Source organism: Rhinolophus hipposideros (assembly GCF_964194185.1).
Source record: "Rhinolophus hipposideros genome assembly, chromosome: 8".
In the NCBI taxonomy this organism is placed as follows: domain Eukaryota; kingdom Metazoa; phylum Chordata; class Mammalia; order Chiroptera; family Rhinolophidae; genus Rhinolophus; species Rhinolophus hipposideros.
In genome coordinates this window covers 8,550,887-8,674,424 of record NC_138054.1, presented here as the reverse complement: position 1 = coordinate 8,674,424, position 123,538 = coordinate 8,550,887, and the positions used below count along the sequence as shown (strand labels likewise).

Here is a 123,538-nt window from a genome sequence, read left to right as displayed (position 1 = left end):
ACTAATTAGCTATTATATTATAGCATTCATTCTTACCACACCTTTATTTTGTTGTTCCACAATGGAACCAAGGTGTTTTTTAAATTATTGATTCATTAAATTGCATCTAATTCATTATTACTACTCCATTACCATCATAATTCTTGTTGATGCTCAAATTGCCCCAAATTTGACCAGTGGAAGCCACTTTAAAACACCTTAGGTCTTTTCGACATGTCCCCATTAGTCCTTGAGTACTTTCTTACTTAGACTAACCCAAACTTACTTTGTACATTTCCTACCCAAGACCTGGAATCAGCCCTCTAGTTTCCCCAAATGGTTTTAACTCCCATAATCAAATCCCTCTTGTATTGTTTATTTTTATTTTATTCAAGTCTGGTGTCAAATCTTTGCTTCCCTTTGCACTTGTATCTACCAGATGAAGAAACAAACTGTGAAGTAAACTTTTTTGTGAACATGACCTACAAAAAAACAGTGATGAGTGTGAAAAGGCAGTACCAGAAAATGTATAAATAAGCCAGTAGCTGCAAGCAGATATGGGGTACGTTACGGTGAGTTCTAGAAGTAGTTTATTCATACTCTGCCCACAGTATTTTTCCTTTTTATTTGCATTTTCATAGTTCGCCCAGCAGCCTGGAAAATGTGAGACTATTTGGATGTGAAATGATTTTCACTGAAAAATTCTATGTATTTCCCATTTTTGGTGGATGCACTGTGTATGTGAACCAAATCAAAACTCGTGCAGGTCAAGTATATCTTCTCTCCAGGACACAGCACTTTCGCATCTCAGAGCTTAATGACAACTTTGGCAACAGCTTGGAGGGGCGTACTGGTTCAACCTTGGGAACTGCTTTGTACTGATGCTTGTTAATCTGTTTAATCATTTTCCTAGAGCAGTCTCCTGCCTTTCTAGGTTAGGCCTCTGTAATGGGATGAACTGTCATCAGCCCCCCACCCCCAAAATTTGTTTAATTTCTAATCCTCAGTGTGACTGTATTTGGAGACATGGTCTTTAAAGGAGGTGATTAAGCTAAATGAGGTTCTAAGAGTGGGGCCCTAATGTGATAGGACTAGTATCCTTATAAGGTGAAGAGACACCAGAGCTCCCTCCCTACTCATCACTGCTTAAAAGCCAGGAAGAGTTGTCACCAGAAACCAATCAGGGATGACACCTTGATCTTGGACTTCTAACCTCCAGAACTATGAGAAAATAAATTTAAGCCACCAGTCTGAGCTATCTTATGGCAGCCAACGCTACCGTGTTTCCCTGAAAATCAGATCTAGCCGGATAATCAGCTCTAATGTCTTTTGGAGCAAAAATTAATATTAAGATATGGTCTTATTTTTACTATAAGTAAAATAATTTTAAATTTTACTTTCTATTTATTTTTTTAAAAATTGTACTTATAGTAAAATAAGACCGAGTCTAATGTAAGACCCGGTCTTATATTAATTTTTGCTCCAAAAGACGCATTAGAGTTGAGTGTCCGGCTAGGTCTTATTTTCGGGGAAACACGGTAACACAGCATCCTAGGTCTACCATAAGGAACCTCCTTCATTTTCCCCAACACAGCATTTATCACATAGTTTTTCTTCCTTTCATATTACAAGGGCTATTTTTGCACCACTTATTCCTACCACAGGATCCACAGCTTCTGGCAAAATGCCTGGCATTGAGAAAAACTCAATATTTAGCGAATAAAATTAATTACAAGTCCTCCAGATTGGAAGAGGAGTAAGAAGAGTTAAGACACAAATGTGGTTTTCACCCTAAGTACCAAAAGCCCCAATAATTTAAGTATTATCTTAAGTATGATCTTTTTTGTTCTACACAATTAGCCTTTCATTTTCCTATTTTCTATCTATAAAATTTGTATTAATTTATACTGACATATGCAAGTTGTCCCACTGATTGCTTTATGTCTTTTATCCCATCAAGACTGCAAAGGCCTGAAGTCAAGAGGCCTCTACATTCTATTGAATCCTCATAACATTTAGCCCGATACTAGAAGCAAAATAAGTATTCAGTAGTCATGTTAACTAATGACAAGTGTCTGAATTCCAAGTTTCTCTTTGATCCAAAGAATAGGCTTGTATCTCATAGTCCTTGGGCAGGGAGCCAAGAACTCTTCCGGAACTATATTCATAGATTCAAGGACAATTCTTATAGGGGACAAAATGAAATACCATGTATTTTGAGTATACCCAAAATATGTTGTTTTTTAAATATTATGATGATGACTTGTGCCCGTGCTACTTGGTACTCACTGTCCAGAATAAACTAGAACTGGGTATTGACCTCTAGCCTGGCCTCTTTACACAGGCTTCTTTCCAATGACTCTACCTGGTACACAACAGGCCCTCAAGAAATGTAGAAAAAACTAATTTCAAAGACCAAATTCTAACAAGAATTCAGAACTAAAATAGTTTGTAAATGGCCTTTCTTAATATGTATTTCATAAACAGGTGCTTTTAGACATATTTTACAATAATCAAAAAGCTGCTGCTAAATGCCCTTGTGTATATAAACATGTCATTAAATCAAAACACAAAAATTCAAAAGTCTAAAAGTTTATTGCCAGAATAGCAAACTTCATAGACACGTTTTTAAAGTATATCGAAAATGACAAGCAAAATAAACAGAACTTTGACCAAAGAAAAGCAAAGATGGTTATTATGCACATACAGTCAAATTAATACCAAACCAAACAGATACATGGGAGTATATGGGTCATACAATCCACAGTCTAAAACTAAAGGAGACTCATTCCAAAATGCTTAAGCTTGGGTCGGTTTTGGGGGGGATGAGGGCTGGAGGTGTTAATTTTCTCCTAATACAGAAAATGGAAATACTTAGATAAGAAACAGAATGATGACTAAAATATCAATGATTAATTTAATTTTCATCTCCAAGAACAGAAATCTGTATTATAGGCCAACAATAAGTTCAAGAAGAATGGATCAAAAATCTAAACACAGAAGAGAAGAAACAAATTCTAAATCCAATTTGTGCTATCCTTACAACTGATTACCACTTCACATATACTACATCCAGTGTATATTAGTTAAGATGAGTTAAGAAGGTAAAAGGCCAGAACAGCCTTTACTATTCGGTTTCAACCATGTCTATGTTTGCTTAAGCATAGAAAATTCTATCACTGTACTGCAAGCACTAAATTTTTATTACTTAATAAAGTAAAAATTCATGTAAAATGTAGGTATAGCAACAATTTCCAATTGACTACTAGTGCCCAATAGAGCTACTGCTAAAGGAGTAGGAGGAGTAAGTGTAGGAAGAATTCCCTGTGGCATCAAAGCTTCCTCTCCGGGACCCACTGCGCGAACCAGAGCGAGACCCGGAGCGGGAGCCCGAACGGGAGCCAGGGGCAGAAGACATATTATAAGGGCTAGGCAAGCCCTTGGATGAAACAGAGGCGGCCTCCAGAAGGCGTAGGCCGGTGATATCTTCCACCATGGAGCGATTCATAGCATCCTTATAGGATATTTTTAATTTGGTTTTGGGGCAGGTCAGGATTTTGGCATAGCTGCTGGTATCTTGCAGCCTCTGAGATGCTCGGCCGTCAATAAACCCCTTTCTGATGGCTTCTTCTGTGGTTATTCTCCCAGGCACTTCCGGGTCAACTAGGCCTCCAGTGAGGTACTGGAACTCCAGGAAGCGCTGACCTGCCTCATAGGGAAGCCATTTTTCTTTCACTGCCTCTGCTGCTGACATCTTCTTTCCCTTCACACCTTCAAAGCCAATGAAAGCTTTCTGAGCAGGCTTCAGCCTGGTGGCCATATCTTGGTCAATCAGGCCCTGGGAGACCGCATCCTTAAGTGACATCTTCTGACCGGTGGTTGGGTGGATGATGCCACCTGTGCAAGCCTGAGCTTCCAGAAGCCTCTGACCAGTGATGCTATCCACAATGCCCCGCTCTATACCTTCTGTAATGGAGATCTTCTCCAGGTTTTCAGTGTCAAAGATGGCTGCAATAGGGCTCAGTTCTTCCAGGGATTCAGACAGAGAGCTGCTCTTGATGGTTAAATTCCTGACACTGGATATGGTAGAAATCTTACTTACTGACTCATGTCGGGAGTTGCTGAAAACATCATCACTGACACTGACACCCATGCCACTGCTGCTGCCAACACCATTTTTCAAGGAGATCATATCAGCAAACTGAGTGAGGCTGAGGCTGCCAGATCGGTACTGATCAAAGAACTTCCTGTCAACAAGGCCCTTATCAATAGCATCTTGAATATCATACTGACTGCCTGTCTTCCTGTCTACCAGGACCACCCTGGTGGAGCCATCAGATCCAGTGATGGTTATTTCTTCCCACTCACACTCCTGCTCACACAGTTCTTTGAAGGTTTCATAATCTATAAGGCCCTTCTTGTAGGCCTCCTGAACAGACATCTCCTTGTTGGTTTCTGGGTCAACGATGACCACTCTACGTTTCCTGAGGGTATTCTTCTGTGATGTCTGCACCAGTTTCTTCTTTTCTTTCAGAGGCAACAGACAGAGCCCCGTTTCCTCATCCTTGATGCATCTTTCTTTTAGTTGCAGATAGGTAAGATTTTCTTCAGTGTTTGGATCAAAAAATCCTTTTGTATCATCACTTGGATCTGAGAGAATCTCACTGAGTTCCTCATTAAAGTAGCCCCTCTTGTATGCCATGTCCACTGGCAATCGATGGCTCTCCTTCGGGTCGATGATCCCACCGGTGGCAATCTGTGCTTCTAACAAGCGAATGCCATGGCCCTTCTCGATGAGTTCCTTGTTCATGGCTTGGAACAAAGAGATGATGTTTCCCGTTTCAGGATCATTATACCCAGTGACAGCTCGTTCTGCAGACAGGAGCTTCTCTTTGAACTCAATACCCACCAGGCCTCTTTTATAGGCTTCCTCCACTGGTAACCTCAAGTTGCTAACAGGATCCACTATAAAGCCAGTAGCTGCTTGGGCTTCCAGCAACTCCAGAGCAGTACCAGGTCGGACCAAGCCAATTTTCATGGCCTCATAAATGCCAAGCTTCTGCTTTGTGGTCTCATTGTATATGCCTGCTATGCAGCTTGAACCCTGAAGGAAGTCCTTAATTCTCTCACCAACCTCATCATAAGAAATTCGACCTGATTCCAGTTCATTTACAGTGGATAGTCCCAATATACCAGAATCGACCAGCTCAGTGACAGTCACAGGTTGTCTGATTCCTTGGAAGGACATACTTCTCTTCTGTACCGAGAGCAAGAGCAGACCAGTGTGAGGTTCGATTCTGCACCGTTCCCTCAACTGCATGTAACTGACCTTCTTTTCAGTGACTGGATCGACAAAGTTTTTCTGACTATCTCGGGGATCATTTAAGGCCCGATACAAATCTCTGTCAATCAGCCCACGGGCTAAAGCTGTATCTTTTGGCAAAAAGACACTGTTCACGGGGTCCACTACACCCCCTGAAGCAATCTGGGCTTCCAACAGACGCATTCCGGTCTCTCTCTCAATCAAATTTTTCTTGATGGCTTCTGAAAGAGATACTGTCTTGCCTGAAAATGGGTCATTAAAACCCGTGACAGCTTTTTCTGCTGTATATATCTGTTCACGGTCATCGAAATCGATGAGGTCCCGAGCTATTGCATTGTCAACTGTCAGCTTCTCATTCCTATGGGGATCAATTATGCCACCTGTAGCTGCCTGGGCCTCCAGAAGCATGACTGTGGATTCTGGAGTGATTAATTTCTTTCTCCTGGCCTCGACCAAAGAGTACTTTTCCTTAGGAGAAACAGAAGCTCCAGCAATAGCTCCTGCACCGCGAAGGAAAGGCTGGATTTCAGAAGCAACTTCTTCCACTGACTTTTTCCCCTTCAACAGTTTGTCCAAGGTTGTTTTGTCAATCAACTGGCACTCATAGAGCTGCATCGCTGTCACCTTCTTCCTCAGTCCATCAAACACCAGCTTGGAGGAGTCCACAGTCCATTCACATTCAGTCTGGGTCTCCCGATGGGATCCGTACGGGCGCTGTTTGAGTTTGTCGATTTCCCTCTGTAGTCGGGAGCGTTCTGTTTCCAACTGTGACTGTGTCTCCCTGGTAGAGTCCTCCAACTTTCGCCTGCACCTCTCTTCAATTCTCTTGATCTCCGCTTGGAGTCTTTCAATCTCACTCCTAAGGCTGTTCTTCTCTCTCTCGCTCTTTTCTCTTTCTGACTCTATCTTCCTAATAGCCTCTTCCTTGCGGGAATATTGAGTTTTCCACTGATTCAGGTCATTCTGGATTTGCTGTTTCTCACACTCCAGGCGCTGTTTCACCCTACTTTCTGTCTCTAGAGTTGCTTTCATACGGTTCAGCTCATCCTCCAGCCTCTGCAGTCTGATCTTATCTTGCTCCAGAACTTTGATCTTCACCAGAAGGCTCTCTCTTTCCTGTACCACCTGCGTGCACTGGCTCTTTGATTCGTGAATCCTATTTGATGCCTAGAATTTAAAAAGAAAGAAATGGGGGAAAATGCTTTAATTATATCATATGACTACCATAATTTAACCTCTTTTCCTACTTTTTAAAACTTGTTCACTTACTTTCCCTTTCTCTGTTTTTTCCTGGATATACTAGTATTTTGTTATAGTACAAGTTTATGAAAAAATTCTGTAGATATATGTTGCCACTTTGATAAATGGCTTCATACTTACAATTTTCTTCCACTAAAAATCTAGGAGAAGTTGTAGACCTGTCTTATTCTTAACAGTAATTATGGTTTGAAAAAATAGGGGATTTTTTTGTTCCAGGTAATTACACCTGCTATACTTACAGTTCACCTGTAACAGCTACACTAACATGTTTAAAAAGCAATAAAATTCTATGGATATATATATATACACCCCCCCCCATACCCAGCCCCACACAAATATTGTCTGTCTACAGAAGTCAAATGTATTAGAAGTTAAAGAAGTTATTTTTAAATTAGGGCTTAAAAAAATAAAAGCCAAACAAAAAGGGCCATGAGCAAGACAACAGAATAATGCGTGCAGAAAAATCATGTAAGCAAGAGAGAAAAAGTCATTTTAAAATTGCATAGAAAATGCCTATAACACGGCTTTTATTTAGGAAAACTTTAAAAGCTCACTAAGAGCTATCTTCTAGAAAACAGAGTGAAACAGTCAGAGGAAGTGATCTTAGACGTTATACCCATGCTAAAAGTTCTGAAAGCAGGGCCAAACACGGGTTATTTTGGCATTTGATGCTGTGACAGAATAGAAATTACTCGAGAGCAGTTGTGTGGATGATGACAGATGTAGTACAGTGATGAAAAGAAAAATGAGACTTTCTGCAAGCATCAGGAGCAAGGGCACAGTTCAGGTAAGATGGCAATGGGGTGAATTATTAGAGAGACAGTAAAGCTGTGATCAAATGTTTGTTAATACCTCTAAAGCCTGCTTTTGGAATTGCTCAATTTCCTGTCTCAAATTTTCCCTCTCTCTCTGTAAATCGTTAATCAGCCCCTGAAGTTCCAGGGTTCGGTTGTTGCTGATCTGCAGTTGGCTCCTTAGTTCAGAGATAGTCGTGTTTTTATCACTATCCGCTTCACTTCGGCCCCGTCGGAGGTCATCGTATTCCAGCCTTAGGTTCCGTAGTTCTTCCTCCAACATCAAATGTTCCTTGGTCAGGTTCTCTGTGAGAGACTGCAGCCTTTCGATCTCTATTTTGCTTTCATTTAAGCATCTGCTTTTATCTTCTATTGCCTTCTGGAAATGCTCATTCCTCAAGTGAGCCTGTTTGACATTTTCTTGTTCCTGGAGCAACTGTCGCTTCAGGGCCTCAACCTCCAAGGAGAGCCTCCTCAGCTCTTCCTGGGTCCTCTGCTTCTCCCTCAGGTGACCATCCAACACATCCCTCTGCTGCCGAAGTTCGTCCTCGCTTCTTTTCTTAACAATGGACACTTGCTCCAGCTGCTGGGTCAGGCTGGTGATTTTTACCGCTTGCTCTTTCAAAGACCTCCGCATGCCTTCCAGCTCCTCCTCTAGCTGCTTCCTCTTGGAGGAGTCTTCTGAGGCTGTCCTCTTCAGCCAATTCAGCTCATCTTCCACTTTCTGCTTCTGCAACTGCAAGTCTTTCAGAGAATTCTGGAATCTGGCGATATCCTGGTCCTTCACGGATCTCTCCTGGGAAATCCTTTCATAGTCGATTTTCAAGCGCGTTAGTTCTTTCTCCTGAACCTTCAATTTGCTTATCGTGTCCGTTGCACTACTATTTGCTTTCTGCAGGTCATACTGGACCCTCTGTAATTTAGCATTTTCATCTTCCAGGCATTTCCGTTCATTTGTTTCTGTTTCTACAAGTTGTTTTAACCTTTCTATCTCCTTGTTTTTATCCTGGATCGTCTTGGCAGCATCATCAAGAGACTGCTTATATCTAAGGCTCTCTTCTGTTCGAATCTGAGTGACCTGTCTCAGCTCGATCTCCAGCTGCTGCTTTCTTTGAGACAACTCCGAGCCAGTGGACTTCTGCTGTTGGAAATTTTCTTCAACCTTCCTGAGATTCTCGGTGGTCTGGACTAAGGTGTTCTTCAGCCTCTTTATTTCTTCAGATAGGCTCCTGTTTTCTCGGGTGAGGTTGTCTATCTGGGCTCGGTAACCACTGGTGTCATCTTCCTTCTGCATGGTGAGCTGGTGGATGGTGGTCTTGGTGATGTTGATCTCTGTCTCAAACTGGTTTTTTAAGCTAATGATTTCCTCATCGTAATTGTTTCTTACCTTAGCCAGTTCATTTTCATATTCCCAGCGGCGCTTGGCCTCCTCCTGAAACTCAGCCTTAAGTCTTTCAATCTCCTTATTTTTGTCCTGAATGGTCTTTGCAGCCTCCTCCAAGGACTGCTTGTGTCTTGCATTCTCCTCAGAGCGCTGCTGGATGACCTGCTTAAGTTCCATCTCCAGATGCTGCTTCTTTTGCATCATCTCAGAGCCACAGGCTTTTTGCTGAAGGGCATTTTCCTCAGCTCGCCTTCGCTGCTCAGTGGTCTGCAGGATGCTGTCATTCAGCCTGACAATTTCATCCTTCAGATCGCGATTTTCCCTTGACAGTCTATCAAGCTGATTTCTAAGATTTTTGGAATCATCCTCTTTTTGCATGGATATCTCCTGGATGGTGGTCTTCGTAATGTTAATCTCTGTTTCAAACTTGTTCCTTAAATTACTCATCTCCTCATTATAGTGGTTTCTTACCTTTGCCAGCTCATTTTCATATTCTCTCTTCCGGGCGCTCTCCTCCTGCAGAAGAACCCTCAACCTTTCTATCTCGAACTCCTTCTCCTTGATGGCTTTCTCAGACTCTATTTTTTGCCAGCCAAGGCTCTCCTTTTCACATTGCCTTGCTTTCTGCAGTTGGTCATAGTCATTTTTCTGTTGGTCAAATCTGTCTTCCACAGTCTTTCTTCTTCTCTTTTCATCTTCAATCTCATAAGTAAGTCTGGTGATCTTCTCGTTGAGCTCTTTTATTTGGCTATAGCACTTGTCTAGATTTTGCTTAGCTGCCTTTCCATCCAACTCAGCTTGTCTCTTCAGTTCCTCCAGGCTCACAAGCTTTGCTTTGAACTGGGAACACTCTGTCTGGTATTTCTGCAGGTTCTGATCCAGGAATTTGTTTTTATTGCAGTTTTCAGAGTTGGCATCTCGGGCCAGTCTGAGCTCCTCTTCCAAAACTTCAATCTTGGTATTTTTCAGCTGTGAGAGTGAAATGAGAGATACGTTGAAAGAAAAACACCTCATATCACAAGAAAGAAGCAGTTGTACTTTTCCCCTCCCAGACCAATGTACATTCTCACTTCTCTTTACACACATATACATGCACACACATGCACATACGGACACACAAGCACACGCACGAGCACACACATAAAATGTGATGTAAGACAAACACTACTTGACAAAAATTCAGTAAATCTGTATTTTTCTTATAATTCTTCTATCAACTGCTTACATGATCTTAGCAAATGATACATCTTTGAGTTTCAGTTTCCCATCTATAAATGAGGTAATTTCTTCCAAGATCAAAAGCTTACAATTTCATAAATCATGTTTCCTTTATTTCAAGTAGAAAGTAAGTTTCCGTATAAACTTTAGTCAAGTATTAGAAATGAGGAATACATTAATCACCCCACATGACAAACTCAAATGCAGCTAGTCCAGGATGTTTATTCGTAATTTAACACAAAGATATAAAGATAATTCCTTGACCAAACATTGAATGAAATTACTCGTTTGGGGCAAGGTAAATTAGCTGTAATTACGCAAATATTACCTAAATCCATTTAGAGCATGGGACAAACCCCAGGCTTACGAGCAAACTGTATTGTACTAACTGTGTAGAGGAAATACAGTTTTACCAGTTAAGTATGTCCAAATCCATGTTATAATGAGGCAGGAATAATAAGGTTCTATCCCATTTTATTTCTTGATGCTCCAAGGAAATAAAGTAAATTACCTTCAGATCTTCCAAACTCTTCAGCATCTCACTTAAGAATCTGTAATAGTCTCCAGACCTTGTAAGTAGTTCTATGTACCGAGCATGCATATCTGAAGCCTTGGAGAAAAGGAACAAAAGGGGGGAAAAAAGATATTACATTCCAAAGCAGTCCTATGCAAGTTGACAGATTTTGTTTTCTAAAACAGTAAAATAGTAAAATTATAATTTAAAGAGTGAATTCCCCTCTTCCATGTGTGCTAATGCCAAATTCTAGAAGTACAACAAAACAGAGTGCTAAAAACATTGTATTCCATCCTCATCATTCCAAGGTGTTTCCCCTAAACCATCTGACAGGTGATGTTCTCTGATATCTTTGGGAAGAAGCTATCTTTTAAACATCCACTAAATATTCCACTTTTTTAAAGTTTCCGTCATTAAACCCAGAGCCCAATTTCTGCAAAGACTCTAACATACAGATTCAGACTTCAGATAATTTCCTAAAATGCATCACATATTGAATAGAAGGTACATAACCTACTATTCAACCTTTGTGAGTAAAACCCTATAACAAGGGATGAATTCAAGGATTATAGGGAAGACAGGAAGAGGACAGGGAATAGAGAAGAGGAAGAAGGTAGGGTGAGCCCTCAGAGATATGTAATGATGTGTATACCTCTTGCAGAATCATCCCAGAAGGAGACTGAACCATAGTCCTCTTGATAGGTATGTTCAGTAGAGTTTCCAGTCCTGAGGTATACGAGGCCAGCTGGAGTTCGTAATCCTGTAGAATAATGAAGTTTAAGAAAAACATACCGAATGAACTTAAAAGGAGTCACTGACAGCTACAATTCAACAGTTTCAAATCATCAAGCTCTATTTCTAATGACCAACACCAAAGGCTATCATGCGCCGCTAATGCCCAAGCAGCTAATAGTATATTATTAAGCCAAACAGTACATCTTTATAGCTAACTGGAGAATTTTGCACAACTACCAGTCTAAAGAATGAAGATCAGACAATTCCCACAGATATGGCCAATGTGTGATGAATTCAAGTTAATGGATAACAAATGTTTATGGTTTGTTCAGGAGAGGATAAATAAAATCTATAAAATCCATATAAACTAATCTTCAATTAGTTTATAATCTTGAAAGTGAATCAGAAAATAATGCAGTTAATAATATTCTGGATGAAATACCAACATTCTTTGTAAAACCAGCATACCTTAATTGAATTCGCACAAAGTTCAGCAATTTTTTGTACTTCTTCTGATTTGTCTCGTTTGCCAGAAATTTCACTATGCAAGTTCTATATAAAAAATAAAATATTTACAAATGTTAAAGTGCATAAATATTTTTAAATAAATGTTATTTCACTCTTTCATCACTGTTATTTTATCCCTTCAGTTTATTACTACGTGCACTGACCTCGTATTTTCACAGTTAAATCTTAGGAGATGAACATGGTTTTCTATTCAGAAAAGAGAAGGAAGATCTTCAACTCTTATTATCTACCTAAAAAGTTACCTTCTAGTCAGTACTCTTTTCTCGTCCTTTCCCCTCATTTTATGAAGATCCTTTACTACATACAACATTACATTATTTCTATGTTCATAATTGCATTTCTTTGTAAATATCTCCATTGTTTTTCCTCTGGGCAGTCTTTAAGCATTTGCAAAATGGGTTAGTAATATTAAATATTTATCATTTCAAACCCAGGCACTGCTTTGAAAACCTGAGAAAAATACAGCTTACACCCAAATAATTTCAAAACAGCTATGAAATGACAACTTGACTTATACCTTCTGTTCATTCAAAAATCGCATAACTGTGTTGGAATCTCCAAACTTCATGGATTCTAAGGAATCTTGGCGGCGTTTGGCATCGTAGAGCCACTTGCAGAAAGCCTGATAGTTATCACGATAATTCCTCAGTTGCTTGATTTGTTTCTCCAGGTCCCATAATCTAGGGAAAACACAGATAAAATTATTAAAATTGTTAAAGCACTGCTTCTGTTCTCAAAGTATTTAACAAAGTGACCATATGACCCAGCAATTCCATTTGGTATATACCCAAGAGAAATGAAAACATACCTCCACACAAAAAGTTATATATGAATGTTCATAGCAGCATTTATCATGATAGTCAAAAACTGGAAACAACCCAAATATCCATCAACAGATGAAAGAATAAACAAAATGTGTCATAGCCATACACGAAATGTTATTCAGCCATCAAAAGAAATGGAGTACTGAAACATCCTACACCACTTATGAACCTTGAAAACGTTATGCTAAGTGAATAAAGCCAGTCACAGACAACCATATATTATATGATTGCATTTATATGTCCAGCATAGGCAAATCTACAGAGACAGAAAGTAGACTGGTGGTTGCCTGGGGCGGGGGGATTGCTAGTGGGTATAGGGTTTCTTTTTTGGGGTGATGAAAATGTTCTAAACTTAGATTATGGTGATGGTTACACAATTCTGAATAACAAAAACCACTGACTTGTACATTTTAAATGGGTGAATTGTATGACGTGTGAATTTTATATCAATAAAGATATTTTTAGAAAGCACTGCTAGTAAAATGAACCACGAACAAGATTCCGGAGATTTTTTTCTTAAACCTTCATTTGCAGTAAAAGATTTAATTTTCATAAACTTTTAGAGAACATTCACTCAAAGCTTCCACTTCTTCCAACAGTCATAACAAGAGTTTATAGGACACAAGAGAGCTTGATCAACGGTTTCCGCTATTTCCCTAAGAACCTAGATGGCACCTGGCATGGGTTGATTCAAGCATGGCTACCGTGATGTACTATCCATTTCCAACAAAGCTGTCCACAGGAAGTCCATAAATAGAACACCTACTATGCCTAACTTATACACACAACAAAACCACGATTTTTTTTATAGTGATTACTTCAAGTGACATTATTTGGGGAACAACCAAATGGGAGGAAAGTACAGAAGGAATTTGGCATACCTATAGTCTATCTGTTTATCTATTCTTTGCCAGCGATCTCCCAGCTGTGTGACTTTTTCACTGAACTTGCCCAGATCCAGGTCATAAAGTTGATACTGCTGTGAAGTCTGGGAGTGGATTTGCTGGGCTTTCTGCAGTTCTGTCTTCATGGTGGCCAACAATGATTTCTTCAAGTTCAAGTCATTTTTAATTTTCTGTCATAAGAGAAAAAGTACAAATTCATCTCATGTCCTACTTGATGCTACACTGACAGTCACCAAATGCAAAAATTTTATAAAACCCTTTAGAATATTCGCTTTAAAGTGTTATCACTTTAAAGTGGTAACAATCAGTTCAAGAAAATATATTTACTGGTTGCATTTCCCAGTATTTGAGTCAGTAATCTAGTTCCTTGTGCTACCCCATTAAAAAGGACTCCATGTACAAATTAGTTTGAGAAATGCTAAATATCACACTTAATTCCATTCCTGAATGATTGTAATATATATTAATGTATTAATGGTTCTGAGAAGTCCTATGGTGAAGTAACCAGTTTAACTATGTTTAATTAAGCATTCCCCAAACTAACTCACCACAAATTACTTTTTCACATAGTTCCTGCTCACACGCTCTGAAAAACAGTATACTAGAGATGAACGATTGACATCAATGTGTGGCCAACGAAATTTGGTAGTCCTCGAAACTCATGAAAACTTAGCACAGCTTTATAATTAGGAGCTGAGTCCTGGATTATTTTCTGTAAACTGGGCCACTGTTAACATCCTTTCACATTACCTTCAGTCCACAGCGGTAAGCCTCCACTTTATCCAGATCCAGGCAAACAGTTTCCTCCTCAGTGAGTCTGGCTTCGTAAACCTTTAACATGTCCTCTGTTTGGAGAATAGCCTGGAGTAATGCTCTCACTGTACATAAGCTGTAAAAAGCAAAAGAGGCAAATAATATTGTGGTCATTTCATTAAACTTTGGACATTAGCTCCTGCCACCATTAATGAGCGAAAACAATATTAAAGCAGATAAAATTTTATTTTGCCTAGTTTATAAGCTGCAGGAGCAACATATTTTTTTCCCCTCTGTCATGTTTCAGACCACCATTTTGCATTAACTGAAGAATTCCAAGTTCTGGCCCTTAGAGTATACCTTAGCTGTAAGATACGTTAGATCGCAGAACAGTGAAATTAACGCCCTTGGCTAGAAGATCCTTTCTCAAAAGCATAGAAGTATGTAAGTAAGCCTCCAGTGAAAAGAGAAACTGTCAGGCAAAGGCTCTGGCAAGCCACGCATATAAAGCAAATGAAGTCTGACAAAGTGAAGCTAAAACAAAGCAAAATACCTGAGATCAGCATTAGTTGGGATTACCTGTTTAGGTAGCCATCTGTAACGCCATTGATATTTTCCAGTTTCTGAAACAGCCCAAATACCTCATTCTGTAAATAGCAGTATTTTTCTGAACCTCTGAAGTTAGCTAGCATATCTTTAAGCTGGTTGAGAACTTCAGCAATTGCTTGAGAATCATTCTGCACACTCTGTCAAAAAAGAAGGAAAGCTCTTTTGATTTAGCTGTATCATTCTTATGATCATTTTTGTCCTTACAAAGTTCAATAAATGTAAAGGATTCAAGCAAGAGACTGACTTGACCTCTCACTACCTTCTTCAGGAAGGCCTGATCAGCACTGTGTAACTGTGACCCTCTTACTTAGAATATATACCTGGGACATTCCGGTATAGTGCCCAGGCTTGTCTGGGCAGACGAGATCACTGAGCTATTAAGTGAAACACCTGGGCTGTAGTACTAGCTCTGTCGATGGCTTTGAGACTTTACTTCACCTACCAAATCTCTTAGTGTCAGTTTCCTGTCCATAAGTAAGGGTAATTCCACCTGTCTAACCCATATCATAGGTTGTTTTGGGCAGAAGCCAAATTACTGTTTGTGAAAACGTTTGAAATGAACAAAGTAAGATATGGCACAAAGGAAGAACCTTGTAGCCTGACTCAGAAACCCACAAAGGTGGCTTAATCCCCAGCTTGATAAATTTCTATAAATTTGGAAGCATGGGAAACAAAAAAAGAAATTGTGCCCAAATCCTATTTTCTTGAAAATTAATGTTTCTTGCCTATAAATATTTAAACCAAGAAGTTTTTTAATTCGTTTGCAGATAAATATAAATATACTGAGAATCAGGCAAAATATTAATGGATACCTACCTTCAGCTCATTTATTTTCACTGTGATATGGTGAGAAGACCCTTGGTCAGCCTGGAGTATGTTTTTAAGAGTCATTCTGACCTCGCAGAGCTCCATCTGCCTGCGAATCTTCTGGAGCTCCATCAGCAACCACGTTTCTTGCTTGTCATTTTCTCTGTTGGTTTCAATTACTTTATTATGGTTGACGTCTTGGCAGGAACCAACATGAGTGATTTCAGTTGTGGTTACTGTGAAAATATGTTAGGACCACAAAAATCAGAGAATTCCTAGTTAGAAGGGTATTAGGCCTCAAAAAAATCCATACTCCATGATAGTGTAGCTACTTCCTCTGATTTGAGTCAGAAAATTTAGTGTAAAAATAAATGACTTTTGACACATTATTTTTCAAAGAAATGATTCTGAAACTAGTTTTATGCCAACTACATCCTTTTTACAGAAACTGCACGTAGGGTTGATACAAAGAGAAGGGTGCTCCAGACCGACCTGTCTGGTGCTGGGGGTGGCCAGGCAGCTGGATGACCAGTGTCTGGTAGTGCTTCTGGGCATCCGTAAACTGAGACTGCATTTTCCGTTTGTCGTCATCTCCAAACATCTCTGAGCCTTGGCTGTTTCTGATGAACTCTTGGTAATGTAATTCAAGGTCAGATATTGTCTTCATGTAATCTTCCTGCCGCATTGTTTTCAGCTAGAAGTAAACCAGGTAGAAGTGACTTATGGTGGCCCCCACAGTGTGACCAGGGAAAAGTTTGCTGGAAAATACCCTGTGCTAGATGGGGCTTGAGGCAACGCTCACCCTGGGACCATGGAAATACAAAAGGTCTTTGAGGGGTAGAGATTTCCCCTAGGAAACATAGCAATGGGCTCTTTATTTTCTTTTGCTACACAATTTTATTCTTCAAAGGAAGTATTCAGAAGCTCCAAACATAAAGCAGATGCTCTGACTAAAATGAGAAAAGGTTAAGGGGAGCCCAAATTGACCCATTTTGAGCCCCTCTCCTCACTGCCACCCTAGTCATCCCAAGACAGTACCCTCACCTGGGATTCTTGGACCCCAATTTGATAACCACTGATCTTCAGTAAATAAAGCTTTGGTGTTCATCCAAGAATTCTTTTACTTCTGTGATATCCAGTCAGTAATGTATAACCTAACTTTCCATTACATCTAAGGAGAATAGAATTCAGAATACTATAGGACCCCATGCCTTCCCCACAGGTACTCCTAGCTTGTCAGGTAACTAATTTGTCTCATAACCAGCTACATGTGAATTCCTCCCATTCCGTGTCAGACAGGCCAGAAACTCTATGGCAGGCTGAGCTGATTCTCTTGATGAGCTACAACAGCATCAGCTACACCGCTAGAAGGTCTGCGGGTGGAAGCATGCAGGGTGGGGAGTAGCCTGGCGCCTCCTCCAGGCAGCCTGGCTGGTCCTGGGGACCTACCTTGGCAATAGTCATGGCCCTGATTTTCTCGATGTCAATCATGCAATAGTGCCAGGAAACCAGGCTCTTCATGTTGATGTAGAGCTGGTTCCACAGAGCCAAGATGGCTTCGTAGTACTGCTCGATCCTAGGCAGCACAAAAGGAAATCATGGCTGTCAAACTGTATCCCAAATGGGAAACCTGGCCATGCTTACCTGAACTCACAAAAAAACTAAAACACGAACTAAGAGAATAAGGGGCAAATGGATAATTTTCAAAACATTCAACATTTCAAGGCATTTGGACTGATTTACTCCCCCAAAGTACATTCTCAATGACCTATATTAGTACAGATAGCGCGAATCATTTTGATTAAAATAGTATGATCTTTTGTTGTTGTGTGTTGTTTGCAGCACACACTTTTTAACTGACAGAAGTCTACTACTGACTGGGTGGGAACCAGGGAGAAAGCTGTTGGGAATGAGCTTAGAAATTAGCATACGGGGCTCATTATGCAACCCTCCCTATTCTGAAGGTGGCTGAAGATTTCCATGGCTGAAGGTTTAGAAGAATCTGCCAAGGACCATCTGTAAAATGAACGCTCCACCTATTGATGAGCAAATATGGATAGGGGGCATTTTATACTTGTGGCTGCATGCAAAAGTACTGATTGTCTAAGAAGGGAAGAACTTTGAAATAATGCTTTTAAAGTATGTAACAGGAATTATATAGTCCAGTGCTCCTATAGTCAGACGTTCTTTTCATCCTCCCTTAAACATTATAGTATCTTTAACGTAAGATTGTAAGACAATGTAAAGGGACCTTCATGAGGTTCTTTTGGGGTGTGAGGCTATCCTAGGGAACCGTGTGTCTAAGTGTCTTCTAGAAGCATTTGCCCTATTTCTCTCCACTCTCGTTCATGTCATGGCTACTAGAAACTTCAACAACTTACTTGCCAGCCAGGTCCACGGCCAGGGGATTCGGAGGAGGAATAATCAGACTGACGGAAGGAACGAGCATGTCCACGCCTCCTGGGCCCGTCACATACCACTTGCTGCGCTCATTGTTGTCTTTTAGGATGCACTCGTCCCCTTTGTGCACAATTTTCTGTAAGGCAAGCAACCCCATCCGTATTGTGGCTTTATGCATAAGTACACATTTATATCTTTCTTCTCAACGATACAAATAGAGATGAAAACATGCAAACTGTTTGAGCTTTTTATCTTATTCTTTTTTCCTCACAGGAAGATAATCTGTATATAACCCAGCAACACTGATGCTTTAAATAATACGTGTGAGCCTGAAAGGTGTGTATAAAGTGAGTTAGGTGAAGTAACTTTCCAAAGAGAGCCTGGGGAATCCATCCATAAAGCGAAAAGTCCTTTCGTAAAGCAAAAATTCAATCCCCGGCTTTTCTGTTTGTGAGTCCATGTTTTATGTATTAGAGTTTAGTGTGAGGGAGTCACTTGTCTCATTCATTTGCTCTCAAAATTTTTAAATAAAAATTAAAAAGTTCTGGTATCAGGTCTTCAGAAAAGTAACTTTCTAAATTAACTCCAGCACCTAAATAGCTTCTTTTCTAAATTAACTCTATATAGCTCCTTAAAATGGGTATTTAAAATATGACAAGTATCTTAACTAGTAAAATGTAACAACCTTGATATTTATGTATTTCAATTTCCATTTCAACGTGTACTTCTCCACACGAAAGCTCTTAAAACATTTCTGCATGGTAGAATAAACTCTGTTGCTTTATATCATTTATCTAATCAATTAAACACATTTTATATTTCTTAAATCCTCCATAGTTTCTATAAGAAAGTAGAACTGTGGGAATTAATAATAATTAATAATAAATGATTACTAAAAACAAGTCATCTTTCTATAAAAATGCCAGTGTTTGCCACAGAACCTGCAGAATTAATATGCTCGATTACTGCATAAAATCTGCAATGACATTCACTTTGTATCCAGCATACTGGTCACCTTTCTCATTTCTTTTATATTCAGTAATTTGAAGATAAGTGATCACAGATAAATTAAGTTTTTCATATTAGAAGTACTAAGCCTTAAAATTGAATGGTTTAAAAATACCCTGTCCTGATTACTGACAACTGTCATGTAATTCAGAACAAAGCTGCTGCATTTATTCAGCAGCTTGCTGCTTTGTATACAAAAGAAAAGACATTTACTATGGTGCTCACTGAAATCTGGATTAAATTCTGCTCTCTTGACTGACAAAAATCTGTATGAAGAGGCAGGGAAAGCTTTTGTATTGCTCTGAATAAGCGAGTACGCACCTGGTCTTGTTTGTAGTCACACAGAGCCCTGAGAATAATGGGCTTATTGCTTCTGTAGTCTGGGTTACGTGGTTTCAGCTGCACAATCTTCTTGGACTTGTTCACCAAGTTCTGTACCTGACGCTTGTATTCAAGGATTTTCTCTCGTTCTTTCTGCAATTACAAATAAAATCATACTTTAACATAGATACTCTGTGAATTTTAGATAAGATCTTCAAATGACATTAATATAGCTACTATGACATTACAAATGAGATACTGTTATTATTGCATTAGCTGTTAAAAACCACACATTCATCTATCTTCAGGGTCTATGGGAACCTGTCATAAGAAGTGACTCCAGAAGCTGCACAGCCATGAATTAAGTGGACAGGAAAAGAATATCATTGTGTAAAAAAACATTTATGTTGATAAAACTTGAAATATTCTTTTCCAGAGGAATTTTCATGTTAAGTATTATAATCAGTATTCTCTCCATTTTTATTTTGAGCAATAGAAATTACTTAAGCAAAAGTCATTTTCAACGGTAGCTAAGCATGTAAAGAAATTTACTTTGAGAAAAGCCATTGAAAGATGAAGAAAATGCTTGCTTGAGCTGGGCATACGCTGCTCTGTACAATAATGCAAATCTGCAGTCTGAACTGCGTTGGTGGGGGCATCTTATCCCTCCTGCGTAAGGCTGCCGAGGGCCTGGGTCTGAGATGATACCTCTAGCTCCTTGATCTGCTCCAGCAGGCGCTGCAGAGGCATGTTCTTGTCACAGGAGTACTTCTTCCTGATGGAGTCTTGAAGGCCCTTCAGGTAGGCTTCAGTCGACTGGGCCTCTTCAAAAAACTGTTAAGGATGATAGTGATCTCATGTCAGTGAAAAGCAACTCAATGAGCAATATCATCCAGCACTTTTATTTCAAGGACTACCTTCACTAAGAATCTACTTGGTAGGTGGCTAAAGAAAGCATTACAGAAGAAAGTATATTAACGGATATGACAAGAGACTATTTGAGTGAATGATGACCAGGTTACCAATCTATGCTCCTCTAAACTGAAAATCAATAAAGATTTTTGCAAATTACATTGCAAATAAATTTATATGGCAAATAAATTTATGCAATATTTTGAAGATTATTTTCGGTGCTTTTAAAAACACATTCAAAAGATAAGGTATTAAGACCTAAAAGACAATTAAATCATTACTAAGTATAAAAACCTGAAAGTAGGCAGCATTCTCTTTGAGATGGACATCAATGCATTTGGTGATCTGAAGAATCCAGCTCCACTGTGTCTGAAGAGTATCCATATATGCCTGAAAACAAGAAAACATCAGCTGTCTCACCACCACTCAGCCCTATAGAGGCTTCTGTTCTTGGGTAGATATGTGAGCCTAAATGAAAGCGATGAAATATTTTTTATCGAATTCCAAATCAAGCAAACTTTTCCCCAAAAGTTAAAAACAGAACTTCCCAACAGGGAACTTCTGGTATGGTAGAAATTCAAGTGTAATACCAGTTTTAACAAATAGATACCATAAGAGTATTAGGCAAAGTATTCACCCAAATGACATGACTACTGACCAATCAGAACAGAAACTGGAGCAGGGTTCCTTCCTCCCCTGCACCAAGCCCTGTTCCTGTACAGGTGCTAGATGGGGAGGTCCAAGGCACCCATGAAGAGGGCTGGAGAGACTTAAGGCGGTGATTCTTACCAACTGATACGGAACTATTTCAAAATTTTTAACAACCAATTTTTTAACATACCAGTGCTACCAGCTAATGTCAGCCTTGAGCACAGCCCCAGATGGCAGTCTAGGGCAGAGGTCAGCAAGCTACAGCCCAAGGGCCACATCCAGTCCACTGCCTGCATTTATAAATAAAGTTTTATTGGAACACAGTCACGTTTATTCATTTACATGTGGCTATGGCTGCTTTCACGCAATGGCAGAGTTAAGTAATTTTGACAGAGTCCAAATATCCTGCAAGCCTTGAATATTTATTATTTGGTCCTTTGCAGAAAAAAGATTGTCAACCCCTAGTCCAGGGTATTGATCCCAAAATATAAAATAAACTTGTTGTGGCTTTATGATGGGTAAGAATCATTCACTTGTATAGTCCTACTTTATGAAAAGTTTCCCTTGTTTTCCCTAATAAAAATGTAAATCTCAAGGAGCCTACCTCGATTTTGTCTGAAGCTGGGTGCTGATTGAGAACAAGTTGGTCACTTTCTTGTTTAAGCTTATTGAGCTCTTTTTCCTTAACTTCCAGTTGTCTCATGCGTATCTGTGAATGAAAGAAAAACAAATCCTTCAGAGCAAGTCACCGTTGGTCTTCCATCACTCCCACCGTATTTAAAGAAAGGTGAATACAAAACTGCATTATGGAAATGAACAATGCCAAAGAATCTTGTTGTATTTTCCTAGCATTAAAAATCATAGCATTTTTAATATTGGAAAGGATGTTTAAGACCTGAAAGGCTGTTTGAAATCATCCGGTATATGGCTAAGGCCAGACTGATGACACGTCCAAATTCACACAGGTAAAGTGACAGAGCCACAACTGATACTGAGATTTTTCTAATTCCTGGTTTTAATCCACTAGGCTACTGTGGTACCCACACTCTGGGATATCTGAGTGAACTCATTCTTACACTCTCTACTGTCTCCTGGGATGTGAAACAACGCATTACTCCTCTTAAGTCCACTGAAAAGCTTTCAGACAGGAGTGGTTTTTCACGACCATTTTAACACAGGCTGAATCACAACTGGCTGATGAAATTATCACCAGTCCATTCATCCCCACCTCATCACCTTGTCGGCCTCCAAGGCAACAGCCTCGAGGCAAGCACCTACAAGGAAAGGGGGAGCTTACGGAGAAGGCCTCCTGTTTCTGAGCGATGTTGGTGTTCTTGTCACTCCAGTCGTAGAGCAGCTCCTCCTCCTCGCAGTCGTTGATCCACATGATCTCTCGGGACGTCGCCTGGATGATGTTCTGCAGCTGTCGCAGGTGATCCATTCTCTCAAAAGACCCTTTCTGCACAGGACGTTCAGAAGCAGCGTTAGGATAACAACACACAAATTTCAAGGATACACCCACATGGTCCTTTTTACCAAAAAGAGCACAAGAATCGGTAAAAGGTTAACCTCCTGTATTCACTGACCACCTGGTATGTGAAAAGGACCCATCCAAACTTGCGATGAACAAGGGAGCAATTTTAGATTCAATGAACAGCCCTAATCCTGAACACTCTTGATTCAGATGATGTTCGGGTTCAATGATTAGTTTTAGATTACAAAGGGGGAAATGGGATTCTTAAAGATAGATCAAGCTTTTTCTGCCCTCTCTCACACCCCAAAAATTCATGGCGCCATCAGTTAGTCACACACCAGACCTAATATGAAAACTACTGTGTCACTACTAGCCATGTTATTCAAATAGTGTCACTTCCAATAAGAAAATATTGAAGAGTGAAGATAGTGTGGCACAGATAGGCAGAAGATGGAAATATCTCTTCTCATGAATCAAGTAACTGATTCCGAGTCCATCACAAAATGGTGATGACGGTCTGGTAAACCTCTGTCTAAAGGAAACATGCCTTATTTGTGCTTATACCTCATAAAAAAAGGCTGTAATCCTCAAGTGGAAAAGCTTTATTGCTTTAACTGCAAGTACTTGACAAGTGCTATTTATGTGACCCTTAACTTGCAAGTAGAACAGCACAAGGTACTGTGTTCAGGGGGAAAAAAATTCTTTTAAAATTCACTTCTAAAGGAATCACAGCAGTAGAAATGAAATTAGCATCTACAAGGCCCTACGTATATTTCCAGGTACTTTCAGCGTCATTAGATACCTAGAACACCTGGAAGGTACCTTACCCCCACACTGTGCTCCACATGGGTGGAACTGAATTGAATTGAACACAGAAACTTCAGAAAGAAGTTGGCTTACCAGCAGGTTTTCATACTCCTCCTCCAACTGGTAGATGGCAGATTTCTCACGCTAGAAGACAAAGAGCAGGTCATGATTTCATTCCCCTTGTGGGTTTGTATAGAAACAGCAGCCCCTCTAAACCTCCTTTTTGTCAAATACTGACTTCACATCCTTCAATAGAAAGACGATTCGCTCTATGAAATTGTTTACCTACAGGGCCATCTCCCCAGATGGTTTGAAGACAAACCCTCTCTGGCCTGGCAGTGCCATCTCCGCAGAGTGAAGGCGTGATCACTGTCATTTAAAGACCAACTTGTTACAAAATTGTAAAAGTCTAAAAATACAATTTAGGACTCCCTAGATCTTAGAGAAAATTGGTCAGATATTCAGGTGGACAAAAGTAAGGCAAGAAAGAAAGCCGGAAGAAAGGAGGATGAGTAGTAAATAGTTCTGTTCTAAGTAAAAAAAAAAAAAAAAAAGAAAAGTATAGACATCTGGGGGAAATCAAGCACCTAAAATCAGATAAATATTTTACGCTGTAATTCTCAACCCAGCTTCAAGTCAGTCCTTTTAGCAAATGGAAGGTACCAGTATGAAACAATTTCCCTCAGTAGAAATACATTTTAATTACCACATATAAAAGGATTCACCAAGGACATAAAACTGTATGACTGTCGGATTTTCTCTATTTGAAGAGATGTTCTGCTTTCTGCAGAGAAGAACTACCACCCCCAAAAATACTCATTTTACAAACTGCACAAGAATGAGTGTCTGTATTCCCTTAGCCTTTTGTTTAACCGCCCCCGCCTCGAGAGTTAATCTCTAGTAGATCTATCGGATTCCACTTCCCCATTTATGAAATGGGATTTTTAAAAATTTCCAGTCTGTTGGGAAAGAAATCATAGACTAATGTGTCAGACAAAACTGCCTGGGATCAAGTCATTACACATAATCCTGCAGTACACTTTTCGAAGCCTCTAAAGGGAAACATTTCAAAGTACCAGGTCTGCTTTAATTTTGTCCAGCTGCCAGCGATAGTCCCCAATAGCATTGTGGATGGCCCTGTGGCTGCCGATGTGCTGCTCCACGGAGGCCAGGTCCACGCCCCAGGAAATCATGTCCATCTCCGCCTGTGAGGGAAAGAGCAAGCCCTTCATTCCGGTTCCCATGCACCCACCTCCCCTCACCGACAGCATCAGGGGCCAGAGGGCCAAGGGACATACACAGCTTCCATTCCGGTAAAACTGTAGTGTGAATACTCACCACTGAACCCCCCCCAAAAAAGTTTAAAGGCTTGGCATTTCCAAATATCTAACGGGGGTTGCCAAATACTTCCCTCAACTTGTTTGACCTCAGCTCAAGATGGGCTGAGGAGAGAGGATGCAGTAAAAAAGATCCTTGAAACCTAGATCATGTCCTCTGAAGAAAAAAAAATCTACGTGTACACATGCAAGTGGTGTGTATGTGTGCTCGCGCATAGTATGTGTGTCTGTCGCTGTACTCTACCTAACATGTAGTATGTTATAAAATACTGATAGAAGTTTGTATAGTCGGTCATTTTAAAATGTGTATCAAAAACAGTTAATTAAGCTCAATCACATCCTACTTCCCAAGCTAAATACTAATCTAAAAGTATTTTTTGTTGTTTTTCTTTAAATTGTTTAGATTAATGTAACTGTTGACCCTGTAAAGTGAGCATTTACTATTACCTTTCAGGAAGCAGAACTCCCCCCCCCATGGCTCATTTCAAAGAGAAGTTACATGTATACACAATGCCTGAATTTCAATGCATGTTGGCAACACTAAGATCATGGATTTACATTAGCTTTTTAAACACTAAATCTAACTTTCTATTTTGAGTCTCCACTCCTTCAAATTTAAGAATGCCACATAATAAGAATCCAACACATGCCACAAATGTCGTACTGTGTCAAGTCTATTATCTCGTCTTTCTTTTGCCTGAGCTCATGCAGATTTCCAAATCACCTGTGTCATCTCTTAGACATGCCAAAGTCAAACATTCCAGTCTGGTATTGCAGCAAGAACATAACACACATTGTTCTAAGCCACATCCATGTTCCAATATACTTGGCAAGCTTTCCGAAAGGGGAGCCATTTCAGAGTCAGACAACTGAAATTTGCCCGGGACTCTGACCTTGTCTCCCACAGCTCATTTGGGCTTTCACAGAAACAAGTGAGTGCACTGGGAAGTCAATGAGATGACCAGGCTCCGGCTCATGCCCCTCATTACCAGCCAGGTGTATAGTATCTGACTGGTCCATCAGCAGAAACACAAATCCGGGCAACGACACAAAACCCTGGCATCGGAGATGTGTGACTGCCTGCTGATTACACTGCTGGGGACAGCGCTCCCTTATCAGCTGGGGCCCTGCAGCTCAGTGTCCTGGGAGTGAGAGCAAGAATGCAAGCTATGCTTAGGGGATGAAGGGGGAGGAAAGAAGGGGCCTGAGAGACTCGCAGAGACAACGAGCAGTAAGGGACAAACCTGCAGTGCTTTTGAAACACAGGGGACACCTAATCTGAACAGCATCACTCATCAACTGCACCTGTTAGAAAATGCTCCCTCCACCACAAAGAGAAACCGAGCCCTTGCTACAAAGAAATTCTTCCAAAGCTACAGCCAACGTGAATACAGAAAGTGATAAATTCTAAGCTGACGTTCTATATAACTGTCACACTAAAAAGAAATCAGGGAGTTGACGTTGCATAATTTGTTTCAAAGGTCGTTTCACCTAACGTTGCTGATCCTTAAGATGTAGTTCAAGGCCCACCAAGCCTTCCTTGGACCGCTCCATTCCCCAGGAACGGGAGCGCCACCCCTCCCCCACTCCCACCTGAGCAGGATTTTATTACAGCTCAAACACAGCATTTAATCCCACTCCGCTCTGGAGAGAAATTTGGCATGTGGGTGTCGTGTCTTGTTTTCTTCCATAATATTCATTTTCAGGGCCCTGGAACATAATTTTTGAACCCTCATCTTTTTGTCCTGGTGCCAATACATATAAATGCTCAAGAAATGTGTGTTCAGAGATGAGAATTAATTTTGCAATGTATACAAATGTCAAATCACCATGTTGTACACCTGAAACTGATATGATAATCTATGTCAATTGTACTTCAATTTTTAAAAGATTGCAAGGGAATTTGAAAACAGCAAATAAGTTTTTGTATTTAGGTTTCTGGGATTATAACTGTGGGGACAGAGTCCTAGAGAGCAGTTTCCAGGCTCTCAACCTCACACGGAAAGGTACTGGCTCAGTAGTAGATGGCCATCGACTGTAACTAGTTGGCCATAAGCTGTAACCTGTTGGCCATTGGCCACTAATATATTGCCGTGGCTACGCTAGGAGGTTGGTTGGTTGGCAGAGAAGCGAGCGGCGTATTGCAGCTAGCAAGGGGGGGTAGCAAGTGTGGATGGTGGATTGCGGATCGTGTGGATCCTACTGCCCATGTCTTGCCCGGCCGCCAGCAAGAATGGGGTGCAGGAAGAGCCCTCGTTGGGATACTGGCGGATGTTTTCTTTTGTGTCTCGACCAGCCGCCAGCGAGAATATAGTGGTATGACTCCCCTATCTATGGCTCCGTTGTTGTTCCTTTTGGCCTCACCATGTCCTGTGTTCTTGTGTGTGGAGCGGGACCAGAGACCCTGCATGACAATAACTTACATTTATCCTGTATAAGCCCTAATTTCTGGAATATTATCTAGTCCTTATAATAAGTGGAATAAAAAGTTAACTGAAGGAATGAATGTTTAGTCCCATAAGCCTCACCACTTAGCAAAGTACCCACACAAAACTTTTTTAGTGGTCAAGAAATTTTAGAGCCACTCCTAAATTGGTCCAGAACAAGTAATAATAAAACCAGTATTTCTTACAACCACAACCACATTGCACAACAAACGATCTCTCCACAACTTATCATGCTAGCATATCCACCTTCTCACGAGGAAAATGGTTCATTAGTATGAGGTTTTCATTATAAAAATTCCCATCTCCATGATTATGGCGTATTTTCACTGCCACCTGTTCATTACAGCACATAATTACTACATAAAACAACAAAACAGTAATTAGCATCGAAAAATACTTTGTAGAAACTCCGGTTCTAGCGAAAGGCTCAGTACATTCTCAGGTTGCCATTACTTCACTCCCACACCAGTGACGTAATGATTGCACAACAAGACAGCTGACACTTCAGAAATATAAGGTAAGCAACTAATGAGCCCAAACCAGAATATCCAGTTTTACTGTTTCTAGCTCCTCCAAACTTGTCAACATTTTGAGCCTCCGCAACGTGTTTTTCCTTTTTTTTTAAGCACCTATCAGTAACACATGTGAGGTCAGTTACCACTCAGGACAACAATGGAGTTTTTTAGCACATAAACTCCCACAACTGATTTTCCGTTTGTGCACAGTAAGAGGTAAAAAGCCAAAATCTAATTACATTACACCTGTTAAATATTACCTGAGTGATAAAGTATGACTACGAAGCAATGAGGCTGATTCTGTAAGCCACACAAGCGGGGGAGAAAAACTGTCTAGTTTCATTCATTTCAAAATAGAAGCCCACTTTCAAATTACATATGAGAAAAATTCCAAAATCAGCACGTTTTTGCTGCCAGCTGAGGTCCAGAACACTTTTTATGGCCTGACCACTGAGGCTGGCCCTGACCCGTTCCACACCTCTGGCCTACACAGACTTGGAAGGTTTGAGAACCGGCCCTCATTCCTCTGGAAGCCGCTCACTTACCCTCTGCTGCCTCATCCACCCCAGACATTCACTGGTGAGGCGCTTGGTGAATTCATCCCAGCCGGAACCACTCTGGCAGGTGTACCCTCCACCACCCTTGGAGCTTGCTCTTCGGACTCGAGGGACACTGATGGCTTTATACAGGGCTCGCATTTGCTCCTGGAGCTGAAGCAGTCTGAAACGGAAGGAAAACCATTATACCATGGCAGGAAAACGGCCTATGAAAACATGTGCTGGGCAGATGTCCCCTTTTCTGAGTCTCCTTTGTGTCAGTAGAGAGGTCACAAACGCTTTCTTTGAAGAAGATTTTTCTTTACCACGTGATCTGAATCTTGATCACACACAAAAACTTAAATATTATGATGCTGCACTCTTTGACCATCATGATATTTAAGTTTTCGTATGTGAAAAATTCACAAGTGTCATTGGCTTTGTCTCACCTGGGAGCAGCTTTCACTTTCTCATGAGTTTCATTCACCCTGGGAATTTTGAGATCAAAATTCCGGGTACCTTGAGAGCAAAATCAGACTACACACCTCTGCTTTAAACTGCATTTTCAACTCTTAAGAGTCTCATTTTTTTTCCTCATTAAACTTGAGCTTGACTTGACATTAGACTCTTAAACATCAAATGCTGTGTCAAAGGCCTTTGCTGTTCCCCTCAAGGGAGGTACAGTTAACGACTCATAACAAACTCGGCTCTTCAAAATAAGCACACTCTTTTGAGCAGGTCTGTTCAGTTCTTCCTACAGCAGCTTTGTGATTCCACAAAAGATGAAGGTAGTGGTTTCAGGCAATTTGTAGTAGAGATACAGAAAGCTGTGGAATACCAAGTAAGTGAGACTTTCCTTGGGAATATCTGCTTCCTCCAAGGGAAGACGAGTCGTGTGACTGAGTGTAACCGGGTGTACGATATTCTTCATGAGGCCTGCCTACATTCGTGCTCCCTGGGCAATACCTTTTCTGATAAGCATCGCAGGGCTGGCCCATCTGTCGCATCTCTCTGATCAAGCTATCAGTAATTTCCATCTGGTCATTGGCCTGAGCAAAACACTCGTCCAGTTCTCTGCTCCGAACTAGCTGCATCCCATCTCCATATTTCAGTTCCTAAAAGAAAGAAATCACATGAAGAAAACACAGAATACTGTCCTGGGGGGAAAAGCTTCATGCGTGTCAATGGAAGCAAAAGCTTCTGCTGTAAACTTACATATTACACTCTTCCATTTTGCAAAAAATTGCTAACTGAAAATTATTTTATTAATGTGAGAAAGGGAGCAAATCTATGGAGATTCATGAACCAAAATTTGTGGACTATATTTTAAATGTTCACCAAGCTTTTAAAAGCATTTTTACAGAATGCTGATCTTTCCTTTTCTTTACTATGTTAAATGCCTATCTTTCATGTTTACACAGAACTCTCATCTAATGGGAATTTCATTAAGGTAAGAATGCTGTACAGTTATGCTGGATAAGGTCTTTTACACACAAACTGAGCTTTTCCTGCATCTTACGAGAAAAGAACTTTTCAGTTCTTCAAAAGAAAGCTGTCTAATTCATTGTATTGGACCAACTGATTTCCTGTTTTGGATGACACACTACAGTTACGTGAGACGTCACTTTTGGAGTAAGCTGGGTCACGAGTACGCAAGGCTGCTCTGTACTGCTTTTATAACTGCTTGTGAGTCTACAATTATTTCAAAATAAAGTTGTTTTCTCTTTAAAAAAAAGAAAAGAAAGCTTCCTCTGTTCACATACAGAAGGCTTCAGTGCCATATATGAGCTTTCTCTAGAATTTTACAATTGCTTTCATTCGGCTTGGGCCAAGTGAGCCTGACATGATTGCACTGCATTGAGCAGAAGTGAAAATAAACTGAGAACATGACACCATGTACATTTGTGGAGCTACGTGTAGAACGGGTCCACAGCCACAGCCCACTGCCCGGGACTGGTGTGCCTGTGCTCAGTGCAAGGTCCCCGGTGCCCTTGTTCTGCTTTCCGTAAGGGATCCCAGCCCTGCGAGGAACACAGAGGAGGGCGTTTCATGTCAGACTTGACACAACCACAACTACAACCAAGCTAGTCTGCTGAGCTCCCAAATCTTCTTCCATGGGTTAAAGGGAAGTTCTGTCTTAAGCTGGATGAAGGAAATCAGAACTAGAACCCACACGACATCTATAATTAAGAAATTAGAATGTGAACATATTCTCCAAACAGAACACATAACTTCTCTTGATTAAAATCCCTCTTTCTATATAATAGGAGGACTTTGTGATGAGCCAGATTCCAGATTTAACCCCTGCAGTACATCAGCTTCGAGGACAGAAGCACTCAAGTCCTTGCTGAAGAGATATAATCGGCGAAGGAATGGAAATGGTGGCCATGGCCCCACCATTCTTGAGTCTGCTTTTAGCAAACTCAGAGCAAATGTGAACATGCTACATTGTTTTCAAATAAAAATCTTCCACCGAAAATATCATGGAACCGATGATTTCTAAATCGGTTTCAATGAGATCCTCATCTATTTCATTCATATCAAGAAATTTTCCTCAACTTTCAATTGCTTATTTTTCTATATCTTTTGTTTCTCAAATATGTTCTCCCAATATGGTATTTTTTTCCTGAAAAAAAAAATTTTTTGAATGAGTAGTGTACATTACAATCCAGTGACATAAACATGTCAGGTAACATTTCAAGGAACAGAAAGTATTACAAAATTAATGACAACAGCTTGTTGCAATTCCAAAAGGGTGGCAATCTACAGAATAAACATTTGTTGGGGGAAAAAAAAAAAACACTGTGTGAAAACTGGTTCCCATTGTTAAACCAACATTGCAAGTAGGTTAAGAAGATACACATTCCTCTCCAGTCTGTTTTGAAAAAGATAACCTCCAAACACTAGGAGGGCAACGGAGGAAGGCAGTGACTAAGGACGCACAGGTGAGGGAGATGAGAGTCTAAGCTAACCCGGAACAAAACTGGTGTGGCTGATACCTGAGGAGAACAAGAGGGCTTACCGGCTGCACAATCAGCTCTGCCCGCATCAAACAATCGGAGCAGTTCTGCAGAAGTTCCTGGATGGTGTTCTGGTTCTGGTGCCTGGACACTGTTCCGGTTTGACTGATGAGGCAAACACAAAGAAAGCAGACGTTTGACTTTCTTTTTTCAATTCTGAAACAATTTCAAAGTTCCAGAAAAGTTGCCAAAATGAGACAAACCGTCCTGTAGACGCTTCGCCCACATTCCCCAATCGTTAACATTTGCCGAGTTTCCTTTATCCCTCTCTGTGTCTGTGTGTGTGTTTACAGACGTATGTATGCATTTTTCTGAACTATTTGGGAATAATCATGCCCCTTTACCGCAAAATATTTCAGCATATAGTTCCTAAGAATAAAGACATGCAATTATATAATCACAGTAGAATTCTAAAAATCAGGACATTTCAAATGAATAGAATACTATTTTCCACTCTGCAGAGTGGAATTTTTCAAATTTTACTAATTAGCACAATAATGATCTTCACAGCAAGTTTTCTTTCCAGGTCCAAGATCCAATCCAGAAATACTCTTTTGAGTTGTAAAAACACATTTCTAGCAGCTTATCTATCACCCTTCCTGCTTCATCCCACCAGGGTCCATAATGCCCAGCCCTAAACACCCCAAGTCTTTAGGGTTCAAATGGGGAGCATGAAGGTGTACTGGCAAGTCTGGCTGAAGAAACAATCGGAAGCAAGAGAAAAGCTTATTCAACAAAAATATTCTCTGCAATCACAGTAAAACACAATAATGGTAAAGAAATAATAGTGTGGAGTGGCCGGATGTAGCATGAGCTCTGAACAACAGGGTTGCCGGTTCGATTCCCACATGGGCCAGTGAGCTGTGTGTCCTCCACAACTAGATTGAAGACAACGAGCTGCCACTGAGCTTCCAGAGGGGCGACAGGATGGCTCAATTGGTTAGAGCGCAAGCTCTCAACAACAAGGTTCAATTCCCGCATGGGATGGTGGGCTGCGCCCCCGCAACTAAAGATTGAAAACAGCAACTGGACTTGGAGCTGAGCTGCGCCCTCCCCAACTAGGTTGAAGGAGAAAGACTTGAAGCTGATGAGCCCTGGAGAAACACACTGTTCCCCAATATTCCTCAATAAAATTTATTTTTTTTAAAAAATGAAAGAAAGAAAGAAAGAAACAAACAAACAAACAAACAAACAAAGAGAGGTGTGAAGAAAGTGACAGGAAATGTGAACAAAGTGGCAAAGCAAGCCACTTTGCCTTTCAAGATGGTCCTAGAATATTTTTCTCCACAGTGATGCTGAGCCACATGTCCATTTCAAATGAAGCACTTTTCTGGAGGACACACGGCAGAAGCCTTAAAACAACAGCCGTGTTTAAGACTAACGTTATAGATGTTTCATATTTTAAAGAGCCCACAGGAATTTAACTTGCTCCAGATATAAGTAAAGAGAGCAAGGTATAATAAAAGTCTTACTTTTTAATTTGCCAAGATGCATTATGCTGAAGTACAGCCTACCATAGTTTAGTTTAAGAGTGATTTAAAGCATATTTTAAAAAAATAAATAGATAAAGCATATTAAATTATTGCTTAATGTCCTGGAAAAGGCCTCACGAATGTGCTACAAGAAGCCTGAGTTCTTCACAGGACTTCAGAGCCACCCAGCCCTTGGGGCGGGGGGCCTGCAGATAAAACTGTCTCTTATATGTATATGTGTCTATGTGGGGGATGGTTGTGCTTGTACATGTTTTAAAGAATTTCACTGGGGTTTTTGTGTGTGCGTGTTTAAAAAAACAAAAGGTTTGAAAAACACAGGCTATACATAGATGGGGTAAAGGCATAAGAATGTGGGAACCTGCTCCCACTGTGCCTGATTCTGCGTCATTTCACTCGGGGAGGACACTGACTTTCTCTCTCTGCCACCTATTTGCAGTCCCTCCTTGCAAGCAAGTCTCCCCAACAAGCCAGCACTAGCTGAACCTATGTGGGTGAGGAACCAAGCTTTCCCTGGGAACCACTCCCAGATGATGGCATGCCTCCCCCAGGCAGGCCTGGGCAAGGGCCTGCCTGAACTGCCCACCTATCAAAACCAGGACACCCCACACCCCATGAATGCAGTCTCTTTCTTCCACTGGAACTATACAAGAAACCTGGCACAACCCCGAAGTGCTCAGATAGAAACAGGACTACATTCGTTGTCCAAACTTGTACAAAATTCCACTTGACTTAGAATCAGAACACTTTCCAAAATGTACCTATTATAAAATAGAGGGAAGAAATTCAAGAGACAAAAGAAAAAATTCAGAAATACCTCATTTAGAACCCTAGGATGGAGAAAGAATTAGGAAGGTCCTGTGTAATTTATTTGTTTTCTTTTATTGAAGGGGGATGAGAGTACCTTTCTTCTGAAACATTTAGTGATTCTGTTGAGCGGTTTGGTTCAGAGAATAATTCCTGTGAAGAAAGCCAGTCCCCAGGACATATGAAAATGCTATCTCTTTGCACAGTGGAAAGTCAGAGTTTCTTAAATTATTTATAATGTGTGCTACTGTAAAAAACCCACAAACTGAGCTATTAGACAAAGGCAGAGAGGGGCACCTGGGTGAGTAATATATGAGAGCTCTCCAGTATCTTTGCAACTTTTCAATAAATGTAAAACTATTCCAAAATAAGAATGTATTTTAAAAAAACGACAAAACAGGAAGGCCAAACTCAGTTGTGAATGAATGTACCAAAATGAACATACAAGTCTTTTTCAAGGGGGTTTATGACAAAAGTCATTTTGACAACAAAACATAAAACTCACCAGCTTCTTTTAACCAACCCAACCACCACTGAAGTAGTTAGTTGCAGGACTCTTAGAAATTAACTATATCCAGGAAAAAGAAAGGTGAGGCCATTAAATGTTGCATTAAAATCATGGACTTTCCACATTATTTTGGTTTCTCTCTACTTCTAGAGACAGCAGCTGACAGCTCTATAAAAATAAGTCATCTTATCTGCTTCCCCTCACCCACATACATCTGAAGTTGAAAAAACAAACAAAAAGAAACAGGGGGCTTCATATGCTGTTAATACTAAAAAGAATGCTTTCCTACAGGACTTGCATGTTTACCACACATGCCCTTGATATCCACTAAAGCCCTATGTATTTCGCTTGACATTTTAGTAAAACAATTAATAAATATAGGAAAGAGGAATGCACAAAAATCTAATTTCTAAAGTGTTAGAACAATGTAATGAAGAATCTTTGGTATTACTACTTGTCTATGGAAAGTATGATCTGATTAACCAAATTTCATCTTATCCATAACTTTTCAAGACTGCATCTCGTCCCTAAGTGAGATCTACCTCTCCTGGTTTTCTTTCATCTGTAAGAAGCTCACTTCAGTCTGAAGTGTGGCTAAGGACATCATTTGGGACCAGACCTCGGTGAGAAAGGGAAGCTTTTGAATAGCCCAGTCCATCAAAGGGAGATGGAGGAAGGCAGACTCAGGCCCCGGAGATTTAACACTGAGGCAGAGAATCCACCTTCACCTTTCAGGTTGCTGCCTTAGCTCAGTGAACAATCCACACACAGCTGGCAATACTCAAATCAAGGAGGACATGCAGGTCGAAAGAATTTGGACCCATTGGGTCAGTCCAGCATCAGACACTCCACACTGTGCAGCTGGATTCTTCAGCATGAGAGCCAGGAGAGCTTGCTTCAGGGAACACACACATTTTTTTAAAGTTGTGTGTCACTCAAAACTTTTTAAGTCAAATCCTATTTTTTATTGACCACATAATTTTAGATCTTTTTTTTAATCCCAGAAAATTTCTAGACCTCAGTTTTCCATCTGTTGGGCTCTAGATAGTAACTAAGATTTCTCTAGCTCACGCTTTCTGTAATTCTCTTTTATGAAACCACCAAACTCACTCCTCCAACAGAAAATAATACACAGGTCTGTTACATCTAATAGCAATCAAGTTTCTTCTTCAATTGATATAGTGCACTTTGGGAAAATGCAAAATTCTACCATATGTGAAAAAATAAGTTTTAAATAAATTGACTTATTTAACAAATATACAAAGATTTTTAAAATACCTATCATCAAAGAATTTTCAATACTGGTACATGTAGATGTTAGGGGCATAGAGATTTTAAACCATGTTAGAAATTGAACTAACAAGCTCAAAGTTCAATTTTTAAATTCCATTTCATGGAAGATGAAAGATGTCATGTTAAAAAGAAAAAAAAAACACATTTGGGTCAAACCAATCAAAAAAATATTGACTAAACTAAAATTAATAGCTGTCCTTGAAAAAAACAACATTTGTTCTTAAGTGTTTAAATTTTCTGAAATTCTGTTTTATCTTCAAACTCACAAAGACAAATGATTCATACTACAAAGAACTGCCTGCATAAACATTTTTTTTAAGTTCACTCTAAAACTTGTTCAAACAAGTAATGGTTCCAACAGTTTGCCTAAAGATCAATGGCTAAAAGGAAAACACGTTCTGGATTTTAATCCAAGGATGGAGCACATGAACGTGTGAACAATATTACAGAGCTTTCTATGTTTTATCTTACTACCTTTAAATAATACTCTTTTCTTAAAAAAATGACTCCAAAATTAGCTGTCCTAAGGCATTAGTTTAACATGTGTTGCCAAGGGGGGAAAAAAAAGACAATTATTTTGAAGAAAGCCATGCAGTATTACGAGGTAAAAATATTTTTTAATAATAATACTACTCTCCTTGTTTCATAAAAGTTATTTTATAATAATCTATTCTGTATATTAGACACTTGGCCCATGTCACCTAGCTGTATTTCTTTTGTCTATATGCTTTCTCTCCTACTGGATTCCTTCTTTCCTTCTTTCTTTCCCTTCCTCCATCGCTGTCTCTCTCTTTCCCCCTCCCATGTCCCCTTCTCCCTCAGAAAAGCTCAATAAATATTTCTTGGAAGTATAATTATGTAATGCATTAATATTGATCTCAAGACCTCAATTTGAGATCTCAATTTGCTTAGCTCTTTATAATTTTCACATGTACTATTTTGTTTGAGTTTCTTTAAAGACTCTTAAGTAAAAAGGAAAAAACGTAACATTTGTAAAAAAAGTATTTTTACTTCTTAATTTAAGGACAATACCCTACATTCAAGACTCACTAAACACTACCATCCTTTGGAAGTTACAGAGCAAATGCTGCCTCCTGTATTGAGTTTTCCTGCGCACACTCTGCCCTCATTCTGCACTAGTTATTTACGCACCCGTCTTCCCCACTCCTGGAGAGCAAAGTCCCACAACTTAGTCATCTTGGACTCCTACACGCACCTAACAACACAGAAGGTATTGGTGCATGTTTGTTTGGTTTAGCACGGGAGGAGTAAGTTAAATAAAAGGCTGAGATGAGAATATTACCACCTATCTCATTACCCTCATTTCCAAAGCTCAGTCAGACAGTGCGTCTACCCCCCAACCCCAACCCCCACCCCGCCATCCTCACTCCAACAGTGGACCAAAAAAGGTGTTTTTTTCCTATAAATTTTATAAAGAGGTCTTCCTCTGACCCTTCATTTTGTCCTCACCTAGGGGCTTTGGAAGCAGTACTCTAGTAAAAGTTCCACTTCCTTTCCATGTTTATTATTCTCCCAGTTCCTGGTGGTTGGGGGATGGGGTAAACTGATCACATCATTAACTTCAAAAAGACTTTGAAGCCAGGCAAACTTGCAGTCCACTCCCTGCTCAGCCACTTCTGTGTGTGTGACACTGAGCAAGCGAGGCTCCCCGCGCCTGGAGCTTCTGCATCTGCAACATGGAGACACAACCCTCTCCTGGGGCTGGCATGATGCTTAGTGGAGCCACTAATGCCACAAAGCCCAGCAGAAACCAGGTCCCCAGGCAGGACAGCTCTGACATGGTGGCTGCTGCTCAGACTGCGCTTTCTACTTTGTGATTTTTTTGCCCCAGTTCATAATTTTAAGCAAATTAGGGAGGTGGGATGAGAAGGAAAAAAAAAAAAAACGAAGAAGAAGAAATGGAGGATTAGGTATAAGGGTGAGACATTGCAGAGGTTCCTAAAATAAGAGTTTGAGATAATTCAAGGAAAGTGACACATCAGTTTAACAGCATGAAAGAAACTTATCGAAGTGATAAGCAAATTCGGAAACCTATGTATTCCTCTCCTTTATTAAGCGGGGATGACACATGAATATTAGAAATTCAGTGTCAAAATAAGAGTTTCTATTTTGAATTACTTCTCTGTGTGAAAACTTACTTTCATTCTGAAGCCTAAAAAAACCATTTTCAAGTTATCTGATTATCCATCAACAAGCCAAGCCCTTTGTCATATTTTTCAGGTGCCAGATGAAGCAAGAGATGTTATGTGCGCGTGTCAAAATTTTTAATTCCAAACAAAAACTGAGACCTATTTGCTGTAGCCTCTTCCTAACGTGTCATCATTTTCATGAAATAGATTTCACATTCATGATGCCTTTGAAGGTCTTGGACCCTTCCAGCCCAAGGGGTTGGTGGTAAAGTGTAAGTTATGGGCCTGCACTAGACAGGACATTGCCACAGACAAGTGGCTCACTGAGTCTTGGGGTCTGTGGGCGGTGGCTTCAATATCAGAACCACGCCTGACCATTTTCCCATAAGTGCGAGAGGGAGACAGAGAAAGACCAAGGGTGGGGCAGTGCTCCAAGTACCGGTGCCTCCAGACTAAAGAAGCACTCCTAGAACCTCCTCTTCTGGAAAGACTGGTTAGCAAAGAACTGAGTTAGCCTTCCCCAGTCACACCCAACCCTCCTCCACTCCACCCTGAGAAGTCAGCATTGAGGCTTCAGGGGCATCAGCAGTTTTTCTTCTTTCCCAAGATATTTCAATCACCTGAACAACAATGAAATGATGCCTATATTTAGAGAAAAAATTAACGACTGTTGAAAGCTGTTTTGTAGATGTGACCAACAATTAGCTGGCTTAGTGCAGCAGCATCTTCTGTTTTTTCCCTAAGCAGATGGAAACTCTACAGGAACACGAATAAAAGAACACAATGGTCATGAAATAAATATTTCACAGAAATGGAACAGATTAAAAAGAAGTGAAAACTCACATGAGATAGAAGAGTTTACAAGCAGAAACCAAGATGAATTCTAATAACTATAGTTTGCTCTTTTCTTGAATCATTGTGGTATACTGGATTCAAATGTAGCTCAACCACTAACTAGCTGTGTGACCAAGGCCAAGTGCAACTACTTTAACCTCAGTGTTCCCTTCTCTAAAGTGGGAAGTCTGTCCTGAGGCTTGAGACAAATACATAATATACCTGGCACATCATAGATGTTTGCCAGGTGATGGTAACTATTATTAACCACCGATCTCTTTGTAAAATATGTAACTTACTCAAACTTAATAACCATGTAAATGTTATCTGCCACATAGCAAGCTGAACTGAATCTTACTTTGCAATCGTTTCCTAGAAAAATGTTTAGGAAATCCATTCTATGAGTCACCCAACTCTCAGCCTGTTTTCTCAGGCTCTCCCTTGCCTCTCACATCAAATTCTTAGCTGAAGCTGCCACTCCACCTAGCAATAAATGTCTACTTTCCTGTCCCACTGCCTCCGACCTCGATCAGACTTTCATCACCTCCCTCTTGCACAGGTATAATTGCTTCCTTAAGCCAACTCCCTCCTGCACACTCTCCCCACTTCATGCCACTCAGCACACTGCAGCCACAGAAACAGTCCAAAAACTCACTTATGATAGTCTTATTTATTTCCCTGCTCTTTCAATGCAGGAGATTCACCAGCTTCAGTGAAAGTCTGGAATGGCCAATCCAAACTCCCCACCATGGACTCAAGGTCTCTCAAGCCCTGGCTCCAACCTATCCTTCCTCCTTGGGTCTTAACTGCTTCCCCACACAGAGTGAAAGCTCAGAAGGGACATTGCTCTATAGGCCTTGAATTTGCTCCTGGTTTCCCAACTCTCAGACTTTCTCATGCTCTTCTCTCCCCCTGGCATGCTCTCTACCTACCCACCTTTACCGGATAAAATAAATACTCCAAAGCCTAATTCAGTATCACTTCCTTTATAAAGTCTTACAAGTTAGTCTCACTACAGGTGTTATCTTGTCTCCTTTTGAAGGTTCTGAGTCATTTATACCCCTTCTGTAAATAATATAGCATTCTGTATTATCCTTTTGTATTACAGTACTTGTGTACTTATTTTCCTTTAAAGAGCATACAATTCTTTCAAGAAGCCTTTGTATTTTCACCTTTGAAATTCCCAACTCCTAACAAACAGCAGATGCTCAGTAAACATTTGCTGAATGAAGAAATGAAATTGAGATATGTTTAATGTAAGTACAGGACTGTCCAGTCTGATACACAAAGAACCCTCTCTAAAGGTAGAGGGTGACAGCAGGGCAGAGGGGAGGGACTTGAGGTTCTCCTGCCAACTCAGCCAGGAGTGCACTTAGGGACTTGGGGCCAGTCTTTGTCTCCTTGTCTCTAAAGTGGGAAAGTGAGGTTATTTTCTACTCCTTAATATTGCCTCCCACTCCAAAATTCAGTGCAAATAGACCTGTTTGTTTCATGCCACGATATAGGCTTCTTTTAAAGGTAGTTTAAAACAAACTTAAAATGTATATCGCACAGTAATCACATGCATTTTGGTTTTTAAATCATGAGTTGGAGAGAAAAGTAATAGCATTAAAACCACGTATTTCTGAAGCTTAATGGCTACATTCGCTTTTAATCCTCCTACAAAATCCATACCTGGATCAGTAAAAGATTTAAATGTGGGACTTGGTCACTTGGCCACCAAATTTCACTACAGATCTGTAATTTCTTTGAACTACAGGAATAAAACTAGAATAATTCTGCCTTAATTAAAAATAATATAGCATCCTACATAAGAAAAACCCAAAGTTTATATTTTCAAATATATACCTATTATGTTACCAAGCATGTAACATTTACAAACTTTAAAATATTAAGTAGAGCACAAGAAGAAATTAAATAAAGTAGATGCAGATTCCATCCAGCCTAAAATAAAGATGACACAAAAGCCAGGTCAGGGAAGAAGGAAGAATTAGTAGAAGTTAATATAATAGTCCTAAAAATTGACAAGCGATATTAATGTAAAGGACAAACAGAAGATGTTTCAAAGTCCCTTTAAAAGGTAAAATAAGAATTGAGCTCCCTACACATTCAAATTAGTTTATTAGGAAAAGGCTAAATACAAACACTGATTATTTCAAAATCACCGTTCTAATTCAGCCAATAAAGTAGCAGTTTTTGAAATAAATGCGTTTAAATCCAACCAGTAGTTTTCATGCTGGTTTTGTGCTTTAAAAACAAAACACCTTTATGTGTTTCAGAAAACGTTTGGTAAGAAAAGCGCTTATTAAATTTTTAATCATCACTCATTTAGCAGAGGGCAGTCGGGTCAGAGGTGGCATCCTACTTCTACAAAGTTCATGCTGTGAACGGACAAATCCCTCCGCACAAAACCAAAAAGCCACCAGGAGAACAGGTATGGGTCTGTGCCCTGTCTCTCTTCCATCAGTCACCATTATTTTAAAAGGCAAAAGTCAGCATTGGCGGGCTACTCTGTATTGTGCTAATTCTTCAGTTCAAAAAGGGTCGGCAGCAGCCGACCAGCAGGCCAGGCTGGGACAGGCTGGGATAATTCCATTACCTGATCCGGAAAGAACGACCTCATGCTGACTCACGACCCCAGCCTGACGCCCCGCTGCCCGGGCAAATCAACGCGAATGCGCAGTAAAACACCTTTCTCCAAGTTAAGTAATTTCTCACTTGAGTCTGTCTGTTTCCCCTTCTCGGCAAGATGTAAAACTTGACAGTTTGTATACACAAACAGCCTTTGGGTTGAAAAAACCGAATACAAGAAATGATGCTATACTGTGAGAAAACACCGAGACTCTCCAAAATTTTGTTTTAGTGACAGAATCCTTTTAAACCACATATCGTTATGCAGGTCATTCATTAATATATTGATTCATTAAAAGTTTCTTCTACAAGAATCCAAGGGAGTGAAATATTCAACTAACAGTAATGTTTATTGTCAATTTAAAAAATAGAGACTCTAGGATAACAGAAGCGTATTTAAAAAACAAACAAACGAACAAACAAAAAAACCCTTGGTTCATAAAATGCTGAAAAAAAGAGCTGCTGGAGAATCCTTGCAAATTCTGACTTGGATTTAAAAGCGTGGGTATAAAAAATGTGCTTTCCAAATACTGGAAGCCTGCGAGGGAAAAGCAAAGTTTCAGATTTAAATGGCTGGCCAAGTTTTAAAACAGACTGTAAAACCAAAGTAAAAACTGGAAAGTTTCTCCAGTTTTTTGCTTGGCACATTTTTTCGGGAAACCCCCGGGTGTATTTTGTTCAAAAAACAAAGAGCTCCAAGATTCAGGCAATTCTTTGCTAACTCACAACAAAATAAATTATTAAGATGCTCGGGGAAAATAAATCGCTAAGAAAGCAGGCTGCAACTCGAATAGTCCCGCCTTCAAAACTGCCGGCCCAACAAAACCCCCTGGAGTTTATCCCGGTTGCTACTCCCCAGCCGGAGGCCACAGGCATGGTAAATAGGATTCTGGAACCCAGACGTGTTTTCCAAAAGCCCTCTACGGAAAAAGCTTGTGGGGGGGAAAGGTTTGCAGGGGGAGGAGAGGGTGCGAGCTACAATATTCTCACGCCTCACACGGGCATCCCAAGCCCGGCACCAGTGACCCGGTAAATGCGGGTTCATTGTTTTCCTGCACCCACCCAAATGAACCCCTCCATCGGTTTCCAAGATGAACATCTTCCCAGTGGGCCTCTCTGGGGCACCTGGGCCAGGGCCGGCCTCCAACGTCGCAGACCCGCAGCAGCGGGACGCGGCGCCCTCCCCTCCACAAGCCCCTGCCGACCCTCGGCTGCTTAGGGAGCAATTTCCCTGCAAAGCGCTACGCGACCAAGACCTTGAGGTCGTTCCTCCGGTGCCTTATAAAAAGGAAACAGGGCGCAGGCGCGGGGCCACAGGTGCGCTCGCCTGCGGGGGCCACCGCGCGGCGGACTGACGGGGACAGGTTTCTTCCCGCGGAGCTCCCACTTGGGGCCAGGTGACCGCCCCTGCCGGGAAACTTCGTTTGAATAGCAGGGGAGACCAAGGCGGGGGCCTTCTCGAGACGGGACCCGCGCCTCCAGCACGCGCCACCTCTACCAAAACGCCCTCGACTGGCCAAGCTGCCCAGACGGCGCTGCAGACGTGGTCCGGGGGGACCAGGTACTTGGGATGAGCCAGTAGACACAAGGGAGCGCCGAGTCCGACCCTGGCCACTGGCCACTGGCCAGGCTGGAGCCCCGCTCCTCTGCTGATTTACTTTTGGTTACAGCTGAATAGGTTGGGTTTTACTGTCGCAGCCCCGCCTGCCTGACCTCCCCACCTGCCGGTCGGTAAAGGGGACACCACCCGGGCGGGCCGTGCAAGGGACAGTCCGGAAGCAGCCGAGACCCCCGGCGCCCGGCCTGCTCGCCACTCCCTGCCTAGACCCCGACCCCTCGCGGGGTGGCCTCCTGCCCCGGCTCGCGGGAAGGGACAAAGGCGAGACTAGTCCCCCACACCGCAGCGCAATGGACGTCAGGCCACCTGGCTCAGGCCCCAGCGCGAACAGGAAATGCTTTCAGGACTTCGAGCAACAAGAAGAGAGGACTCTCTTTCTGGACCAGGGCATCCCCGTGCGCCAGGGAAGGGCTGCCCCGCTTTCCCAAGGGGCTGGGCGGACTCTGCCAGGACAACGCGCGCAGCCCCGGCCCCGGCCCCGGCCCCGCCGCACGCCGCGCGCTCCGCTCCCGCCCCGGCGCCGCCCAGGACCCACCAGTAGCCGTCCGAGTTCTGGTCGTTGACCGTGTAGCGCCGGGAGTAGTACGTCCTGCTGGTGCCGCCGCCGCCGCCGCCGCCGCACGTCGCCTCGTAGCGCAGGTCGGGACCGGACTCGGCGCGGGTCATGCGGCCCAGCGTGTTGATCCGCGGGTGGGAGCCTCCGTTGCAGCTCATGGTGGCGGGCACTCAGACAGCCTCTCAGTGCGGAGGCATAAGCGAGGACGCCCGGCTCGGAAAAGGCGCGGTGCTTCAACGGAAAGGCCGAAACCCGGGAACGGGAGAGGGAAGGGCCCAAGTGTCGCGAGGCCGGTCCTCGCCACCGGGCCGTCCAGGCCGCTGCGGGCGGGCGCGGCGGGCGGGCGGGGAGCCGGAGCGGGAGGAAGAGTTGCAGCTCGGAGGGCGGCGAGCGCGCAGAGGACCTGGGTCGCGGCTGGGTGTCGGTGTTGGTCGGTGGGAAGCAGTCTCCTCCCAGCTGGCACCCGGCGCCCAGCCACACCTGGCGCGGTGCTTCCCAGGGAGGGGTGCGGCCGCCGCGCCTCCCCCGTCCTGCGCGAGGGTCACCGACGCGCTCCCGCCGCCCCTCCCCACCCGCGCCCGCCGGGCGGCGGCTCCGCCCCGCGCCTCCGACGCCGGAGTAACACGAGGAGGGGAGGGGTCCCTGAGACGCGAGCGCCCCGGGCGCGGGGCCGAGGGGAGGCCGTCGGATTGCACGGGCCGCCACGCTCCGAGGACTGGCTGCAGCCGTGGGAAAGCGTGGCCCCTGCTTTTTAGGATTCTGTGATCCCCGGGGCGGAAATAAGCTGAGAAGGAAGGGTCATTCAATTGGACAATTACTTACTAAACAAAACTTCTGCTCATCCCTGGAAACCGTGCCAACCAAGCTTTAACTGGAAACATAATTGAGAGAGTGCTTAGATGATGAGGTTTTGTGTGGGGACTTGATTTTCTTTGATTCCAGTAATCCAGAAAAATAGCCTCAGAAGCCAGGTTTCCGACACGTAAAACTATTTTTACACCGAACCACCGCTTTGTGGAGAAGTCTTCACCATAAATAGTTAATTTCTTTGGCATGAAGATTAAAAAAAAAAACTCTACGCCCCATGTTCCATGGGGTAACATGAAACTATAAACTGCACAATTCTTTTTATTTTGCCTGTTTGTGGTCATTTTTAACTAGAAATTGCAAAGTTCCAGATCCAGACCCAGTTTCCAAATTTTGTAAAAGAACGCTGGGAAAGCTTGTCTCTTTATGCCTCTGAGCACCTTCTCTTTAGACCCAGCCCTTTAGAAACTCAGCCTTCCTGGGACTTCAACCTCTGAGAGCAGCAAAGAATCCTGGATAGAGATCATCTACTGGGTACAGACATTTAACCCTGAGCCAGAACATTCCAGCGACTTCCTCCAGGACCCCTCCCAGTTAGTGGCTGTGAACTCCACCAGTCTCTATGAGTCACGTTTAGATACAGACCCAGTCACACCATCCATAAAAAAGCTGTTGTTGGTTTTTATAATTTGGAAAACTTAAATTACTCTTTAATAAACATTTAAAGATCTTTGTAATAAATATCTGTCATCTTCCCAAACAATGCCAGTTAACTTACTTTCTTAAACGGTGTATTTCTGAAGTGTTTATGAACTGAAAAGAACAAAAATGGACCTACTGTATTTTGCCATATGATGTGCACTATAATGTGCGGTATAATGTGCACTTTCTTGCGCAAATTTGTGAGGGAAAAATAAGGATGTGCATTATACATGAGTAGTACTAATGCCGTATTTATATAAATGTTTTTAATTCTTCTATTTATGCTTATGAGTTAACAGTGTAACTCTAGAAATCAATACTGATATCCGTATGCAAAATGATAGCCTAGAATATGATAATTGGTTTTGTTGAACTTACCACGAGGAAGAGTTCTTGGCCTCCTATGATGCGTATTACGGGTACACAACATTTCTTGAACTTTGTTCTTGTGTTTTGTAATTATTAGTTACATAAAATTTCTTGTACCATAATATGTTAAAAAATAAATGCTAAAATTCCTTTATTATACAAAAACAAGTACCTAAGTGTAAACAAATAAAAATCTGAATTAAAAAAATTAAAACAAAAGATTTTTTCCCCTGAAAAGTGTGGGCCGAAAATGTGAGTGCGCGTTATACACAGGAATGCATTATACCTGGCAAAATACAGTACATCATTTGCATGTTGTAAAGAGTGTGGAGTTTTCTAAATGTTTCCATATTATAGCACCCCTAATTACACCTCACTTTTTAGGCACAAATCTTAGACAGTGTCCACTTCTATTTCTTCGCAATTGACGACAGTTGACCAGCTTAAATCCAAGAAGCCGAACATAGAAGAGATAAACGTTTGCCACTGTTAGGAAACCCAGTAATTCCCATCATTATCTCAATTTCCTCTCATTTTTAATAAAGGCAAATGTGATAAAGTGTTCAAATGATTATACAAACACTGGTGTATAGACACGAACAGTGTTTCTTCTGAAATTGAATCAATGGCTGCAAGTCAGCCCCAGTACAAACGGTTCAGGATATCCATTGTTTGGAAGGGAGAAAAGTCATTTGGGAGTGTCAGTGCATAATGTACAAATTTGATTTAGGATGTTTTCCCTCTATGCACCTCATTTGTTCAACAAATAGTTATAATCTATAAGACAGAAGGGCCAATGCTAGACTAAGGAAAATACAATGGTGAATAAGGCACAGTCACTGTCCTTAAAAATGTTATAGTAAAACTTGAATTTTAAAAATTCAGAATTCCTTTAGTAACACGTATTAAGTAGATATGTGTATTCAGATACATGTATCCAGTAACACGTATTAAGAAGAATACGCAATTGCATATTAGAATTCTTGAAAACAACACACATCTATGAACCTCCTCCCAGTGATGACAAAAGAAAGCTCCACTCAACCCAGGGGTCCCTTTGGGAGCTCACATTGGGTAGTCACAGACCCAAACACCACCCAGACTCAGAGCTGTTCAATCTGTTTACAAAACGGGAAGAGATGAAAAGCACAACCCACCAATTACACACCTCTGGCTGCCAGTGCCCCCTAGCCTACCTCTTTGCTCCCTGCACTCCTTCAGTTAACCAAATATGCCAGGTCTGGGGAGATAATGACTTTCATTTACTATCTTTGTCTAAGAATGATAAGGAAAGATAAGTGGATAAAATAAATAGAATGACATGATAGATGGAATCCAGACTACACACAGTTGGCTCCTGTCATGAAAGGGCCCACAGTAAAAGCTGTGGGTCAGATGCCATCGTTCTGATCTTAGTGCTACAGTTTACTTGGGCAAGAGCTCAACTTCCTCATGTACAAAGTAGAAATAATAATAATTGCCCTGCCAGCTTTCCAGATCTACAATGAGGATCAAATGAGACAAAATATGTGAACATTCTTGAGAACTGTGGAACATTATATAAAGCTAATGTACCACCCAATTAAACCAAAAGCTCTTTGCTGGGTGTGAAATTTTGACCTTTCGTGTTCCTATCTTATCGCTCATGTGAATCAGTAAAACTCCCTCTTGGAAACATTTAACATTCATTCATTGAAAAAGTAGTTATTAAACATTGACAATGTGCCACACATCAGGCTCAGTGGGGGTCACATGAACGTCAATGAGGCACAGCTCCTGGCCTGTAGGATGTCCAGTCTGAAATAGGAAAACAAATTATTGTAATACAATGTTAGGTATGCTATCATAAATGTCTGTTTATAGAATTGCAGGAGCACACCAGACAGTTTTAAAGTAGCTCATTTCTTACAACTGAGTTTTAAAAGTTCAGAATCTGAAGTCTGGCAGAGTCCTCACTAACTGACTAAGGTCAGCTATTTTTTCCCAGCCACTTGTAGATACCTCCCCTTGTACTGTTAGAGACAGATCACTGACATGTAACTTTCCCTCTGTCTGACCTTAGAAATGACCTTGTGGTTAGGAAACGGCATCAATAATACCCTGAACATTTTTTTAAAACTAAACAGAGTACCTTAACTTCAATGAGCTGAAGAAGGATCATTTACTTAAAATCCCATGGGAACGCTCTCATATCTCTTTGTTAGTAAATGATATCTTTTTGCCACAGGAAAGATTTACAGCCCGTTAATTAAAAGAGCTGTTCTGCCTGCCAGGGGAGTTGTATTTTAATATATCAGAACTACAGAAGCTAGGATTGGAACTACAATGTGAGATAAGGAGAATGCCTAATGGTTGAAATGATTATTGCTTAAAATGGCAGACAATTTAATTTTTAGTAATTATGTATAGCTTTACTCTTTCTTTCTTACTCTTCTAATTTATTTTTGTATGAATAAATTAGAATCCTCCACAAATAATGAAATATGGATTCTCAATATCACAAAATCAGATTGATCTCTCCTAGTTAAAATAGTTGAAATCATTCAAAACTTTCATTGAAAAAAGCAGTTTGATAAACCACATAAATTCCACTTCAGAAAAAGAAAAATGTTGGTGAAATATATGCATTAGATCAGAACTACCTTTATTTTCCTTAGTTCAACTGTCCTCTGGAACAGGATGATTTTTCTGTTTGTAGTGGGTTTTTTGTTTTTGCCAGGTAGGGTGGTTAACTATTAAAAAATTAAATTTCCTATATATTTCCTGTCACTGTAGTGATGAGAGTTTTGTTGTTGTTGTGGCCACTTCTTTTAGTTTCTGCACAAAAAATATCTAATAAAATGTTTAATTTTTTTGTGGTTTAAGAGAAGGTGGTTTGACTGCCTTTAATTGGATAACAGGGATTCACCCACACATTCCAGCCTGATCCTCTTTCATTAAGACCCCAAGTTTGCAAGATGGGGGAGGTTGGATGTCAAGGGTACAGATGATGGAGAGTTCATGTATGAACCACCCAGGGACCACCCTAGGCCAAGCGACTTCTAACCCACCAAGCTAAACAATAACTCACATTAATTTTAGTGGGCAAGCCATATAATCAATAAGTACAATACAGGAGCCAAGTCAGTTAGCCTATTTTACATAGTCTCCAAGTAATTTTTTTAAGCTTATGATTGTGAGGGCCTGTTATGATGGGATCGGAACACTTACTTGAACTTCTATCAATATAAAGTCAAGATGCAGATTATTGCTGTAAACCCAGTTATCAGCAAACACTGCGTGGATATATAATGTGCTAACCAATGTGAAGAAAATTATAATACCTATTCAGCTTTTATTGCAGGAATTCAAAATTTATATTCCATAGAGAATTTCAGAAATGAAAGCTGCCTTAAAGAACTTTTCTATGAGCTGTTTTCAAAACTTTTACAGCCTCAGAACTCTTTCTACAAATGAAAGTCTAGGAGGATAGCCAGTAGCTGAAACAGATGATAATGGTGTGAAGCTGGTTGTAAGTTGGTGGCAGCCCAATCCCTACCCTGGACCATGCCTTCTGATGTTCTGTCCCCCACCCCCGTCATTTCCCCAACTAAAGCTCCCTATAAACCCAGACCCACATCATAATAAAAGAAAATAGTGAATCCCACAGAGATTAAGAAACTTCCCTGAGTTACTTAATATCTAAAATGTCAGAATTCTGTCTGTTTCTACCTTCATGTCCTCTCTACTATGTCAAAATTCCTGTCCAATCAGACATGAAAGAACACTTTTCCGAGCAATGATTTGGTATCAATTTGAAACCAATAAAGTATTCTATCAATTGTTATTTTCCTACACTAGACACATAGGATGTGTGACAATGCAGTAACTATAAAGTAATCAGCCTGCTATGCAGAAGACATAACCCCCAAAACATTATTCTATTAATTTTAATCATATTTCTGTAGGTGAAGTGATTGTCTTTTTTGGCATCCTCAAATTATAGTGCGTGTTTTTCTTTTGTTTTGGTTGTTTTTTAAAAAATATAGGTTCAATCACTTCGAAAAAGCGGAATTAGAGATTCATGTACAAACAACATAAAATCAGAATGGAAATGAAGCCATAAATCATCTGACATCTAACTTTGTGTAGAGTATAATGCAAAGTGTTACCTAGTCTCTGAATTGACCATCTTTCAAAATGTAGACATTCATAAGCAATAACAAGTTCCCACAGCCATTATCATTTTATCACCATGAAGGATTTATTGCACATACATTGTTTCCCTGTTGCAGACAGAAGGGGCAGCATAAGGGTGTTCAAAGAATAAGTTCCTATCTTTAATTCTCTTAACATTTAAAGCATCTAAAGCAGAAGACAAAATAGGAAGTATACACCAACTGGCAGTAAAAAGTGAGCACCTAAATATAATTTAGCAGGAGCTGGGGAAAAACAAAAACGGCATCAACTGAGTCTCCTGAGCCAGGGTTGATTCAACAATTAAATTTTGTCCGAGAGGTGGTAAGGTCATGGATCATAGGGGAGAAACTCTTCAAACTCCTCACTGTACACAGAGAAAACTGAGGCCAGGAGAATTTGCATTACTTGCCAAGGTCTCAGCCTGTGAGGGGCAAAATCCAGATTAGAGTTAAGAGTTTACTAGCAAATCAAGTAAGAGACTTGCTTAGAAGGTTGAATCTAAAGGTGGGTTATTCCTCCCCATTTTAAAAGTATGTATGTTTGCTGTAGAATACTCAGAAAGGTAGAAAGGAATGTAGAGAAGCTAAGAAAATGTCATCTATAATAATACCATCCAGACAAGGCAACTGTACTAAGCATTTTTGGTAGATTTCCTTCCAGTTTGTTTGTTTTTTAATGAATTTTGTACCTAATTGATTAACATCACTTATATACAAATCTGTGTCCAGCTTCTTAATTTAGCATTATATCATGAGCAGTTTTCAACCTCATTTAAAATGCTTTGTTAGCATTGCTTTATAGGGTGCATACGATTTTGGTTTTTTAAAAGGCTCTGTCTTTCAAAGTGCCAAAGTACAGATCCTGGAGTTATCCACCCCTGTTCTAGAACTTTTCACATCAAGGGCAAATAGCATTCACTGTGATGGGAAATGAAAGAGGGTGAGGCAGAGCTGGAGCGATGAACAATCACTTCATGGAAGGCAGTTAGGACAACCTGCAAACCGGTGAATAGGGAAACAATCCCTCCCTGCGTGATTCAGGCGTGTCCTTGTGGTCTTCCCAGCAATCCTTCCGGAGCCCTCAGCGTCGGGCTGCAGACGTCAGAAACCAGTTTCCTCCTGAAACCTTTAGCAACCCAGGGACTGTCCGCGCTTGGGAAGAGACTGCGGCTACCTCTGATTTCTTTAACCAGCTCCTCAGGATTTAGCGAACTGACTGAGGGCTCACCTCCCAGTGAGAAAGCTTCCATTCAGGAGCAATTGGATTCAAGAAAAAGCCATGCAAAGCAGAAGGACAGCCTAAATGATTGCTTCTTCTGCTATAAATTAATGCTCATGACAGCAAATCTAACTTGATTCGATTTATGCATTTTTGACTGATTTGCAGAATTTTAATCTGAAACATTTAAGCCATTCTGAACCTCAATTTCCTAAATTTCAAATTTAGGAAAAGGTTATAGAGCAGTTCCACAGCAGTTTCAACAACCCGTAAAGCAGTTCTGTCTTGCAGGGGTGGGTGTGGACGGCTACTACTGGTATTATTCTCGTTAGACCTGTCTGACTGCTCCCTTGAGTTTTAACTGCTTAGCAGCTTGGCTTTGGGTGGAATCAAGAAAAGCATCTGGAGTCTTTTCCCATCACGGTACTCAGAAGAAATGTCATCTGTCATCTCTCAAACAAACTTTATTTTGCTTTACTGAATAAAGAAAAAATAATCTTATGATTTAAAACAGGAATTACTGTGTTCTTAAAACAAAAATCAATATACTAATTTAATGTATCCCTGAGAAATATGTAATACACAAAAGGAGGGTTTTTTTTAACCTCCTTTTTAACTACAGAGGGACTTGTCATTACAAGAAGGACTTAATATGAAATACATCCTGACCCCAGTTATAAAAATAAATGTTAAGAAAATGGGTGTGTTTATATAGACGTAGATGTAGAAAGACAGCAAAATGTAAAGTTCTTTTAAAAGACAATTATTAAGCCATATATATAGTGTGGTCAGATTTTTTTTTTTTTACATTTAAATTATGTTTAAAAGAGACATGTAAAAATGATCTTAAGGCACAGAGGCTATCAATGAAAGATAGGTGGATAAGAGACTTATTTGTTAGAGCACACATTTCTAGTAATAGAGCTTTCAAATAAAGGTATGTGGTTTTTCAATAAAAGGTAGCTTTCATATCTGGTTTTGAAAATGAAAGGGAGATCCCTAACACATGAGTCTTAAAAATCTGACACTTATCATTATGAGAAAAATAATAGTTATTCTCTTCATTTGTATAGCACCTTACAGGGTTTTTTTTTCACTTTCAAAATTGTGATAAAAATGTATATAACATAAAATTCACCCTTTCAACTGCTTTGAAGTGTACAATTCAGTGGCATTAAGTACATTTACATTGTTGTGCAACCATTGCCACCATCCATTTTCATTTTCCCAAAATGAAACTGTCCCCATTAAGCAATAACGCCCGCTTCCCCACCCCAACCCTTGGGAACCTTGATTCCACTCTCTGTGTCTATAAATTTGACTATTCTAGGTACCTCATGTAAGTGGAATCATACGATATTTGTTATTTTTAGCATCTGGCTTATTTCATTTAGCATAATGTCTTTAAGGTTCATCCACATTGTAGCATGCGACAAAATTCTCTTCCTTTTCAAGGCTGAATAACATTCCGTAGTATGCCTACATCACATTTTGTCTAGCCTCTCTTCAGTTAAGGGACATTTGGGTTGTTTCCACCTTTTGGCTATTGTGAATAATACTGCTATGTTGAAGATTTTTATTGGGAAAGGGGAACAGGACTTTATTGGGGAACAGTGTGTACTTCCAGGACTTTTTTCCAAGTCAAGTTATTGTCCTTTCAATCTTAGTTGTGGAGGACACAGCTCAGCTCCAGGTCCAGTTGCCAGTTGCTAGTTGCAGGGGGCGCAGCCCACCATCCCTTGTGGGGGTCGAACCGGCAACCTTGTGGTTGAGAGGACACATTCCAACCAACTGAGCCATCTGGGAGCTCAGCGGCAGCTCAGCTCAAGGTGCTGTGTTCAATCTTAGTTGCAGGGGGCGGAGCCCACCATCCCTTGTGGGACTGAGGAATCGAACTGGCAACCTTGTGGTTGAGAGCCCACTGGCCCACGTGGGAATCGAACTGGCAGCCTTCGGAGTTAGGAGCATGGAGCTCCAACCGCCTGAGCCACCAGGCCAGCCCCTATGTTGTTTTTTTAAGTAATGAAATTATTATAAACTTTTCCTTTTCTTTATAGCTTCCACTTCTCCCAGAGTTAACAATGGTCTTTTTTTTGCTTTTGCTTAGGTGTATGTTGTTATTAATTTATCCCCAAACTCTCCCCTAGTTGACTAAATATTTTCTCAACACAAACATTCACATCAGGTATTCTATTTTATCTGCTTGAAGAAATTCTTCCTGGTGGGGGTTGGGGAATGGGTAAAAAAGGTGAAGGGGGTCAAAAGGTACAAACTTCTAGTTGTAAAATAAGTCATGGGATGTAATGTACAGAATGGTGCCTATAGTCAATAATACTGTAGTGCATATTTGAAAGTTGCTAAAAAATAGATCTTAAAAGTTCTTATCAGACGAAAAAAATTTTTTTGTAATTATGTTTGGTGACAGAATTTAACTAGACTTATTGAGGTGATTATTTAACAATATATACAAATATCGAATCATTATGTTGTACACCTGAAACTAATATAACATTATATGTCAATTATACCTCAATAAAAAATTAAAATAAAAAAGGTATTGTAGCCTAAGGAAAGAAGGATAGGAGGGAGGGAGGGGAGAAGGAAAGAAAGAAAGACAGACAGGAAGAAAGAAAGAAAGAAAGAAAGAGAGAAAGAGAGAGAGGGAGGGAGGGAGGAAGGGAGGGAGGGAGGGAGGGAGGAAGGAAGGAAGGAAGGAAAGAAGGAAGGAAGGAAGGAAAGAAAGAAAGAAGGAAGGAAGGAAAAAGAAGGAAAGAAAGACCTCCTTGAATATTCTGACTTTTCTCATCTGAGTTGACTGCTTTCCAGACCTGCTTCTTCATTGTTGATGCAGGAGTTCCCTTCACCTTCACTATATTAAACAAAAACTGTCAAGGCCAAAAGGTATCCTGAAAGAAAGGATTTGTTGAGCTATACGTTAGCCAGCAAAAGGACCAGGTCCTGAGACATGCTGTCTAAACCACCAGCAGCAGGGCTAGACGGAAAAGGCAAACATCTGTCATCATGGGGTTGAAGGGGTTTTTTCATACAATTAGTTTGGGAAAGAAATATGCATGTTGTTTTAAATGAATTTATATTGGCTATAAATAAAGGGGGCAGGAAAGGGTGAAGCAGGGAAAGTTCTGGGATAGGTAAATAGTCTGTAAGGAAGAAATACCTGATGCTTCTGGATTGGTTGTAGGCAACAGTCTGGAAGGTCCATGTATAAGCAGGATGTAATGGTGTCTGGTGGTTGGCTATGCTTTCTAGATAATCACTGAAATAGCGTGTCTGGAAGTTGATTCAAAGTTTCAACATACATTTTCAGGAATGTGAGCAGTCTTCTGTTGTCTTCAGCTCTGGTGGCTGCTTAACTTTCCTTTGTCACTTCCTCCCACCCTCCAGCCTGCTGTAATTAAATTTAGAACGTCACAGAATTTTTTCTCTTGTCAACCCTAAAGGTTCCCTTTGCCTGCTATGGACCCCCTGTTTTCTGGATCCCATATCTTTCATTCTCTTGCTTTACTTCATTTTAGGGACACACATCTTCCACCAACTTTACTGAGAAAGAGTACATGGGAGATAAACTTTTTGAGAACTTTATGTCTGAAAGTGCCATTATTGCACCACACACTTAATTGATAATTTGACTGGGTGTAGGATTCTGGACTGGAAATAACTATCCCCCAGACTGTTGGAAGTATCAGTCTATTGTCTTCTCTTTGCAGAGGTGCTATTGAGAGGTCCAAAGCCACTCTTGTTTGTTGTACATCTCATGAAACCTTCAATAATCAGGATATTCTATCATTTATAGAACATAAAACTGGGGGGGTGGTCAACCTAAATGTCCTTCTTGCTGGTCCAATGCAGGAAAAAAAGAGTATATTATAGATAGCAGAGAGTTGCTGCAGCAAAAATGTCAGCAGTCAGTAAACATGGCAGTTAGAAGAAAAAGAAAGCGGATATTTTTTAAATTTAATAAATATGGTAAATGAATGAATTCCCATTAAGAGTAGGAGAAAAAAGGGCCTTTTTCTTCCTTCCTCCCCTCACCTTATTTCTTTCTCTTTCTTTTTTTCTCTTTCTCTCTTTCCTTCCTTCCTCCCTCCCTCCCTCCCTGTCTCTCTCTCTCTCTCTCTCTTTCTCTCTCTCTCTCTCTCTCTCTCTCTCTCTCCCTCTTTCTTTCTTTCCCTGTATTTCTTTCCAGCAATGGTTCTTTTATCTTGAAATTATAACTTCCTCCACAGAGAGACAGACCTCTTTCCTGGAAATGCAACAAAAGCAGGTATCCTATTCTGGCTCCACTTCCCAGGCCTCATCTGCTTCCTAGTTAAGGGAGAGTGGAGTGGCAAGGGGGAGGTCCACAAGGCCAGCTCAGGTGACAGAAGAAGGAGGAGTGGTCAAGTCTAGTCTAATCCCACCAGGCTTCACCTCTTCATTACTGAGGGAACCATCCAGCACTTTCTCTCTACCTCCTCTGTCAGGCTGCCCTGTCTCCCCACCTCCAATGGACTCCCATTCTACCTCATCCAATTCACCTTTCTCCATGCAAGTGAGTCTCCTGTTGGTAATTTAGCTTCCCCAGTTCAGCTTCATATTTCATAGTTTAATCCATTTCCATTTCCTACCCTAACTCTAAACTCTGTTTATCTTCCCAAGTCTCTAAGAAAAAAAAAAACCAGCCTGGTCCTTAAATCACCATGACTTTTTGGTTCAGTTTATGCCACATGCTCCACACCCATCAATCCAACCCTCCAATTTAAGCTTGTCTCCTCTCCAGCTACACATTCACCTACAATGATTTTCAAAAGTGTCCTCTTATATATTTCAAAAGCATCAACATGTATGTTGGTAAATGTTTAAATGGCCACATTAACAATTCATAGCGAATAGAGAAGACTCAGAGACTGTTGCCCTTTCCTTAACCTTTCCTTTGTCTCTCTTTATTTCCATAGTGTGCTGGTCAGGGGTTTGACAGTGTCCCACCTCGAATGGATTGCCCTGTTCCTTTTTCTATTCCATACCACACACCAGCACCGGACTAATGTTCTGAAAAGTTTTCTCCTTGTGTCATTCTTCTCAATCTTCACTGACTCCCCACTGTCAGCAGGTAAGATGCATACTCCACTCGTTTTGTTAGACTCACATTAAGTCTTGGTTCTCCCTGAGACCCTCTGAAGTCACCAAATCCCCTGGTTCATTTTTTAAATTCATTCTACCATCGATCCATTATACCTCCCATCCATCATTCAACAAACTTTTCCTTCTTTTTGAGTACCTGTTATAAGCCAGGCATTTAGTTAGATTCTGAGGAAACAAAAAGTCATCTTTTCATTGCTAGCGGGATCGACAATCTAATAGAACAAATAATAACGACCATTAGTTTGCTCATACCATATAGCAGCTGTAGTATAAAGTGTTTAAAATACGTTGTAATAAATTACCTTACCAGTAACACTGTGAGGGAGGTACTATAATCTCGATTTTATTGACAAAATTGAGATAAAACAAAGTCCCAGTAGGATCGTGTGATCTGTCCATAGTCATTCTATCTGCTTGGGCAAGGGAAACAAAAAAATAAACAAATGGGACTATAACAAACTAAAAAGTTTTTGCACATCAAAGGATACCATTAAGAAAATGAAAATACAACATACTGATTGGGAGAAGATGTTTGCCAATGATATATCCGATAGGGGTTAAGATCCAAAATTTATTTAAAAAAACAAAAACTTATACCACTCAAGACCAAAAAAGTAACAGTCCAGTTAAAAATGGGCAGAGGACCTGAATAGACATCTCTCCAAAAAGGACATACAGATGGCCAGCAGATACCTGAATATATGCTCAACATCTCTAATCGTCAGAGAAATGCAAATAAAAACCACAATGAGACATCACCTCATACCTGTCATCAATAAACCAACAAAGAACAAGTGTTGGGAGTATGTGAAGAAAAGGAAACTCTTGTGCACTGTGGGTGGGATTGCAAATTGGTGCAGCCACTATGGAAAACAGTTTGGAAGTTCTCAAAAAATTAAAAATAGAGCTACCTTATGACCCAGTAATTCTACTTCTGGGTAGTTATCCAAAGAAATCCAAAACGCTAATTCAAAAAGATATGTGCACCCCTATGTTAACTGCAGTGCTGTTTACAATAGCCAAGATATGGAAGCAACCTAAGTGCCCATTAATAGATGATTGGATAAAATAGATGTGATACCTATATACAATGGAAATTACTCAACCATGAAAATGAAAAAAATTTTACCATTTGTAACAACATTGATGGACCTGGAAGGTATAATGTTAAGTGAAATAAGTCAAACAGAGAAAGAGAAGTACCATGTGATTTCACTTATTTGTGGAGTCTAAAGAAGAAAATAAATGAACAAACAAAACAGAAACAGACACACAGATACAAAGAATAAATTGATGGTTGTCAGATAAGAGGGGGTAGGGATGACGGGTGAAAACGGTAAAGAGATTGGTAGTTTCAAATAGTCAAGGGGATGTAAAGTACAGCATAGGGAATATAGTCAATAACGTTGTAATAACTGTGTACAGTGCCAGGTAGGTACTAGACTAATTGGGGGGATCACTTGTAAATTATTTAAATCTCTAACCACTGTGCTGTACACTTGAAACTAATATAAAATAATATTAACTGTCAACTGTAATGGAAAAGAAAAAAGGAAAAAATATGTAAAAGGTGGGTGGTTCTCAGCTCACTGAGTATGCAATATAATTACAACAAGTGTCAATGGGATTTGCAGGAACAGATTTGGTGGAACAAATTAAAATACAATTCAGCAGGTTCATTTTACCTGCCTCTTACCTCTCCATAGTTTACATCTTAGAAAAATCTAAGTTAACAGATTTTAATTCAGTCAAAGCTGGAAATGTACAAAATGTCAACTGATAACAGAATGCTTGGGAGGGGAAAAGAGAATCACCCCCATGCCCTCTGTTGAACCTTTTATTCTAAGTCTTCTTTTATCTAAAGCAAGGCTGTTATCTGGTTAGAGAGTGTCTCTGAATCAACCTGCAAGAAATCGTTTGAAGCACAAAATATATGACTATTGCATAACACGAAAAGGTTATTCAATATTTTGTTCATACATCTACCTAATGCTTCCTTAAAGAGGCCTAAACATCCTTCTAACATGAGGCTTTAAACCATACGCAATATACAAATGTGGACCAAGGTTCTCATGATCACAAAGCTGAAAGGAAAGGGTGCAGACTAACAGTCAGTAAGCTGTTATTCCCAAAAAGAAACAGGCCCACCCCAAAAGGACTGCAACACATTACTGCTGCTTAACTGGCGAAAAGGTTTAATTTGAAAAGTGATGATCGGGATTCATTTAAATCTAACCAATCCAGAGTTTGTACTGATTCATGATACAGAAATATTATCTTCAATTCTATTATCTTCATTCCAAAATGTATTTACAGTTCTTATTATGTACATGGCATAATTAAAAGCAACAATATTCTATTTAAGAAATTAGGTGTTTCTTGTATTCTAAAGGTCAGATCTAGAAATACTCTATTCTGACTTCCAAGTCTTTCTCCAAGTGAAGAGCAGGCTTCCCCCTTGGAAAGTCTAGCCTCTAATACAATGCCCAGCACAGAAGAGTCCTCAGTAAATGAGTTAATGAATAGAATGCCTGTGGCGTTAGCAAACAAGTGTGTAAACACACTCATTCAATGAAAACTCAGGCATCAACCTCAGGCAAACAATCGAAAGGTCACACATTTCAACAGCTGGCTTTACTATTCATTTTCCCTTTCCAGGTCTAGTCTTCTTAATAGTCTTTACAGCAAAAGTAGAAGTAAAAAGGGGATTCTCCAAGATTGTATGTGCCTTTTGTGTGATAAATAGTAAAATCACAGGGTGGCCAGATGGCTAGATAGATTAGAGAACAAGCTCTCACCAACAAGGTTGCTGGTTCAATTCCCACATGGGCCAGTGAGCTGCACCCTCCACAACTAGATTGAAGACCATGAGCTGCTGCTGAGCTGCCAGAAGGGTGGCCGGATGGCTCAGTTGGTTGGAGCACGAGCTCTCAACAACAAGGTTGCAGGTTCAAGGGATGGTGGGCTGCGCCCCCTGCAACTAAGATTGAAAACGGCAACTGGACTTGGAGCTGAGCTGCGCCCTGCACAACTAGATTGAAGGACAACAACTTGGAGCTGATGGGCCCTGGAGAAACACACTGTGCCCCAACATTCTGCAATAAAAAATAAAAAGTAAAAAAAATAGTAAAATCGATTCAAGGTTATGTGTGCAGCAGTGATGAATTCCAGAGAGTGGAATTTGTTGAGGAAGGTTTATGTCTTGTTGAGATTGGTCCACAAATAAAGAGTGAAATGCACCATCTACTAAAGAGATAGTCACAGTACATCTTGAGTCTTCCGTGGCCAAAAGATTAAACAAAAAGACTGAAGCCCATCCGTGGGAAAGACATTTTAGCCTCTGATCGCTATGGCTTTATAGCAAGCCAGTTCAATTCACAAAGCACAAGAGAAAACAAATAGCATTTTTCAGAATTATAATTGGTGAGGTAAAAATATTAACAAAGAAGCTCTCTGTCCATTGGAGCAGATTTAAACTGGTTAGCTTTTAAAATTTGAAACGTTCTAAACCAGACAGTATCAGTGGATGGCATTAGAATTAGGGTAATGGTTACCTTGGATGGAGTGTGACTGGCAGGGGCCAAAGAGGGGGCTTTCTGGTGCGAAGGCAACCTTCTATTTCTCAACCTGGAGACACAGTGCATACGTGTGGGTAAAAATTCATCCAACTGTACTCTTAGGATTTGTATTAATATATATTTATGTATGTATATTATACTTCAACAAAAGGTTTACTGAAAATGCCTATATAGAAATATCAAGGTTACTCCATTGGCAATCGAATCTATATAAAAGAATAAGCAATTACAAAACTATATGTATTTTCTTTAAGAAGGTGGCTAATGGATAGACTGCTAACAATTAAGAGAAAGAGTACCTATTCATGAGTCAAGTGTTTTGAGCTTCCCAAGGAGATGAGAAACTAGTCCCACATAATTAAGGGAAATATGGGGCTACACTTACTATAGAGCCAAAAACGATTGGCTAGATAGAAGTCTTGGCCTTTGCAGGTCATACGGTCATCCAACCTATACTTTCCTAATTGTTTTCTTCTCTGGTATCATTAAAGGTCTATTAAGCTACTGGTAAACAATGACTACAGATTAGTGGCCATTAATCAAGGACGTGGGTCACCTAATAGGGGTGGCTCAGTGGGAGGTTTCGATTGGTCTTACTTAGTATTTGATTGATCATCAGGGATGACCAGGTCTATTATTACAGCTGCATCACAACCAGATTCTTACTCAGAAGAAATGCTCCCTCCACTCACTCTTCACCTCGCACTTATGGATGAAGAAGGCAAACACAGCATAGGAACACAGAGGTCCCATATTCAGACCTACTGGGCCTTCAGATATGACTGCTGCCCTCTTGCATGACTATTTCACCCAAGGCCCCACCTCCCCTAATTTTTGTGGCAGGTTCTGAGAACTATCAGAATCTAAAATCTGCACTGTCAGCTTCTACCGCTGTAGCTTGTTTTCTCCAATCTCAACAATTGGCAGAAGTGACAAGTAACTCCTCTTTATGGGGGGAAAAAACCCTAAGAGAATTTTTATCATTTTTCATACTCAAAGGTAAAATCATTGTGACATTACATGATGAAGAGGTGGGATTTTCAAGTCAAGGTTATCAGCATTCCACAAAAGTCCATGCCCACTTCGACAGGGACAGTTTCTCCTCTTTTTCTATCCAAAGTTGGATTCTGTGCAAGATTTCATGAATAAAAAGGAGTCCTGGTGCTTTTACAAAGCTTGAAAACAGAGGCCCCAGCAGCTCAGTAGTGACCAGATAGGAAATGTCCAGCCAACTCAGTTCTGTAAAGACTCTCCCAGTGCTGTCCCCACAAACACCCACGTGCTCCCCCCATCTCCTCTCCAAGATACCCAGGAGAAAGGGCAGCTCAGCTCAAGAGGCAGTAAGGGGAGAGCCCAAGGAGAAGCTGGCCAGATTTCATCCAAACTTCTCCTGCAAACATTGAAATTGATGTAAAACAAAAAAAAATCAGGTAAAAACAAAAAAGTGCGGACAAATGGGAAAAGAGAAATAAAGGAAAAAAGTCAAAGTGACCAACCAAGCAATTAAAGACTCACAGAAAACAGAGAAGCTGAAATCAGGAGAGGTCAGCCAGCCTCTGATGAAGCAGGAGAGAAAGAAGCCAAATCTGACCAACATCATAAACCGAGTCTCCTCCACCATCTCAGCAATGCTCTTCTTGAACAATCCAGAGGAACTGTTTTATCAACTGTCATGTAAATGCAATTTCTAAGTTCTAGAAATACACTTAAGGAATAAGAAACCCATTCTGTGCTTTAAAAATTTTTTTTAAGTTTTTTTTTTTTTTAATGAGTTCATGGGCTGGTTGTTTATATTTTCAGCACAACCAGAAATTATTGAAATATCACATTAAGGGAGGCTTTGATTATAGGCTGGGGGGGGCAGGTGAGAGAGAGAGTGTGCTGGCATTTTTTTAAATCAGTAACAAGAACCATAACCAAATAGCAATTTGAAGTCATAATCATGCATTTATCTTATTGTAAGCATTTTATATTACTTAACTTTGGTCCCCTACTGTCTTTTGGTAGAATTATTTATAAAACCGTTCCCTGGTCTTGGTTTCCCTTGACAGAATTGGGTACTCTCTGTGGCAGCTTTGTTCACGGTAGCCCAGCTTTTCCTCATAACTTTGTTAATGTGCTATGCAAGAATGGAAAATTTTGAGCGTGTAGTGTATAGGATATTAAACCATGAATGTATGGCATTTCAGACCTAACAGATTTTCAATGATGTGAGATAATGATATTTAAGAACCCCTATGTTTTTTCCAGCTTTGTTGAAATATACTTGACATGTAACGTGTTTGACATGTTTAAGGTGTGCAACGTGGTATTTTGACACACATATATATTGCAAAAGGATTACCCCAAAGGGTTAATTAACACCTCCATCACCTCATATAATTATCTTTCGTGTGTGTGGTGAGAATATTTAAGATTTACTCATTTAGCAACTTTCAAGTACATAATACAGTATTGCTAACTATAGTCACCATGCTGTGTATTAGATTCCCCAGAAGTTATTCATCTTATAAGTGGAAGTTTATACCCTTTGACAGACATCTCCCCACATCCCTCATTCCCTAGGCCCTGGCAACCCCTATTCTACTCTCTGTTGCTCTGAGCTCAGCATTTTCAGATTCCACATATGACTGAGATCATACAATATTTGTCTCTCTCTGTCTGGCTTACTTCACTTAGCATAATGCCTTCGAAATCCTTTGACAGCTTCTTTAAGAACAATTTGTCCAAATTTTAAACTGGAAAGGCAATAGAATAACTGTTTGGAAAAGAATTATAATTACATTGCATTTTATATTTTCAGTACTTGCATTAAGAATTACATGTAAATTGATCATCATGTTTACATACTGAACACCAAATAAAAACCAGTAAAACATCAATTAAGGAAGAAAGAAATTTTGAAAATACTAGGTGTGGTAGAAATCGTAGGTAGGTGGACAGGTGCTCCAACCCAGAGAAGTTCTGTGACTTGTCTCACATCACACAGCAAACCTTACAGTAGTAAACCCAGACCTGAACCTTGCCTTCAGGTCCCTTCAGACCTTTTTAGCCCGTTGCTGTTTCCATTACCCCAGACGGCCTCCCAGAAGTAACTCATCACCCCACAGGCATACATGGCTTGCAAAGCCAAAGAGCCAGAAATGGGTTCAAATCTAGATTTTTCTCATTCACTAGATTGACTATAGCAATGATACTTAAGACTTGTGGTGTACCAGATCATCTGAAGGAGCTTTGAAAAGATGAAGTTGTCAGACTCCTTTTTCAGAGATTCTGACTCATTTGTTCTGGGGTGGGGCCCAGGCATTTTGATTTTTTTAAATCTCCCCAGGTGTTTCTAATGTGCAGCCAATGAGATGAAAATCACAGCTCTATGGCACCGGTTCTCCACCCTGGGTACAAATCAGAATCACTTGGAGCGCTGAACGCTACCTGCCTGCATCCCATCTTCAAAGATGCTGATTCGCCCAGTCTTGGGTGCAACCTCAGCACAAAAGCTTCCCAGGTGATTCTTAACATGTAGCCAACGATGAGAGCCATCACTCATGGGCTCCCGAAACCACACATCTCTAGTCTAAGTCATATCCCAGGGAAGCTTTTCAGGGTCATGATCATTGCCATTCTTAAAATTCCAGTGCAGTCAGTGTTCAATAAATGCTTGTTGATAGAATTGCCTAATGAAAATCAATGTTAATGGGCAGGTGAGAAGAAAGGGAATGCTCAAGAAATAATGAGCATTTAATATGAAAATGTCCTTTGAGTGGGTTATACGGTCAGTTACACAAATATTATGGTAGTTCGTAGATTATTTTGCAAGCGCACAAGTGACCCTCTTGGGTAATGAAGAGTACCATTTTAAGCCTAGGATATTCTTGTCCCCAAGGATATTTTGAGAATGGGAATAAGCGGATTCTACCTACAGTAACTATTAGGTTGGTGCAAAAGTAATTGCGGTTTTTACAATTATTTTTAACCTTTTAAACCGCTATTACTTCTGCACCAACCTAATAATTCCTACCACAGATAGAATCACGTTTTACTGAGTCTAATAGCAATTTCAGCACAAGCCTCTAAAAAACAAGGTAATTCTCTTACCAAATGCTGTAGCCAATAGGTGATCACAGGTGGGTTTTATAAGGCAAATCAATCCCACAGAAGAGCTATTTTCCTGAATGGATTTCAGTAGGCTAAGAAAGAGAAATGATTTCTCCTTTCAACATTATTTAACAAAAATGTTAAGTGAACAAGTAGGACAGCGAAGCTGTCTGGGCTGCAGAACCACACATTTGTAACCAACATGCTAGGAAGAAATTTATCAAAATATTAAAGGGCCTATCTTCAGATAGTGGGATTATGATGATGTTTATTTTCTCCTTTTCTATGTTTTCTAGATTTTTAAAAATCAAGTGCAGCTATTACTTTGTAATAAGAGAAAAGAACACAACCCCTTTTAAAAATTTTAATTGTGCTCAAGCTTGGGGAATGATTGTCAAAAGCATTTCTAAACCTGTTGGCATGTAGGTGAGGAGAAGCAGGTTTGTCCTGCAGGTTGAAAATTCAGCAGGTCCATTTGTGCTTTCATAAGCAGTTGGAAGTTTTGCAATCCTGACTACATACTTCCCAGGCTCAGCAAAGCTGGTATCAGACAGATGACCCGTGAAGATGACGATCCTAGTAACCAGGCGCTCTGTCCATGTGTTGCCAACCCTGACAAGATAGGAATGAATGAAACACTCTTTATATTGGATTGCTGCCATTGACTGAGAATGTGAACTTCATGGAGATGCGAAGAGAAAATGCTTAGACATATTCATGATCTAACATCCCGAGACACGGACACTTGACGAAGTTGACCTCAACATTTATAAATCAGATGCAAATAACTACGTGATTTGAAAATCAGAAGATGCAAATGGCATGTGGGTGAGCCTTTTCGAGAAATTCTCGTGTTGAGCTTGTGTGCTTGGTTTACCCGGTAAACCCAGTGAATAAAATGGGCCGTGGGGGCTCCCCAGTAAAACCTCAAATCCAGTAGTGTGGTTCTATTACCTCCACCAAGATTCTCTTTCCTCAGAAACCTCCAAATCTTCACCACCATCTACAGACTCCTTTTGAAGAACCCTGATGCAAAGTGTCCTTTTTCTATCTATCCATTTCTTCCACCTCTTTCCCGAGTTTTCCAGAGTCTTCTGTTGTTTCACAGGTATTCTTCTTTCAGTGCTTTCCCGAAACAAAATTCTTCCTCTTAGTATCCTTCACCTGGAAAAGCCCCTCCACAGCCCTTCCACACCCTTCAATACCCACGCCGTTTCACAGCCATCAGAAACATTACCGGGAAGTTTTATTTTCTGCCTGACTTAAATGCTGTCTACTATAAATCGAATTATAAACAATTCAAGGGAAGACATCTACTTATTGATATTCATATCCCTTCAACACCATATAGCTATAGTAGGTTATCATACATTTGTTGAACAAGCGAGTTTTCATTCAGAAAAACAACAGTAGCACTCCATAATGATATCCTATGTTTATGTATATGGAGCCCTTTTCAAAGCTTGTGAGACTTGCAGTTCCAAATGCGATTCACCAAATTGCGGACTTGACATTTCCTGGAAATTTGTTAGAAATGCAGCATCATAGCCTCCTGCTTCCTCCCTCTGCTCCCTCCCCCTACACACACCTACTGAATCAGGGTTTGAGTATTAATAAAATTGCCAAGCAATTCCTTCTTATGACGTTCAAGTTTGAGAAACCTTGGTCTAGACCAGGGGTGTCCAAATTGCGGCCCGCGATCCAGTTTCTATTGGCCCACAGCAAATTCCAAAAATATATTTAGTTTACTTCAATAAACCAGGTGAGGCAATACGTACTTCACCTCGAGTGAGTGGCCCGGCTGTTTGTGTATTTTACCTCATATGGCCCTTGGTGACAACCGTTGGAAAAAGTTTGGACACCCCTGATCTAGAGTATCGTCTCTCAACCTAGGCTGCCCATTGGAATCCTGTGGGGATTCTATAAATACAAATGCCTGGGCTCTAACTCCCAAGATCCTGATTAAATCGGTCTGGATGACGCGGGGAATTAAAATTCTTTTTTTTGTTTTTCTTTTTAAGGATGGCGCAGCTCGCCGTGGCCCATGTGCGGATCCAACTGGCAACCTTGGTGCTATTAGCACCGTGCTCCAACCAACTGAGCTAACCAGCCACCTCTTGGAAATTAGAATTAGGAGCACGTGAAAGTGCCCCTAGTATGCAGTTGGGGTAAGAACCCCTGTGAGTGTCCTTGCTGGAGCTCCCCAAAACTCCCACAAGAATTTGTTAAACCAGAGCCTCACCTACATACTAGTGATTTCTCTCCTCTTTCCTACTCAGCCTTCCCTTAAGAAGGTATTGCTTCTCATCTTTCAAAAAATACCTGCTAGTTTCATTTGTCAATACATGTTTATTGAACACCTAGAATTTGCATAAACACAAAACCTGTTCTCAAACCTCCTTTCACTGTAAATTATCTAAATTCTCTTTCTTAGGCTCTTTCTTCACTAACTCTATTTCCTAATTTTGTAAGCATTCTTCGTGCCACTATAATTATGGCTTGCAGTTTCCAGAATAGAGGAAAAGAAAATTAACTACCTTTTGTCCCGCTTTAAAAACAACCTAAGGATCGGAGGGATAGTGGATGGGGGGAGGGGGGTTCACAGTATGAGGGATATAAATGATGAACGTCTAAGTATTACCTTGTTTTGTACACCTGAAACTAATAAATAAATAAATTAATTTTAAAAAAAAATGTTGCAAAAAAAATAAATTAAAAAAAAAAAAAACAACCTAAGGATTATTTGAAGTCACAGAGACATCAAAAGCTGATTATATTTGAAAAGAAATACAGTTTGTTCTTTAACCTTTGTAAATATACCAATGGCCCACTTTATCATCCTCACTGGGTAATAACATTCCCAGAGGGCTGGCAATGCTTCTGGTACTGTGCTAACTGATTTACCTATATTACCTCAGTTAATCCACCTAACAACCCTAGGAGATACATGCCAGTGTTCCTCCTGTCTTTTGGATGAGAAAATAGCAGAACAAAGTTTAGTAACTTGCCCAACGTCCCACAGCTTGTCTCCTGAAGACAGGGTTGAAACCCAGGCAATCAGACACAAAACCTGCTTGAAACTATTCTGCGGATTGTTCCATTGTGGATGTTGTTTTGGGAAGATATATGATGCTGTGGTTTAGGATTCTGTCATAGTTCTCCCAGACGTTTAATCTTTTCCAGCCTTTTTCCCACTTTAATCTGTGGCCCATAAAGCTGTGTCTCAGGTATAATCCACTGTGAAGTTTAAAAGATTTCATGTTTGGACAATTCCTCCTGAGTGTTGAGCAAGATAAGAAACAAGTTCTGACAAATACAGTGACAGTCTAAATAAAGAAGCCTTGATAGTTTATACAGAAATGTTCTCCTCTTAAGCAAATCCAGTTTTAAATGTTAATGTCTCTATTGCAAAAAGAAGATAAATAAATGTAATAGATGTAGACTCTGGTCACAGTGTGTGTGTGTGTGTGTGTGTGTGTGTGTGTGTGTGTGTGAGAGAGAGAGAGAGAGAAAGAGAGAGAGAGAGAGAGAGAGAGAGGGGGAGAGAGAGGGAGAGAGAGAGGGAGAGTATAAAAGTAGAAATGATAAATGTCAAATCGTATACCAATCGTATGCCATTCTTTTTCTTTGGACTCTACTACAAGCATCCCATTTTAACAGGTCTTTTCTTTCATCCTTCTCTCAGCTGGGGAATGATTTCTGTTAGTCCCTTGCTGTTGTAGAGCAGGGTCCCTTAGCCTCAGCACTACTGACATTTTAGGCCAAGTACTCTTTTGTCGTGGAGGCTGCTCTGTACATTGCAGGATATTTAGCAGCCTCCCTGGTCTCTACCCACGGGATGTCACCCCATGAGTTGTGACAACCAAAAATGTCTTCAGACATTGTTACATGTCCCCTGGATGTGGGGAGTAGAGGGACAAAATCCCCTCCAGGTGAGAAATGCTGTTCTGAAAATATTCATTGGGATTATGACACGACACATACATATTTTGCCATTTTTCATCCTTAAATATTGTCTCCAAGAGTTCAAGTCCGCACATACGATCCCCCTTGTATTATTTCTTTGCTTTTCTCCTTGGCTAGGCCTTCTTGAGCCTTCATCCCGTGAACTTCCCAGGCAATTCCAGAAGGCAGCACGCTGACTGCCTCAGCAGGGGCACAGAGATGGCCTCGGAGGGGCCACGAGCGTGATGCTGAAGCTCGCCCTGCCATCGTTGCTACCTTCACTACAGACCTGGCCTAACTCTTGGCTTCCCTCCTCTGAAGCTTATGTGGAAACACCAAAACACCTCAGTCATGATTCTAGCACTTCTTCATAGAAAGCAAATGTCTAATCTTTGGTGGTATTGATAAATATAAAACATCTCTGCCTTAAAGGTAGTTTGCCTAAGGGCAAAGCGAGACTGATATATTAGCAGAAAAGACAAGTTTAGACTACGTGGAGTAAATATGCTCACTAAAGACATTAGCTTGCCTTTACTTGATATGTATGTGGATCTTAACGGTGCGTGTATTTTATGGGTATGAATATGTGTAGTGAGAAGTTATTGTTTCAACTTTTGGGTGAAGTGGAAAGTGACAAGTTAAACAAAACTGCCCATGACCACCTTCTAGCTGACCTTCAACAACGATGCCTGAGGACTCGACAACAGCAATAGCTACCACCATTATCGAGCACATAGTATGTGCCAAACACTGTGTCAGGTACTTTACTAGGGTTGTTCCATTTAGACCTTAAGAAGTATGCATCATTATCATCTCCATTTTATAGATGGCAAAGGCTCAAGTTGGCCGAGTAACTTGGCCAAGTTCATATTTCTAACAAGCCGTGAAACAGGGATTCAAACCCAGAGTTTGTCTCCTTTCCAAGGTGCGTGTGTGTATAGAATATTTTGATTGTGATAAATACACGTAGCATAAAAATTTCCATCTTAACCATTGTAAACATACAGTTGTGTGGCATTCAGTACATTCACATTGTTGTGCCACCATCACTCCCATTCATCTCCAGGAATTTTTTCATCATCCCAAACTGAAACTTGGTACTCATTAAATAATAACTCTCTATCACTGCATCCCCGCACCCCCCCCCCCCCCGGCAACCATCATTCCATTTTTTGCCTCTATGAATTTGCTTACTCTTGGTACTTCATATGAGTGGAATCATACAGTATTTGTCTTTTTGTGACTGGCTTATTTCACTTAACATAATGTCTTTAAAGCTCATGCATGTTGTAGTCTATGTCAGAATTTCCTTCCTTTTTAAAGCCAAATGGTATTTCACTGTATGTATATACCACATTTTGTCCATTCACCTATCGATAGACACATGAGGTGTTTCCATCTTTGGCTATTGTGACTAATGCGGCTATGGACATGGGAATATAAACATCTCTTCAAAATCCTGCTTTCAATTCTTGTGGGTATATATCTAGCAATGGGATTGCTGGGTCATATGGTAATTCCATGTTTAATTTTTTTTTTTAAAGATTTTTTTTATTGGGGAAGGGGAACAGGACTTTATTGGGGAACAGTGTGTACTTCCAGGATTTTTTTCCAAGTCAAGTTGTTGTCCTTTCAGTCTTAGTTGTGGAGGGCGCAGCTCAGCTCAAGGTCCAGGTGCCGTTTTTCTAGTTGCAGGGGGCACAGCCCACCATCCCTTGCGGGAGTCGAGGAATTGAACTGGCAACCTTGTGGTTGAGAGCCCACTGGCCCATGTGGGAATTCAACCGGCAGCCTTCGGAGTTAGGAGCATGGAGCTCTAACTGCCTGAGCCACTGGGCCGGTCCTCCATGTTTAATTTTTGAGGAACCACCACACTGTTTTCCACAGTGGCTGAACCATTTTACATTTCCACCAACAGTTCACCAGAGTTCCAATTTCTCCACATCCTCTCTAACATGTATTTTTGGTGGTAGGGGGAGGGGATTGATAGTAGCCATCTTGATGGGTGTAAGGTATGTCCCTAAGGTTTGAAAATTTACTTATATGACAAGTCTTTCTTTTCTAGACCTTTTCTTCTTAATTCAATAGCAGTTGCAGGTGCGCACACACATAATGGAAAGATCTTTATCATCATATGGTAACTCATAAGGATTCATGTTTATTACATTCCTCACTGCATTCAGCTTGGTTTCTTTAGTAAGCTAGAGAGAAGGTTGCCTGGGAGGGCAAGAATGGATAATATAAAACCACCTCCCTCTCTCCAACCCTCAGCCTCCTGGATGTGAAAGTATGCTTCTCCCTCTTTTCTCTCTTCTACATTTTCAGGGTTCTCTGTAAGCATTTAGGAAACAGGAAGAAATCACATTTCAAAAGAGATCAGCCTATTTTGGTTCCATTAATGTTAATGGGAATGATCTTTCTGGAAACCTGTTCTAACTTGATCAGGGGAGCTTGGCGTAGCCAAATCCTTCACCTGGCATTCAGAACTTGGACAAAAGGTGTGGCTGCCAAGACAGACAAGACTGACTCACACCTGCTTACAACTCAGCAAGGGCCCTGCCCTAGGCGTGTTCCTTTCTCCTCCTTCCTGTTTTTTCTGTTTCATGCTCTCAGGCCCTGCTTGCTTCCAGACACCCTAGGAAACGGTGGCTGAAATTACATGGTGATGAGTCATCATCCATCTGACTACTCAGATGAAGGCAGGAGCAGCTCTAGAATGACTCCTCATGTTTCTAGACCCAAGTCCCCCACTCTTAGCCGTGAATGCTTCAGAGCAGCTTCAAGTTCAAAGGCCTTCTGACCAGAGCTGCTTACTCAAGAGGGAGGAGAGCTCTGAATCGACCAGAGCCAGCTTTAATCAGGATGCTGATGAACTTCGTCGGCCAGTGAGTGCTGTTAATTAGGTTTGGGGTGTATCCTGACAATTTAAAAAAATCATTCAGTGCTGGAATCATAGAACAGTAGCCTCTAAGGCTAAAAGGGATTGTAGGTATATAACATCAAAGAATTTCAGGATTAAAACTATGTGTAGTATCGATCTCATCCAGAGGTGTGCTGAAACTGGCTTGTATTTGTCTCACCGGAGCCCATTGTTAAATTTTCAGGAAATTTGTGAGCCAGTTGACTTCAAATTGGTAGCTTCAAATGGGCCTTTTTTGGATATTTACGCCACAGAAATTGACAAACTCAACAAATCAGGGCTTTCCTGTCCCCCCTCCTCCACCAAGAGCTCATTGTTTAAAATTTTACCCACACGTCATTGATCTTATCCAAGCCTTTGATTTATAGATGAGAAAATTGAGCCCCTGAGAAGGGAAATGACTTACCTAAGGTTACACTACTAATTAGTGTCAGAATTAGAGATCCACATCCTTTGCATTTTAGTCCAGTGAATGGCTACCTAGAGCAAAGCCCTGTTACCCAAGGCCCAGCATCCTGCCAAAATATAGGACCAAGAACAGGGTATTACAATAACAGAGAGTGAGGGATAGTTATTTAAAAATGAGGTTCTCCAGAAAAAGACATTACCCACTGTAAGACCCACCCTGGAAGTCCTTCTAATAGTTTAAGCTGAGTAATGAGCACTATTCTTGTCATACTTATGTGAAACGTAACAGGGACACTTGGACACAATCATGTATTCGTGTTATCCTAAAAAATAAGAGGCTTGGTAGCCTTTGAGGGAAAAGAAGTGGCACATTTGGTAGCTGTTTATCACAAGAGACAATAGAGCAAGTCTGAGGACGTACTCTAAATGATGGGTTTTCAGGCTATAAATCTTAGTCAGGCTGTTTACCCTTTGTGATAAATGTGGTTCCAAAACAAAAGCAAATGAACTTTGATGTTTGCACATTTATTCCAGTCTGATCTTCCTGTCCTTGCACAGCTGAACTCAATGCTCTGATTTAGGACTTTCATAGGATGGCAAAAGTAGAGAAGCCATGGCCAGCTAGTACACAAAGCAGCAGGCAAGGAAAAGACAGATGGAGGAGATGGAAACCCAGACTGGGGAACACATTCCAGATGGGCCTCCAGAGCTGGTGCTCAGAAGGGTGGAGGGGGCCCCACTCCGCAGAGGGCAGTGAGCCCAGAAGGAACAGCGAGGCCTCTGGTTATGCCTGGTTGAATCCCCCAACCAGTGATACCTACCAGAGCAGGAACTGGGAGCAACCACGTTGCTTGGGATGCAGGAGAAAGGAGGAATCGTGATACTTCCGAGGGAGGAGAGAAGAAGTCAAATGTCTCCAGAGGGGCTGTGGATTCCACCCCCTTCACACTCCCTCTGCAAGTCCTTACAGTTGTGCTGGTCACACCTGCCTTTCTAGCAATGTGCCCTGCCGTGCGCTACCAGGCCTTCTCATCATGTTCTAAAGGCTCTTTCTCCAGCCCAGACTCCCCAGTCTTGACAGTATTTGCCACATCTGAGTCTGTGAAAATGCTGGCTCGAACTTTTATACACCCCAACCCCACACTTTGCGCCTGTATCCTTTATAAGCTTTCATAGTTGTTATCTCTTTAACCTATCATTGTACTCTTGGCCCTGAGTCCAGTCAAGGTCTCACATAAAGAGGGACATCATCACTGACCAGGAGAAGAAATCACTTATGATAGTCAAAGGAAAGAAAAGCCCCAGCTCTGGATGAGCCGCCCTGGTGTGCAGACTTCAAATGCCAGGTGTAAAAGGAGGGGTTCCTATGTGAGGGTTGCAGACAGAAGCCAGTCAAGTGGAAATAGCCAAATCCTTGGAAGGGGGAAGCCCAGACAAAGACCCAAAGAAACTAGACCACCTCTGAGGACAGTGTGTGGAGGGCCCAGCTCCACTTTGGGATGTCATCGATGAGCCTCATGGAACAACTTGGTTGTGCTAGATTAGAACCGTATACCTTGCAAATCCAATGTTTACTGTGTTCTCTTTTGTCCTCTGTTAGTACTTGGAAAATTCTTTTTTTGAAAGTCCCAGCCTATCACAACGGTAGTTAAGGGGAATGGTTGTATCTACTCTTTGGCCAAAATACGAAACAAGTGGCAACATGCTAAATCATCAAGGTTCTAGGTTTCCAAGTGAGTTTTCATTTACGCCGCCTCCTCTTCCAGACCGCGGAACCTCTCCACTGCCCTCATTCTCCTCCTACATCTTCCTGTCTTCCTGGTCACCTTTCACTCTCCTCTTCCTCCTCGCCCACAAATGGGCTGTTTCACAAGGTGAGGCACTCTGCTCCCTCTGTTCGGTCTCTTCACTCTTCCCTCAACAATGTCATCTGTGGTCAACACTTCAGTTATAACCTCCATGAGGATGATTTCAAACCTTTATCTCTAGTCTTAACCTTTCTCCAGACAAGGATTTCATCTTCTTCTGGGCCACACGACCCAGATAAATGATTGCTGCTTTCAATCAACATTTCTAAAATGGAATTTATTTTTTTCAACCCAAGCTCAAAATTTTCAAAATGATCTTAGGCAACCTCCCCACCTTCACATCTAGTAAAGCCTATTATCTCTGTGTCCACTGCTCCCTTTACATGACCCTCTTCTTTGCAATACCTGCGTCTCCACCCAATCCAGGTTCCCGTGACCTCTCCCCTGCACTATTGCAGAACCCTGCTAACTGGTCTCCCCACTGCCAGCCCCTACCCATTTGAAATAACCTAGATCAACCCTGACAGGTTTTCCTTTGTCAATCTCAATCCAGGATTTCTATTCCTCTGCCGAAAATGCCTTGCTCTGACTGCCATTCAGTCACCGATGGTGACCTTCATCAACATCTGCTAGTGCTGCTCCCTGAACACAACCTCAAGCTTCCTTGCCCTCTGTTTCTTCTCCCTAGAATGGTCTCCCTTGCAACATTACCTGCCAAAAGCTCTTTCATCCTAACCCCAAATCCATTTTCAATGACACAGCCTGCTTGGAACTTCTCTGAGACCTCAACCAGATGCTCTGCCTCACTCTTGAAGCACGTGAGAGCTGTGGGCTCCCCGTGGCACTTACTCCACGCTGCCCTGTGTCATAGCATTGCGTGTGCTTGCTGCGTTTCACCTGCTCTTTTCCCCCACCTCAGCCAGGGCCACGATCTCTCATTGTTCAAGCCAGAAACTTAGAAAATCATCCAGATTTCTTTCTCTCCCTTACCCTGCACTCGAGTCCTCTCACATCTTTCCCATCTGTCCCCTTCTGTTCATCTTCCCTTGCCTTGCTTTAGTTCAGGCTATCCCAGAAGCTGGGACAGGACTTTCTACATGCCATTCAGGTAGGCAGCCTCTCATCTCCATCCTGCTCACCACGCATGGGACCTCAGGGAGTTTACTTAGCTTTAGCTTTTCTGAGCCTCAGTTCCCTCACCTGTGAAAGGGGATTTAGAAAAACCTCTCTAAAATTTTGCATACACACACACAACGTATAAAGAGAGAAAGAGGGTAGACACTCGTAAAATTGTACATTTATGATTTTTTTGCTTGAATTAATAAAACAATTTCCTAACTGGCCTCCGGCTGCAGTGACACATGAATAAAATCCAGGGCTCACTATGCCATCAGTAAGCTCTACAAAAAACATGTAATCCCACATATAACTTTTCTTTTATTGGCAATATCTCTCAAAATAAAATTTTTTTGATTGTTTTTTTCTTAGCTTAGCTTGTAAGGACATGTACATAGTGGCCCAACTGTACCTCCTACTTCTCTGACCTGCGCCCAAGAGAGACAAGCGAGAAGTCCCCCAAAAGCAGTGAGCCCTTCCACATGCCCAAGGCCTACTAATCCTCCCCAACCCTCTTCCTCCCCACTCCCCACTGATTTCCATGTCTACTAACTCTCCAAGTTCTCCAAGACACAACTCAGCAGTCACTGCCTCTGAGAAGCCACCCTGGCACCCCCAGATTTAGGGAGCTCTCCTCTGTATTCCAATTGTCCCAGCACTTAGGGTATGTTCCTTTACCACGAACTGACCTGGCTGTCCTCTCTGCTGGACTCAAAGTCCCTGTCTTACTGAACTTGGTGTCCCCCGTGCCCAGCTCTGGACCTCGAATGTATACACAAATAATAATCTTGTACTGAATGATAAAAATGACACCCTTTCCATATATTACAAGCTCATCAAAGGCCAAGGTTAAATCTGCCTTGCATTTCTTCTACCATCTGCCAGTTGGTTTTACACGAAATAGCTTCTCCATTATTATCTGGCTATTTAAGGAACAGCAAGGTGGACCATGTGGCAAAAGCATAGTGAGCAAAGGGAAGAAGAACAGCAAGACCCAGATAGGACTGGAGCTTTGAGGTCGTGGTAGAGTGTGGGCTTTGTCACAAGTGTACTAGGAAGCTATTCGAAGGATGGAAACAAATGGATATGATCAGATTTATGTGTTTTTTTTAAAGCCAGACACAAAAGGCCATATACTTTATGATTTTGTGTATATGGAATATTTATCATGCTCAGAACCCTACCCAGGAAACACTGGTCCTCAATTTTCTCGTCTGTAAGATGAAGTTAGACCTCTAGGATCATGCCGAGTTCTATGTTTTTGTATTCCTTTTTTGATTCCTTATTAGTAAAAATGACTTTTCAATAGGCTAATGGAATGGAACCCAATCCCTGGGAAGGGACTCACGCTGGAGTTCCTTCTGCCTGCCTCTCGATTTCAGCGGTACTCTCCAACCCACTCCCCAATACCTGCCTCTCTCTATTTCAACAGCACTCTGGTATAGTGGGAATGACCCTGGAGGTTTGTGTTCTTCCACTGGTTGGAGCATTGACCATTCGAATGACTTTTCAAAACGTCATTCACTCCTCCGGGTCTTGGTTTTGCATCTCTAATGTATGGGAGTTCTAGGAGCTGGCTTCATGGTCCTTCCCACAGCAAGTTCGTGTTCTAGCCCATTTTCACTTTCTGAGGGCAACCTAGACCAGTCTTTGAATAAAGGACATACATATTCATTCATAATATAGATTCTAAGAGTATTCATAAAATTCATGTCATTGATGTTTTTCTGATAAAAAAACTGAGGGAAGTACATGGAATACTATGCCTCTATGAAAAAACTGCAGTAGCAGCAAATACTGATGTGCAAGATGTCCCATGAGTGTTGCTAAGTTAAAAACTTGAGTTACAAAACAATATGTATAGTGTATCATTTTTATAAGGAAATAATGTATGCATACACATACAAATACCCAAATCTTCTCCTCCCTCAATCTTTCCCATCTCACTATGCACAACAATCTATCTGGCTTGTCGAGGCAAAAACACAGAAATAAGTCATTCTTGGTTCTTTCCTTTTCTTATGCCTGTCTCTTTTTCTTCATAGGAGATAGGGGAAAAGTCACATGGATACTACCCTTGGTAAGTTTTACGATCTAGGAAAAAAAGACAATGCACAAAAGAGGATTAAAGAATAAATTGGAATAGATGTTGTAATCAGAGAAGAGAGAGGCCTGAGTGGGGGTGGTCAGAGAAGAGACATGAAGGAGCTTAGTTAGACTTGAGGAGTGGGTCTGGCTAGCTGAGGGAAGGCTGGAGGGGCAGATGCATGAAGAAAGCAGAGGGAATGAGGGTGTGAGGCGAGGGAGGCCGCTGTAGAGGGAGGCCTGACAAAGGTGCCTGTGTTCATTTGCTAGGCTGCCATAGCAAACGACCTCAGACAGGCATTTATTTTCTCACAGCTCTGGAGGCTGGAAATCCAAGATTAAAGTGTCAAGAGGGTAGGTTTTTCTGAGACCTTTCTCCTTGTCTCGTAGATGGCTCCCTTCTCCCTGTCCTCACGTAGTCGTCCCCTTGTGTGTGTCTTGGTTCTGATCTCCTCTTATAAGAGCAACAGTCATGGTGAATTAGAGTCTGCCCTTCTGACCTCATTTTCACTTAATTACCTCTTTAATGCTCTATCTCCAAATATAGTCACATTCTGAGGTACTGGGGCTTAGTACTTCAACACATGAATTTTGAGGGGACATGATTCAGCCCATCACAGTGTCTAATGCCTGAGATGTAGTAGACGGTCAGGAAATGGTTGAAAAATTGAATGAAGGAAGGAAATGCAATAGCTTTATTTGTAGGTACAGTGGGAAATTTGTGAGACACTTACAGTGGGAAAGACCATGGAGAACCTCGAGCACTGGAGAGAGAAGTCCAGATCCAAGTTCCAAGATTCCCTCGAGCAAAAGAACACCGTGATGTTGGTGTTATTGCAAGCACATTAGACGGCATTGGTTTGCCTTATGGTTTGGAGCAGAGGTGAGCCTGAGGGCAGGGTGAGCCAATGAGAGACTGTTTCTGTCATTCTAGGTGTGGGGTGACAAGGGCCTTGACCAGGGTGGTGGCCACAGAATAAAAGATGGAGACGATAGGTGTGCCTGGGGGTTGCTCAAGCACCTACACCCAGCTAATGGTCTGTGAGGGCTACATTCCACCTTCACATTGAGAACAATGAGTCCTCTAGAAACTAGAAAGGCAGTCATTAGCAAAGCTGTGTAAGATGAGCTCATAGGTCCCGGAACACCAATAATTCCAGATAATTCCTTTTGATTCAAAGCTGTCTCAGTTTGACCCTACCTTAGCTCTGCATCTGGGTCTTCTCTCCCCTCCAACATGAGTGGGTTACACTAAAACAGATTCTTATTGGTTTGAGAGGCATTAAACTCACTCTACCTTGTCGTGGATTTTGTTGTCATTTCCCCTCGTCACACCACTTGCACCTAACTCAGATGTCCTCTCTTTTCTTCCCTACCTCTGGAAATCCTACCTGGCTTTTCAAAGTCCTGTTTATGCACTGCCTTTGTTCACATACCCCTTGGTGTCACTACAGCTCATGTGGCACTCTCCCTTGGCTGAATCCTAACTACACGTATTTATACTATAAGATACACCATAACATTAAGTAATGTGGGGTGGACAGGTGGCTCAGTTGGTTAGAGCGTGAGCTCTGGGCAACGGGGCTGCTGGTTCAATTCCCACATGGGCCAGCGAGCTGCGCCATCTGCAACTAGAATGAAGTCAATGAGCCACTCAGCTTCCCGGTGGCCAGATGGCTCAGTTGGTTGGAGCACGTCCTGTCAACCACAAGGTTGCCAGTTTGACTCCTCAACTCCTGCAAGGGATGGTGGGCTGTGCCCTCTGCAACTAACAACGGCAACTGGACCTGGAGCTGAGCTGTGCCCTCCACAACTAAGACTGAAAGGACAACAACTTGACTTGGAAAAAGTCCCGGAAGTACACACTGTTCCCCAATAAAGTCCTGTTCCCCTTCCCCAAGAATAATAATAATAATAATAATAATAATAATAATAATGTATTGTGTCTGTGTTTGAGATGTTTGGAATATTCATATGCCATACAAACTCCCCCATGAGACTCTAAACTCTTTGAGGTTAGGAATATAGGATTTCTTATGTATTTGTTACACTGCCAAACCCGGTGCATATTAGGTACTCAACAAATTAATGCTGAGACAATAGCCAACACCCCAAAGGTCCATAGAGGATTTTCTCTTGGCCCAGTTAGTGGGCAAAAAGGGCAGAGATAGAATATAAATATGTTCATCTTGACCCATAGAAATAGCTTCTGAGTCCCAACCCCTTACTCCCTTAATGCAGCTCAAAAAACTTTAGCCCCAAACTGCAAAGGGCTTTTAAACCTCTAAAAGGAGCTTGACACTTGGAAATTCAAAGTTGACTTAACCTCATATGCATGTTGATAGAAGGGTTGAGCTGGAACAGGCTCTTGGCTGTCTGCATCCAAAGGGGTGATTAACTTGTCCTGGGGGGTAGGTGGGACCAACACTTGTGATACTGATCATTCAGAGGGCCTTTGGGGAGCTGGCACCAGGGTTACCTTCGGAAAGGAAGGCAGGTGTTTGAGGGCTCTTTATGAGAAGAAGAGAAATAGAATTGGCAGTTTTGGGGAGAACTATAAAAGCTGATCCTCAAATTCACATAGGATTACAAGGGGACCATAAATAGCCAAAAGAATCTTCAGGGGAAAAAAAAAAAGTTGGAGGACTCACACTTCACAATTTCAAACTTACCACAAAGCTCCAATGTGGTACTGCCATAATGATAGACATATAGAGCAATGAAATAGAATTGAGAGTCTAGAGATAAACTCATGTGTCTGTGGTCATGTGGTTTTCAATAAGTGTGCCAAGTCCAATCAATGGGGGAAGAAGAGTCTTTTCAACAAATGGTGCTGGAAAACTTGGATTTCACATGCAAACGAATGAAGTTGGGCCCCTATAATATACCATATACAAAAATGAAGTCCAGTGAATAAATGACCCAAATATAAGCTCTAACACCGTAAAATTCTTAGAAGAAAACACAGGAACAAATATCCATGACCTCAGATTTGGAATGGAGTCTTAGATATGACACCAAAAACTAAGCAACAAAAGAAAAAATGGACAAATTAGATTTCAAAGTTAAAAACTTTTGTGCACCAAAAGACATTATCAAGAAAATAAAAAGATGACCTATAAAATGAAAGAAATGATTTGCAGATCAAATATCTGGTAAAGGTTTAGTATCCAGAATACATAAAGAACTCCTAACACTCAACAAGACAAACAACCAAATTTAAGAAATGGGCAAAGGACTTAAATAGACATTTCTCCAAAGAAGATGTACAAACGGTCACCAAGTACATAGAAAGATGTGTAAAATCATTAGTCATGGGTGGCCGCATGGCTCAGTTGGTTAGAGCACAAGTTCTTAAAAACAGGGTTGCTGGTTCGATTTCCACATGACCCAGTAAGCGGCGCCCTTCAAAACTAGATTGAAGACAACAAGCTGCCAGAGGGGCGGTCAGATGGCTCAGTTGGTTAGAGAGCGAACTTTTAACAAGGTTGCTGGTTCAATTCCCTCATGGGATGGTAGGCTGCACCCCCTGCAACTAAGATTACAAACGGCAACTGGATTTGAAGCTGAGCTGCTCCCTCCACAACTAAATTGAAAGAGAACGACTTGGAGCTAATGGGCCCTGGAAAAAACACACCATTCCCCAATACTGTTCCCCAATGTTCCCCAATTAAAAAAAAAGTTCTGGGGTTAAACTACCTGCATCCCTGCATCAGGATTCTAACACTGTACATACCAGCAGTACAGTACAACTTGGAGCATATTACTTAACTTCCCTGCCCTAACTCCCATATGTAAAATGGAGACAACTATAAAAAAAAACAAAAAAACATTAGTCATTAGGGAAATGCAAATCAAAAACCACAGTGAGATACCACTTCTACTACGATGGCCATTATCAAACAAACAAAATAAGAAGTGTTGGTGAAGATGTGAAGGAATTGGAACCCTGGTGGGAATGTAAAATGGTACAACCACTGTGGAAGAGAGTTTGGTGTTTCCTCATAAAGTTAAACATATAATTACAATATGACCTAGCAACTCTTCTCCAAAAGAATGGAAAACAAGTGTCCACCAATGTTTATTGCAGGATTATTCACAATAGCCAAAAGATAGAAACAATCCAAGTGTCCTGTGTGATGAATGGATCAACAAAATTAGGTATATGCATACAGTAGAATATTATTCAGTCATGAAATTGAAGTTCTGATACAACATGGGTATACATTAAAAACGTTACGTTAAATGAAATAAGCTAAACAAAAAAGGTCAAATATTGTGTGATTCCACTTAGAGGAAACACCTAGAATAGTTAAATTCATAGAAACAAAGTATAAAAGAGGTTACTAGGGTTGGGGGAAGAGTGAAATGGGGACTTATTGCTTAAGGCTTGCAGGTTTGGGGTGGCGAAAAAATTTTGGAAATTGATAGTGGTTATGCCATACAACATTGTGAATGTACTTTATATCGCTGCATTGTACACTTAAAAATGGTTAAAATGGCAAATTTTTTGTTATATATAGTTTACTACAATAAGAAATGTTTTTAATAAAAATGAGAATTGGCAGATGTGAAGAGAAGAAGCCACGTGTAATGTGGATATGGCACTGCATGGAGTGGGTAGTTATTGGGAGAGTAGGAGATGATGGCCAGCTTTTTATTCCAAAGATCTTTTGTGTCAGACACCAAAATATGCCTGAATACAAATTTTTAAAAAATCATAGGCAGGGAAGATTTGCTCTAGCAAATACAGAAACAAAGAGAACCTTGAAGTTAGGAGACTAACCAATAGGCTTTCTGGGCCACCCGAAGAGGCCGAGATAATGATCTCTAAAGTGACTTTTTATGCCCAAGTTTTGTAATTCTGATGGCATGAACTTCCTCTGCCATAATGAAGCTAAAGTCCCATATGAAACATGGGAATCTTATTTTAAAAAAATTATCTCGCTAAGCAAAATAAGTCAGACTGAAAAAGCAGAGAACGATATGATTTCACTAATATAAAACCAAAAACAACAAAAGAACAAGACAAACAAATGAGAAACAAAAACTCATAGACACAGACAATAGTTTAGTGGTTACCAGAGGGTAAGGGGGGTGGGTGTGGGTGATAAGGGTAAGGGGGATCAAATATATGGTGATGGAAGAAGAACTGACTCTGGGTGGTGATCACACAATGGGATTTATAGATGATGTAATACAGAATTGTACACCTGAAATCTATGTAACTTTACTAACAATTGTCACCCCAATAAACTTTAATTAAAAAAAAATTATCTCAACTGACAGATGCCTGAAAGCTTGCTTAGCTAGAAGATGTTTTATCTGCCAGCCTCTCTTCTGAAGAAAACAAAGGGCACCGTGGCTTGCATAGCCCTTCTAATTTACTTTTTAAGGCAAAATGTGTCCATTTCCTATCCTCCAGCATTACAAATTCTGTTATGAGAGAAGGCTACATCGAGTCACTCTCCGTCCACCCAGGGATTTGACTTTAAATCTTCATCCTGGGGTGTTCAGGGATTCACCGGCTGTACCAGGATAGTGCTGCCCGACGTCTTCCTAGGACACTGGCTCCAGGGTTCCACTCATCTCTAGAAAGGCACCAGCATGTGGACCAATGTACTCCACAGTGCTTGGCATAGCGGGGATTCACAAACACATTTTGAGCATCCCAGTTCCCATGAGATGGAGAAAGAAGCATGAGAAGATGACTGTAAAGAGAAAAAAAAATGACATCCAATACGCTTAATTTTCAGACAGGGACATGTTTAAAAGAGAGCACATACCCTGTTTCCCCGAAAATAAGACCTAGCCAGACCATCAGCTCTAATGCGTCTTTTGGAGCAAACATTAATATGAGACCCGGTCTTATTTTACTATAACACCGGGTATAATATAATATAATATAATTAATATAATATAATATATAATATAATATAATATAATATAATATAATATACTATACTATACTATACTATACTATACTATAATATAATATAATATAATATAATATAATACTGGGTCTTATATTAATGTTTGCTCCAAAAGACGCATTAGAGCTGATGGTCTGGCTAGGTCTTATTTTTGGAGAAACAGGGTATGGTCCTTTTTTATTTCAAGACTCTTTGAATATCTCTGCAATTTCATTCGGATGATTTTAAACCTGCAGTTGGATCAGCAATTGATTTTCAGGGATATCCACTATGGAATTGAAAGTGAGCCACCTGCAAATCAGACATGTCCTCAAATATTTAAACCTCCTAAATGAAATAGGCCTCTGGAAAAGCACAAATTAAAAAATGGTATGAATACGTCAAACTGTTTAAAAATTAAAAGAGAGCCTTTAAAAACGATATGTCCTTCTGTATAGGTGACATTAGGATAGATGTAATATGATGGCTAGTTTGCTTAGTTTTCTTTTATTTTGGTTGCTTTTTGTCTGTTTAAATTGTACTATGCAAGATACACCACATAGCTGGTGCTAAATACTAATTGCTAGGAGACAGACAGCTCTGCAGGCAAGTCAATTCAATTAGCATCACCTCTTTAATTACACAGCATATTATATACTTCTCATGTATAATTATTTATTTTATGGCATCATGCCATCCTACAGATAAACAAAGACTTTGAGAACATTTACTAGCTTTTCTGGGAGTGTCCCCAAAAGGGTGTAATTTTCATTCTAACTAATAACTAAGATGGGAATAACCCTACCAGTAAATTGTTAACCTGTTGAGGTACAATAAGTTCTGAAATTCCCCCTCATGCATTTTTTTTTCTCTTAACATAAAATTGCAGAAACATTTATCACACCTACATGTACAAGGGATGGTCATAGTGTTGGAAATAAAAATATGAATAATCTAGAGATTTTGTTTTCAAGGAACTCACAGTACAGCATGGGGAACTGACGTATAAGTAAACCATTAAAATAAAAGTGATGAAGGCACAAAAAGAAATGAGCAGGGAGGGGTTGGAGGGTGGTGATCATCTTCATGAGGGTAGGAAAAAATCAAAAGTGAATATTGAAGAACGAATAGGCATTTTCATGACATATGAAAGTCAGGAGAACATTCCAGAAAGAGTGAACAGCATGTGTGTGTAAAGGTGGGTTTGGACCACTGCTTGTAGATTTATATTGCTGTGAGTTGGTGGAGGGACATTAGAGGGAAATGAGACTGAAAATGTAGGACCTGAAGTAGAGTAAGTCTTGAGATTTCTATATTTTATCCTCCTCGACAAGTAATAATAAAGGAAGACACTGCATGGGTAATTTATCTTCATCTTAAAATACACAACATAAATTGGGTTATTGGATTGTAAAATATGACTGCGGTGGATGGAGCGGTCCTAGGAGCAACTGAACCAAGAATCTTAAAGCTCACCAATACTCTACAGAGAACTAGCCACATCAAAATAAGACCCTCTCTTGCCACACCACCATCCCCAATTTTTAAAGTGTCAGTTTATCACAAGCAAGCCAGGGAGAACACAGACAATTCAGAAGTGGATGCTGTTGGGACATTTCCCAACAGGCTGAGTGACACCAGGGCCCAGCTGTCTGCGTGCTGGTGTCCTGAGTCCAGACTAAGAAGGAGTGGAGGCAGAGTAAGGGGTGCAGCAAGTAGGATAGGGGGCACAAGGCAAAGCAGTCTGGAGAACTGATCTTTTTCAGGCAACAGAGTCCAGCTCCCGGCTTGGGGTGAGAGGTAGGGGCGTTCTCTATTCTCTAAGGATGGCAATTCTTATTCCACATATGGCTGCTTCCCTGCCTGTGACTCTGTTTTCTCTTTTAATGTAGTCCAGCATCAGAACGTCCTGTATTCAAGCCCTCAGAGTGATGATTGTACGCAAAGCTGCCTGGTGTCTGTCATGGGCCACCATGGTGCTTTGCATCTCCCTGCTTCTGTTCCCTCCCCATTTCCTCTGCCCTGTTTCCTCTCCCCAGCCTCCTACCAAAAAAAGATGAGAAATTCCCTCTGATTAATACAAGGCAAAGTTCATCTGAACATTCAACAAGCTATATTCTTTTTGTAAAATAAATATAGTTTTAGTAGATTAGCACAGCATCTAATTGAGGAAAAGAATGAGGAAAGAAGAGAATATTTATATACACACTATGTACTTGACTCCACTGTGGTGGGTGCTCTAAATATATGTCATGCAGGGTGTCATGCGGGGTCTCTGTCCAGCTCCCCACATAAGAACACAGGACATGGTGAAGCCAAAAAGGAACACCCATGGAGCCATAACACTATGTTCTCGCTGGCGGCTGGGTTGGAGACATAGGAAGCAGGAGCCACACAATCGGCAACCTGCCATCCGCTTCTCTGCCAACCAACGCCTTGCTAATTGTAATCTGCCATGCTAACTGCAGTCCGCGCTTGCCAGCCACCATCTTCTTGCTAGCCCCCATTTTGCTGCTAGCGTAGCCATGGCAGTTATAGTAGTGGCCAATGGCTCACTGGTTACAGCTGACGGCCAACTAGCCACAGCTGATGGCCATCCAATCACAGTTGATGGCCGTTTACTACCTGAGCCAGCACCTTTCCATGTGAAGCCGAGAGCCTGGAAACTGCACTCCTGGCTCTGTCCCCACAGTATATAATCTCATTTAATCCTGTGAACATTCCTGGGAGGGAGGCTTGTTCAAGCCATTTTACAAGTGTGAATATAGTCACCTAGTCCATGTTCTTGGGAACTCTAGCAACCACCCTTACCCAGCCCAGTTTTGAGCACAATGGTCTAGCCAAGTATCTAACACAGGAGATGACTGATAAATGGTAGATGGGCTCCACTGGATCCTTGTCCCTGATCACGTTGATAAAGTTTTTCAACTTGTTTAACTAGTTTTTCAACTAGTTTACCTAGTTTTTCCTGCCCTCTTGCCCCTAGCCAATTATCATGCCTTCTTTCAGTACTCAAAACATATTGGTGGAGAACAGAAAGTTCTGCATACTATATTAGGCTCTCTAAAGGAAAGTCAAAATCTTAGGAAATATTGGGGAACAGTGTGTTTTTCCAGGGCCCATCAGCTCCAAGTCATTTTCCTTTAATCTCTCTGTGGAGGGCGCAGCTCAGCTCCAAGTCCAGTCATCATTTTCAATCTTTAGTTGCAGGGGGCACAGCCCACCATCCCATGCGGGAATTGAACTGGCAACTTTGTTGTTAAGAGCTCGCGCTTTAACCAATTGAGCCATTGGGCTACCCTTCCATTGGCTTTTGATTTTAACAAAGTGAGCATATGAATTTTGGGGTGAGGGGAAACAATTCGGTCCATAACAGGCAGTGTTTTCTTCACTATAAACTTGAATATACACATGGTTAACGGCTTTGAATAATAATTTAAGAAGTACCATCTCTCAAGTGTATGCTGCCCTTCCTTACATCATGATCCTGTGTCACGCGGGGTATCAGGCGGGGTCTCAGCTCCTGCTCCCCACATAAGAACGCAGGACATGGTGAGGCCAAAAAGGAACACCCACGGAACCATAGATAGGGGAGTCATACCACTACAGTCTCGCTGGTGGCTGGTGTAGCCACAGCAGTTATATTAGCGCCGGGTTGGAGACACAGGAGTCAGGAGCCACACGATCTGCAACCCGCCATCCACTTGTCTCTGCCAACCAACCTCACTTGCTAACTGCAATCCTCGCTTGCTAGCTCAGCCACCATCTTCTTGCTGACCCCCATTTTCCGCTAGCATAGCCACGGCAGTTATATTAGTGGCCAATGGCTCACTGGTTACAGCTGACGGCCAACTAGCCACAGCTGATGGCCAGCCAATCACAATTGATAGCCATTTACTACCTAAGCCAGCACCTTTCTATGTGAGGCCGAGAGCCTGGCAACTGCACTCCTGGCTCTGTCATCACATCCTGTTAAGTTTGTCTTCAGATAAACATGTAAGATTTGACAGCTTGCGTGCTAACAAACTGAGCCATCTCCAGAAGCTCCGTAGCAGCTCGTTGTCTTCAATCTAGTTGTGGAGGGCGCAACTCACTGGCCCATGTGGGAATCGAACCAGCAACTCTGTTGTTCAGAGCTTGTGCTCTAACCAACTGAGCCATCCAGCCGCCCTAAGTCAAAGTCTTATATGTATTTATTTATACCCCCTTTTCCCACAAAGGATTTAAAGTGATTTACTATAAAAATACATAAAAATAACATAACTAAATATAAATAAGAATAAAATAACAGGATAATGGATAACATAAACATAAGTAGTCAAAATAAAAGTTAATAGCAGAAGAGGGAAAGAAAAGTCATAAACATGCAGGCTATGAGGAATTATATAGTTGCTATAATTAAGCCTGAATTTTCACTTTTTTCTCACTAGCAGCCAGACTAAAAAGGGAAACTTGGTCAGTTACATAGCTCTACTTGTTAAATAAGAAAAGAAACTTCTTCAGGGGAAGCTTAGCTTTTTGGAACACTTAGTTCTAAAATAAATACTTTATGCAGTTTCACATTAGCTTCTACCCTCTCCCACCTCGTGATAGAATCCATCCCAATCACGCATTCCTATAGCAAAAGCAGTAAGTAAAGCAAAGCCCTCTAGTAAAGGTTAGGAGAGAGGTTCTCAAACTGGGATACACATTTCATATCAGTTTTCCATTGCTGTGTAACAAATCACCCCCAAATTTAAAACAGACACCATTTTATTTGCTCTCTATACAAGGATCAGCAAATCGTGCTGAACTCAGCTGGGCAGCTCTACCAAAGCTCAGGCCTCACACTCCAGAGGTCCCATTGATCAGCAAATGAGACCCATTTATCAGCAGCAGTTACAGAGTTCCCCAGGTAGTTCTTAGGTATTGTCACCTTGAAGTGCCACTGGCATGGTGCATAACCCTAAATCACAACTGACTGAAGGCAACCCTTCTCAGGTGAGGTAACGTTAAAGAGGACTTTAGGAAATAGAAGACCTCAATTAGCCAAAACAGTATTGAAAAAGAAGAACAAAACTGGAGAACTCGTACTTGCTGATTTTAAAATCTACAAAAAGTACCTCAGAATGAATCATAGACCTAAATGTAAAAGCTAGAGCTATGTAACTCTTAGGAAAAAAAATCTTAGGTTTATACACCATGACCAAGTGTATATCCCAGGAATGCAAGTTCTTTTTAACACCCAAAATTCAACTAATGTAATTCACTATTAATAGAAAAAGGGATAAAATGATATGGTCATCTCGATAGCTACAGAAAAAATATTTTTGCAAAAATCATTACAAAATCCAATTTACATTCATGATACAATTTCTCAACAAGCTAAGAATAAAAGGAAGCTTCTTCAATTAACATTATATTTAATAGGGAAAGACTGAACATGTGATGGAATATTATTCAGCTTTAAAAAGAGAAAATAGTCTGATACATGCTACAACACGAATGAATCTTGACGACATTAGCTAAGTGAAATAATCCAGTCACAAAAGATAAATACTGGATGATTCCAATTATACAAAGTACCTAGAATAGTCTAATTCATAGAGACAGAAAGCAGAATGGTGGTTGCCAGGGGCTGAGAAGCATGGGAAAAGGGTATTACTGTTTAATGGTATAGAATTTCAGTTTGGGAAAATGAAAAGAATTCTTGAGATAGGTGGTGGTGATGGTTGAACAACAGCGTGAATGTCGGCCGTCTGGTTAGCTCAGTTGGTTAGAGCGCGGTGCTCTTAAAAACAAGGTTGCCGGTTTGATTCCCACATGGGCCACCGTGAGCTGCGCTCTCCACAACTACTTGACTTGGAGCTGGTGGGATCTGGAAAAACACACTTAAATAAATAAAACTTTTAAAAAAATGTGAATGTACTTAATGCCATTGAACTGTACACTTAAAAGTGGTTAAAGTGATAAATTTATGTTATGAAATTTTGTATTTTACACAATCAAAAAAATAAGTAAATAAAATAGTGAAAGAAGGAATGCTTTCCCTGTAAGACTCCCAGCATTGTCTTGGAGTCTCTAGCCAATGAAATAATGCAAGAAAAACAAATAAAATGTATATGGATTGGAAAGGAAGAAATAAAACGGCCTTTATTCGCAGATAACATGATCGTATATATAGAAAATTCTAAGGCATCTCGTAAAACTTACTAAATGAATAAACTAGACCAGCAAGGCCACAGGACACAAAACCAATAAACAAAATTAATTGTATTTCAATATACTAACAATGAATAATCCAAAAATGAAATTAAAAAGCAATTCCATTCATAATGGTATCCCAAAGAGTAAAATACTTGGGAAGAAATTTAACAAAGAAGTACCAGAAGAGCGAGCAAGCCCAGTGGCTCAGGCAGTTGGAGCTCTGTGCTCCTAACTCCGAAGGCTGCCGGTTCGATTCCCACATGGGCCAGTGGGCTCTCAACCACAAGGCTGCCGGTTCGACTCCTCGTCTGCCACAAGGGATGGTGGGCTGTGCCCCCTGCAGCTAAGATTGAAACGACAACTTGACTTGGAAAAAGACCTGGAAGTACACACTGTTCCCCAGTAAAGTCCTGTTCCCCTGCCCCAAAGGAAAAAAAAAAAAAGAAGTACAAGAACTCTGCCCTAAAAACCGTGTAACATTACTAAGATACTTACCTGAAGATCTGAATAAATGGAGAGACAAACCGTGTACCTCAATTAGAAGACTCAGTATTGTTAAGAGGGCAGTCCTCCCTATATTGATCTAGAAATTCCACACAATCCCTATGAAAATCTTGGCAAGGTTTTTCGTAGAATTTGAAAACCTGACCTTAAATGTTATACGGGAATGCAAAATACCTAAATGAGCCAAACAGTTTTGAAAAAGAACAAAGTTGGAGGACTTTTACTACGTGATTTCAAAACTTACTATAAAGCTATAGTAATCAAGACAATCTATGTAATAGGCAGAGACATATAGATCAGTGGAAGAGAATGGAATGTCCAGAAACAAGCCCTGACATTTATGATCCATTGAGTTTCAACAAAGATGCCAAAGGGAAAAAAGAAAATATAGGCCTTACTTTGCACTACAAACAAAAATTCATTCATAGACCTAAATGTAGGAGCTAAATAATTATTATCTACGCGAATGTCAAAAATGAACAACAAAAATTCTGACTAAGTAGCTCTTTACTTTATTTCACTTAAGCAAATGACTGAGGCTAAAAGTAGGCCAAACTCTCAAATATTTTACCGATATTTCTGACCAATATCTTACCAATATTTTTCTCTCTGTGACCAGATTTGTCCAGCTGAGTTCCCTGGAAGGAAACCCCATCACAATACCCCGAGGAACATCTGCAATGGAAGAAAAGGCAGTGGCATTTTTAGGTTGCTCACAGGTACTGAAAAATCCTAGGTAAGTTCTGAACTCAAATTTTTGTTTTATAGAAAAATAATTTGTTTTCCATGTAGAGAATTTAATTGAGTTGTGCCAATAATTTCTCAACTTTAGCTGTGATCATTCGCCCTAATTTATTTTGAAGACGTGACAAGGAAAAGAAAACCTACCCAGGGCTGTTTGCTAGTGGGGTTTTTTGGCCCTGGAGGACTGAGAGTCTACAGACTTCCAGGTCAGCAGCTGTGTTTTGGAGTTTTACATACCGAGGTCTCAGCCCAAGTGTGTCTATCCCACAGCCTGGAACATTGCAGATCAGGACAGAGCCTACTTAGGGGAAGTGCCTCCAAGGCCAGCTGTCCCTCCATTAATCTTCAGCAGACCTGAGATATGAATGGACACACCTCTCTCTCAAGGGACAAGCTGTGGGTTTGTCCATGTCTTCTGGATTCTTTCCAGCTTCTCAGGAATTCAGGAATGGGTGTGGAAAGCAGCACGCCTCTCTTCTCACCAGCGGCAGCATATTCATCCACCTGCTAACACAAGCGGCAACTTGCAGGATCTGCCACAGTGCACTTCTTTTGTTTAGAGATTTGGTACAAAGAAAAGCAGGTTCCCTTCCCATGAGGCTAATAAAAGGGAATTGCTGTAACTTTAATAACAATTATCACACAATAAACTTTAATTTTAAAAAAAATTGTGTTTAAAACAAGGATATGTACCCAAAACATGATTTTCATCTCCCCTTACTCAGTAAAATTTAAGAATAGCCATGCATGTCTTTTAAAAAATTAACTTCCCTCTTACCAAATGAATTAAACTTAAAAATTCTATTTCAGTTACTAGTGACTTTTCTTTGTTTTAGAATGTGCCACCCTCTCATCAGATACAGCAGACCTTTTTCTTTTCATGAATAAAAATGTCACAATGAAGAATTACAGCTCTTAATATTTATATTTGCCCTCATAATCCACTTTCTATCTAAGAATATCAAGACAAAATTACATGTCACATAATAGGAAAATGTAGATAATAGCTATGTGCTATTAATAGATTCTGGGCAAGCAATTTTCCTCTTCTAGAGAAAATGTGAGCAGGGGTTAGCACACAATCACAATCTTTTTCAGATCTACTATTCCTTGGTTTTATGATAAATAGATTAAAGAAAATGCCTAAGACTATTCCCATTTTGTGATAAAATTAAGCATGGCATGTGATCCCTAATTTTCCAGTGTTATTTCTGAGTATTTCTCCTACCAATGTTCTATGTTTCACCATTTTTTTGAATGAAGCGATGTTCTCATCATCCTGCCCCTTTTTGGTATTTCCTTTTATTATGTTTTAAAAATGAACTCTTTCTCAGATTATAAAATACTATTCATGACATAATTTTAAAATATGAAAATTTATGAAAAAGAAAATCAAATCATCTATAACCCCTCCAAGAGATAATTACTGTTAATATTTTTGTTGTATTTCCCTTTAGGATTTTTATGTATAACCACATTTTCCCCCAAAAGCTACACAGCAAATAAATCAAAAGCAATTTACCTATTCTCAGTCTATATCCATGTGAGTAAAAGCACTTACGTTTGGTCCCCCAGTGCTATCAGCCTGGGTTTTCTGGTCCCTGCCTGTGATCTGTTTCTCCAGATTCCTCAGCTGGGGCTCCACTTACACAAGACTCCAGGTTCAGGTTCTGACTATTTGCCTCCAATGCTGTTTGACCCCCTTGGACCTTGAGAATGTGATTGTAAAAGCAAAACTCCCCACAACTGTGCACCAATATAACACAAATCAAGTAGGGCTTTATTAAAATCTACATTCTTTGTTGTTTTGATGCTTTGGAAATTAGAGTTTTATTCTGCCTTTTTAAACTGAAGGCATTTCAAAGACACGAGCTACTAGAGAGTAGGAACTGTATTTGTAACTCCAGCCCACAACCTATAGTACCATGTTCTACCGTGTATAATGTGTACCTTTTTGCCCAAATTTGTGAGGGGAAAAATAGGGATGCACATTATACATGGGTAGTACTAATTCCATATCTATATAAATCTTTTTAATTATTTTATTTATGCTTAAGTGTAACTCTAGAAATCAATAACGATATCAGTATGCAAAATAATACCCTGGAGTACGACAATCGATAACGGTTTTGTTGAACCTACAATGAACTTGCAAGGACGGAAGAGTTCTTGATCTTCTATGATGCATAAATATTGTAAATTTGTTACCAGTACATAAAATTGATTGTATTTTGTATCTGTTCTTGTGTTTTGTAATTATTTGTTACATACAATTCCTTGTACCATAATATGTTAAAAACTAAATGCTAAAATTCTTTTATAATACAAAAAACAAGTACCTTAAACAAATAAAAAATTTGAATTAAAAAATTAAAACGAAAGATTTTTTCCCCCTGAAAGTTTGGGCTAAAAACATGGGCATGCATTATACACGGGAGCGCATTATACATTGCAAAATATTGTAAGTGCTCAGTAAATACCGTGTTTCCCCCAAAATAAGACCTAGCTGGACCATCAGCTCTAATGCATCTTTTGGAGCAAAAATTAATATAAGACCCGGTATTATATTATATTATACCAGGTATTATATTATATCACGTTACATTACATTACATTACATTACATTACATTACATTACATTACATCACATCACAATACAAGACCGGGTCTTATTTTAATATAAGCAACTTTTTTTTAATATAAGCAATTTTAATATAAGCAATTTTTGCTCCAAAAGACTCATTAGAGCTAATGGTTCGGCTAGGTCTTATTTTCAGGGAAACACAGTATCAATTGAGTGCTTAAATAACATTTACAGAAGTCTTGTTTCCTGTCTGCGGAACTATAATCAAAGCTTGAGGTTAATCATAGCAACAGTAAGTAATGTGGTCACTTGCTCTTCATCCTTCATCAGCCAGAATTACTGGTCTTTAATTACTTAAACATCTCTGTTCCCTTGCTGGCTCTCACCTTGACCACTGGCCGTCTCCTCCTGCAGCCGTGGACTTAATCTGCCTTTGTGACGGCTGCTTCCATTGACTCTCCCTGGTTGACTCTGACTTTGCTCTCCCACCAAGGATGCTTTGGCCCCCCCTTCATTGACTCACACTCTGTTCTTCTCACCTGCCACCATTTCACCTACTGCACTAGGCTCCCATCTCCATCTCTCTACTGAAACCATTCTTGACAAGCTCCATGACCACTTTTAAACCTAGTTTTATCTAACCTCTCCTAGTCATTTGCCACACTTGACCTGGCCCCCCTTGGAATTCTGTCTTAGAAGTACATGATTCCTGCCTCTGAGTTCTTGTACCTCTGGCTGCCCCTTCCCAGCCTGTTTTGCAGAGTCCTCCTCTGTCTGAGCTGTAGATGTGAAAATTCTCTGAGTTTTCCTCCTCAGCTCTCTTGTCTTCTAACCATGCAGATTCACCTTTCTGATCTCACTCATTCCCATTGATGTAGGTGATATTGGATCTGCTAGCAGTTTCTGAGTGTGGGCAGGGATCGGGTCTCGTGAAGCCGAAGAATGGAAACACGGACCAGGGAGAGGCAAAAGTTTTAAAAACAGGATAGTTTCTTAGAGACAGGAGAAGAGGTTGCAGCTCCCAAGCGGGAGGGGGTCCCGAATGGAGGGGTGCCCCATGACTGAGGCAAAAGCTCCTACTTTTATACCTTCTCTTTGCCTGTTTGGGGAAGGGGAGCTGTTTGGAGAAGGGAACTGTTTGAAGAAGAGAACTGGCGCCTTCTTATGAAATTCGTCTAGCAGGTTTGTTCTGTTTGCCCATCCTGGAGGAATTAGCAAAGTAACCCACTCTTTATCTATCAGATCTGCTCCACTTGTCAGGCCAAAATGAATTTTATGATTAACCTCAAGGCCTTGTTACATTGTGTCCTGGAGAGAAGGAGTGATTTCAAAACCTGAAGTTTTAGGATATGGCTGTCTTTTATTTTACCAGGGACCTACCTATCTACCTAGCAATCTTACTAACCAACCTTCCTCACCATGATTTCTGCACCAACTATAGATCCTACATGCCATCTGTGAGGGGAATATCAACTGCCTGCTGAATAATTTCACTTGAACATCCCTCAAAATCAACATCTGATCCTTTCTCTCTGTAACATCCCATTCCTCCTATAATAATAGGTCCTTTGGAATCGGGTCCCTGCTTACCATCCCTTAATAGTGCCTGTGTTCCCGTCATAACCACCTTCTTTTCGTTCATTCAGAAAGCCCTGATGTCTCCGTCTCCCACCTTCAGGTAGTAGCAACTCCTTCTCCATCTACCTGGAACCCACTCTACCCCTTCTGTCACCTGGCCATCCCCTGCTCCTCCTTTAGGTCTTAGCTTGAACATCATTTTTAAGGAGGTTTTTCAGAAAGTCTTTCTGAAGCTCCAAATCTCTTGGATTATGCTTTTGGTATATAAGCTCCAAAAATGCTCTGTACCATTTCAGCGCTTCCACACAAGCTGTGAATACCTTTGTACGTGCCTAGACTGCCAAGCAGGTGTAAGTGCTGGGAGGCAGGCCCCCAAGTTGCCTTGTTTATCTTTGAGTCCCCTGCATACGACACAGCACAATGCCAGCACATTGTAGTAGATAGATAGACTTTCAGCAAAAACGCTGAGTGAATGTCGCATTAGAGAATGAATGAGGGAATGACTAAATGAACGTGTTTCTCTCTGTGGGGACAGAGGAAGGAGTGTAGTTTCCAGGCTCTCACCCTCATGTGGAAAGGTGCTCATTCGGGTAGTAAATGGCCATCAACTGTGATTGGATGGCCATCAGCTGTGGCTAGTTGGCCGTCAGCTGTAACCAGTGAGCCATTGGCCACTAATGTAACTGCCATGGCTACATTAGCAGAAAATGGGGACTAGCAAGGGTGGAGTGCGGGTTGCGGATTGCAGAGAAGTGAACAGCAGGTTGCGAATAGTGTGGCTCCTGCTTCCTGTGTCTCCAGCCCAGCCGCCAGTGAGAATATAGAGGTATGACTCCCCTACCTATGGCTCCGTGAGTGTTCCTTTTTGGCCTCACCATGTCCTGCGTTCTTACGTGAGGAGTGGGAGCTGAGACCCCCACATGCCACCCTGCATGACACTCTCTTTTGTCAATGGCCTTTTCATCTCTTGCCAGGATAAAGCAGATTTCTAACAGACCACTCCCCCCCACACACACACACACACTCCTATTCAATTTAGTTTCCACATTTACATTCAAGTTATCATTCTAAAAATAACCCCTAATCATGTCATGTCCTGGTTTAAAATCAATGGCTGTGCATTTCTCACAGGATAAAATGCAGGCTTTAGCATGGTTTTAAAACCCTTTATGATTTAACTCCTACTTACCTCCTCTCTCACCACCCCTCCCCCAACCAAACACTGAACCCCAGCTCTACTGACCACTCTTGGCTCTTCCCACAAGCCAGGCTCTAGCATGGCTCTGAGCTTTTGCCCATGCCCTTCCTCCCTCTCCCCTTCTGCCCAGCCCACCCCCACGTGATCTTCGGGACCCAGCTCAGGAATCACTCTTCCAGGAAGCTACTCTGAGTCCTCAGTTCCCTGACAAGTAGAACTTGGGGCCTTTCTGCGGTTCCCATGTCCTTCATCCAGCCTTCAGTCACAGTCCTTCTCAGCCAGTAGGTGTCCACCAGATGATTCCATCCAATTCTCAGGAGCTCAAGAACAGCCTTTCAATACGTGAGGAAAGTAACAGATGAGTAGTGAGATCATTAGCAAAGAGCTATTTGCAAAATATTTTGAGAACAATTGTGACCCCTAATTATAAACTTGTGTTAATATTTCAGCAGTGGCATTACATTGTCTGTGGTGGGAGAAGAAGGGGACCAGTTATGGAGAGCAGGGAGCAGGGAGGGGATAAATATGAGAGGGGCCTTGCAAGACTCAAAATGACACTGACCACAAACTGAGGAGGATAATTCATTCACTTTCTGTACCTTAAACTTCATCCCACCTTTAAAGTGTAACTAACAGAATCCACAGATTTTACCAGTCTTTTATTTATTCCAGTTATCTAAAATTTGGGCATAGATTGTTTTCTGATAAACAGCATTACATTTTTAAATATTGCTATTTAAAAGAACCCAGACACCTCATACCCATTAGGAATACTGGTTGCTGGAAAACAGGTTTGTGTTATACACATGTGCCACAGGAAAACATTCAAGGATGCACTGAGGGAAGCCAAGCAATCAATGGATTTATTAAAAGAGAAGAGGACAGTACACAACCAAAATGGTGGGAGCAGACAGGCCAGGAGAAAAGCGACTGCACTGAAGAACAAAGGGGCTTAGGAATTAATTACCCTCAAAATGAGAGTACGAAATATTCGAAATTTAGGGGTGGCATTATAAGCGTTCCCAGGAGGGTCCTAGCTGACTCCTCCTTCCCAAGGGGAGGTGGGAGTATCTTGTCCTTATTTGGCCCTTGACAGGACTGCCATGGTGTCCGAAATGCTAATAGTATTATCATTCATTATAATTACCTAAAGTTCACCTTGAGGGGTAAGATGGAATCCTGGATTTGTTCTTGACCACTGAAATCTAGCTCTGGCCAGCCCAGTAGCAGCACATTTTCTTAACTTTTTTGCCGCAACCGCTGGATATATCCGAATGAATATTTCCATCTGCTGACTGCAGATGGAAACTTCCAGAAAGAAAATTTAGGAAAGCTAATGTACATTTTTCTATATTTTTGTGTTTTTTAAGAATGAATAACAATAGGAAATTTGTATGCATAAAAATAATGTCAAAGCAGCTCAAATTGTTATTAAATGCATAAAATAGTCAAAATATCAACTTTTTGGGTTTTTTGTGGGTTTCTGACACATTTTGAAAAAAAACAAAACTTGAAATCAATAAATGCAGGGAAAGTTAAGGATGACCTCATCTCCTCCCTCCTTTGTCTCTCCTTACTTCCTCCTTCCCTTCCTCCCCCCTCTCTCCCTCTGGCCCTATTCTTTCTGCTTAGTGTAACATACCCATTAAAACACACACACACACACAGAAAATAATGTGTTGGCAAGAAGGGGGAGAAATTGGAACTGAAACAGTATAACAGTTTCTCAAAAATTAAACATAGAATTACCAGATAATACAGTAATTTCACTGCTGGGTGTACACCCAGAAAGAATGGAAAACAGACTCAAAGAGGTTATTTGCCCACCCATGTTCATAGCAGCATTATTCTCAATAGTCAAAAAGGTAGAAATAAAGCACACATGGATGAGTGAATACACAAATTGTGGTCTATAAATATAATGGAATATAATATTATTGGGGCTAAGGGAAAGGGGAATGGGGAGTTAGTGTTTAATGAGCACACAGTTTCACTTAGGGATGTTCTGGAGATTAGATGGTGGGGATGGTTGCACAACAGTGTATATGTACTTAATGCTACAGAACTGTACACTTAGTGGTAAGTACAAGTTAAGATGGTAAGTTTTATGTTATGTGTATTTTCCACAATTGAAAAAAAAGAGCTAGGGACGGCCGGTTAGCTCAGTTGGTTAGAGCACGATGCTTGTAACACCAGGGTTGCTGGTTCTATCCCCACATGGGCCAGTATGAGCTGCACCCTCCACAACTAGATGGAAACGACTACTTGACATGGAGCTGATGGGTCCTGACATGGAGCTGATGGGTCCTGCAAAAAAAAAAAAAAACACTTAAAATTATTTTTTTTTTTTAAAAGTTAAAAAAAAATTAAAAAGAGCTCATAGTTGAGTCCCTTTGTAAGCAAAATTCTTTTGTATGATGTGAGGAACCACACCTCATCCCCCACCTAATTTGTTTTGGAAATTCAGATTTATGGGTATTGAATTACCTATTGCCACACATAGTTGAGATACTTTTGTTCTGGGAACTGCCTAATTGCAATCACTTCTTCAAGGAGATTCTGTGACAGTCACTCATCGACAGACATTTCATTTCATGCTTGTGTCTAAAAATTACTTTGAGAGTCAGAAACATTTAGTCACCTCCATTACTATGTGCTGACACGTCTATGACAACCAACCTGCTGCTTAACAATGTCATTCTATAATCGCCCCTACCGCAAGGAAACTGGGATAGATGGATACGTGTTTCTCCGTAACATCACAAAAGTGCAATGAGAAACTCCTGCTTCTCTCAGCAATCAGTGGGAGTGCCAGGCGGGCTGAGTAATGGACCTGCCAACCACAAATGAGGCTTCCTCTTACTCATCCATGCACAAAGCTGCTTTATCTCCCTGGTCCCACCCATGTGCCCTCCCTGTCCTTTCCTCCAGAGAAGCCTGGGACTGAGATGAAAGTGAGCACACTGTCCCCCAAGTGCAAGGAGGCTGTGAATCAGGAGCCCGCCTGGCCCTTGCAGCATGGGCGCCAATAACGCCTCCTGCCTGGGCCATGCCTTTCTTCTGGGGACCTCAAAGCCCTTACAAGCATTGACTGTGAATCCTCACAGGCCTGAGATTGGGCTATTGCAAAGTTGGGGAAACTAAGACACAAGGGTGTCAGAGTCATGATGAATACCATGCAAGAGGATGGTCCAGTGAGAATTCTGGACATCCATGTTATCTTTACTGCCCCCCTTCCACACACATACTTTTTCCTGATCTTGTCAGGAATCGAATTCATATTTTCAATGGATAGGGAAAGGGAATAACAACTTTGCACAAAATGTAATCAAACAACTTTGCACAAAATAGCAACCCAGTACTTTGAGACAGCCCAGAGAATCTATGTTTGCATGGTTTTTAGAAAAGCTTTTCTTCCTGAACTCTCCTGAGTGTCTCTCCTTTCTGAAAGCTTTATTTCTTACAATGCCAACCTTTTTGTAAGGCAGTCACCTCACGCTATTATACTTAGTGTTTTCCAAACTTTAATGTGCAGAAAAATCAGTTGGGCCTTATTAAACTGCAGAATCTAATCCAATAGTTCTGGGTGGGGCCTAAGACTCTGGATTTCTAATAAACTCCCAAGGGCCACACTCTGAGTAGCAAGTAGTAGCTAGTAGACAGAGAAAGCCACCTGTAGACAATAACCCTTCTTGAAAAAACACTTGGAGCATATTCATTCCTCCCTTAACAGCAGTTTTCTGGGAGCTTAATTATTCTGAGTCTTTAATTATTCTGACTCTTTAGAGTCTAATTTGCAAACGGTGCTAATGTTAGCATATCATAGCACTGAAAGGAGGTAAGAAAATTGTGGTTGTTTAAAGACTATACAAACTAGGGAGACAGTGCTATCTCTGATCATACTTAACATAGTTAATAGACATGCTCCTTTAAAGAATAGTACCGGGTATAATTGTTTGCTCAGCAACATTCCAACACATTAGACTGAAACAATTGTAAACTTACTAGGAGGTCGCTTGGGGTGAAAAGAAAAAATGACTTTCAAACCAACCATACGATGCATGTCAAGTACATAGTCCAGGGATAGAAGAGGTTTTACTACATATGTCTATCAGTGTCTGACCTGACATTTCACCTCCTCCATGTAATTCATGTACTCTGCTGTTCTCATGACAACACTGATAAGTAGCTGGGCTTCTCAACACCCACGGAATGCCAGTCATCCAGGCAGTCTAATTTTTAAGTCTTCCAGCCCGTCACCCTATAAGAGGCGGTTGTGGCTCTGGGGCACGGTTTCTAAATAATAAGGTATACTGCAAAGTCTGGGTCCTTCCCAGATGGGAGACTTCAACAGGAGGCTGGCCCAGAACAGGAACCAATCACCATAACAAAAGCTTTGTGTCTGGGCTCCTCTGACCCAAATATCAAGGATAGGGACAAAGGGTACACCTGGTAATATCTACTGCCCGCCAACACCTCCCGTCCTCCCCCACCTCTCTCCCCACCCTCTCTCCCCCCACGCCGCTGTGTGGGCAGGATGGCTGAGACAGCACTGACAGTCCACCCAGCGTGCTTCCATCCAGGTGTGTGGAGGGGGCTGGCTGGGGGGAGAGGGAGAGGGAGCAGCTCCTCCAGCTCTGGTTTCTGCTGCACAGCAGATTTGCATTCTCTTCACAAATTCCTTCAGCCTGACAACATAAGAAACGATTGTAGAGATGCAGTTAATATTCCCTGTGTACTCCTCCCCAACTTTCTTATCCTCTTTCCAGAGCTAACTATTATCATGACCTTGCTATTGTCATTCCGATGCGTATCTTACACTATTACTTCATATGTTATGTCATAATAAAAATACGTTATTGTTTTCCCTGCCTTTATATAAATGGCATCCCACTGTGTGTATCGTAAAAACTTGATTTTTTTCACCAAACGTCATCTTTGTGAGATGTGTCCATGCGGATACATATAACTCTAATTCATTCATTTTAATTTGCTGTATAGCATTCTACCGCATGGATTTAAAACAATTTAGTATCCATTCTCCTGTTCATGGGCATTGAAGTCACTTCATTCCTACTCTTAAAAATACAGTTGTAATGCAGAGTCTCTGGTCCCACTCCCAGCGGATGGACACAGAATATGGTGAGGCCAAAAAGGAACAACAACGGAGCCATAGATAGGGGAGTCATACCACTATATTCTCAATGGCGGCTGGTCGAGACACAAAAGCAAACATCCGCCAGTACTCCAGCGAGGGCTCTTCCTGCACCCCATTCTTGCTGGCGGCCGGGCAAGACATGGGAAGTAGGATCCACACGATCCGCAATCCACCATCCACACTTGCTACCCCCACTTGCTAGCTGCAATACGCCGCTCGCTTCTCTGCCAACCAACCAACCTCCTAGCATAGCCACGGCAATATATTAGTGGCCAATGGCCAACCGGTTACAGCTGATGGCCAACTAGTTACAGCTGACAGCATCTGCCACCCGATCTTTCCATGTGCGGTCGAGCCTGAAAACTGCTCTTTGGGACTCCGTCCCTACAATGGTCACCATGAACATACTTGTAAAGTCTCTTTGTGCACGTGTCCTAGATTCTTTACCTAGGAGTGGAATTGTTGGGCCATAGTAGACATATCTACAACTTTTCTAGAAGCTGTTATTTGCTGTTCCATAGTGTACCATCTTATATTCCCACGAGCAGTGGGAGTTCCTACCTCTCCACATCTTTGCCAACACAGAATAGTCAGAGTTTTTACTTTCTGGTAGTTTGGTAGCAAGGAAATGGTATCCCCACCCCGTTTTAAGAACAGCCTTATAGCTCACATACCACACAGTATGCCCACTTAAAGTGTACAATTCAATGGTTTTTAGTGTAGTCACACAATTGTGCCTCCATCACCACAATCGACTACAGAATATTTTCATTACCCTACAAAGAAACCCAGTTCCCCTTAGCCATCACCCCCGTTTCTCCTCCCTTCCCCATATTCCCAGCCCCAGGCAACCACTGACCTACCTTCTATCCCTGTAGATTTGTCTATCTATTCTGGACATCTCATATAAGTGAAATCATACTTTCATTCTCTTCACAAATTCCTACAACAACAATTCACTTTATGTCTTTCATATTGGGAAATATTTCAGTAAGTTGTTGGTGCCCGTTTTAATTTGAATTTCCCTAATTACTAGTGAGCCTCATAAGGTTTACATATGCTTATTAGCCATTTCTATTCCTCTTTTCAAAATTTCCAGTTGACATTCTTTCATCCATTTTTAAATAGCGTTACTTACCTTCTCTTTGTGTATTTGTAGGAGTTAAATATTCTGTATATGAATCCTTTTTTGGTTGTATATGTTACAGATGTTGTTGGAAGGCAATCCTCCTTGGATTTCTCAGTGTTCCTGCACTGTCCAAACCTTTCAAAGCAACAGATATGGACACGCTACAAAGGTAGGGAAGGCCTCCTTCCTCCCAGTGCCCTCTCCAGGGCACTTTACTCGTTATTTTCTAAAGGTGATGAAGGCATAGCCATTTGTTTACTTGCCATTTGTTTACATTCCAAATGGTTATAAAAACCCAGAGATTTGTTTACATTGTTTACATTAGAGAGCAAAGGTCTCTCCCTTCACCAGAGTGGGAGGGACGGATGTGCCGATAGCATGTATGCATGTTCTGAGATCCACGTTTTTGTTGTTGTTTTCATTTTTATTGGGGAATACTGGGGAACAGTGTGTTTCTCCAGGGCCCATCAGCTCTGAGTCGTTGTCCTACAATCTAGTTGTGGAGGGCGCAGCTCAGCTCCAAGTCCAGTTGCCGTTTTCAATCTTTAGTTGCAGGGGGCGCAGCCACCATCCCATCATCCCATGCAGGAATTGAACTGGCAACCTTGTGTTGAGAGCTCGCGCTCTAACCAACTGCGCCATCCGGCCGTCCCTGAGATCCACAGTTTTAGAGCTCTTCCCTGTGTGACAAGCCCTGTGCATGCTGGTTACATCTGACTCTCACTGTGTTGCCTGTTGGGAATTGGCAGTAAGACCAATATGTGAGGAAATAATTGATCTGTTCTCTGATCCAGAAACTTCATGTTTCCAATAAGGGTATATAGATATACCCAGGGTAAATATATATAGATATAAAAACTTAGATATCTTCTCTAAGTCTGTAGCTTGTCTTTTCCCTTTGTTTATGCTTTTTTTTTCCATTTTGGTAAAATATACATACATAAAATTTACCATTTCAACCATTTTTTTAGTGTACAAATCAATGGCATCAGTGTATTCACAATGTTATGCAACTATCAAGACTATCCATTTCCAGGACTTTTTCATCTTCCCAAACTGAAAGTCTGTCCCCATTTAACACTAACTGCACATCTTCCACTCCCCCAGCCCTCACCATTCTACTTTCTGTCTCTATGAATCTGACTCCTCTAGGCCCTCATATAAGTTAAATCGTTCAATATTTATTCTTTTGTGTCTGGCTTATTTCAGTTAGCATGATGTCTTCAAGGTTCATTCATGTTGTAGTAGCATTCATCAGAATTTCCTTCCTTTTATTTTAATTGCAGTAAAACACACATGACATAAAATTTACCATCTTAACCATTTTTAAGTGTACAGTTGAGCGGAGCTAAATAGATTCACATTGTTGTGCTATCATCACCACCAATCATCCACAGAACTCTTTTCATCCTGCCAAACTGAAACTCTGTACCTATTAACAATCACTCCCAATTTCCTCCTCCCCTGAGCTCATTCCTTTTTAAGGCTGAGTATTTTATATCCATTGTGTATATATAACACATTTTGTTTATCCATCCATCCATTGATAGACACTTGGGTTGTTTCCACCTTTTGGCTGTTGTTAATAAAGCTGCTATGAACATTGGGTATGCAAGTATCTATTTGAGTACCTCCATTTATTCTGTCTTTTGACAAAAAAAATAAAAATAAAATAATAATAATAATAAGTTTTAACACGTTCACTTTTTTCACCCTTTCCTTTATCGTCTGTGGTGTTTGTTTTTATGTCCCATAAGTATCATTTTAAAAAATTTCCCACGATTGCTACAATGGTCAGCCTGGTTTCTCTTCCTATTGCCCTGTAATCATAATGCTGAGGCTGGTCACCCCCAACTCAGGCTCTAGGCCCACCCCACCCAAATTACAGTAAACAGACTTTGTGCCCTGGACCCTCTTATTGGGGTCCCCCATTAGCATTCCTTGGGTCCAACTCCAGTCTAGTGACTCCAGCCTCATGTCTGGTTCCTCTTGGCTGAGTCCCTTCCACTCTCATTGGTCTTCTAATGAACACAGTCTTGTGCCTGAACTCAACCCCAAGGTCCAGGGCCTTGTTGTGTCCTATGCATGAACCATCCACACCCGGTCAGATTGTTTGAGTTCTAGTCCCTTTTGTAAACCCCTCCCCAGGACAGTGAGGTCTCAGAGAACCAGTCACTGCCTCCTCCCCACATCTGTTTAGCCTACAACCAGAGGTGCCTACATTCCTCATGCAAACAAACTGATCATTATTCGTTCTACCTTTTTACATACCACCTGCTATGTGCCAAGCACTGCTTGGATACAGACAGACAAGACCCATGTCCTCGTGGTGCTAACAGGGTAGTTGGGGAACAGGAAATAAATAGGAAAACGTGAAGAAATGAAACACTTAGCACCTTATAATAAGGCTCTAAAGGTTATAAACAGGGTGTTTTGCTAGAGAGTACCTTGGCCATGGGGATGCTGCACCTATGGTGATTAGAGAAGGCCTCCTGGAGGAGGAGATAGAGATCTGAGACCTAAAGGAGGTGGAGAAGAAGTATGCTAGACAGTGGCTCACTGCAGCTGCAGGATTCACAGGCCAGGAAGAGAGTCAACACACGGCTGCCTGGGGTTGAACCTCAGCTCCTGAGGCTCAGCTGAGCAGCCCCAACTCTCCAGCTGGGCCCACATCTCAGCAGCCAGTGCTGTTACCTCCAGGGCACTCACTGACTGTGTGGCCTGGTCCAGGACCCCTCATCTCCACATGGACCTCCCAAAATCTCTCCACGGTGGCCCTCAGCCAAGCTGCTGTGGCCATTCCCACTGCCAAGAAACTCGTGTGACAAGATGTTAAATAAGTATTTATTGAGGAGCTAACACATGGGCAGCCCGAAGTTGCAAAAGTAAATAAGCAAAATAATTCAAATCAGGGTGTTGAAGCAATATTTGCATACTTGTAGCAGCACTCTTCACAAAAGCCAAAAGGTGGAAAATACCCAAATGTCCATGATGGATGAATAAATAAACAAAATGTGGCATATACATACAATAGAATATTAATCTGACTTTAAAAGGAAGGAAATTCTGGCATGTGATACAACTTGGATAAAACTTGAAGATGTGAAAATTAATAAAGAAGACTTCAACCAAGACTGGAGTTGGGAAGGACTGCAAGGGGAGCACCCACACACTACCATTCATCAAAGTTTGCCCCACAGGGGAAGAGATATGCCTTACATCTCCAACGGGAAAATGTTTTCTACTCTACTACCCCAGCAGGAGAAGGAGAATGGAAGATTTTCTCCTCCCCCTGACAACAACCTAGCCAACGATAGACTGTCACAACCAAGCCAAAAAGAAATGACTTTGAACCTCGGCTCTCTGTCTTCTTGAAGGAAGGAATTCAATCAAGAGACAGAATTTTGTGCAGAATAAAAGAGCCAGAAATTTATTAGGAAAAGAAAAGAAAGCCCACTCCAAGACATGGAGAGGGCTGACCCAAGAAAGGGAAGCAGCCCTGCCTTACATTGTGCGAGGGATTTTCTTTGTATGGGTAGAATTGCCTCCCCCTCTCTCTTCTTTTATCTCTCTTCCTCTGAGGTGCGTAGTCTTCTGGCATTTACCAATGCATTGCTTTGATTTAGGGGCCTATATAAACACCCCCCACCTTGGTTTGGGGGTATGTGTAAACACATCCCTTTGGGGTATGTGAGAACCTGTAATCCTCCTGGGTAACTGCTAGGGGCTGCAGCAAGGGGCTTTCTAACCAAGGCTGAATTTCTCCTTCTCCTGCTCCTTTCTATCTACCTACCTACCATGTCAGACTCTTTGTTTATAATAGCTCCTCCAACTTCCCCTTTCCTCTATAAAAGAATAGTCCATTCCTCTAGACTTGCTTATGGTTTGGCCATGTAGCTTGCATGTCCCAAATTGCAATTCTCTGCTATTCTTGAATAAACCCATTTTTGTTGGTAAAATAACTCTTTTATTTTTCAGATCTACAGAGATATTACACTAAGTGAATTAGACCAGTCAAAAGAGACAAAAACTGTATGATTTTAACTGTATATAGAGTGGTAAAATTCAGAGACAGAAAGTAGAATGTAGAAAGTAGAAAGTAGAATGTTGGTTTCCAGGGAGTGGGGGAAGAAAGGATGGGGGGTTAGTGTATAATGGGTACAGAGTTTCAGTTTTGCAAAATAAAAAATGTTCTGAAGATGGAACATTCACAACAATGTGAATGTATTTAATGTCACTGAAGTGTGAGAACTCCATAAACTCTCCACATGAAAGGTTCCATTCAACCCCTGCACCCTTGACCAAATGCTAGCATGGCTTCTAACAGCCTGAGGCCTGAGCACTGGGAAGACCCACTCCCACCTGGAGATCCTGTCTGGAGAAACTCAAGGCTGCTGAAAGAATTTACCCTTTGATCCCAGCCAACATCTAATTAATCCCTTTCTTAGAGCATTTATTTTAAAAAGCTTATAATTATAAATCTTTCCTCTTTTCAAATATGTATGTTTCTGCTACAACCCAGGAGTCTTTCTGAAGGACCTGAAAACCATTCCTTTTAATGTATCATCAAGAAGGCTAGGGCTGCTCACCCTTAGTGTCTGGGGAGGGGAGAAGCCTAACTTTGGTAAATGCCAGTTAGAGGACGCAGCTGGCCTAACTGCATTTACACTGACCAACCCTTTTCCAGCTTTTTGCAATGTTTCATTCACTTTCCTCCCCTGCTTGAAACCCTGCTCCCACACCCTCCCTTTGAAATGACTGGGCATTTCTGGCAAATCTGAAAAGAGCTGAGCTGTTTCCCCGACTGCAGTAGTTACTGAATCAAATTTATTTTCACTGCTTTAAATAACATCCAGCTTTGTTTATCTTTGACAATTGTACATTTAAACATGGTTAAGACTATACATTATATGTTATGTGTATTTTACCACAGTTAAAATTTAACAGTCATAGCAGAAAAATTTTACTTAAAAAACTAAAGTGGACTTTTATTCAAACAGCTTACATTTTAATGGAAGAAATTTGACATCTGAGAAAGATCATGAAAGTGTCATATCTGAGGTACAGAAAAGGGTCTGGGGGTGTTTGCAGGAGGGACAGTCATTTCTAGTGGCAGGGTGGGGAGGAGGACAGAAATCAGGGAAGCTTTCATAGAGATACATGGAGAAGAGCATTTCAAGAACCCAAGGGGCCAAAGCTCCGAGGTGAGAAAGCAAAGGAATGCTGAGGCCACAGCAGGTACTTCCATCTGGTGGGAGCTGGAAAGGTTCAATCTGAGAGGAGCTTGCCAGAAGAAAATTTTGAAAGGGAGCAGAGAACCAAATCAGATCTTGGTTTTGCTCTGTAGGCCAAGGGGAGTCACTAATGGTTTTTAAGCAGGTAAAGTGAGGGATCTAACTCACACTAAAGGGATTCAGAGTTTGCAGCCCTAAAATATGCATTTGGGGATATTGATTATTTTAAGGAAAAAAAGACTCAGAAAGAAATTTTGAACCTCCTCCTTTACCTTCCTAAAGGAATTCAGAGATAAAAAAAAATCTGCTTACAGGAAGAGCTACCACCTCAGCGTCAAAATATGAACTAAGCGTGTGGCAGACAGGGAAGAATCTAGCAAAGTCTGTTTGTTAGACTCCGTTGTTTCTGGGTGGCCAGCAATAACTGGTTTACCACACTTTTGCTCTTTCTCATCTCCCTGTGGATTGCCTGCTTTCCCTTTGAAGTCCCAGACCCCTGGCTCCCTCTCCTTAGTCCAGAATGACATGTAAGCCTCAGCTGCCTAATTCCTTTTCCTGTCGAATATTCTCATGGAACCCCCCATATGTACATGCATAATAAATTTGGTTATTTTCTCCTTTTAATCTATCTCATGTTAATTTGATTATTAGACCAGCTGGAAGAACTTAGAAAGGTAAAAGGAAAATTAGTTTTCTTCCCTCACAATACAAAAGGCAGAGGATACCAGAGGTCTGGTGGTGTGTACCAGAGAGAACACAGAGGCTGGGGGGAAATTCTGAGAGCTAACACCATTGTCCAGGTGAGCCAGTAGAGAAAGGGAGCATAGAGTGAAAGGCCATGGTGGGGCCCTAACAAATAGCTGACGTGAAACATCCAGAAGGAAGTTGGAGCAAAGGAATGCCCAGGATCGGGGAAGGGTAGTGCTAGTTCCAACAGGAAGATAAAATGCAAAAAGAGGAATGTACTGGGGGCAAAAGCTGAGCAGTTCATATTTAAACTGGTTGAGCTAGAGAAACCAACAGGATATCCATTAGTTTATAATACAAGTCTAGTACTGATTCATTGAAAAAAAGCTGCTTTAATTGTTAATCTGGAAGGAAGATGTCCATGGTAGAGTTCATTGGGTTAATGATTTGATAACCCCTGCCCAGCCCCCCCTCCCTCTAATGAAACACAATTCCCTGGAAATTGGGTTCATACTCTAGATTGAGTGAGATGAAAGAAAGAGAGAGAGAGAGAGAGAGAGAGAGAGAGAGAGAGAGAGAGAGAGAGAGAAGAAGAAGAAGAAGAAGAAGAAGGAGGAGGAGGAGGAGGAGGAGGAGGAGGAGGAGGAGGAGGGGAGGGAGGGAGGGAGGGAAGGAAGGAAGGAAGGAAGGAAGGAAGGAAGGAAGGAAGGAAGGAAGGAAGGAAAACAGTAACTCTATCTGTAGGGGTTGCATTACCAGTTCCTGGATAGGAGGGTTTGGACTTTGTGACTAGACCGGTGCTTCCCAAATTTTGATGTAAAGATGAACCTCCTGGGGGTCATGTTAAAAGGTAGATTCTGACTGTGTAGGTGAGTGGAGCCTGAAATCCTTTGTTTCCAACAAGCTCCCTCCCTGGTAATCTGGGTGCTGCTGCTCTGTGAAGCATATCTGAGTAACAAGAGGCTAGAACACACTACTGAGATGTTGAGAAGGCAGGAGGGGAAGAGTAGGGAAATGACTGGAAACCTACCTACTCAGCCCCACAAGTCACCTGTGCATCATCCAACCTGCAAATGCCTCTGAGTCTGAGATTGCCCCGAGGGTAGATGGGCAAGTAGTGATAAGGAAAGAACTGGAAGAGCTCTGAAGTCAGGCGTGAAGAGCTCTGAAGTCAGGTGCTGAAACTTATTAGCAACGCAACATTTGGCAAATTATTTCCTTCTAAGATTCCTCAATCTGTAAATGACACAATAAGGGCTACTTCCCAGGATGGGAAATATGAAAGGAGGTAAGAATCAAGCCCGGTTCTCGCCATGACTAGGGATTCTGTCATAGCCAAAAGTGTTTTTCCTTTTAAATCTAAGGGAAGTCTATTCTAAATACCCCTCAATGGACTTTGTTAACAAGGAAAGGGTACATACAGATGAGGTGCTGACTAAGCTAGTGAGCTCTGGAGCCAGCTCTAGGTTCAGATCTGAGCTCTACCACTTATTCACTGTGTAAAGTGCTCAGGCTTCAGAACTAAATGGAGATGATAATAATGGCACATCTTTCGAACCGTTATAATGAGGATTAAATGTGCTAATGCACCGAAAACAATGTCTTGCCATGTAGAAAACCCTCAGTACATGACAGCAGTAGTTGTTATTATTTGTTTCAGATTAGCAAAAGTGATCTTTCATAAGTAAGTAGTCAAAGACCATCTTTGTGCTCCTTGGCTGACCACCACCCTCAATACTATTCAAGAGGCTGAAGACTCCAAAAGGGAGTTAGAGATTGTAGAGAGAATTTCTTTGGAATAATTCTTGAAGTGCTTTGGCATTTCTCACTCCCTCCCCACAATGGGGTATGTAGAAGGGGAGGAAACCTCCCCCTTGCTTCAAGACCAGTGGGAGGACCTTTAAGAGGACCATTGGGGAGCTTGACCTGTGTCCCCTCAAGTTTATGGGATACAGTGGACTGATGCTGGACTAGGACTCGTGTCTCAGAACCCCTCAAGGCAAGAAACCATGGCTGACACGGAACAGCTTGCACTTTCAGAGTCTGTGAGCTGTTCACATGGATAAGAGATAGGGCATGTCTAGAGAAAGCTGGCCTGAAGTTGTCACAGAACCTGCCCAAGAAGGTTACCTGGAGAGGCAAGGAGAAGTGAGTGGACAGAAGCTGCCATGACTAAGCTGACAGAAATGCCTTCACCTGTGGTAAAGAAAGTTCAGTGAGAGTCTCTCAGGGATCCCTCCTCCAGCATTTTTACAGATTAAGTATCACTAAAAATCTCATGAAAGTGTTTTTCGAGATAGAATCAACGATAAACATCTGCCAAGCCCAGAGAACTTTGATGCCAGCTCAAGATAGATCGATTCCAGGAAGACTTCTTGTTCCCAACACCCTTACTTGTCTAGCCCACTATCTGTTCTCCACCTTGCTTTGATCCTGGAGGGGTCAGAACCCATGGTTAGCAAGTTGTAGGAAGAAGGGTTGAATCTCCAGGTGAGGAAGTAGTGACAGTGTCTCCCCAAATCTCTTTCCTACTAGTGGCAACCAGTCTAAATCCGACCAAAACTGTGGGAGAGCAGAGGCTTAATTTTCAATGAGATGCAAAGATTTTGAGTTTTGACTGTTACACAAAATTGGACCATTGAATTCCTAAAATGAAACTGATTTGCAAGACTTGAAGTAACTGGAGATTTTTTTTTATCTGAGACTGACCAGACTAGTCACAGGATCTGCCCTAAATTTCTTCTGAGGGGTGAGAAAGAAAGAGTCCAAAGAGTGGGTTTGAACAGGCTGGGGGCAGGGGGAATATAGTTGTTTCTATTGACAATAGCAATGGTCAATGTAGCACAAAAGCAGGAAATCAACATCCCCTGACAGACTGCAGAGCTCCTGGCAGCAGCTTCCATTACGTGGGTGAACAAAACTGACTCCTAAGCCATACACTAACTCCTAAAGGGAATAAATGGGGAAGAGGGGAAATTTAGGAAAATACCAATACTCCAAGCTAATCAATTAGGTGTCAGTTCAGAGCTTTAAAATTTGGGGTACTGTTATACTTCTGACACATTTATACCCAACCATGGGAGATGTCAGAGGCACACGAGCTACAGGTGATGAGCTTCATCTCAATTGTAATTTCTAAGAATAGAGACTGTACTGCTCTATAACAAGTTACTCCAAACTCAAGAACCGAAACAACAATGCACATTAATTATCTCACATAGTTTCTGTGCATCAGGAAATTGGGAAGAGCTGGAGTGGGCAGTTCTGGCTCAGGGTCTCTCATGAGGTTGTAGTTAAGATGTCAACCAGGGTGGTAGTCATCTGAGGCTTCACTGGAGATGGAGGGCCCACTTTCAAGATGGCTCAGAGATACGGCTAGGGCAGAAGGCCTCATGTTTTCACCATGTGAATCTCCTCAGAAGGCTGCTGGAATGTCCTCACAATATGGTAGCTGACTTATTTTAGAGCAAGGGGTCCGAGAGAGCGAGAAAGAAGCCACCATGCTTTTTGTGACTGTTTGGGAAGCCACACACTATCAAGTGATAGCACTATGTTCAATAGAGGTATCACTAGGTTCAGCCCAAACTGAAGAGGAAAGAAACTAAGCCCCACTTCTTAAAGAGAGGGCGTCAGTGAAATCGTGGCCACCACAGAGAGTAACTCCTCTCCCATGCAGAGAGAAGAGGAAGACAAAACAGGAAAGGAGGACATGCTCAGTGGAAGGGCATACAGACCCATCAATGAAGCTGGGACCCTAAAGCACCAGGTAAGGCCAAGTTATGACGTATGCCAGATTTTGGTGAGGCCCTTAGAGGATGATTTCAAAGTCATGAAGAGATCTCAAATAAATCACTGGCAGGAGTCTTTACAGAAAGAAACTGGGGAGCATAGCTGACAGTATTACAGGACAGAGCTATCAATCAAGAACTTCATGAAATGTTCCAGGGAGGCACCCAGATAACCCAGTGTTCTGGGATCACAAGCCCACAGTGATTAGATACTGATTCATACGGCAGATAAAAAAGAAAGAATTATTTTAAATTCTGGACACAAAGAGCAATGAGAGCAGACTAGCCCAACAAATATTAAAATATATTTTAAAGTTACAATAATTTTTTTAGTATGATGATGCTGCATGAATAGATAATAATAAATCAGAATATAAAATCCACAAAAAGACCAAATGATAAGAATTTAAATATATAATAAAGGCAGCATTTAAAATCTTTGGAGAAAATACGCACTGTTCAGCAGGTTGGTATTGGGAAAGCTGCAGAACTAGTTGGTAAAGAAAAAGTTGGGTTGCTATTTTGACAAAATTAATGCCTCATAGATTTAAATTTAAATAAATAAATAAATAAATAGGGGCGGGCAGATGGCTCAGTCGGTTAGCGTGTGAGCTCTCAACAGCAAGGTTGCCGGAAAATGGTGACTAAACTTGGAGCTGAGCTGCGCCCTCCACAACTAGACTGAAGGACAACGACTCGGAGCTGATGGGCCCTGGAGAAATACACTGTTCCCCAAGAAAAAGATTGTTTTAAATAAATAAATAAATAAACAAAACCATGAAAGTACTATCTAGAATAAAGTAACTAGAATAAAGCATGAGAAAAATATTTTATCATCTTGAAATACTTTCTAAGCATGACTTCCAGAAACCATAGAAGATCTATCAATTCAACCTCATAGAAAAAAAAAATCTTCATACGAAAACCTATCAAAGCAAAACAAAGTACGAACTGGGAAAAAAATATTTGCAACTCCTATCACATAGACAAAGACTCTTAAAAATTAAAAAGAATCAGACCAAACTCCATAAAATAATGGGTAAAGACAGCTCATAAAAAAGGCTCTTTACATTAAAAAATTTGTCGATCTCTCTCATAATAAGAAAAAGCCAAGTTAAAACCCAGTGAGGTAACTTTTTTCACCATGTGGTTTGGCAAGATCAAAATGTGATCCATGTGTTGACAAGTATCTGGGGATGAGTACATTCATATGTTGCTGGTAGGAGGATAAACCAATGCCCAAATTTGTGGAGAGATACTTGAAAATATCTACCAAAATTACAAATGCACTTCTAAGAATTTAACCTACAAATATCGTCATATATGTATGCATTGGGGAATGAAGAATTCCCCTCCCCCTCTTTAGTTCTTACAGCTGGACAAGTAATAAAATAATAAAAATTGACACAAGACTAGGTTAACAGGAGAAAAACTAATTTAACACATGTGCATGGGAGAATCACAATACAATGCTCAGATCGTAAAATCAGGCTCAAAGAAATGATCGAACCAGGCACCTTTTTATACTATTTAGGCAATTAAAAAAATAAAAAAATAAATTTGTGAAAAATTGACAGAACGAAAAAAAAAGTACTCATTTGAAAGGAATCTAAGCAAGGTTGGGTATTCATTACTGAGGAATTTAAACAAAGTGGTAAATTAGAAAAGGTAATGAGATTTCAATATACAGACTCTGCCTCTGAGTTGTTTAACTCTAGCAATAAGGGTACAGGACACCTTTCACGTGGGGAATTTATTTGCTGCATTCAAGGAGACAGGGAGTGTCAAGTGTCCTCATGGCACTGGCTGCTGGTCAAGAAATTTTAATTCAAAGTAATCAACAACATGCCATTGTGGAATGTTTTGGGATGACCTCTCTTGGGCTCCAAATTGTCACATCACATATGAAGCAAATTATTCATTGAAATTCCAAAAAATTGAAAAGATCCAAATGTCCATCAATAGTGGACTTTTTAAATGAAATGTGTACTATTACGCACAAGTTAGAAAATGGCAGAGATCTGTATGTACTTCAACCAGATATGTTGTCTATTGATATAAACAAGGTGCAGAGCTATGTGACTGTCACTATTTGTTTAAAAGGAGGAAGGATACGAATATTTACACATATATTTGCCTGTGTACACAAAATCTGTGAAAGTCACACTAGAAGCTGGTAACGCTGCTTACTTTTGGAGAGGGGAACTGAGTAGCTGGGGGGGTGAAGGGGAGTGAGAGAGACTTCACTTTATTTCCTTTTATATCTTTTGAATTTTGAAACATGTGACTAAAATACTATTAATAATTCCAGGATGGGGGAAAGTTTAAATAAAAACAAAACAAAACAAAAAGAGTAGGCCCCAAATTGAGAAGTGAAATCATGGACATACAAAATTCTTTTCTTATTTTTTAAATTGAGATATAATTCAGATATCATGAAATTCATCATTTTAAAGTGTACCGTTCAGTGGCTTTTAGCATAATATATACAAAAAGCTGTGCAACCATTACCGTTGTCTAATTCTGGAATATTTCATCACTCCAAAGGGAAACCCCATATGTTAGTTGGTCACTCCCCAGGTCCCACTAGTCCCAGGTAACCATTAATCTGCTTTCTGTCTCTATGAATTTGCCTATTCTGGACATTTCATATAAATGAAATCATACACTATGTGATTCTTTGCAGCTGACTTCTTTCACTCAACATAATGTTTTCAATGTTCATCCAGGTAGTAGCAAATGTCAGAACTTCATTTTTTTTAATGGATGTAAAATATTCCATTGTATGGATATATATACCCTTTTTGTTTAGCAGTTGATGGACAGTGGGTCGTTTACACTTTTCGGCTATTATGAGTAATGCTGCAGAAATGCAAAATTTTCATCTACATCGATTTCAAGATTTCCTAATACTCAAAATGAGAATTGGGCAGCGTGTATTACCACATAATGGATATTTTCTGTACACATTTTCAAATACAGTTAAAATACATTCTGGTCCAACTATGAAAAAGTCAAATGTTCATTTAAGTCCAATCTTTCCTTTTCCATCCCATGCACTTCTCACCCACCTTCCTCATCTCTTCTCGGCTTTTCCTGTCTTCTGTGTCTGATTCCCTGTCCCTCTGTGCAGTCCCAGTCGCCCTTTCCTCCTTTACGGTGCATTTTTCATCCCCCCTCTGTTTGCCAACATGTATAATCATCATTGCCAAATTAATTCATCCTGGAAAATATTTAAAAGCTGACACACCCGAGCTTTCTTTGAATAGTCATTTTTGTCATTAGCTCTTTGCCTGTAGGCCAAGAGGTTTGTTGAAACCCGCCCTGCCCCCCTTCTCCCGCAAATATGAAACTCTGGTATTTTTTAAGCCCAGATTGACTGAGCCCCAGAGACTCTTTTAACAAGAGATTAGGTTTAGCAGCAACTGGACAGTACTTAGTTCCAGATAAAATCTGGAGAAGCACCACGGAAGTAACTTTCTCTCTCTCTCTCTCTCTCTCTCTCTCTCTCTCTCTCTCTGTCTCTCTCTCTCTCTCTCTCTCCCTCCAGAGAAAACATTTTGCCTGGAGTTTCCTGAGAGTGAGAATAAACACGAAAGATAAGAGCTCAGATTCTTCTGCTGCCATCTTGCTTCATCCAGGCTCCAGAGAGAATTCCCTCTGAGTGTGAAGCACAGGCCTTATTTACAAGAGTGGATACTTAGGAGTGAAAGTTCAGAGTTTCAGATCAGTCCTTGCTCAGGAGCTGAGGTCATTCTGTTACAGCCTGAATAAAAGTTGTTTGGATTTTAAAATTATAAGTGTCATTGTCCTACAAGTGACTGAAACGCTCTTTAATGGAATATAGACACATATATTTTTTAACTGTATGTTTGCCTTTATATTCCCCCTTGGGAATGGCCAGCAGCCTGTCTCACCTGAACTACTGCAACAGTGTGAATTGCTCTCTCCTCCTCTCCCCTTGTCCCATCCTGTCATCCTACAGTGACACAGGTTGATCTCCTCCCACATTTTTCTACCAGTCAGACCCCTGCTCTAAACCATTCCATGTTTCCCTGGTACGAGCAGGACAAAGTCCCGATTCTTAGCCTGCTGCATGGACACATACAACGTGCCACTTTTTGTTCCCCATCTATCTATCACTGCTCTCACACACACCGTCTACTCCAACCAAACAGGTTCACTCTCCTCTGAACACCCCAAGCACATTACGGCCTCGGCTCAGACCATACTCTCTACTCTCTGTAAGGCTCTTTCTTCCCTCATTCAACAAGTATTTACAAAGCCCCACTATGTACCACGAGGTGGGACTTCACAGTAGCATGGAGAGTGAGGGCAGCAGAGGAGGCATCAGGCAGTTCTAACACAGTGAGAAGAGGGGTGGGTGTGGAGAGCAGGGTTCTGGAGAGTCAACCAGCTGAGGGTGGGGAGGATGGGGGAGAATAACATCAGCCACATTCACTGAGTGCTTTTGTTAGGGACAGCTGGAGGAAAGAGTCATGCGAGAACAAGATTGATCTATTAGAATTTATTTGGCGTGTGTGAGCTGTGGGAGGTCAGGCTAGAGCGGAGGGAAAAGATCATAACCTCTCTGAGCAAAGAGGAGTATGGAGTTTTATAGGAGAGGGTAAAGAGGCTGTTCCCCCTTCAATGCTTCAGGGGGTTTTCCATCCCATGCACTTCGTTGACTTTCAGGGCATGATCAAGTCCTCCAGCTCCACAGCCTGGCCCCAGGTCGCCATCTGGACCACCCAGGCCCACCCAGGCCCACTGATCACAGGCCCCTAGGAGATAGAGCAAGACAGGATCAAGACAAGATGGCTTTTAAGATAAGGTTTCTGCTCCTGGCCTAAATATGGCTTAACACTTTCTACAACTGTTGTAGATAAAGTTCTCCCCATTCTAGAGAGGCTGAGAGCCAGCAAGTGGCAGAGGATTACGTGCGGCTGGCCCCTCTGCAACACCCCACTTGGAGGCCCACCTCCTCCACCAGCCTCCCAGGTCAGACAGGCCGAAGTGATGGCTCTGACAACAAAAGCTCTTACCCTCCGCGTTTCATTTAGTAAGTCGTGGCATAGGCACTCGTTCTTTGCAGTGGTTTTAAACTTTGTGTGCATGTTTTATCTTGTCTCCCCAGCTGGCTATGTCCCTGTGGGCAGGACATAGTTTCATACACATTATTTTGTACAGAGTAGGCAGCCAATAAATATCTGTTGAATGAATAAGTGATTGAATGTACTCATAGCACCTGTTTATTTATTCAAACCATCTGTCCAAAAAATAGCTCCTCAAAACAGAGGTAACTGCTCTTTCCTACGTTACCAGGGATGTTGAATAGATTAATTCATTTGTGTCTCTAATAAGACTTGAGATCTTTGGTTGAAAAACTCTAAATCTTGCTGGCTGAAAAAAAAAGCTTATAAAATAAAATATATTTTACCTTGTAATAGGGCCTCAAATACTCTCCTTTATAAGCATAACATCTCACTTAAACTCAAATTCAAACACAAAAGGTGAAGAGCCTAGAATAAGGGGAAAAGGCTGATATCATTTCTCTTTTTTGTGGTGTCTAGAATGATTTCTGAGCGCCGGATGGATGCTGCCCAACTCAGAAGAAATGCACAAAGCAATGCCTCGCTCAGAGTCGGCCTTTTCCTGAAGGGTAGATGGCTCTGCCCATCCAAAGCTGGGACACCAAAGCTCTGGAGAAGCTTCTCACTCAGCAATTAAAGCTGCTGGAGCTACGCCCAGGCCCTGAGCAGCCTTCAGCTTTGTCTCTAGAAGAAAATGCTGCTGAGCACCCACGAAATCTGCAAGGAGATTAAAAATAATTGAATGAGAGCCACAGCTTTGCTCTCCTTGCCTTCCCCTCTGGGCATGTGGCTGCCTGCTCCCAGAATGCCGTGTGTAGCATGGGAGGTGGCCTTCCAGGGAGGACTGGGCATGGTTGACCACACCCTTCTTTAAAGTCTGTCCTCTCTGTGTTTGAGGGACACTGCCCTCCTTTTGGCCAGGTTTCCTGTCTCCTCCACCTTCTCCCACCCCCATCCTCACTGTTCTACCTGCCTTCAAGGTTGAAAGCCGTGTTCTCTTTCCTTCTCTGCTCTTCACATTCTGTCCAAGCAACTCCCTTATTCCTATGGTGTCAAATACCTACCCCAAGTGGCAAAACCCCCAAATCTTACATCAGTTTACACACTTGCCTGCTGAGAGTGCAAACTCATTATGCCCCAAAGTATTTCATTCCTGATTGTCTTCTGATTTCCCATCTTGATGGATTGTACCACTGTCTGCCCTGCTACCATGGGAGCCAGAAACCTGGGAGACATCAAGACACTCCTCTCCCTTCTCTGCAGCCACATGTGCTGTGAAGTCCAGTCCTTTTCAAGTCGAAGCTTTTCCATTCCGACTACCAGGGCCTTCATTCAGGACCTGGCTTTGAATCCCTCAACTCCCAGCTCAGGGCTGGCACGTAATTGGTTCTTAATAAATAGGTATTAAATTCATGACTGTAATGAAGAGTAATATGAGAAAACACATGATTTCCATGTTAGGGAAAAAGAAACTATAGGCCCAAGGTGGGGCTATTTACCCCCAGGACAGCAAACCCAGATTTAATTGCAGTTTCAGCCCCTCCCAGGAGTGGAATTTTAAACTGGAATTTCCTGATCAGCGCTGGTGAGGTAATCTGCCTGATAAGACCCTTGTGCCTTCCCCCAGACAGGCCAGACTTGCCTGAAATGATCCTTTCTTTTTCTCTTTTGCTAATAACTTTCTTGTCCTGCCCAGTTTCCTGTAAGAACTTTCTATTTTGCACAAATCCTCACAGTATCTCTATGTTTACTGGATGGGATCTTGTTCTATTTGGGAATCCTCCAATAAAGCCAATCAGGTCTTCTGATTTACTTGGTTGAATTTTGTTTTTTAACACACATGTGGAATTTTATAGAGATGAAATAATATGCAGAGCTACAAACAGTTTTTACACTTTCTAAAGTTTTAAAATTTCTGAAACGCCAGAAACTTTGCATTTTCTGTCTGAAGTCTAAAATCTCCACCTCACTCTACAAGACTTTTTTCCCAGCATCCTCAGCTAAAACCACCAAGCAGTAGTGTGTTAAGGGGAAGGAGCCATTAGCTTGGGTACAGACAATATGGGGTGGTTTGGGCTATAAAGATTTTAAACAAACCAACTAAAACCCTCTGTTTTTTATTATCACCATGTGCTGGCAATTCTAAACAATGTCAGTGATAAAATTCTACTGGTCCCCCTGCCCACCCAGTAACCCAGTCTTCTTGTGGTTCTTCTTTTCATTGTTGTAAGGGAAGCTATATATGATCATAAAAGCTCTGTCAATTAAAGAGAGACCAGAAAAAGCTCTCAATTGATGATTCAAAACTACCTTCTCCTCTACCTTCCTTGGCCTGCTTGAAAGATTCTTAACAGGATATGGAGATTAAAGAATTAGGCATGCATCTAAATAAAGACTTTGTAAATTTCCTTTTTTCTTAGGGGTTATGGGGGCTAAAAAAAAAAATTTAACAATTTTTCTCCCAACTTCTAAGTTCTACTAGCTGGGCTAATAATCGAATTAACAGAGATTAACAAGATAAAAACAAAACTTTAATACATGCCCATGGGGAATTCACATAAGCATGAAAATTCCAAAGATAGTGAGGCAATATTAGGTATGTATGACGTTTTGGACAAGGGAGAAAAAGGCGTGGGGGATGGGGTCGTAGATTTCAGGAGTGAGAATGGACAATTTATAGGCAGTTGAAGAAGAATGGAACATACATGGCAGGCAAATTCTTGCTGGGCAACTCAGAAACAATGGGACACAGAGGGTATCTGGCTAACAGAGTTGGAGTCTTCCTGACTAATCTAGGATGAAGATTACTTAAAGTGATTAAGCCAAGGCTCCCTTCCCAAAGCAGGTTTCTCTGTCTGAATCTCTTGAATAGGAAAGGGGAGTCCTTTGACTCCCCTTTGAGGAGTCCTCAAATGTTCTTTGAGTCCTCTGTTTCTTAATAGAGAGCTTAAAATCAATATCCCAAAAGGCAGCTTCAGAATGGCAAAGTTTTGGGGTTCCCTTCAGGGCTTATACCAATGAAATAAAAGATTTCTAAGCCATTTCTGCAGTATTCCTATAGCCTTAAATACAATAAGCAATTGTTACAAACGCGATGTAGTTCTGGGTAAAGATACACGATAAGCACACACATCTCATTTCACTTCTTTCTGAAATGCTAAAAACAAAACAAATAAAACCCACATAGGGGCAGGGAAAATGAGAGAGAAAACAAATAAAACTTTGGAAGCTGGAAAACAGATGGACCAGTGGGAAATGATTTAGCTGACCTGAGAAAGTTGAATGCTAAACAAATGGGGAAAGCTGAGAACAGCTTGATTTACAGCTCAGAATCCTTAGAAGACTCAGGAAACATGGGTAAAGGAAATGTGCCTTTCATCCTAGGGAGACTAAGGTAAAAGCTGTTTAAGAAGCAGTAAATCCCTGTATCCCCTCCCCGACTCCAGGACTGCCCATCCCCCACCACAGCAGAAGGTGGGAGATCTATTCTCAGAGGGGAAAGGAGAAGTTCTCTGGACTACGGGATGTCAGGCACAGTTAGGGGTGAGGAGATTCTACTGAAGGAGGTAGATGGTGTGAATGTTTACACACTGAGGAATGAGGCAGTTAAAGTTTCCCCGCTATACTAGGCTTCCAGATGTTGGCAGCCAGGCTCTCACTCCAAACAGGGTGCTGCACTATCCTGTGTATGTGTGTACATGTGTGTGTGTGTGCATACCTAACCCTGCCAGCCCCAAAGAAAGAACTAAAGATATGGACCTAGCAGTTCCTAGTCAAAGGGCCCATGCAGATCACTCTAAAATGTTGCTCTCGGTCAGCACGAACTATCTGTTCTCAGAGGTCCCAATCAGGGGTTTAATTCCAATTCTTAATTAGGAGCAGGGTTAACAGACATTTAAGGAGAGAGTCTAACGTGATAGACATCAAAACAAAGAAAGAGGGAAACAACTTGGAGGAAATAGGACCCTGCAGGGAGAAGATAACTTCCAGAACACCCTTTAGCATTGAGAGGAGCTGTCCAGCCTCCGGCCAGGGCCTCAAAACGGGGTCAAGACACCATTTTATTTTTCATGCTATATTATTTTTTATTAGGGATGAAGACCCTTCCAATCATGTCACTTAGATCACCCACTGCTCTGTCTAACTGCCTGTCTCTTGTGTCTGTCTTCCACAGTGGTGAGGCGGATACACTTCCCGCAGGGAAGAGAAATGCAAGATTTGTTGCCTTTACCAACCGCTAAAATGTTGGAGAGCAGGGTGGCAAAGCTGTTGCCGTTGGTATCTTTCACATGCACCATATCAAAAGAACCAGGGTGTCTCTCTTTGTGGTGATCACATCAATTTCTCCCAGAAATTGTCACCATGCACAGGTTATCAGTGTCAAACTTGAAGAAATAGTAATTTTGCTGGTCTCCAAATCAATCTGAATGGTGTCGTTCACCTTGATGAGGGGTCAGGGTAGTGGAGGGTGCGAGCATCATGGGTCATGAGATGCGGGATTCCTTTTGTGCCCACAAATGTATTTCTCACTTTGTACAACTTGTACATGGCCTCCTCAGGTGTAATATGATCAACAGCAAAGCGACCCTTAGTGTCATAGATCAGACAGAAGTTCTCTCTGGTCTTGCCGATGCTGATGACATCCATCAAACCAGGGGGGGAGGTCACATCAGTTTGGACCCTCCCATCAATCTTAATAAATGCCTGCATGCAAACCTTCTTTAATTCATCTCCTGTTAGGGCATATTCAGTCTGTTCCTTAGGGAGATGATGAGAGGGAGACATTCCCTCAGCTTGGAAGTACCGGTAGATGGATGAGGAACAAACACACGAGTCTGTTTATCCAATGTTTTGGATCCATTACATGCTTCAGATGCTTCTTGGGATCACGAGCCATGGCTGCGCTGGGAGGCAACATTTTTTAAAAACAATGTTAAGCGATATACAGAGAAGAGTGCCTATTTGTGGGAGGGAGTGGGAGGATATCAAAAAGTTGCATTCAGAGAATAGAAGAGGTGCTATTAGAAATTAAAACTATATCAGAAATTGAAAGTTCACAGTAAAATTGGAAATATTCCAGAGCAAAAAGGCAAAGAGATAAAACAAAACAAATAAATAAGTCAAAGAACTGGTGATCCAACATAGGAGAGAGGTGAAGGGAACCCCATAAGATGGTGAAAGGAGACCTCAGCATGACAGCCATGACAGCATGAGACCCCAGCATGCACCTGCCCAGGGGCAGCCAGCCCAGAGAGCTTTCATGAAGATGAAATCCATAGGATGTTTGATGAAAAAGAACATTCTGGAAAGGGACCTAGACCATTAGCAGAGAGTTTGGGATCAAATTAGTTATAGCCATACAGAAAATTAAACAATTATTCTTTAAAAAGATAATTAAAGATAATTAAAAAGTTAATTTGGGAAAAACTAATAACTGGACAGGAAAGACAAACAGCTCAGGCTCTGCTCTGATCAGTAGATAGTCCCACTACAGTGAATACAGAAACTGATGTAAAATATGACTGTATTGGGAGGAGGGGGAAGAAGAAAGGAAGGGTAATGTGTGGGCGGGGGCCAAGGGAGGAACAACAACTGAATCTTCATCTTTCATGGAAGAAAGAAAATAACGAATGCCTTAAACTGAAAAATAAAGCAATAGCAATATAAGACTAGTTAATTAGAGATATAGAGGTAAACACCATAAGAATCAGCTAAAAGCACATAGTTGACAAGAGGAAAGAGAAATTGGAGAGGAGGGAGAATGGGAAGTGATTTAGGACTATTTTTTGTGTAACTTGATGATTTAATTGACTTTTGAAAATAAATATATACTGCGTTTTGCCATGTACAATGTGTACCCATGTTTTTTGGCCCAAACTTTCAGGGGAAAAAGCTTTTGTTTTAATGTTTTAATTCAAATTTTTATTTGTTTGCATTTGGGTACTTGTTTTTTGTATTATAAAGGAATCTTAGCATTTATTTTTAAACATATTATGGTACAAGAAATTTTATGTAACAGATAATTACAAAACACAAGAACAGATACAAGGTACAAGAAATTTTATGTATCAGTAACAAATTTATGATATTTACCCATCACAGAAGGCCAAGAACTCTTCTTTGTCGTTAATTCAACGAAACCAGTTATTGTATTCCAGGGTATTATGTTGCATACGGATATCCTTATTGATTTCTAAAGTTACACTTTCAACTCGTAAACATAAATAAAAGAATTTAAAACATTTATATTAATATGGAATTATAGTATAATACTATCTGTGTATAATGCACATCCTTATTTTTCCCTCACAAATTTGGGCAAAAAAGTGCACATTATACATGGCAAAATAAAGTACATACATTTGATAAAAAGTAAAACAAACAAGTATGGGATTTATTTGCAAAAGGAAAAAATGTTTATTCTAAACTAAAGCAACTTATTAATATTGTGAACCCTGAGAAGGGCTCCTGATGGTTAACTAGGCTCAAATTAAAAACAAAACAAAACCAGAGCCTAGCAGCCATTTCTAAACAGGGGCTTCTCATGCAAGCTGCACTTTAGGGAGAAGTCTATACTAAACTGCACTGTGTTCCTGCCGTTTGAGCCAGCCCCTAGAAAGGAGTTCCTGGAATCCTATTTCAACGAACAGGACTGAGCCTTTCCACATCCAGTTAGAGCTGTGCAACTATATCCCCATCAGCATATTCACTGACCAATCAGAGGGGCTCTATTCTGACTAATCAGAAACTTAATTATTAACTGAAACAGCAAAACTCTCCAATTCTAAAGACATGTTGGGCGGAACTGGGTTGCCTGCAAACCCTGAAGTGTTTAGTCAAGGGCTGTTCACTCCTCAGGTTCTATCTGGGCGCTGAGTCCAGACCCCATGTCTCCAGGAGGCTGCCTAGCTCAGGACAGGAATACATTCAGAGGGTGTGACATTGTGATTTATAATAAGAAATATATATTTGGTCTTCTTCCCAGTTTCTGGCTCACAGTTCCCCAAACACTTGGTATTTCCTAAGTGTTAAGAGTGATAAAGTTGTCTTTTTTTTTTTAAGTTTTACTCACACTTTTTCTTTTTTTAATTTTATTGGGGAATATTGAGGAACAGTGTGTTTCTCCAGGGCCCACCCCTCCGGAAGCTCAGCAGCAGCTCCTTGTCTTCAGTCTAGTTGTGGAGGGCGCAGGTCACTGGCCCATGTGGGAATCAAACCGGCAATCCTATTGTTCAGAGCTCCCGCTCTAACCAACTAAGCCATCATGCTGGCCCTAAAGTTGTCTTTTGTTATGTGAATGAAGTGACTTTTGGAAGCACCTAAGAACGGGGCTGGTTGCCAGGAAAACCAAACATGTGATTAGAGAGTTGGAACTCTCTGTACCCCCACCATCTTCTGGGAGGGGCTGGAGGTTAAATCAACTACAAATGGCCAATGATTTAATCAATCATGACTACGTAATGAAGCCTCCATAAAAACCCAAAAGGAGAGGGTTTGGAGAGCTGCCTAGTTGGTGAACTCATGGAGATGCAGAGAGTGGTATACCTGGAGAAGTCATGGAAGCTCCACATGCCTTCTCCATACTTTGCCTTATGCATCTTTTCTACCTGGCTGTTCCTGAGTTATATCCTTTTACAATAAACTAGTGATATAGTAACATATTTCTGAGTTCTGTGAGTCGTTGTAGCCAATTAATGAAGCCCAAAAGGGGCATTGTGGGAATCTCTGATTTAAAGCCAGTTGGTCAGAAGTACAGGTAAGAACCTGGACTTGCAATTGGCATCATGAATTGTAGGGGGTCTTTGGAACTTTCAATCTATAGCCCATTGGTCAGAAGAACCTGGGCTGGCAGCTGGCATCTGAAGTGTGTGTGTGTGCACGTGCACACACACTTGCGTGTGTGTAGGGGGTGGGGAATGGACAGTCTTGAAGGACTGGACCCTTAACCTGTGGAATCTGATGCTATCTGCAGGTACTGTCAGAATTCGGTTGAATTCTTTGACACCCTGCTAAACTGGGTCCAGGAACCAAATTTAGAGGGCAATGCAGCACATCCATCCACACGTAAATATGTGCACACTGGACAACACAGTGTCTGATGGCAGAAGCATTGACTCATTTTTAGCATTGTTTATCCATCAGCAACTCTGTTGGAACTTCATACTGACTCTGGGCCACACACGTTTCAGTTTCTATCCTCCCTCTTCTTCCTGCCCAAAATTACTAGCAATAAGAAGTGAGGCAAAACTTTTAGTATAGGAAGTAAATGAATGGGACTTTATTTTAAGTGGAATATAAAATGACTATAATCTCTGTAAACTTTTCCAATAATCCCATAGGAGGAAATGGTAAATTATACCACCTTCACTTTAAAGTAATATGTTAAATAATGCCCACACCAAACCCTTCTATCTCAGTCTGTTCAG

The 123,538-nt window shown here is 41.2% G+C and overlaps 1 protein-coding gene and 1 pseudogene across 4 annotated transcripts; both read right to left on the bottom strand.

Annotated features, from left to right (window-relative positions):
• Positions 1–2,557: 2,557 nt before the first annotated feature.
• DSP (desmoplakin) lies at positions 2,558–44,506 on the bottom strand. 3 transcript variants are annotated; one of them, XM_081057887.1, is made up of 24 exons: positions 42,928–44,506; positions 31,064–31,166; positions 29,008–29,156; positions 28,051–28,225; positions 24,283–24,411; positions 23,300–23,350; positions 22,223–22,384; positions 21,530–21,634; positions 20,569–20,664; positions 20,071–20,196; positions 19,363–19,515; positions 18,015–18,169; positions 17,083–17,209; positions 16,126–16,327; positions 15,643–15,869; positions 14,797–14,963; positions 14,215–14,353; positions 13,441–13,634; positions 12,253–12,415; positions 11,676–11,759; positions 11,125–11,232; positions 10,470–10,568; positions 7,415–9,709; positions 2,558–6,469 (listed from the first exon to the last, which is right to left on the bottom strand). In XM_081057887.1, the coding sequence occupies exons 1-24, from the start codon at positions 43,104–43,106 to the stop codon at positions 3,245–3,247; spliced, it is 8,613 nt and encodes a 2,870-aa protein (XP_080914013.1). In that variant the 5' UTR covers positions 43,107–44,506; the 3' UTR covers positions 2,558–3,244. The 3 variants fall into 3 exon arrangements, with proteins under 3 accessions (XP_080914013.1, XP_080914014.1, XP_080914015.1); XM_081057888.1 differs by having other exon boundaries at positions 8,744–9,709; XM_081057889.1 differs by having other exon boundaries at positions 9,212–9,709.
• A 74,730-nt stretch (positions 44,507–119,236) lies between these two features.
• LOC308500538 (small ribosomal subunit protein eS4-like) lies at positions 119,237–120,009 on the bottom strand (annotated as a pseudogene). The gene has a single exon. The product of its transcript is annotated as a small ribosomal subunit protein eS4-like (transcript).
• Between the last annotated feature and the right edge of the window lie 3,529 nt (positions 120,010–123,538).

Bases quoted from the DNA above. Each gene is read 5' to 3' on its own strand.
- DSP (XM_081057887.1), bottom strand. From the start codon at position 43,106: ATGAGCTGCAACGGAGGCTCCCACCCGCGGATCAACACGCTGGGCCGC. The intron at 11,760-12,252 runs GTATAAGTCAAG...TTTTTTATATAG, and splicing joins GATTTTTGAATGAACAGAAG to AACTTGCATAGTGAAATTTC. The intron at 10,569-11,124 runs GTATACACATCA...CTTTTCTCCAAG, and splicing joins CTGGGATGATTCTGCAAGAG to GCTTCAGATATGCATGCTCG.